The sequence below is a fragment of the Pithys albifrons genome, chromosome 16 (genome assembly GCF_047495875.1).
Source record: "Pithys albifrons albifrons isolate INPA30051 chromosome 16, PitAlb_v1, whole genome shotgun sequence".
Classification (NCBI taxonomy): Eukaryota; Metazoa; Chordata; class Aves; order Passeriformes; family Thamnophilidae; genus Pithys; species Pithys albifrons.
The window spans coordinates 13,385,052-13,523,172 of record NC_092473.1 but is presented as its reverse complement, the minus strand read 5'-3'; the positions used below and the strand labels follow the sequence as shown (position 1 = coordinate 13,523,172).

The window sequence follows — 138,121 nt, the reverse complement described above, 5'->3', positions numbered from 1 at the left end:
GCCAAATCCCGGATCTGGACATCAAGCCAGGTGACCCACTGGCTGGGATGAATGCTTTGGTGGCTGCTACAGAAATGCCTCAGGCTTGTTCCTTGTTGACTACCACCACTGTCACTCCGCCTCAGATGAAGGTGGAGGTGTTAACTGACCAGACCCTCGAGCAGTCCTTCCTGCAAGGAATCACTTTGCTAAGTGAAATTGCAGAGATGGAGCTGGAGAAGCGGAAGCAAGAAATGCAAAGTAAGTTGTCAGTGTGGAGTCTGATCAGCTTTAGGCCAGGTTGGGACTCCCACTGTATGGTCCCTGTGCTCTGCGTGTGGGCAGAGGAGCCAAGGCACTAGTGGGATCTCTTGCAGCCATAGCCAGGCAGCAAGGAGAGCATTGCCATGAGTTGCAGGAGAGGCTGGTACTTCAGATGGTGTTGGAGCAGGGTTTTTTGTTGCAGTAGGCTGAGCTACGTGTGGCTTTTGTACTGCTATCCCTTCCAAAGGCCCTCGCCATGTCTAGACAGTTTGTGGTATGTGTAGCGGAAACGGAGCCCCAGTATCCAAGAGCTGCCAGGGTAACACCCTTCTGGCAGGCACTGAGTCTCCAGTCTGTTGGGGTTTGGCACAAGAGGCCCCAGTAGCTCCAGATGACACTTTCCAAGAGTTTGGCCGGTCCTGAAAAGAATCTCACCTTCCAGTAACTTCCTGAGGTGAGACATGATGGGAACTGCCACCTGCACCATGGCTGGGTACAACAGGAGATCTCAAGTGGGAGCTAAGGGTGGCTGGGAGGCTCCTTGAGCAGCCATGGGCCAGAAGGGACCATCAGCCCCTCCTTGTGCCTATGGGAGAAGCAGTCTTGGAATGTGAACCTCTACAGCTTTTTTTTTTCTGTCCTTCCCAGCAGGTCCAGAGAGTTTTCCTGTCCGGCCAACACTGGAGAGTTTGCTGGCTGCCAGCACCCACATGCTCATGGAAGTACTTTCCACCCCCTTTATGGAAAGTCTGAAAACCATCCGGCTGCCTCGCGAGCTGAATCCCAACAAAAAGTACAGCTGGATGCAGAAGAAAGATGAACCAGTAAGTAGCTCGTAGTGTGGCTGAGCCTGAAAAGCCCTGGTGCGTCCACTGACACAACTCACTGTGGCAGCCCCTGTCTGGGGGGCTCGTGCTGAGTGTCTGCATTCAGCAGAGTGATCTGGCACTTTCCCTGTGTCATGTTCCTGACTGAAAGGAGGTGGTGTGTCCGATGTAGCTTCCTGCCTCATTTGTGAATCAAAGTTCAGCAGGATCCTCGTCAGCCCTAAAAGTGGTGTGTGTATACAAAGCCAGAGAAACTCGTGTGTTACTGTTTTGGCAGACAGGATAAATAAATAGTGTCAGGAAGGCTTTTCCTTGTTTTTTTCTTTGCTGACTCTTACCCATGAGAGAGACCAACAAACTATTTTGTACCCAGCAAGTAAGTGTTCCAAGATAGGATAAATTGTGGTCTGTCTTTTTTAAAGAAAGTAAAAGATTCTCCATGACTGTATCTTATCCTGCAGGTTCTTTCCCAGGGTTGTAGTCCCTCAAAGCTGATGCCATCCCATACATAAGCCACAGAACATCTTTGCTTGGCTGGTTTTCTTGGGTACTGCTCTGGGGCTGTGCTTGTGGGCAAGGGGTCTCTGCTCCTCTGTCAGCACCAAGGGCTTTCTGCCATAGCATGGGCACCCAGAGTGCACCACCTGGAAAAGACTGACCCTCTCACCCCCTCTTGCCTCCCCTCCCTAGATGTACTCCATCAAATCAGCCATTGAGAACATGGATGCAATGGAGCTGGACTACAGGATGAGGCTGGCGGAGCTGCAGCGGCGCTACAAGGAGAAGCAGCGGGAGCTGGTGAAGCTGCAGCGCCGAAGGGACTCCGAGTAAGTCACAGGCTGCTCACTAGGTCTTGTTTTGTTTCAGCTGGGCACTTTCGCTGCCTTTTGGTCCAGGAGGAAAAACAACCCTCCATCCCTCCCTGTCTCTTCTCCTCTCCTCCTGGTACATCCCGCCAGAGCTTTGCACAGCACACTCCTAGGCTACGTGACACAACAACCTGGTAACTGGTGAATGCAGCTGGGAGACCGTGTTAGGGACAACCTTGGCTTCAGCAGCTCAGTTTAGCAGTTTGGTGGCAGGCGAAGGTTCTGGGTTGGCTCCTGTTCTTGCTTGCTTTCTTTAATTATTTTCCCTTTTTCTTCTTTTTGGATTTCTTTAATTTTTTTTCCTGTTTGTTTTGCTCTTTGGTTGCAAAGTTTGCTTTTGCCTTTATTTTTCTTTGCTTTTTTTTCTTTTTGTTGCCTTGGTTAACAGTGAAGCGTGTGGTTTTTTTAAAGGGAAAAGCATGACGAGAAAAGTAGAAGCTTGGCGAGAAGAGGCCCTGGAAGGCCCAGGAAGAGGAAACTTGGATCAAGCGCTCTGTCACCCATTAAGGAGAGAGGGAAGAGTGACAGCAAGAGTGGAAAGTAAGGCTGGAATTTGGGGAAGACGGGAAAATGGCAGGGTCGCTGCGCCAGGGTCTTACTTGGGGAGAGCATCTCGGATGGAGCTGGGGCTCACCGTGGCCGGTCGCTGGCTGCGGTGGTGTTATGGAAGCGTGTGCCTTTAACGTGTGTCCTTGGAATACAGTGCCAGCATCCTTCCTCCCCGCAGGTAGAGGTGTCTGTGGTGTTGTGTGCAAGTAGGACAGGCAGTTGAGCAGTTGTGAGGTGATACGGAGCAGCCGGTTGGGCAGGGACCTCTAGGTGAGCTCGTGGTGTCAGGTAGTGTGTCCTCGTGTGTTTTCAGGAGAGCAGATGGTGCAAGCAGGTGCTGTAGAGCTGGTTGCAGGAATGTTGATATCAAAAATGGGAAAATCAGGGCTATTCCAGGTTATCTACTTGGTAGCACTTTTCTGCTGTGTTTCTTCTGTCTTCCTCTCTGTTCCTGAATCAGTGGGAGTTGGTTTCACCTGAACTTTCTCTTTCAAGAGTCTGGATCATTCTCTCCTGCTTTTTTTCTGTTTTTAAAGTCTGGCTGCCCTCGTTTGGATGCCCAGATCCCACCACTACGGGCCGTCTAACCATCTGTAGGTGGCCAGACCTCTTCAGTGGGAAGCCACCTCCAAGCTGCCTCCCTCTGTGCTCCATATTTTTGCAAATAACCTTTCAAGACTACAAATGAGATTCAGGTGCCCAGCTCCCACTGACCAGTGCTTCTGAAAATCTGTCCTCTTGGTGGCTCTATGTTTTGCTCTTTGTGTTTGGGTGGCTGGACAGGCAGGAGGCATCCAGAGGTGTCTGGAGTTGTGCATGTGTGTGTGTGTGATGGTGTGGTGTCACAGGAGTGCTTGAGCAGGCTGGCATGGGAGATGGAGATGCACACTCAGCTGGTGTCCAGGGCCTGAGGTGTTGGTTTAGCTGTCTGTGGAGGTCAGCAGAGAGGATGCAGGGGAGGGAAAATGCCTGGAAGCTGAGGAGGCTGCCCTGTGTCAGTGGCTTTGTGGTTGTATGACCAGCAGGCTTAGTGTGAAGGAGGTGGCATATGAGAGCTGTTAATGTAGGCTTAGTAGAGGTCTTCAGGTGTGGACTGATCATCACCAGAGACTTACTGGAGACAGCTGAGTAGTAGGAAAAGACGTGCTTATAGTCTCACCTACTTTATTTTTTATTTTCTTTTCTTATTTATTTACCCTCTCCTTTCCGCCCAAATCCCAAAGCAAGTCTGGTGACACAGATCACAAATGCCTCTCACAGAGAATCCAGGCTTGTAATCACTCAGGGCGAGCCAGTCCCTGCCAGGCCCTTGTCCCTCCATGTCACCTCCCGTGACAGTTCCTTGCCATCTCCTTGCTCATACCTGAGCAATCAAAACAAGTGCCTGGGCCGTGAGGCACCTCCCTGGGCCTCAGGAATCTCTCTCTGAACCTATGGAGCCCATGGAAGTAGAAGTGGGAAAAAACTTCCAGGGCCATCTCAGCTGTCTGTCCTCCCTGTTCCTGCTCTGTACCAAATCAGACGCTTTTTTGGTGGCTGTTACCAAGACACCAAGTATTTCCTTTCAGAGACCACCTTGCAGGTCTCTGATTTCAGGCACCCTCATCTGTGCTGGTAGCCAGGAGTGTGCAAGAAGGGCTTCTTGGCTCTCCTGTTTGGTGGAAAACCTGGTCCAAACTGCTGTCACTTCACAGTGGACTTGGCTCATGCTGAGGATCCCCACTGTCCTAGGAGGCATTTAACCTCACTTTTGAGCTTGGTGGGGTTCACAGGGAGGAAAGCCCCCCACCTTGACCCATCCTGTGCTTGGCTTGCAGACTGAGCAAGTCCTTGTTGCTCTCTGAAGACTCTGAGACTGGCGAGGGCATGAAGAAGAGGCACAAAGGGGCCCTCCCGGAGGAGGATGAGGATGTGGAGAGCAGCAGTGGCAAGATGAAAGGGAGGAACCAGAGCTGGGAAGAGCACGATGCGGCTCCCAGCTTCTCAAATGAGGTCAGTGCCCTCGTGGGGAAGTTGAAGCCACGGGCCAAAAGCCAGTCTCTCCTCCTGCTTTGCTTGTGTTGGCTTGGTCTGGATAACTCCTCCTAATCTTCCAGTGTCTGCTTTCAGCTCACGTAGGTTTAGATGCTCCTCACGAGAGGGGACTGTGCAGCAGAGGGGCTATAACGTTGGCTGTCAGAGGTTGAACCTCTTTGGTAGGCAGCAGTGAAGTGCCTTCGAGCCAGCCAGAGCATTGCAGTGCTGCACCAGCTCTGAATCCAGAGCAGGGCTTGTCTTACCCTGAGATAGCAGAGGGAATGGACTTTCTGAAGCGAGGGAGGAAAGGGAGCACAACCTTGCTATTTTAAATGCAGAGTTTTCTTCTGCTCCTGTTGAGGCAGTGAGATATTTACTGGAGCTTTAAGCTTATGATGGAATCCAAAGTGCACACAGGCAAAGTACTGAGTTAGAGCTGCTGTTATCTAGCTGTAGCACATATAAAGTATATTTACTTTTTTCAAGAAGCAAGAAAATGCTGAAAAGAATGTTAACAGCCCTGGCTGTAATGCAGTGATGCTGATGCTCTTGCTGAGAAGTATTTGAGTCTTTCTGGCATCCTAGCCTCTGGAGCTGGTTGATTATGTGGAAATCTGTATTTATTTGGCTGAGGTTTTGGGTAAAGAAGATTTTTTAATCCTTATGATTCAGGGAAAAGCTTGTAAAACCAACCCAAACATATCCTAAAAACCAGGTGCTGAGAAAAAAGAGCTCCAAAACATCTTGTTCTGTGAACATGTTTCTGTTGGAAGAACATTCAGTTTTTCTGAGTTAATCTTGTGATTTTCTAGTGCTCAGTAAGAGTGAAACTGTACTGTTTGCTGACATCTTCCTCTTGTTCCTCCCTAGCACCATAGTGGGTTATGGCAAATGGGACCTAAGACTATCATCTTGAGGCTTTATTAACTAGCATGCATGAGGCTGTTATGAGGGCTAGTAAAATCCCTCAGGTCTGCTGTGGTATTTGCTCTGTATTCATCTGGTCTCTTCCTTTCACCTCAGCAGTTAAAGATCAAAAAGAAGAAGGTGCCATCAGATCAGGAACAGCTGGCCAGCAAGCTTGACAAGGCCCTGTCACTCACCAAACAAGACAAGCTCAAATCCCCCTTCAAATTTTCTGACAGCTCTGGGGGAAAGACAAAAACTAGTGGAGGTGGCAGCAGGTACCTCCCACCCCACGAGGCTCTGCCAAGCAAGGAGGAGAAGAAGAGCCTGGCCAAGAACTTGGGCCTGTCACTGAAAACCACCAAGGAAGGTAAAAACAAAGTGGCTGCCAAAATGAAGAAGATGGAAGTGGGGTTAAAAGTCAAAAATCAGCTCAAGGTTTCCCATTCACCAGCAATATCTGAAGTTAGCAGCTACTCCTATAGTAAGTAATCCCTCATTTATCTCTTCTCTTCTCTCTTCTCTCTGTTGTGGGGGTTGTGATGAGGGTTTCTGGCCTCTTAGAAGGGTCTGGGAGATGGGTCTGGTTTTTGCTAAAGAGTGAAAAGTGGCCTCTTCCCTGGCTAATCAATGCTGCTGCATCTTTGGGGTCAGCATGGGTTGTCCACCCCTCTTGGCTGTGCAAGAGGTAGCCAGTAAGAGTGTGTCTCTCTCTGACCTGTGTTGTTCTCATCATCAGTGTGGGAAAATGCTTCCAGAAAGAAGTTGACCCACTTCAACTTGAGTTGACTCACTTTTGGTAGTTGTAGAAACTCTCCTCCTACCTGTCAGACGAGCACTCAGAGCCTCTGCTCCAGAGGTGGTTAAGGGTTGACTTTTGAAGTCCTTGTCAAGTGCAGTAGGGTTGGCTTTAGGATTATGCTGTGGAGTCCATTGGAAAGGCAAAGCCTGCCAGCAACACCATTGTTCTTGAGCATCCTCCTACCCCTGTGGCTTGGTTCCTGGCTGGCTGTGCTCAGCCTTCCCATCTGTCTCACCGGTCCCCACCCCACATCCTGTGTGGTGATTGCTGTTTCTGAACCCAAAGTGCACCCAAGGCACAGGTTCCAGCAACCAACCCCTGTTACAGAAGGAAAAATCAGAATTGCCAGTAGTGTCAGGGAAGCAAAGGTAGGAGAGTCCTTAACAGTTCAGGCAGATATTGGGGCAGAGTTTATGGTCTGAGACCTGATTGTGTAATGGTCTCAGCTCACTTGCACAAGCATCTTTTCCTTTGCTTGCAGCTATTTAAAATGGTGTTAAAACCTTCATGGAGTGTTTGTGTGCATAACAAGTAACATCTCCCAGTGCAACGCCAGTTTAGAAATTTCACTAATGGGGAAGATGAGCTAGTGATTCTCCAATGGAACAAATGTTTGGCATTAAACTAGCCATTTACATGGCAAAGTAAAGAGCCATTGTGTCCACTGGACTCGAACACAACCTTTGGCTGATGGTGCTGTAAGTGCTACCCAGCAGTGCTGTTCTTGAATGTCCTTCACCCTCCAGGATAGACACATGGCTCCTAAACTGGGAACTCTGGAGCTAATGGGAGGAGGAAGCATTGCAGCTAGAAGCTTTGGCTCCTGACAGGGAGCTGTTACAGTGCCCTTGCACTTGGTACTGTGGTTTCATGAACAAAAACTCTTTCCAAACCTAACAGAGCTTCTACCTGACCACTGTCCAGTGAGTGTCCCAGCGTAGGAATGTGCCACTTTGCCACACAAGTATCAGCTCACGGAAGAAATGGCTTAGCTTTGGTGTGTGGGTTTTCAGCTGTGTGCAGGTTCAAGGAAAGGGCTTCAGCCTGTCACTTGGTCAGTCAGGCATGGTGAATTTGGGGAGGCAGGTCGAGCATATGGCAGCACCTCCCATGACTGGTGGGCTGCTCATGTGGGGGAGGAGAAGCAGGACTTGTGCCAAGTTCTTCTGCCTCATAACCCCTTGATTTTCTAGATGGAGTCCTGAAAACTTTGGCCTTAGATCCAAGGGGAGAGCTGAGCATCCTCTTCCCGCAAATTTTTGCAAAAGTCAGGTGTCCAGAATAATTTGCATATTTGGGCTTTGGGCCTCCTAAATTTACCATGCCTTGTTTCTTCCTCTGTACAACCCAATGTAGTGGCGCTGGGGAGTGATGCCCAGCCTGGGCTAACAGTGGAAAGCATCTGCTGCTGCTCACAGGCTGGAACAGTCCCCACCACAGTGTCTGTAACGTTGTGGAGCCAATGGTGCGTTCACAAGTGGGGAGGTGACAATTTATACCCGCTTCTGTTGTGTCCAGGGGGACCATATGCTTTTTGTTCCACTCATCAGATGCTCAAGAGGGCTGCTGGTGGCTTTTCACCGCCCACGAGGCTTAGCAGCTTTGTAAAGCCACGATTTGCAGATGGAGCAGCGGCTTGGTCCCTGCTCTGCCTTGGTGTACGCCATGGAGTGTCGGTGGTGGTGTGTTTGGAGTCAGACATCTGGAGTTAGATGTGCTGCCCGTGTCGCAAACCCTCTGGGAGAGTTGGTTCGTGTAGAAAAAGAGATTTTAGGTCAAGAGTATAGAGTATCACCATGGTGGAGACTAATTCACATTGATGGTCCAGTTGTTGACATTGCTGTGCTTTTGATGGACATCTCCATAGTGGGAATGTCTGCCTCAGTTTTCTGCTGCTGAGCTAAAACACTCGTTGGATCTTGTCCCAGGGGAGGACAGGAGGTGTTTGGTTGAGGTGGAGAGTGTGTGTTTCTGGTGGAAAGAAGGCAACATGAATTTCTGTGTTTATGCAGCAGCCACTCATTGAGCGAGAGGCTGGACAGTGGCAGCATCCACCCAGCCCCTCCTTGCTCGGACCACCTTCCCCACGAAACACCCCAAACCCCCAAACCCTGTGATGTAACGCTCTTCCCACCCACTTTGACCACAGATACGGACTCGGAGGAGGATGAGGAGGGACCCCTGAGGGACGAGTGGCCGGCACAGCCCCCGTCGGTGCCCAAGCCGCGGCCGCGCGGCCTGTACAGCACGACGGCCGCTCGCAAGGGCCGCGCTGGTGGTCCCAAGGTGTCCCCACGCCGCGCCACGGCCACGCGGCCGCCCAAGCCGAAGGCGGCGGCGGGGCGCAAGCAGCCCTTCTGCCTGCTGCTGCGGGAGGCCGAGGAGGGATCGTCCTTCAGCGACTCCTCGGAGGACTCGTTGGATCAAGGTTACTAGTTTGTAGCAAACGCAGCCCGAGCGGGTGGGGCGAGGCGCTGAGCGAGGGGCTGTGGGCAGGGGTCGGCCATGTGGATGGCCAGAGCCAGGGCGGCCATCTTTGTCCTTGGCAGCGTAGCCTGCTGTATCACCCCACGGCTATTTTTCTATTTTTTATCCTTTTTGTACCTGTATCATTGTGATATTTCTACTGGCTGGCTCTTTTAGAGCTTTTATATTGACTGGGTTTTAGTGTCCACCTCTCCCTGCTTTCCTGTTCCCTTCCACCCTTCAGTTTTACCCTCACTTCCTTCCTTGCTGCCACCACCACCATTATATAATTATTATTATAATTATTACTATTATTATTTTATTTCTTACTATTTTATTTTGACATGAGCCTTGTCGAGGTTTGAAAGGTTTTTTAATTACTTTCCTTTCCCCTCCCTTTTTTTACTCCCCCTTTGTCTTCTCCCCCCTCTTTCTTTTTTATTTCCTTCTCCCCCTTTGTCTTTTCCCTCCCCTTTTTCTATTTTTTTCTCCCTTTTTTGTTTTCCATACCGGGGTACTGTTGTGTGGCCGTGTGACTTGATGTTTGTACTGCAATTTGGTATTCCAAGCTTTATTAAACATACCGAGTTCATTTTTAACTAAACCTGTGTACCTTGTCTCTCTTGCTGTGTCTCTTATCAGGCGATTAGGTTGCTGCTTCACTCCATCCTGCTCTGCATCCCCCTCCTGCTCCCACTCCCCATCAGTAGAACTGGAATTAACCTAGTCTGGGGTACTCTCTATTATTCAAATATCCCTGCTGCCTTTGTCCACATAAAGCCTAGGCTTCCCCTCCCCTTCCCCCCAACCCTTTTGGTTTAATTTTTATTTTGTTCACCCATTTTTGGTTTTATCTTTTTCAGTTTGTTTCCTGATAAGCACTCTCTAGACAGGCAGATAGAAATGGAGGCACCTGACTCCTGGCTGCTATAGGGGACTGCTGGGTGTATTTAGCAACCAGAAATTTTTCTTTTTAACTTTTTTAAACCTCTATGTTGTGTTTTTGTGTCTCTTTTTGGGTGGTAATTTTTTTTTCAGATCCCCAGACATAACCCACGGTGTTCAAGGATGTGGCAATTACTGCATTAAATTTAACTCTGCAGTTTCCCTCCCTCACCCTCACCCCAATTTTTCTCTTTTTTTTTTTTTGTCAGCTTGTCATTAGTACTTCAGTGGGAAAAGAGATTACTTGAGGCTTTGCCTCGAGAGGCACAAGGGGTTTCTGTTTTAGAGCGCACTCATTAAATAATAATCATGGGGAAAGGTCATTTTAATGAGCCCTCAGCTCCCGAAAGAAAGTGGCTCGGCTGGGCTGAATGCTAAGCAAGAGCATCCCCAGTTGTTATCATCTAAGTTACATGGCAGAGCTGGATGTAGCCCAGCAAAAGCCTTTTAGTGTTTCACACTGCTCAGGGCTGTTAATTGAAAATGGGGCTGGATAGTTTGCCTTGTGTTTTGTTTTTGTGGGTTTTTTCTTTTTTCTTTTCTGAGTTTTTTTGATGTTAATTTCCTCCGTGCACCTGTTTGGTTTTTCTTCCCTCTGAACCCAACCTCCAAAGAAAATTTAAGCTTAAAAAAAAAAAAAGATCAAACACGACAGAAAGATACAGAACATTGATTTGGTTTGATGTGGCTCTGGGCTGGACCCACCAATGCATTTCAAAGAAAACCCAAAAGAGAAATCTGTGGTTAAAAAAAAAAGAAAGAATTGTTCTTTAGAGAGCCCAACAAGTTGTGGGGATAGTGGATTTTATGTAAAGCTGAGATTGTCACATTTCCATGAAGAGTCTGCGTTAACTTCCATTCTTCCCTTCCCTGTTCCTTCCTGCATCTTTTCTTTGTTTGTTTTGCTGCTGTTGGAAATTTTGAGGATATCAATCTCTTTTAGGTGCCAAGTTCTTGGGGTTTTTTTGAGTTTGCTTTTTGATTTTGCTCCAGCTAAGCAGAGAGGTAACTTTGTCTATTTTGCAAGTAACCTGTCTGCTTTATCAAAAAGAAAAAAAAAATTAAAAATCCCAGTTTTATGGGATAAAACCTGGGGAGGGGAAGGGATATGGGAGGAGGTTGGGGAATCTGGAACAAATGGGGAAAGGCATTGTAAATCCCTCTGAGGTGTCATTTAATGGTGGGGAAACCAAAGATGCAAAACCCCCTGGGGTGGGAGGTGGACATGGAGGGGGAGGCAGGGAGGGATTATTGGTTAAAATTTGATTTTGTTTGTTTTTTGATTTTTTTTTAATGAATGTAATTTTTTTTTTTTGGTTCTTTGTCAGAAGCATTTCTTGAAGGGATATTTGGGTAATAGGGTTTCTAATGGCTTTCCCTGAATACTAAACCGATTAATAACCTCAGCTTTTCTAGAAGTGCTCGCTTTCTCCTTGCAGCTGCTTGACCAACCCTTTCACCCCTGCCCCTATCCATGATGCTTTGAATGTCTGTGTCGGTCTCTTGCATTTGCTCTCACGCTGCACTAAAGAAGCAAAGTGGTTGGCTGGTTGTAGGGCAGACACTTCTCAGCGAGGGTCACTAGCCATGAACCTGAACCTTGACCATTGTTATGTAGGTAGGCAAAATAACTTTTCTTTATGTCATCTGTCAGCCTCAGACCTTTCGATGTTGCCTCCATGAATTATGACACGTAGCTCTTTGCATTCTCTTGGTTATTTTAATTTTGAAGATGATTGCTGTCCACTTTTGACTTTTCTCTGTCCATGAACAATCTTACCTGGAAGGTTTGCTTGTGTGGATGTGTTTTGAGGACTCCAGAAATGCTTTTCTGTTTGCAGAACTTTTTGAGAACCCCTTAGCCCAGGTAAGGGAGGGATTTGCAGATGGCTCCAAGGTGCAAAGACTCTGCTTCTGTCCTCAGAGGTTTCTGGGCCACAGTGCAGACTGGCCCAGTATCAGGGATATTGCCTGGCCATGGCCCTGCCGGGATCTGTGTCAGAGGTAGGATTAGCTGAGAAGACTTGTTTTCTTTCATCTGGTTTTAGATAGAGGAGGTGAGGACACACTGCTTTCTTACAGACCAAACATCATGTTGCCATTCTGGTAAGAGGCAAAACTTGTGCTTTTTAATCCAATGACCTTGGAGAGGAAACTGCTAATGTGGGCTAAAGGCACATGGGGCTGTGAAAACCACCAGGACAGGTAATTCTTTGAGCTTTCTGAGACCCAAACCCATATATCCTCCTCCTCCACACTGTTTTCCTTAAGAATTTAGTACCTTCTTTGCTGTTCTCCTTTCCCCGACTTAGAGGTTGATTTGACCTCGATGGAAAACAAAGCAGTGAGTGATAACCAGTTCCCTGCACAGTTACTCCCTTGTGATAGGTGTAGCATTTTAATTCTTTTTCTATAAGCACTTCTGGAGTCAACAGCACAGCACATATGGGGGGGGGGATTTTGCAGTTATGAGAATTGGCTTATTTGGCAAAAAGAAACCCAAACAGAAAAGGTACAATCTTAAATTGGACATGCAAAAATAAGTAACCTTCAGAATTTGGACAGATCACAGAAATCAGATGTCAATGACCCAGTAGCTGTCTAAAGTCTGCCTGTACTTAGCCTGCTTTGTATGCTGTGGGCCTGCTTGGTGTTACCAGAAAATCATGCTATTTATTTTTACAATGTGAAATTACTCTTTTAAGTGTGTGTTTTTACTCCCTCCCTACCCCAACCTTTCCTCTCCACACCCTCCTCAACCTGTCTTGTTACATACATGAGTCTCTAAATACCAAATTGCTTAACCAGTTTCTGTTCATCATTAACAAATCTTCATTTATTGCTCTCCTTCAGTAACTTACCATGACAGCTTAGCTGTTAAAAGTCATGAGAAAACTTAGTATTTTAACTGGGTTTGGGTTTTAATTTAATGCAAGTAAGAATTAAAAAAAAAAAAGTTTGGCTCCATTTTATCTGACATCAGTAGCATTTAAATATGAATTTATTGTTTGTTTTGGCTGTGGAGTTGTATGTACACGTGTGGTTGGGTGTGTGGGTATATACACACATATACATGCTCTTAAAAATGTCAATTAGAAAAGATATTTTTAACTTTGAATATTTTTTTCCCTTCCCCTTGCTCAGTGTCAACAGAATAACTGTTGAAGAAAAAAATGATTTTCTAAAATATCTTTTCCCCCATTGCTAGTTTTTCAGGAGGAAAAAAACCCTGAGGCTTCAATTGTGTAAAGGCATCTGTGCATAGTTAATTTTAAACCCACATATAGTTTGGGTACAGTGGGAGTAAAACTCCTGCTTTCCATTAAAAAAGGGCTTTCCAGGGAGCTGTGCAGATGGCCAGAGAGCACTAACAGCTTATTTGCCACCATGACCAGAAGTTGGGGACTTAGTTTAGAAGCATGTGGGTTTGGAACAGAGCCCTAAATGTCTTCTTTTTGTTTCATTTGTTACTTTTTGTCCCTTGGAAAACCAGAAAGAAGCAGAGCAGGGATTGAGTTGTGCATATGGAGTGGGGTTAGCAAGATCTGTCCTCGCCATGAGAGGTGGAGGAGGATAGATCTGTGCTGTGACTGTGTTAAAAAGGGGTTATTTTCAGGCTGAAAATTGTATCTCCTGCAGATAAAAATATAAGTGTTGTGGTAAAAATGCTGACAAGGGACTGTCTTCAGTTGCCTTTCCATAGTGTGATGCCGTGTTTGTGAAGGAGGTTGGAATAACTGCCAGGTACATGATTGTATAGTGTATTTTCTGTAGTGTGAGGAATAGCCACTTTCATCCTGGATTTTAAATCGGTTTAACCTGAGTGCATCTGAAATACTGGAGCTGCTGGGCAGTGACACGGCTGACCAAGGGGGCTGGACTGGTCACAGAGGGGTTTTCCTGCAAACTCTCCCCTTGTTTTTACCCATTTTCTTCCCCAGCTGCCACTCCCTCCACAGGCTAGCTCTGTAAGTCTGGCAGGAGTTGCTGTACAGGTTGGTTTTTTAATTTTTTTTCTTTTTTTGCTGAAAATTGCTGAATTTCAGAGCCAGATGGGATGTGTGGAGAGGCTCTCACTACCCCATGGTGTGTCATTGAACTCAGGCAAGGTTTTGTTGCTTTTCACTCAGGTGTTTTCCACACCTCAGAATAACCAAGTTCATCTGGATTTGTTTCCTTTTTGGCAAAACATGGCAGGAAAACAGCAGTTGTGCCCCATTTTCTGGTAGGGGAAGGAATCTGATCCCAATTTGCTGCAGATTTTTTTTTGCCAGTGATTTTTATGCAAGGAGTGAACAGGGCTGTGGATTTCTTGATACTTACTGCAGGTTTAGTAGCATTTTTTTGTCACAAGGAAATCCACCACAGCAACTGAAATGAAGAAGGGATTTTTATGCAGTTAAAAATTAGTATTCTGTGGCTATCTGGTGTATGCTACAGAGATAAGCTGTCCTTGTTCAGAAAACTAAAAAGCAAGAAAAAAAGCTGCCCATTACCTCAGTTGATAAAATACAAGGATGAGAATATTGTTTTGTGCTATTCCCATTCTTTCTAATATCATGGAAAAATAACACGTGTGTTATTGCATTTTTTTTCTGAACAAGCAAGTATTGAGGACGTTTTTATCTATCCCTGAGGGCATATGTGAAAAGAAAAGGATTTTCATGTTCATTCCAGCTCATTTTGAAGGGATCTGGTTTCTCATTTGGCTGGATTTCAGACACAGGGATAGTGGCTGGAAGGAGCTGGGGAGTGGGCTCAAAGCAGGGCTCCTGCTAGTGGTGGAAATTTTCCAGCAGCCTCAATGATCCTACTTAAGCCCTCAATTTCAAGAGAAATGAAATATCTTTTCCAGACCCACTTTTTGCTGTTAAATATATATATATATATTACAGCTATAAGTGCTCCTATATGTGTGTATAAGTATGTGTGTGGTACATGTGCATTTGTGTAGTGACTTGCTCACCAGAAGTAACTGGATGAGATGCTGTTAAAATTAATTGCTTTTGAGCTGCTGACAGACTCTTGGGAAGTGCTGTAGGAAGGGAGAGGTGCCACTCTCAGAGCTTCTACCCCGAAAATACCTGCTGTATATACAGCATAGAGAAACCCCCCAGCCCACTGCTCTCTGTGAGTGTCAGCCGTGGCAGTGAGGATGATTTCTTTGCCAGAATTAGATTTTGGCTGTGGGCAGCTCTTCCTTCCTGTGCTGAGCTGGGCTTCCCTAGTCTGAGCTGTAGAACGGGAAATGAAAGGCATGGAGAGTTTTGAGGTAGTGTGTTTAAACACTCCTCCTTGTCTCCCAACACTACCTACACTTTCCTCCCTTATGCATTCCAAATCCATTCCTTTCAAGTTATTACTTCTCTCCCCCCTCCTTTTGCATTTTTGCCTCCTGCCCCTTCTCCTCTCTCTGTCCCCTCTTGCCTCCCGCCATGGCACAGGCTGCTCTCTGGTATTCCCCTTCCATGCTGATCTCTGATTCTGATTACACTAAATGATTTCATTATGGAGGAAGTGGTGGTGGGCGGGAGGGGAATCCCACAGCTCCCAGGTTGGGATTTTCAAAGGAATTAAGCTTTTAATTCCTCCTTAAAGCTGCACGGAAGAGGTGCGTGGCATCCTTTTCAAATCTGCCAGCACCCTGCTCTTCCCTCCCTCGCCTTGAGTGGACCCTCTTTGCCCTACCCTGTATTGCTGTGTCCTCCCAGGGTGGTGACAGACAGGTGACACCGGCCCTGTGGCGGCCAGGACATGTGTGTATCATGGCCAGTGTCTTCTGGCTCAGTCCTGGGTGGCTCAGTGCTGCTCAGGTGAGCACAGAGCAGCAGGAGAGCTGCGGTTCGGTTTGGAAATGCGGGCGCTGCACAACTCCGCGAGATGTGTAACGGGCTCCCTCTCTTCTGCGTGCTAGATTCGAGCTCGGAGGAGGAGGAGGATGACGAGGAGGAGGAAGAGGAGGAGGCAGAGGACTATGGCACGGACGGCACAGACAGGCTGTCGTCGCCTGCCCTCGATGAGAGCGGCCTGGGCCTTCTCGCCAGGTTTGCTGCCAGCGCCATGCCCAGCCCCATCGTGCCCCCTCCGCTTTCCATCATCCAGCTGGAGGCCAAGCAGAAGGCGAAGAAGAAGGAGGAGCGGCAGAGCCTGATGGGTGAGTTACACAGTTTGGGTTGGTGCCAGGGGGGCAAGGTGGAAGGTTCAGGAGGCTCCAGCTGTGCTGCAAGAGAGCAGGTTGTTACCCAGACACTGAGTTGCCCTTTTTGTGCTCTGACTACTTGGTCCTGATGCTGAAGGTGGGGAAAATGGCCTGGCAGGGAAACAAGAACCAGTCACAGGCATGGCAGCTTTAGCAGCTGCAGACGTGGCTTCCCTAGGGACAGTTCCCTGTGGCCTTGTCAGTGTTTTTTCCTACCTGGCAAATCCTCAACAGCCATGCTGCAAAGGGAGATAGTGGGATGCTCCATCCCCTTGGACAGAGCACAGAAGGCAGTGAAGTGCTGTTACATTTTGGGGAAGGAAGCATGTGCTAAATGCAGCTGATCTGGGATACCCAAGAGAAGCAGAGACAACCAGCCAAAAGAAAAACTCTTTTTAGTCAGCCCATCCCATCAGCTTCCTTATAGAAACAAGCCAGCAAGACTTGAAACAAGCATTGCTTCCTCTGCTCATGTGTTTGCAGTGCCAGACCCTGGATTTCTATCCTGTCTCTCTCTGTTTCAATGTGTTGAGAGTTTCATTTCTTCCTTCCCCATGTCCTGCTGCACAAGTGCCCATTGGTGACATTGTTCCCGGTCAGACAGATCTATATGGGTTCCATTTATAAATTCTCTATTAATATTTATTAAGTGATAATGGAATTTATAGCACGCTTCAGAATGGAAAATGATGTCCTCCTTGGGAGCCTGGCTTGTTTTAGCACTGTTTCCATGCTATATTAGGCTTTTGCCAACTTGTTCCAGCAGCCTCTGTGTTAAGAATTTATTGTCTTGTAACCTGCCCTCCTTGAAACTGGAAGCATCTAGAAATTACCTCATGCGGTAGTGAGAGAAGAGGAGTGTTTGAATTTCCAGTGGGGTTTTCATTTTGAGCCTTGCCAGTGTTGGTTTTGGCAGGCTGGCTCTTTTCCTGTTCCTGCTGGGGCTGTCTCAGGGAAAGAGCTTTGGGTAGAAGGTGAGAGCAGGTTCCTACAGACTGAATTTACCCAGGAAAGTGAGCGTGTTTGGGAGAGAAGGACTGAGAGAAGCTTTCCTTGCTTGTGCCATGTACATTTTCATTTTCCTCCATAAATGATGTTTGCCTGCCTCCTGCCCATGGGTGTGTAGATACTGCCTCAGTTTCCCTTCTGCCCCTGGAAACATGATCTTGCTTTCCTCTGTCAGGTTCAGGGGAACACACTGATGGTGGGGAACATCTTGGCATTAGTACAATATCTGAGGCCCCTTGGTACTGCTCTGCCCGTGGTGCTCAGCAGAGGCCCATGTGAGGGGATTTCCATTTGCCACAGACAAAAGATCATTTACCTCTCTTGGCTTAAGGCAATTACCTGAGCCAATAAAAAGATCTGTGGTGTCTTTTGGCCAATGAGAAAAATTAAGCTTGAAATACGGGTTTATTGCATTTGTTAAAAGAGTTTTTTCTCCTGAAACAAAGGTGAAACTGGAGAGGACTCCCACCGGGAGGCGTGGGAGGCTCAGTTTGTTGGGTTTGTGCTTGGCTTCAGTGGGGCAACTCCTTTTTGAGGAGGGCCAAGTGTTAAGAGTATCTTAAGAGCTTTCCAGCAGTTTTGGTTGTGGGAGAAGGGAGAAGCTGGAGGCAGAGAACTTGCTGAACCACACTGCCTGAGTGGTTGGGCTCTGCTTTGGAGCAGAGAGGAGTCACTTCCAGAGAAGTCAGTGTTTTATGGGGCAGAAATGCAGATCTGAGGGTTGTGGGGAATTGGAAAGGGGAACAGGTAAGAGCTCTGTTGAACAGGCAAAGCATCTTCCCTGGAACCCAAAAGCTTCCAGCTGGATGTGGCCTCTCTTGGCTCACTCACCCAGGGCTTTGACTGATGGTTAAATGCTTTGCACCCAGGGACAGAGTTTGAGTACACCGACTCAGAGAGTGAGATCAAGATCAGGAAGAAGTCACCTTCAGGGCTGCTGCGGGGAAAGAAGGGGTCACTGGAATCGAGCAGCATCGCACCAAGCCAGGCCTCCAGCAGCCTGGACTCCGGGTCTGGGAGTGCTGACAAGGCCAAGCTTGGGGCTGAGAAAGGCCGCAAGCTGAAGAAATTCAAATCCCCCAAGGACTTGAGCTTTGAGTTTGGGCTGGAGGCCAGCGATGATGACCTGTGGAACCGGCGGCGGAGCGAGCGGATCTTCCTCCACGACGCCACCACGTCGTCGGCCATGCTGACATCTGCAGCCCCTGCCAGCTCCACTCCTGTCTCCAAGCCTGGGCGCTGTGGCAAGGGGGCACCCATGAGCCCCAAAAAGGAGAGCAGCAAGGGAAAGGAGAGAAAGGAGCTAAGCAAGGTGAGGAATGTGCTGGCAAAGTTGGTGTGGGACCCTTGGGTGAGGATGAGGGGAGAGCAGTTAACTCCACTAGGGCAGAGGAGTGTTGTCACCCCTGCCAGCCCCATGTGCACGTGGAGGACCTGTCAGACTTGGATCTGATTTGGAGGGAGTAAAAACCTGTTGTGTCTGAACGGGGCTGGTTACTTGTGTCATTCTTCATGTCCCAAATGTGTCCTGTTTGGGTTGGCCAGAGTGGGCAATCCTTCATTGAAACATCTGTGAAATCTCTCTCCCACTCTCTGAGTGACCTTATCTGCTTTCTGAGCTGTGGCCCCTGTGCTGGCCTTTAAGGCTGTTTGTGATTTATCTGGTGACATCTGAGGGCTGTCCCTGTCTGAGGGTGGCAGTGATCTCTGGGTTACTGGATCTTCGTCTCAGCTGAAAGCTCAGCTCCCTCTGACTTGTTCAGTTCCTGGCAGTGTTATGGAGCAGTACTGATGGGGGAGTGTTAGACAAGTTAGTTGTGACATGAGGCCAACTGGGATCTTCTTGGAGCTCCTTAGAGAAGGATTTGATGGACAGGATTTGCTCTCCAGGGTAATGAAAAGCTCTTCCCAAAGTGTATGAAGCCAGAAATCTGAGCTGGGAAATGTGATGTGGTCAGTGAACAAACTGCTGGCTGAACATCATCCTACCTGTGCATAGCCTGCTTTGCTCCACCTTTCCCCTCTCCCTGGGCCTAGATATTTATTAATCTTCTCTTCACTGACAGAAGCATTTACTTTTTATTTTTAGCAGCGGAAGAAGGGTAAAGAAACACCCTGCTGCTCCTCCTCTTCGTCCATGTCTCCTCCTGGCATCCCTAGCTCTCCATCTGATGTTCGTGTCAGCCTGGCAAGTGCCCTGGGCTCCACCAAGAAAAGCAAAGCCAAGGTGAAAGCCAAGGAGGTGAAAAAAGAGGTGAGGGGCTGGTTTTAGTGTGGGTGAACTGGAAGGTGGCTGACAGAGCCCTGCTCTTTCCTCGAGTGTTGCAGTGTGAGGGTGAGAAAATGGATGTGCAGGTTTTGCTGGGTGTGTTACTGGCAAAATGCTGGTTTAAGAAGCCTAAAATCCTGGGAAGACTCAGAGAGTACCTGCCGCTACCATCTGGTGTTTGTTTGCCTTCATCCCTCAAATTAGTGAGAAGACAGGATTTTCTCTAAGGCGGCCACGGGGTGGAGGGAGAGCTTTCATGGATAGCAAAGATCAAGGTGATGGGGATGGAGTTGTGCTGCTCAGCACTGAGTCACAGCTGGTTTCTGCTCCACTGCTGTAGCCTGTCATGTCTTATAACACACACTGCTGCATCTTCTCACGTGATTTGTGAATGTAACAGTTACAGTCTGAGTGTAACAGCAAGAAACATTGTGGGGATTTGAGAGGAAACAGGAACAGTGCCTGGTACCTGTTCACTAAGGGCAGAGGGTCAGGAACACTGTGCAGAGATGGTGAAAGCTACAGCTGTCTGCTCCATAGTGCCTCTCCTAACCTCCAGTAATGAGGATGTGGGGAGTAGCTTTTGGTCAGCTGTCAGTGGTGCCTGGGATAAACCCAGCATAAAGATTGGGTACACCCACTTAACACTGTGTGATTAACAGTACTGAGGATGGAGACAAGTTTGGCCCGATATCCTCAGGTTATTTGTTGCTGGAGGGGGGTGAGATGAGATCAGACTGTGCCTGTGGTCATCCAGCTGATGTGCTGCTTGCTCTCCTGCAGAACCGAGGGAAAGGAGGAGCTGTCAGCAAGCTCATGGAGAGCATGGCAGCAGAGGAGGATTTTGAACCTAACCAAGACAGCAGCTTCTCAGAGGATGAGAACATCCCACTGAGCATGTTAGTCGAGCGACCACCCACACCAGGTGAGGGCAGGAGGGGCTGGGGACTGATTGTACAGGTAGAGGGGCTGGGCAGAGGAGGACTCTGCTGCTTTCACACATTTCTCATCCAAAGATAGGAGTCCTTGGGGTGGAGATACCACTTTCTAAGTCAATTTAGTTAAAAACAAGCCTTGTCATAGTGGCCCACTGTGACATATAGTTAAAGCCCAGTCTCTGAGTTGCCCTGTTTTCATTTATTAGTATGTTATTATTACTAAAACTGGGGACTTTACGTAATTTTTTGATACCTCTGCCAGGAGCTAGGCAGGAGCCCTTTCTGCAAAGGGCTTACTGGCCTTTTGCTAGGGGAGGGTAATGCTGGGAATAGGAGGTTTCCTTCTCCCCTTGCTGTCCCTTTTCCATGTGTGGTGCTCTCTAATCCCCATCTTGCTTCAACACCTCACAGCTCCTCGTTCCTGCATCATTGACAAGGATGAGCTGAAAGATGGTCTGCGTGTCCTCATCCCCATGGATGACAAGCTGCTCTATGCTGGGCATGTCAAGACAGTGCATTCACCAGACATGTGAGTTGAGGGACTGCTGTATCCACCTGGGATTTGCTGGATGTAGCTTCTGCAGGGATCCCACTGGGGGTTGTGTAATGCTGGCTGTCCAGAGACTGACAGTCTGGTAGGGAGGGAAGAAGAGTTCACTCTGGTTTATCAGCAGTGAGGAAAATCCAATTACCTCTCATTCAGTGCACTGACATAAACTGGTGGTGGGGCTCAGAGGGAGGAGTTACTGGTCAGGGTGATGTCTCTTTTGTGCCATGTCTGACCAGGCCTTTGTGTTTCAGATACCGTGTGGTGGTGGAAGGCGAGAGGGGAAACCGTCCCCACATTTACTGCCTGGAGCAGCTCTTGCAGGAAGCGGTATGTGAGGCCAGAGGGTGCCTGTCCTTGGTGTCTGAGCCCTGTGTTGGGTTGGGGGAGGCAAGCTGGAAACCTCCTCCTTCTCTTCCCCAGCTGGGGCTGCAGGGATGCCCTGCTCCTGCCTCGGTGACCAGTGTGGGCAGAACAACCCTTGGTGTGCTCACTGCCCCATGGCCAAACTCCCCCACTGGCAGTGGGCACTAGTCCTGTATTCCAGCAGGGATAGTCCTTTACCCTGTCCCTGTGAGCAGACAGGTGGCCATTTCCCAGCAGGGAGACTGTCCCTTGCCTTCTCCAAAGCTGCTTTGCTCCATGCCAGGTGTGGTGGGATGGTCTTTGCTGGTGCTAGGAATGTCATCAATTGCCTTTCTCTTGTCCTGAGCAGATCATCGATGTGAAACCCCCTTCAGTGCGATTCCTGCCCGAGGGCACGAGGATTGCAGCCTACTGGAGCCAGCAGTACCGCTGCCTCTACCCAGGGACTGTTGTCCGAGGTAAGGCTGCCCTGCTCATTCAAGGCCATCCAGCACATTCATGGTGCTGATTTAGTGACATCCTGTTGGGTCAGGAAGAGGTCTGAGCCATTTAGGAGCTTAAAAAATCGGGGAAATTCAATGCGTTTTAGAAAGTCAGAATTGACTCGAGGCACCAATGATTTCTGAGGTTGTGGAGGTTTCTAAATCACCTGGACACACTCACAGCTTTGCTTCTGATGTGTCAGCTCCCTGATCTGGTCCCATTAAAAAGTGAACAGCTCTGGACAATTCTGCCATGGCTGGCCTTGTTTTTGGGCTCTTGGTCACACTACATGTAAGAAGAAAGAATTACTTGCAAGTTACAGACCAGTAATGCTGATGCAAGAAAAGAGGGTGGGAACATAACTTCTTTTGGAGATGGTGAAATAGTTTGTGATTGCTGAGACTAGTTACAAAATGTGCGTTAAAAAAAAGATACCACAGTGAAAACAGAGAAGTGAATGTCTGCAAGAATAGAAGGAAATAATGGAAAGGGGAGGAAAGTCAAACTGGAATGGCTGTTATGTTCTTAAGGAGTGCTGCTGACTGGGGAATTTCACTCTGGGTGGGCTGGTTTAGTATTATCAGGGACTTTCCATTGCAGAGTGAGCCTTCTGTGCCCTCCCTGCACAGCCTAGGAAAGGATATTTTGGGGCTGTTGCAGTATCCCTGTCTTTCCCCCTGTCCCCATTTCTCTTGCAAGGGGTTTGTACTCTGGTGTTTGTTCCTAATCCCACCTTCTGCTCCCCCATCCCACAGGAACCCTGGATCTGGAGGAAGATGGTGATCTCATCACAGTAGAGTTTGATGACGGGGACACTGGACGCATCCCGCTGTCTCACATTCGGCTTCTCCCACCTGACTACAAGATCCAGTGTGAGTCTTTCCCTTCAGTTTCATTCAAGACACTTCCCACTATGAAATGTAGGCAGTTTCAGGCCACTTGCCTCTGAGAGTTTGGGAAGAGTTCACAGACTTGCACCATTGATTATGAACACACAGAGCTGGGGTGGGATACCACCCGTAGGGAAAAAGGCCCAGTCCCTATGGCAGAATTGGGTGGGATACTTTGCCTAAATCACATCTCTGTTTTATGTGTTATTTGACTGTATTTGACCATCTCTTTGACCTGTTGCAGGTGCTGAGCCTTCCCCTGCCCTTTTGGTGCCCAGCACCAAGCGCCGTAGCCGTAAATCCAGTAAAGATACTGGAGAAGGAAAAGAGGGAGCTGCACTGGGGTCAGAGGAGCCTGTGTCAAAGGGCAAAGGGCGAGGGAGAAAGCCAAGCGTCAAGGCAAAAGCTGGTAGGTTGTCATTGCTACCAGACCTGGAGTTAGGGAGTCCTTGCACAGTTCCCCACTGCTCTCCCCAAATTAGAGGTGTTGCTTGGAGCAAGATTTGAATGGGGATGGATGCACTGCTTGAGTGCAGAGCATCCATACATCAGCTCACTCTGCTGTGGCTACACTTTGCAGGAGGCTGGCTCAGAAGTTGGTCTGTGCTGTGACAGCCTCCTCCTGTCAGTCGAGGCTGCAGAGCAGGGTGCCTTTGTCAGCTGAGCATCTCTGCAGCCATTGGTAGGGACAAAGATGCAGGAGAGCTGCCGTTTGGGTCCCCTGAAGTTGAAGCAGCATCTCTGAGCATTACCCATCAGCTGCTCACAGGCACTGGCATCAGGCCAGGCTGTTCACAGCCTGCATCCTCTGGGAGTTACCTGAGCAGGCAGGAACAAGCCCTCCTGCTTGTCCAGAGACAGGACGGGTCAGCAGTGGGGTCTGGTTGAGTCTGAGCTAATAAAGCCCATCTGGATGAATAACATGATGTGTTTGTGTTTCTTCCCCTCTGCAGAAGAGGCTTCCTTGCCTGAAGAGAAGGATCAGGTTGAGTCCTCACCTGTTACCTCTTCAGTCCCAGAGAAGGCAACCTGCTTGGGAAAGCCAGGCATGAAAGGCTCACGAAAATCGCAACCACTGCCAACTGGAGGCTCTCCTGCTCCCACGGAAGAAAAACGGTCAAAAGCCAGTAAAATGAAGATCTCCACTAAGCTGCACAGCCCCCCACAACCCACTTACCAGCCTGCTGTGTTCAGCAGCATCCTCAGCACAGAACCCTATGGCGACCTCCCGGGAACTCTGGCGGCCTTTGGCTCCAGTGAGGCTTCGGTATCAAAAGCCAAGGCCAAGAAAGGGCGGCCCACGGAAGAGACACAGGAGTTTGGCACCATGGTCAAGGCACAGAGGAAGCATGACAGCGAAATCCTGATCAAGCTGGACCATGAGGGTGTGATGTCTCCAAAGACAAAGAAGATGAAGGAGGCGATGAGGATGCTGGAGGACTCAAATCTGGCCAGTCGCAGAGATGGGAAGAGTCTCCTGGGACTGGGCTATTCCACTGCAGTGAGTGTGGAGGGCAAGCAGAAATCTTCCCGAGCCAAAGCGGCTGAAGGAGACCCTTCCCCTGCCAGCTTTGGAGGAAAGTTTGATAGCTCAGTGGAGAGCCTTGCTGCCTCAAAGGACCAGGAAGAAAAGGCAGCAGCTCCAGCACCAGTGGAAGAGTCTGAGAGTAACAGCAGTGACAGCAGCTCAGAGTCAGAGGGAGAGGAGGAGACTGAGAAGAACCGAGGGGAAGCCCAGGACAGCAGCTCAGCCAGCTCAAGAGCATCCACCCCTCTCTCTTCCTCTAACTCCTCCTCCTCTTCCTCTTCTAGCAGCAGCTCATCTTCATCTTCCTCTTCCTCTTCTTCCTCCACCTCATCAACCTCTTCTTCATCAAGCTCCAGTTCTTCTTCCTCCTCCACCACAGATGAGGATTCCTCCTGCAGCTCTGACGACGAAGTAGCTGAGGCCCAGCCAAGTTCCTCAGTGCAGCAAACCCTCCCACCCAAGCAGACCAAGCAGGCAGGGAAATCCCGTGCGTCCTCCCACCCGCAGAGCCAGAAGCAGCCGGCGCAGCAGCCGGTGCAGCAGCCGGCGCCACCACAGAGTGGCAACAAGAGCCGACCCAAAAAGCGCGAGGGCATCCACCTGCCCACCACCAAGGAGCTGGCCAAGCGCCAGCGGCTGCCGTCGGTGGAGAACAGGCCCAAGATTGCTGCTTTCCTCCCTGCACGGCAGCTGTGGAAGTGGTTTGGGAAACCCACACAGGTAAGTGGAGCCTCTTCCACTGCTCCATAGTGCTTGGCACTGGCATTTTCCTTCTGGTGTCTCTTACTCTTCTTTTTCTGGGATGGTGAAACTGCTGTCATGGGGTGTCCTCAGCCAAGGTCTCTGGTTTGCAGGAGATGGGGGTTGGCCTTTGCTGTGTCTGGCAGAGCCATCCTGCATGGCATGTCCTCATTTCCTTTGGGAATACTGTGGCTCTGCTGACTGCAAATGGTTGCATGTGGGACAGGGCAAGCAGTTGTGGGTGGAGAAAGCCTGGATGATCCCTGGCTGCTCACCTGTGCAATCCTCTCTTGGCAGAGACGTGGGATGAAAGGGAAGGCCAGGAAGCTGTTCTACAAGGCCATTGTGCGGGGTAAGGAGATTATCCGCATTGGAGACTGCGCAGTTTTCCTCTCCGCCGGCCGCCCCAACCTGCCCTACATTGGCCGGATCCAGAGCATGTGGGAGTCGTGGGGGAACAACATGGTGGTCCGGGTCAAATGGTTTTATCACCCAGAAGAAACCAACCCTGGGAAGAAATTCAATGAGGGCAAGGTAGGCTGGTGTCCTTTGCCCAGAAGGCTGCAAAGATCCTGTCCCCCTTTTGTTTCCAAGGACAAGGAGAATGCCCAAAGCCCAGTTTCTTATTGATACCCTGACTGGGGATGGCCCCATCCTTTCAGATTGTGGGGACTGCCTGTGGTGTAGGCAAGTCTGGTGTGTTTGCCCCTTGAGCTGGGAAGTGGTGGGTTTTATTGTACTAGGAAATAAAGACTTCTATGTTGGCCCAAAAAGAGTGTCAAGAGCCAAATTAAGTGTTTGGAGTGTAAGAATGACTCACCTGGTGCTCAGAAACATTGAATTTTGCACACCTGTGCAGCTGGTTTTTAACAGGCTCCTGGGGTTTATTCCCAGTGGCTGTGGGCTGGGATTGAAGTGCCAAGGGTACATGAGGTGGGTAGGAGGTATTGTCATGGAAAAACAACTAATTCACCTGCTTTTCATTTCTGTTTCCTCTTTTCTTCTTGGGCACAGCGCTGGGATCAGAAATCAGGCAGGAGTCTGTCCACAGCTTTGCAGGCATCCAGTCAGAGGAAGGACTTTATGGAGGTTGGTGAGGCTGGAGGATGGCTGGGAGGGAATGCTGGGCACCCTGTAAAAAATGCTGCTGGGGAAATGCCCCCCAGACTTCTTTGGCTCTTGCTCTTTGCCTTGTCTGTTGAGTCTGCAGTGCCCAGGACTTGGGATGGGTCTTTCTGGGAGGGGGGGAATAGCTGCAAGTGCTGGATGTGGGGAGGAACAGTGGGCTGGTATTCAGCACCCATTGCCCATGTGCCTATGTGGATTCCCAGTGTCCCTCCTCCGGTCTGTTGGGATGAGTGGGAAGTTCTTCAGTGTGAGCAGAGCCCTGTCCTGGTTTTGATGGGTGTTTTTCCTACATATTGAAGATGATGCTGTAAATACTGAGAGATCTAATAGCTCCTTCCCACCTCCTTCTGTTCCTATTGTGCAGCGAGCCCTCTACCAGTCCTCTCACGTGGATGAAAACGATGTCCAGACCATCTCACACAAGTGTCTTGTTGTTGGTCTGGATCAATATGAGCAGATGCTAAAGACGAAGAAATACCAAGACAGTGAGGACCTCTACTACCTTGCAGGGACCTACGAGCCCACTACGGGCATGATCTTCAACACTGACGGGGTCCCTGTCATCTGCTGACCGCCCAGGGGACACGTGCCACCCCCTGGGAGCGACGGGACAAACCTGAGGACGTGCCTGTTCAGACGACATGATTGTTTCTTTCAATGCTCATTTCTGTGTCACACTACAGACAGGAGAGCGCGAGAGACGTGAGGAGGGAGAGGGATGAGGAAAGGGGTTGGGAAGCAGTTACAGGACTCGAGGAAGATGCCACTGGGTATGGTGGTGGTGCTTGAACCAAACCCCAAGGCTCTTCTGGAAGTGGCTCTAAGTCAGGTGACACTTGACCAACTTCTCCCTTCCTCCTTTTGGTCCAGGAAAGCACATGGGTCTCGTGATCATTTCACCAGCGGGACCCCCCGGCAGGAGGGATCCCTTTTGTGTCATTTGCCCCCATCAGTAACTCAGAAGCCGCCCGTGCGTGGAAGGACACCCACCCTTCACCTTCTGCGTGCGCTCCTCTCCGTCCTTATATTCCCTTTCCTGCTTATTTTCGCATGACCCTTTAGGAAGGACAGGGTGAAAGAGAAAGGAGATGAGTCTCTCTCAGCGCCTTGTCTCGATCCTTTCAGCGCCTTTTGCAGTTCCTTTTCCCTGGAGGCCCCTCTGGCAGCATGGAGCACAATGGGGCAGGGCTGGCCCCAGCAGAAGAGATCCTGTGGGCTGGGAGGAGCCAGGTGGAAGAGGAGCCAACATCCAAACTGGGGTGCTGCCTTCCCACTGCTTTGAACAAACAGTCTGAACCCTCTTCTGTCACTCTGCATCCCTCCTGCCCTGGAAAGGTGCTGGGGGAAGCAAGCACCCAGAGAGGGAGGTGACACTTGGAAAACAAAGAACTTGCCTTGGAGCATGCAGTGAAGGGGCAGGAAATGACTGGGAAAAGCTGCTGCTCGGTGCTTGGAGGAGAGAAGACCACAGGACATTGGATTCCGGCATCCCTCACCCACCTTTACCCTCCCAGCCTTGGCTGAGCAGAAACGTGGAGCTGCTGGGAAGCCTTTGCCCATCTGAAGGGATTGGATGGAGACAGTGTGTGAACCCAGCTGTGCCTGCCTGCTGTGTTCCCACAGCCAGAGCCCCGCTGTCACCTTGGGCTCAGGGACGGGACCGCTCAGCTCGCTCCATCCAGTGGCCAGACTGCCCACAGAGCAGCTCACCTGCCGTCTGCTCCCACTGGGCACACACCGGACCTGTGGCACCACCACTGCTGCTCCAGGGTTACACCTGGCTGGAGGGGACACCGGGGGAGAACCGGAGGAGAACGATGCACCATCCTTGCACTTAAACACAACTCCAAGAGACGCACTGATCTTTGCAACTACCGACTCGCACTACAGATCGCTGGGACGCGGAGCAGGGCCCGGCTCAGCCCAGGCTCCGGTGGGGAGACACTTAAGCCAAGGACAGATTGGAAACTCTCCGCCCTGGTACCAGCTGTGTACCAGAGACTGGAGGCCAGGGCTCAGGGGAGAGGGACATCTCTGCAGAGTTTACCCCTCGTCCTTTAAACAAACCACATGGTGCTGAGCTCGTACCATCTCCACCCCGGGCCACCGGCGCCTCGGCACGGCGGACAGTGACGGTTCTAGCCTGTACAGTTTTAATGTACCAAAAGACTCTTTAGCCCTCCTGTATTATAAGTCTTTAAATGGATTCAACTTTTTAATTATAAATATAAATATATATATATAAATATAAACTTTTTAAAACTGTGAAAAAAATTATGAAATTATAAAAAAGAAAAAAAAGAAAAAACCCACAACGGCAGAAATGAACACAGTCTGACGTTTAGAATATTATTTTTTATTTCCTGTTGGATTGTGATTGTAAATGATCTGGGAACAGGCACACCCCCCACGCTCAAAGTGTACTGTACTTCTAGAAGCAAATTGTGTGAGCATATTTTAAAGAGCGAGAGAGAGCGCGCGAGAGAGATTTTATGCTAATGTTAAATAGAAAGCACTTAAAACCCACTGCCTTCTATGGAACACAAGGATATTTCAGACAATCGAGAGGAAAGGAGAGCCAGGTTTTTGTCTTTTTTGTTTTGTTTTGTTTATGTTTTGTTTAAAACAATTTTTTTGGCATTCTGTTTGTTGGAGAACTCCGTGTGATCTTTTTTCATAAAAAAAAATTAATTGAAAAAAAGCAACCCAACAAAGCATCTTTCTTTGTCTCGCGGGGTTTTTCTCCCCTTGGTGGCAATGATCATTTTTTGGCTCAGCTCCTGCCCTGGGGAAAAACCTAACCCAGGTGCCACATGGCTTTTTTGAGGAGAACCCCTCAGTGTGATGTGGTGGCACTGAGGGACAGGATGGAACCCCAGGGCCAGGGTTTCTGGTGGGTGTGGGCTGGAGGTGTGAGTCCTTTCCCTGCCACCAAGCTTGTGGCACCACATGTTCAGGATGAAATGCTGGATTTGCTCTTTTTGGTGTGAGCTGCACTTCAGCCAGAAGGAAATTTGGCACGGTGAGACCCTCCAGTGCTGGGGGGGGAGCCGGGTCGGGGTGCCAGGCCTGGCACTCACTGCCTCCTTGGGCTTGCTTCCCTGGGTTGGGGGGCACCCTCCAACTTCTGGCACAACGAGGTGCCGCTGGTCCCAAAAAGGAGTGTTGGCACCTGCTCCAGAGGCCTTCTGTTCCTCTTGGCCCATTCCCTCTGCTGCAGCAGTTTGCAGGCTGGCAGGGGTCTGATGGGACCCAGTGACAAGTAATGCCACCCCAGGTGACAATAGGGACCCTGGAGCTGGGAAGCAGCACAAGGGGCACCCCAGGACCCACAGGAGAGGCAGCAGCATCACCTTGTGTGTGTTTGCCAGCCCAGCCTCTCACTAGCAGCCAAGTGCCAGCAGTGCCAGTGGCACAACTAAAGACCAGCACTCATTTCAAAGACATTTAATCATTTAATCAGGTTCACTTATGCTCCTTGCAATAAATCTCAAAGCTCAGCAGTGGCCCATGGGTGGCACTGGCAGTGCTGTAGCCTTGAGACCCGCCCTGCCCCATTGCAACGGGGCAGATTCACAGTGTGGGGTGAGGGAGAGGCAAGACCCTGCCTCTCTTGTAGTTATGGGGAGGGGGAAACAAGACACAATCAAAAAAAACCCCGTTTTTTTTCCCAACCAGCAGAACTGAATTGAGTCTTCTATGCTTTGCTGGGCATATTTAGAGGAGGGACTGTGATTTCAAACCATTCTTGGTGAAAACCATCAATGTAAAGTCGAGACCATCAATGTAAAGTCGAGACCAACCTTCCCAGAGCCACGGGGGACTGAAGGAGTGTTTCCTTCCTCTCTTGCTCTTCTCTTCCTCACCAGCCCTCCCATCTCCGTCCTCCTCACAACTGGTCCTATCCCTTCGGGGATTTGGCAGTATTTTCTTCCTCCTGGCAATGGCTTGACTCAAACAGGAGATCCCCAGCCTCCAATGGAGAGCTGCACATTGCTGATGGGGAGCCCCCCAAAAGCAACAGGACTGTCCCCTGGGGTGGGAGGAATGTCACCCCAAGAAGTGGCCCTGCTCAGTACCTGGCTGGGCAGCACGGGCTATTTTGGGATGCCACAGCCCTGTGCCAATAGGATGCCAGTCCCTGTCCACCCTGCGGTGGCTTTCTGGCTCCAGGCTTGCTCCCAGAGGAGGGACATGGGCCAGGTGGGGCGGTGGGGACCATGGTGGGAAGCAGGTCCCATCTTTTCCCCATTGCCCCACCCTTGACCTCAGTATCCCAGCGTGAAGGAGCCATTGGAGGTTTCAGTGTAGAAACAGGTGCTGTGGGAGGTACTGGTGAGGCTGTAGGCAAAATACGCCACAGCCGAGCCCAGCGTCAAGCCTGTCATGTAGGACACGGTCATGGTGTTCCCTGTGGGAAGGGACACGGGTGTCAGGCTGCTCTGGCCACCCCACACGGGATTCCCATGAGGGCTCAGTCCTACCTGCCAACTCCCGCTGCTCCGGGCTCACTTTCCCTGCAGCCAGAATCATGGGGACACTGCCAAAGTAGCCATTGGTGATGCCCATGAGGAGGGAGAAGATGCAGGGCCAGGCGGGATGGCCGAAGGTGGGCTGTCCGTTGGGGTAGACACACATGATGAAGAGGGGGATGAAGACCACGCGAAGGCAGGAGTAGACGAGGAGGTGGGTCCCTCTCCAGTCATAGGGCAGGGCAGCCAGGATCTGCAGGGAGGGTCAAAGACCAGGGTGAGTGGGGTGAGGAGGCTGGGGAGGGCAATACAGTGCCCAAAATGGGGCAGCGAAGAGATGAAATGGTGGAAAGACCAACTGCTGGAGGGGCCCAGCCTTGGTAGGTGAGCAGCCTCATGGTGTTTAGGTAGCCATGGGGTGGAGATGACCCTCAGTGAAGCCAAGTGGCTTAGAAAGAGGACACAAAAGGAGGACAGACCCACAGTGTGTTGGTGGTGGCCTCTCTCCTACCTTGCCAACGAAGTCAGAGAGGTTGAAGATGGCCATGATGAGGATGGGCAGCCATTCCCCCAGAGTGCAGTTGTGGATCTCCGACTCCAGCCCGGGAAAGAGGCACAACGTGATGAAGTAGGTCATGGCGATGGAGAGCATGTAGGCCCAGATGAGCCGGGACACAACATAGCGGTAGAGCAGCATGTCTGGCAGGGACAGGCAGCACAGCTCAGCCAAAACTGCAGCGCTCCCCTTGCAGAGCCTGAAAGCTTTGCCTGACCCCCAGGGAGGCTTCCAAAGGTGAGTTTGCCCCATAGTTTTAGGCACATCATTAGGAAAGGGATCGTAGAATCATAGAATGGTTTGGATTGGAAGGGACCTTAGAGATCATCCAGTTTCAACCCCTCTGCCATAGGTGAGGACACCTTCAACCAGACCAGGTCGCTCCAAGCGCCATCCAACCTGTCCTGGAACACTTCCAGGGATGGGGGAAACCACAGCTGCTTTGGTCAACCTGTGCCAGGCCTTCCCAACCTCACAGGGGAGAATTTCTTCCTGATATCCGACCTAATTATCCAAGTGCACTCTTGTCAGTTTGAAGCCATTCCCCCCTTGTCCTGTCATTCCATGCCCTTGTCGAAAGCCCTTCTTCCGCTTTGGGGATGATCCTTCCCTGTAACTCTGCATCACCAATCACCAATTCCACTCCACAAAATGCTGCAAACCCACCCATGGCCACTGCCCCACCACCCACCTCGGAAGCTGGGCCAGCTCCTCTTGATTTTGGGCCGAGGAACATCAAAGCGCATGTAGGTGCCGCTGCCAGCCAGCTCAGCTTCGGGGCCTGGGCTGCCCTGGGGGGAGCTCGGCTGCCCCTGCTGCCGGTTCTCCTGGTGGGGGCAAAGGAGACAGCACTGCTGAGCACCAGGGATGGGCAGGACCCCAAGGGGCAGCAGGGAGACCCACCCTTGGCTTACAAATCGGACGTCCTCAGAGGTGACGTCATGGTGGACGCGGTAGCCTGTGCCGGGGTCGCCGGCACCGCGGGTCTCAGGCAGGCCCTTGCGGGAGCCCTCTGTGTAGTAGCGGACAAAGCGGGTGCGTTTCACCAGGAGGTGCAGGATGAAGCACGTCAGCTCCATGCCAATGGAGATGAAGAAGAAGATGACGGTGTTCTCCTTCTCGTCTGACAGCAGCAGCTTGGTGAAGATGCGGCTGAGCGAGATGATGACGCCGGCGGTGCCTGGTGGTGTGGGAGACCTGTCAGCACCGGGTCTTGCTGAGTCCCACAGAGCAGGGACCCCCATCATCCCCCCACTGCCTGGATGTGATGCCTCCCAGTATGGAGCAGCTGCCAGCAGTGATTTTGGGGTGGTGAAGGCGGCTCCTGGCAGACACCTCAACCCCCGAATTAGTGTGGCAGTGCAGGGATTTAGAAACCATTAAACACCCCGAGGGTCCCTGCTCTGCTGGCAGCCCAGCTGGGCTGTGCTGGGGACAGCAAGGACCCAGGTGTGACTCACTGGGACCCAGGAGAAGGTGAAGGAGGGTCCCTCTGAGCAAGGCCATGTGGTGGGACATGGACATGGGCAGAGGACATGGGTACTTACTCTCGCCTGTCATCACTCCCTGCGTGTAGCGCTTGGGCAGCAGCCCCGTGTAGCCATAGAAGCTGGATTGCTGCACTTCAGAGAGATACAAAGAGGGGAGAAGGAGGGATTATTGCTGCAACCGAAATGTTGGAAAGGGGGAAGAAACCCTGGTGGGAGCCCATGTGCTGTGCCAGCTGAAAGCTGTAGCATTCCCAAACCCTCCTTGCTCCAAAAGCCAGAGGCTTTTTTCTCCCTCCCTGGATGCCCTACCAAGTCTGTTCCCACCAGGAGTGGCCAGCAGGTGCGGGGCCTGGGAAGCCACCATGGTGGCCCAGATCAGTGGTGTTGGTGACCAATGCACAGTCTGGTGCCTGGAGAGAGGTGGAAGGGATGGAGCAGGCACATGAGGGTGAGCTCACAGTGATCAGAGAGAGAGAGGTTGTCCCAGGAGGCCATGGCGCCTGAATGAGGCTGCTTCCCACTCCTAGCTGTGCATGTCCCAGCACCAACTGCTCTCCCACATACCTGTGCAGCCAAAGGCCACCACCCCAACAGCAACCAGGTTGATGGCGTAGGCCTGCCTGCGGCTGAAGAGCTCCAGCCAGACATCACAGATGCTGACAAAGAGCAGGGGTCCCAGGGCAAAGAGATAGCCTGTGGGAGGGAGACAGAGATGGTGGCAGGGGGACAGCCTGGGGACAGGACTGCAGAGGGGTGTGAGGACCCCCACTCACCCACAGAGATCCGGGTGTGCAGGCTCAGCAGCTCCACCAGCGCGTTGTTGAGGATGACGGCCACCAAGGCCACCAGGATGTAGGTGAGGCTCATGTCAAAGACGATGGAAGTCCCTGCAGAGAGGCAGGTGATGGGGAGGACAGGGGTCCAGCTCCCCTGGCAGAGCAGCTGAGCTCTCTCCAGGTTTGGGGTGGCAGAGAAGTGCTGCAGCTGCTGGAGACCTACCTGGGTATTTATGGTGCAGGTAATCCACATCGGTGATAAAGCTGTTGTAGGGCAGGAGAAATCCCACCCCAGCAAGCAGCATGGCAAAATAAATCCCATGATATCGGTCCTGGGGCTCGGGATCCTCAGAAACTGCCCCAAAAGGGGAAAAAAAGAGAAAGAGATGTGACAGCAACACTGCTGCACCTCTGGGACCTGTGTCAGATCCCAGTCTTAGGGTGATGAAAGATGACTCCATAATCCAGCACCTCATAGATCTCTCAAATAAACAGCCCTAGCCCTGAGAAACTTCTTCCCTAAATAAAGACATTTCAGTGGGAGACCCAGGAGGCAGGAAAACACCTGGGCTTCGAGGGCTGATGAGTTTTAATTGCAGCTGAGTAAGCTGAGGGAACAGTGCAGGTAACAGCCCAAGTCAAGGTGCAGGAGGGGTTGAGGCAGATGTGGAGGTGGACAGGAATGCCTCAGCATATGGAGCAGGGCTGGGGTAAATCCCAGGAGCACTCCTGAACTCTGCATGGAGAAAGGTGAAGCTGCAGGCTGGGGGTGAGACGAGCAGGAGACTCAGGGCACAAACCCTCAACTCCTTGGCAGCATACAGAGCCCACTGCCACGGGATGTGCTGGTGTTCACATGGGCACAAAGAGCATTGAAAAAAGCTGTTGGGCAATTTTGTGGCACTTTAGGCCACTTGTGGCTATTAAACCCAACCCAGGAATTTCCTAAATGGGTGGAAAACCAGCAGGGAACCCACGTCCTGGCTGCAGGTCAGCTCGGGCTGTGCCTCCCCTCACCTGGCTCCATGAAGGTGAGGATGCCCTTGGCCTGGCTGCCCCTCTGCAGCTCGTCCTCCTCCAGCTGGTAGCTGTCGAAGCTGAAGCTCATCACCACGTTGCCCTCGGGCGTCCCTGCCGGGCTCAACTCCTTGAAGCGCTCGGCCCCCACCGAGCCCATCCTGGCCAGCCTGGGAGGGAGGGAGGGAGGGAGGGCGGGCAGTGACACCCCCGGGAGACACAGGTGGGTCCCAGCTCCTGTGTTCCCCCTGGGGATCATCCCCTGGGTGGTGATAGGGGTCTGCAAGGGACGATGGCATGTGGGTGGCCCTGAGCCTTCCCCACCTCAGAGTATCACAATGGCTCCCTTTTCTTTTCCACCTGGAAAGGTGATTTCCCTGGGGAGAATGGGATCCCTTGACACACTGGGCAGAAGTTTGGGTTTGGTGTGGCAGGCAGTGCCTGTGGGAGATCCACATGAGCAGCCCCAAGGCACAGCCCTCGCCCCATCCTGGCTCAGCACCTCCCTGGGATGCTGCTGAAGACAAACACTGCTGTGATTTCCAAAAGCAATTAGAGAAATTAATGGATTAAAACCACTCATGGAGGACGGCTGCAGGGAAGATTCCCGCTGCCTTGGGAAGCCCTTGCGCTCCTCAGGCAGCACAGCTTGCTCTGGTTTATGCCCTTTTCAGCATCTCTGGTGTCTGGGGCTGGGGTAGAGCCACTGGCCTGGGCAGACACACTTCCTGCAGCCCCTTCAGGGAGAGGATGGGATGAGACCTTGCTTTGTTTTGATCTGCTTTTCTGAGGGACCACAACATGGACGTGCTCAGAGAGCTGCCAGGGAGACCTCAGCATCATGCCCAAGAGGATCCACACTCAATGCATCCCAAAATGAGCTCCCCAAACATCTGATATCCTCCAGCAACCCCACCAGAAACACCCAAAACAGGGTGCCCCCAGGATGGCACTGAATTCCTGGTGCTGGTTGCTGGATGCCAGCCTGCCCCCAGCCCACCTCCTGCAGAGCCCCCAGGCATCCAGGGAGGATGGGGAAAAACAATCTCCTCCAAGGCAGCAGGCTGAGGCAGGCAGGGGAGGGAAAATCAATGGCACTGATTTCTTTGGTCTCCCTGCCAGACATGGCATTTGCTGGAGCAGAGAGGTTTTCCAGCATCTCCCCAGCTGCGAGGATGGGTCAAATGCTGGAGGACCCCTGGGGTGGGGGAAACATGGTGCCCACAGACCCTGTGAGGGCATTTCTAGAGACTAAAATGCATCTCTCCCTGCAGGGACGGTGCCACAGGGCAGCACTGCCACAGCCCTGAGGCTGCACCGAGATCACAGCACTGGTGGAGGGCTGGGGGCTGGGCTGGGATCCCTGCCCTGCACCACACCAGGGTGGGCCCCAAGGGCCCCCATCCCAAAGCCCCGAGGGCAGAACAACCCAGCAGGACTTGTTTTGTTTGGAGACTCTGTTCCATCCCGCTGCTCCCCGAGGAGCTGGCTGTGATCCCCCTTCATCCAGCACCCCAGTGCCACCCCAGGCAATAAAACCCAGTGGGAAGCATCTCCTGGGATGCCGGGAAAGCCTGTTGCAGGGTTTTTTCAAAGCAGAAATCCCAGCTGGAGAATATGCAGACTGGAAACGCCTCGTACCTACTGTGTGTGGCCCAAACTTCCCGGGGGCAGAAGCAGAGCGAGATGCGGGATGCACTGCCCAGCCGCGGAGCTGGACCAGCCTCCGGCACTCTGCGCCTCGCTCGCCCGATCATCCCTGCGCCGCTGGAAATTAGATTTTCTCTTCCCATTGGATTTACATCCATCTGCCCCTGCGGATTTACACCCTGCCGCCCCTCTGCACCCAGCGCGGGGGCAGGGGTGTTTGTCCATCAAGGGCACGGGTCTAACCCGGGGGGAGCCCCTGCCCCGCTGCCCCTCGGCTCTGGGTGACCCCCGGGCACTGCAGAGCCTCCCCGTTAGGGCAGAGAAACGATTTTTGCCATGCCAAAAAGATCCCCGGCATCTTGCCAGGGGCAAAGTTGCCATAACCGGGGGCCATTCCGAAACCCCCGTCCCCCGGGCTGAAGGAGAAGCTGCTGGCCGGGGCGGGAGCGGAGGGAGCCCGGGCCCGGCCGCGCACGGAGGATGCTCGGGAGGTCTGGGGAGGATGCTCAGGGGGGTAGGGGCTCTGGGGGCGGCGGCTCCCCCGCTCTCCCCCCCGCTCCCCGGCGGTCCCGACCGAACCCAACAGGTCGCGGTGGTTCTTACCTCTCTCCGCCGCGGCGGCTCTGCGGCAGCTGCGCTGGCCCGCCCCGCTCAGCCCCGGCGGCCGCCGGCCCCCGGCCCCGCCATACCGGAGCCTCCGCCGGGAGGGGGCCGGCACCGAGTGCGGCGGCGGCGGCGGCGGCGAGAAGCGGGGGCGGCCCCGGGTCTGCCTCCCCCGGGTCTGCCTCCCGCCCGCCTCCGCCCGGCCCCCCGCTCCTCCCCCGAGCCCCCACACCGGCCCCGGGGCCGCGGGAGAGGCTTTCCCGATGAGCGGAGCACGCCCATCCCCGGTCTGTGGGGTACCGCCTGTAGGTACCGTTTATAGGTGCCGTATGTAGGTACTGCCTGTAGGGGCCTTAGGGGGATTTTGGAGGCCCGGAGCTAATTGCAAGGGAGATTAATTAGGAAGAAAGCATCGGTAATTATATTCAGGGCATGAGCTTTGTAGGGAGAGGGTCATCCCTGCGCTGTGAAAGGTTTTGGTGCAGGAGGGGCTGGATGGGTCAGCAAGGACGGGTGGATAGATGGATTGCAGCTCTGGATAGCAGAACACAACAGTCCCCCAGCTTTCTGAGAAAGCACCTGGGGGGTTTCTCCTCCCCAGCCTAACCAGAGAGTGGAAACAGAGAAGGAGGGGAATCAGCAGCATGGGGCGGTGGGGATGTCTGTGCAGAGAAGGGATGTGTGTCCTCAGGGCGGGTGCTCCAGGCAGGGACCCCGCGGGTGTCCCCACCTCGCCTGGGCTGGGTGAGCTGGCCAAGGCGGCAGGTTCTGTCACTGGGATTCGATGCTATCTTGTTTTCTCGCAGGAACAGCAAGGCATAGAGAGACATGGCAAGTGCCCCCTCGCACTGAACTGGGTGAGAGCCGTGGGGGACCAGCTCTCCCCACCTGGAGCACGGGAGGATGGAGGCAGCGGGAAGGAGGAGAGGAGCCATCTCTGCTCGCACACTGTGACCGCACCGCGCCGGGCTGTGAATTACAATCTCCTCGCAGTCAATAAATGCTGCGTTGTGTAAATCAGCGCGGGGCCGGTGGGATGTGCTGCTGCTGCTGCTCACGCCAGAGGAAATTAGAGACAAAACCGCCTGTGCCGCCTCAGCCCTTCTGTCGGGAGTGGGTCTGAGCAAAGGGTCTCCTACAAATTCATCGCAGGGAGGAAAACAGGCCAGGTGGAAATTTCCATCTTTTCTCCTTGGCTGAAATAGCCAGAGTTTGGCTCAGAGCACACCCGCCTGCTGCGCCGAGCTCTGACCGGAGCCGGGGCTCAGCCTTCCCCACTCCCCTCTGGGCTGAGCACCTGCACTGCTCGGCACACTGGTGAAATGGGGGCATTTTTTGGCCTGCTTGCTTCGGCTGGGTTTGCTCAGCTCTAATTTCATAGTGTTGCTGTAAAACCTCAAAGCACCTCACTGCCCTTAGGGTATGTCCCCTTGCCCTATGCCAGACTCCATCCAGGTGCCTTGGAAATGTAAGAAAAGGGGCTAACTGTGATGGGGGTTCCCTGGCTGTGGCTGCTGCTGGTTGGCACCCAGACAGTGTGAATGCTCCATGAAAAGAGCAGGATGAGCTGCAGCATATGTGCACCCGCCTTTTCCCGGCACTCGCCAGGCAGCATTACTCACCACAGGGATTCTCCCCATGAGCTGGTTTTCCCCATCCCAAAGCCCCAGGAATAAAACCACAGGGGGTACTTTAAAAGTGACAGCACTGGGGGGACATCTCAGCTCCCAGTTGGATGTGGTACTCTCTGAGCAATGGGGAGTTGCTGCAACCAAAGACCTCATGGCAAGGAACAAGCCCCTGACTTTTTGCATACTGTCTAAAATTACATGTTTAAGAGATCCTCATTTTGGCAGACAAAGGGGCTCCCTTTCAGCTGTTTTGCCTGTGGGTGTGACAGAGCCCTGCTGGGGCACCTGAGGAAACTGCTACAGCATGGAGGGCTATGGAGGACTACAGAATCTATGTGAACTTCTCTGAGTGCTTTCTCTCTGCTTTCCCCAGACCCAAGGACTGTGTTAGACTGAAATGACATTGTCCCCCATCCCAAAGTGCCCAAGGTGCCCCTGAGCATGGGCTGCCTCTGCCCAACAGGGGTATGGGGAGTCCCATGGGCTGGGCTCTTCTGGAGTTTTCCTGGGCTCTTCAATTTTTTAAGCTGGCCCTGAATAATTCAGCTTCCATATAGCTGGGTCCAGTTTGGTGAGCTTGGATGCTCCTTGGGTTTCTGCTTGACCCACTTTAACAGCCAGGAAACTCAGCCAGGCATGATGCTGTGGCAGGAGGGACATCCCATGCACACAGGCCCATCCTGCAGCCTCCCCCTGCACCCCACATCCAACAGCCACAGAGCATCCTTCACCCTCACCTCAGATTTTCAGAGGTATTTTTGCCTGCTCCCTTTGTCCTGCCCCTCTCTGCTGTCCCACAGCTCCCAGCACGAGCTGGAGCAGCCCCACAGCACTTGCAGGATTATGAGGAGGGATTTGCTTGGCTCCATGAAGCAGCCAACACCCTGTGGCCACCTCGCCACTGCTCCTTGCTATGCAGAGCCTCACCTCACACTCTGGGAGCCTGGATGAACACTGACTAATCCCACCAGCAGAATAAGACGCTGCTGATTCATTTGACTCCAAGACACTGGATTAGGATGGTCTCCAGAAATGTCCTGTATTGTTTTTTCCTTTCTTGCCTTTTCAATAGAGTCAAATTTTATTAATCATTGCTGGCACAGAGGTGAGGGGAAGGAGAGACCTTTTTGATGTCTGCACACCTGAAAGGTCCAATCACACTGTGAAAAATCTTGAGCCACAACTTTAAACCCTTGAGGACCACAGAAAGGGGCTGTCCCTGCTGTTCTCATCCCTGTGGGCACAGCCACAAACCATCCTTTGGTTAAGGAGTTCCTTAACCAAGCCATGCTCATCTTGCCAGGGTGCCTGGAGCATTTCATGCCCAATGGGTGTCCCCTCTGCACCAGCCAGGGTGAGTGTCACTGCCCCTGTGACTGCTGAGCGGAGGGGACCAGGCAAAGGGATGAAACATCTGAACTCCCCCTCCCACACCCCCATGCTCAGTGCTCCCGGGAGCACAGCACATCCATCTTTTCCGCTTCATGGGAAGAGAAGACTGTTCTCAAGCCTCCAATCCCCTCTTGGAAAAGCTCCTTTAAATAGCATTGCATCCTTCGCATCCTTCCCCGGGGTCTGCTCCCAGCGCGGCCGAGCGTGTCGTGCCAGCACTGGGAGCATCCTTGGCAGCAGTGGCTTTGCACAGAGACGGCAGGGATTAATCAGGGATGTTGCCTCTTGGCCAGAGTCACACTTAGGGGATTATTGGGGCCTGCAAGGAGCAGGGAGTAGCCAGGGAATTTGTTCAATGCAAGTGGAGGGGTTTGTCACAAGCCAATTGCAGGCGAACAGAAATCCCTGGTGCTGGCGGGAGCTCAGCACTGGAGGCCGCAGGGATTAAATGGTTTTCCCCCAAGCTTTGCAGCAGAACTGGGGTGGGAGGAGATGCTCTAAGTCCAAAGCTCTGAGTTTAAAAGCACCAGGGAGATGCAAGGGCTGAGCATCAGCTTTGGGGTACCCAGCCCTCATCCCAAGGCCAAGAACCAAATTCTTCCACACGGATGCCCCAATTCTCCTGCAAGGCATTACTCTGTGCATCCCTCCTGCCCTGAAACCAGCCTGGGAGAGATGGAGAAACCCTGCAAGGATACCCATGGCCTTTACACTCCCCTTGTTCCTCTTTGTTGGAACAGATTTACATCTGTCACTAATTAATCCAAGATGAGCTCCTAATTCAGTTCCTTGATTGCAACTTTGCATAATTGCTGCATGCACAGGCAGAGCAGCAGGACAGGGTGAAACAGGAGACAATCAGTGGTGGGTGTAGAGGAAACAACGCCAGGAAGGGCCAGTTCAGCTCGCTCCCACTCACTGGGCTATCGACAGACCCAGGCTGAGAGGGATTTTTCACTGGAAGGAGAAAATGGTGATGGTTACCCTTGGATGGAGAGTTTCCCCTATGCTGGGCTCACAAAGGGCCTTCGCCAGCAGCCACAAAACCTTCAGGCAACAGGAAAACCAGGAATTACAGGACAGCCCTTTTTGCTATTCCCATTGTGCTACCACATGCCGACCTCCTCACCACACCTCTCTCTCCCTGGTGTTCAAGAGGCTGCCAGTAGGTTTTCACAATGAATGCTCCACCAAGGTGAGTGGGGCAAATACAGCCCCCCCAGAGCTGGGGCTCCAGGTTTCTCCCTCACTCACCAGGTACCTCAGACCCCATGGCCATGAAAGCTCTTAAATCCCCTTCCCCCCTCTAAAAATAAGGCCCACACGACAACAACCCAGGCCACCTCAGAAAGCAAAGAGGCAGTGCAAGGGGGGCTGGGCATGGTGATGGGCTGAGCTGACCTCAGCCCTTGGTGGCACAGTAAGGGGAAAAACCCCCTGCTTTTCCTGCCAGTGATGCCAAAGCCATTCCCACAGGGCTCCGGGGGGCAGGTGGGCACCCAGGGGCAATGCACCCGCTGCCACATGGGCAGGTGATGCACACAAAAATCAATGCTGATATTGGCTCATGGGTTATTTTACCACATTCCTCTTCCCCCTCCACTCACCACCCACCCACAGACATCCCCCCTCCCCCAGTTTAACACCTCCACACCCCCTGAAAGCTGAGCGACAGGGCAGCAAACAGCGGCAGACAGGGCAGCCCCGCGCTGCCTATTCACACTCCGCCCTGCAGAAGAAAAAGAGGTACTTTCAGCTCCAGCCTTTTCTCTACAAAAATGCAGCTCTCAGTGCAGGGGCCCCTTCCCTGGCCCCATGGCGGGGGCTGAAAGGGGGTTTGGGCAGCCAGGCTGGCCCCACCACCCCCTTAATCAGCCGGGGCATGCATGAAGCCTAATGCTGTCGTGAAGATTTGGGCACTATTGACACACACGGCGCATTAAACGCCTTACAGGGATTTGCATAAGCTTGGGGAGGGAGGAAGAGTGCGGAGAAAAGTGTCGACAATGGGAAAGTAAATGCATTAAAGTGCTTAGGGGGAAAAAATCTGATAAAGGAATAAACCAGTTAGGGGAATATATTACTCACAGTCCCGTTATTCAAATCCTGCCTTATAGGAAATCCTCTTAAAGCGATCACCTGATTGTGTGTTTAATTCCTAATTGAATAATAAAAGAATTATGTATTTCTTCCATAAAGGCACAAAGATTGGAGCCCATGGGGATGCTCACTGAGGGGGGGACTGGGGGCAAGGGAGAGGGGGGGAAGAAGGGTCCTAGGGCAGCAGGAGCATCCAGGAGGGATGTGATGGGAGATCTGGGGCTGAGGGAGGATCTCGATGTTGGGAGGGATGGCTGGGAAGGGGAAGGCTGCAGCACTGACTGTCTTTGAGGGTGGTGGAGGAAAGCATTGTTGGGGTGGGTTGAGGAATGATGGTGCCTAGTGGGAGGATAAAGACCTGATGGATCTCCAGGGGCTAGTCCAGCCCTGTCACTGCAACAGTGTGGGGGTCACAAAGGAGAGAATGCACTAAATGTGACCTCTGCCCCAGAGCTGCTGGGAGCACAGCAACTGCAGCCCCTCAGGATCGAGGCAGAGGGAATTTTGAGGGGGTTACAGCAGGTCCTGAAGCTGCTGAGGAGCAAAGGGGGGACCGTGTCCAGCTTTGGGGTACCAACACTGCTGATAGGAGCTGCAGGAGAGGTATAGCCCCTGCTGCCCCACTCTTTCCTCAGCCAGGCTGAGGGTGATAACAGCACAGCCTCCTCTTATGCTGCTGCCCTTCCCCCAATCTCCCTGCTATAAATAATGACAAAAAAAAAAGGAAAAAAGAAATAATTAAAAAAAGCACATCACCTGGCACTCAGAAGGTGAGGGAGAACAGCAGGACTGACACACACCAAACCCTCAGCCTGTGTGGGGGTGGCAGGGGGGAAGAAACAAAAGAGCTAAAAATAGCCCTGGGAGCTGCTTTCTTCCCGGAGATCATTTTTTTTCTACCCAGCTGTTCAATTTCATAAACAGGATTATTTATTTATTTCTCCCCCTCTTCACTCCACTTTTTACTTATGTCTTTTATTTATTCAAAGCCAACACTTTACCCATCCTCAAGTCTCCTTTAAAAGCACGTTAAAAACCAAAGCAAAACACTCAAAACCAAGGGGAAAAAAAACCCCAAACCAACCGCCTTGCTCCCTCCAGCAATGCCTTGTGCTGCTCCAGCTCTTTATAGGTAATTGAATATCCCAGAGTGCACCTGCTAATGCAAACTCTGGTATCAATAAGCGGCAGCGGTGAGGGCAGAGGCAGCAGCTGAGAAAACAAAGCACCAGCGCCCAGTGAACCCTGGCCAAGCTTCGGTCTGCCAGAGGCTTTTTATTAGGCAGGATTGGATTGCTGGAGCCAGGTTGAGGTCCCACTCCAGGGTGAGCCTGGGAGCTGGAAGTAAGCAGTGTTTGCAGGGAGATGGGTATGGATTTATCCTCACTGCAGTGACCTAACCAGAGCCAAGCTAGGACAGGGCAGGGGGTGCAAAGCTCCTGATTCCCAGGGGAGACCCACCCCCTGAGGCAGCTCCAGCCACAGCCAGGAGCTCATGGTTTTGTCCCATTTGCACCTCCAGCAGTGTCTGTACCTCCTCGATCCAGCATCCTCCGGCAGCAGCCAGGGAAATCAGGGATGACAGGAGCAGTTAATTCGAGCCTGCAGAGGCCATCTTACCGTGCATGCGTTGTTTTGTTTCCAAATAGACTTTTAATAACTAATTTCAGATGGTAAAGAGAAAACGCTTCGTCCTGACCTCTTGAAATGTAAATTGCCTTTCACCCTGGGAGCGATGAAAGGCTGTTTCCTATCTGAGCCGTTAAAAAGAGGCGAGATAACGTTGCCTGCTCCCCTCCCTGCTTTCAGTTTCAAAATTGTTTTTGGGTGAGAAGATGCTCTGCTCGATTTCGCTGTGCTTGGTGCCCATACAGAGCAGGAGGGTCCAAGGGGGCACCTGGAGCAGAGTCTCCCATACCCTGATGGTGCATAGGGAGGGGACACAGCCCAGGGTCTGCATTTCCCCACACACCAACCCTGCTCCAGGCTCAGCCAACAGCAGAGGTTGTGGGGCCAGGTGAAACCTTTGCCTTCTCCTGCCAGGACTCAATTTTTGGGTCCAACTCCAAAAGCTGCAGTACTATTTGCTCAGGAAAACACAGCAAAGCAGCAGCACAGCCACACAGCTAAAGCCAGATCCACTCTGCTCTGGCCCCACCACGGTCCCTTCAGGCAAACATGGTTGGATGAAACTCCTTCTCCAGCCTCCCAGCAGCTTTCCCAGCAGGAGTGTGTGGCACACACAGGAGCGAAGAGCCCTCTACCTCTTTGAGCAGCTTTGGCTCAGGGGCTGGGCAAGGACACACAGAGCCCACAGCAGGTCTCTCTCTGCTGGCCCCCAGCCCCCTCCCCTTCATCAGACAAAGGGCCAGGCTTCCTCTGCGCTGTTTCTCTGCCTGCCCTCCACAGATAAACTAAGTTATCAGCCCTGATCTGGAGCTGCCGAGGAGGAGCAGTTCGTGAGGTGACCAGAAGGGCTTTGCCAGTGTCACCAGCCTGCCCTGAGTAGGGAGGAGGGGACAGCAGTGACAAGGGAGATGCTGAGAAGGAACATGCCAGACAGGCACCCAAAGGTGACTGTACCCACCGTGTGGACAAGGTGCATCCAACCACATGGATAAAGTGGATCTGTGCCACTGTGTGACCCAGTGCTCCCCAGCTCCAAACAGACCTGTGCAGAAACAAGTTTCTCTCTCTCTCTCTCCTAGGGCCTTCCCTGCTGCTGCAAAATAGTAGCCAAAATATCAAAATACCGCCAAAATCCTCTGGCTTACCTTATGGCCTTACCTGGACATGGCGATCTCAGAATCCTTTATTATAACCTGCAACTCAGTAAAACTCACTGATAAAAACCCCAACCCAAAACATGACACGCTGTTGAAGAGCTGGCATCACATGTCCTCAGCTCCAGCAGGATGGGCACATTGCCTTCATTAGTTCAGAGTGCATCACTAATTAGCCAAAAAAGCCCCTGCCAAGGGCCCAGCTATTTGTCTGGGTTAGATGTGGCACGGGAGAGGTGCATGCTCAGGCAGTGGGGAGCATCCAGCTGGGAGCAGGTGCTGCAGAGGGACAAAGTGTTCCCAAGCATGGGCAGCATCAGAGCTGTGCTGGTGCTCACCTCTGCCTGCTCCTTCCCCAGCATCTTTCTGCCCACTGGCTCTAAAAACTAGTGATGCTGCATGAAACTTGGAAACCAGCCAGGCCAGGGGCAGTGTGAGCACAGCCACAGTACCCCTTCCTCTGCTTCCAGTAGTGTGTTCAGCTCAGCTACAGCCCACGAAGTGGGGCTGTTCACACCACGACCGTTTCTGCTCAGTTATTTCATCTTGGACTTCAGTCCTCATAGCAAAGGGTCTCAGTGCCTGATCATCACAGCACAGCTGCCCAAAAACCTAGTCAGTACCAAGACAAAGCATGCCAGGAAGGAACACAGGCACGAGTCCATGTTTATCCTTGTAATAAGAAATAATTGGAGATGAGATTCGCAGTCCCTTCCCTGGGATTTCGTGCACAATGGGCCAGCAGACGTGAGACTGCCAATCTGAACATAACCACAGCTGCCTAATTCAGAGCTGGGTTTGACCCATCATTTTTCCCAGGTTTACTGGAAAATACTCTGCTTTGCTCCCCTAGGACAGGAGCAGAGGGGCTGTTGGACCTGTCAAAACATCAGCCAGTTTAGATGACCCCACCCACTTGGGGTGTGGGGAACAGAGGAGTTGTTGGCATCTCCACTGCAGCTGGAACTCGCTCCCACTTCCTGAATCCACCAGCAGCTTCTCTCAGATCTTCAGTTTGCTCCAGGCAGAAGATGGAAACATCACCAGCAGCTGAATGAACAGTTTAGAGACACTCATCTGAGCTAACGCAGCCTATTTTGCCTGAAGCAAGGGGAGGCACAAAGCGGCAGCGACAGGGCAGCATTGCCCTCCAGAGCTGCAACAGCAGAGGAGGTGCCTGCAGCTCCACAGCCGAGGCCTCGCCACGAAACAGTCACGCAGGAGAACAGGGCGAGTCTCATCCTCATCTCATCCTCATGTGCTCCACCATTGCCAGCAAGAGCGGAAAGGCTTTTTCTCCTCTCGACCATCTTAATCAAAGTGCTTGTCACTGCTTTGCAGAAGGATACGCAGAGAAGCAGGAGATGAGTCCCCTCCCACCTGCACAGGCTGGCTCCAGATCTTCCTCCAGGACTTGAAGATGAGAAGCAACAAGCCTGGAGTGACAGCACAGGGTGAGTATGAAAGCACTGCTTGACATGCATCCCACGACAAAAGGAATAAAGGCAGTTATCAAACTCACCTGAGCAGCATGAGAAAAACCACATGAATGCAAGTCCTGGAAAGAGCAGCTTTAAGGAGGAACAAGAGGCAAAATTACATTTGCAAGCAAAATGTGCCAGGAAAAACCTCAGCTAGTCCTTTCTCAGTCCCTGCAAAGCCCAAGCTGACAGTGTCTGTGGAAAGCAGCAAAGCACAGCTGTGACTGAGGGCTTATTACTGCTGGTGTTTTGGTTTGGGCCACATAGCCTCACTCTGATCTTATCCGGCTCCATCTCCAGGCAGCAAACAAAAGGAGTAAGACACAGAATACTTATCACAACACAGATTTAATTTCTTAGGCAGTTATAAAATTACAAAGAGCGACGGGCTAGCAGTGAGAGCCAGACACTTGGTGAGGTGGAATGTTAGACAGATTTTTCCACGTATCGACACAGATACCGAACAGTCAGTGAGCACTGCAGGATGCAGGGTTTTCTCCAGGTAAGGAAGCAAATGCAAGAGCAAATAGGTCCAGGTAGACACAGGGCTGAGTCAACACCCCACAGAAACTCAGAGCTACAGGTTCAGGAGGAGCTCCCCACTCCTGAGTCGGACACATGCAGGGGAGCCAGCACAGATCCCTGTGGCCGCATGGCCAAAGCCACAGCACTGACACCTGTAACGAGCACAATGGCAGCTGTTTGCAAGCCAGAATTAAAACTTCTTGCCCGTTATTTTCAAAGCAGTGTAAGATGAGATTTGCCAGTCAGAAGAGCATTAAAATGAAGGCATGTCATGATTAGAAAAATAGGAATTTGCTGAATTCCTTTGGTTGTACGACTGGAATCTGAAAGGATTTATTTACAGTCAGAGCCATGCTTTCTTCATTGCAAGCCTTTCATGGGGCAGCAGATTCCAGAAAAAGAAAGGCCTGCTCTGCACATGTGGAGAAGACATTCAGCCTTGCTCTCAGATGTTAACAGGTTAACTAAAGTTGACTGTTAGCCAGGACAGCTGGAGCACGGAATAAAAACTTCCCAAATCACTGCAGTGATTAATCCCCACCAATGCTTTGAACAAAGACTCCTGTCGCTCTGCAAACAGCAGCAGAGCATCTGCACACACCAGTGGGATCCTGAACAGCTCAGCAGCCCACAGGGAAGAAATTCTACTGTCCTACTGCATGTTGCTTTGGTGCTAATGCCATTATTGGAGCCAAGAAAGCACAGCATGGGTTGTAAGAAGGAGTGCTGCGCTCAGGGCTCTGCACTAACCCGCTCACCGAGCCCGTGGCTTCTCAGCTCACTCTTCCCTTCTATTACACATAGGTCAGATGGAGTTTCCTCTGTGCAGACACCTGTCACTGCATTAAAAGTCTTCTCAGGTATTTATTTACATTTAGGCAGACTTGAAAAGCCACCCCCTCTACCCCCCACCTTCAGCAAAACAGAGCCAAGAAACTCGCTGTGCAGGACCTGAAGCAGCAAGGTACAAGCACACACCTGATGCCAGAGATCACTCATGCCTGTGCCTTGCTGAACAGGGCATCAGAACAAACAGCTTTTACTAACCTCTTGATGCTTTCTACTTCCTCCTCCTCCTCCTCTGCCAGGCCCCGCTTTTTAACTGCTAGATTTGTATCTATCACTTGTATTTTGGAAACAGTGACATAAGAAGAGACCAGAGCAGATGAAAGTTTTCTGCCTCAGAACTTGAAATACAGAGTAAACAGACAGATGTCGAGACAGCAGCAAGTAGCTGCACTCACTGCCTATTTGCACATCAAGAGAAACAGCTCCTTCCCTACGGTACTCACTGGGAACTGATCCCACTGCAAGCTAAGACCTGAGTTTAGGATTCAAAGTTTTTCAGTGTTCCCCCCTCCCCAGCTTTGGTTGTTTTCAGTTATCTCTGCCCCAACCCTCCACTGAGTTAAAAGCTATCAAGAGTGCAGCTTGAATCAAGAGAGAGACAGGCTATACAAAACAAACACTGTCCTTCCAAGGAAGGTCAGTCTAAACTAAGAGGGGCCATAGTTCCCATAATCCTGTAAATAGAAGCCCGTGGCCACAGCACAGGGCTGGAACCTCCTTGGCTTACCCTGGGCTGTCAGACCACCAGAACAAAAATGTTTATAGACACCTCCTGATCCTCAGAGAACAACAGTGCAATCACATGCTCCATACTTGGGTGAGGATGCAGCTGCAAACAGCATTTCTGGTATGTTTAATGAAAAAAAACCAAACACCTTTGAGTCACTGGGATGAACCCCCAACCTGAAAGGCTTTTTAACTTTGGTAGCACACCACAACAGGGTGGTTATTGAGGGCCTAAGGCCATCACAGAGAAATTATATTGTCACATTTTTTCTGAGAAAAAGTTTATATCCTCATGCAATGAACTTAAGACAAACTACTGTCACCACTCATAAAACACAGCCAGGGGGGACCAGAAACCACCTGCTCCACTCTGCTAGCTCTGTTCTGGTCACTAACTCCAAAATATTAATGCTTCTGCTCTCCAAAAAGATTTCCCCAGTTACAGCAACAAAAAGATACTTTAACTGGCTTCCAGTTTCTACTTAAGAGTGAACTGAGTAGAGCACAGCAATTCCACAGTGGGTGATGCAGGAGCATATGGAACACACAAACACAGTGAATACAGGATCTCAAACTCACCTGTGGAAAGCAGGGTGTTAAAGTTAAGAAGGGGGTAAAATTAGTGCAATAAATTTTACCCATTTTAGCAGTAAAGTTAGTAATTACATTTAGGGGAGTATCTATGTAACATGGCCTTTGTTACACTCAAGAGTTGTAAAACTTGTGTGCTTGGCAGACCTGTGTTGCTGGTGCATGTTTACTGCTATCTGTGCTTGTGGAGTCTATGCCAAGCCTCCAAGGATGTTATCAGGAATGTTACCAGCTTTAGTCTGGAATGAGCAGACATCTGACAGCTCCTGGTTCAGTTTGCCAAAACTCACTAAGCTTACATTTACTTTGAGATTTGTATTTTACTCTGCAGCTCAGAGCTCCACAGCAAAGCTGAGGGCACTTGCAGTAAAAACAAAAAAAATTAAATAATTCCAGACCATGGAACTGAGTTATCAGCCAGATCTCAGAGTCAAGAGATTAAGCAAGATTCCAGCATGACTCAGGGGTTTGCTGTGGATGTGCTGGATTCTGGAGAGGACACCACAAGCCACTCCAACCAGCTGCTTAGGACAGTCGAGGGTTTCAGTGAATAAACAAGCCTGATCCCTTCTCTCCCACACACGGCTGCATACAAATACCTTCCACTTACACAGACTGAGAGCAGCCTCACTGACACAAAGCTCTCTTGGCACAGGCTACCTGCCCACCTGCCCACACAGGCTTTGGGGACAAACCTGCCTGCTACTGCCTGTTAACGGTACCAAGTCCTAACAGCACATCACTGCCCGTTGATGGTAGGGAGTTCACGGGCAGCTGGAGTACTCAGTCTCTGTCCTTCTCTCAAGATCTGCAACTTCCTTGTCTGTTTTTATTTTTGCTTCTTTGCAAGCAGTCGGGGGGAAGTAAGAAACCTTCATTGCTACACAAAAGGCAAGGCTTGCTCATTTTGGCAAAGGCGAGTAACACTCACCAAGTACTTCGCTAATCACTTGCTCCCTAACTGTTATCCAAGACTTAAGAGAAGGCACATTACAACCCTAAAAATAGTCTGCAGCACTGCTCAGCCTTGGAAAGTCCTAGCCAGGGTCAGGGCAGTTAAGGATTTATTCCCAAATTGCCAAAGAGACAACCAATCCTTGAGCGTATCACAAAAGGTACTTCGATGAGAGGGGAACTGGAAAAAAAACAGGAAGAAAAGCAAAACATTGTTACCCAGCAGAGGAGAATGCAGAAGAAAATTAATATTTCAAAATCATTTATATTTACATCAAGATCTGGAAAAAAATCATGAACCTTCACTATCAGAGCAGTGCACTCAGCCCCAGACTGAGGAGAAGCTGTGCCTTCCAGCAGAAAACCTTAAGGCTGTTTATAGAGTGGGGCTGCCAAACTCTACAGGGACTTCCCTCCAGCCTGACAGAATCCTTGCTTTGGATAATTTAAAAAAATATAAAAAAAGGTTATTGCTACTCTGCCAAGAAAATAGGACAATCTATAGGAGAGAAAGAAAGTGCATTCCAATTCTTTTCTAAAAAAACCCACAAGCTTCTCAGCCACTACTACAGACACCCAAGTACTAAAGGTGTACAAACAAGATTCTCCAACAATTCTCCCCTCATTCTACCTTTCTTCCTGCAGCAATTCCATTCCTTCCCTGTAAAGGCACTTTCCATATTCTGTATCCTTATGCAGGGAAACACTTCCAGTTTTCCATCTCAACAAACAGAACAGTCCCACAAATACACAACATTCAGAAGGAATTTTAATTAACAAAATGGTCCAGGAAAGGGAAGGGAGAACCCAAAAAAACAGGCCATTGCATTTGAAAGGTTGCATGTCAGTCACTAGGTATGCCTGCAAGCCCATGCACAGGAAACCATTTGGACCTTTGTCAGTGCAGAACCAGTCTCAGCTTCCAGAACCACTTCTCTACTCCTTCTTTATATAGGCTAAATATTATGTACATATATAAAAAAAATACAAACTTGAGTTTGTTATAAAGTGGCTTCTCTCTCTCCCCCTCCTATGCTTGCTTGGCACATGAATGCATGCAAAGCTAGTAGGCTCTGAGGGCTGCACAAACAGCAGGTTTTGGCAACAAAAAAAAATAGACACAGCTAAAATAGATAAGCAAGATTAAAAGCCACTGAATTGAAAACCATATATTTTTCCAATTGTATAGAATTAGAACTACAGCTACGACTTAAAACTGTAAGAGTCTGTCATCCTCTCTCCCAACTCATGTCAAAGTTCATAGCAGCATAACACGAGGTTCCTCAAGAAACATCAAGCCAGTGTTCTCTGCTTCAGGAGTGAGTTCACAGGTCCAAGTTTAGTCTGTCCGAAGGATCATGGGGGGATGCTCACTGTCTTCATCCAATCTAAGTGAGTTGGTTTCATCTTCCAGGCAAGCTCCACCCACAGCACCCAGGTCATCCGTATAGGCTGGAGAGAAAGGAACAAGGAGTTGGGCAATCAGCAGCAACACACTAAGGCTTGGATCCAGAGTGAATGAGTAGAGCTGAAGCAGCAGGCATTACTTGAAATAGTTTCACTGCCACCCTATGTTTGCTTTTATGATGACTGTTTCATGACTGTTTTTCTCCAAGCCAAGAACAATTCATGACCAAAATTAAGCTCCTCTGTGTGTGTGCAATGCATACTGGTGCTTTGGGCAGGCTGTTTTTCAGTCTCCACAGATGCATTACAGCTGCAGGTGCAGTAGAGATGTGATATGTGTCGACTGTCCTTCCTCTCCAGTGAGGCTCTACCCTGAGTGCCAGAGCTGGCAAAAGCTCCACTGACTTGAAGAGCTGCAGCATTAACCAAAATCTCATCTTCTCGATTTAACAAAGCAGCAAATCAGGCTATAAGGTCACAGTTCCCATAAAGGAACAACTGCAGCATTTATCAACCTTGCTAAAAAAAAAAAAAAGAAGGGAGGGGGGCTATAATTCAAATGCTTTGCACAAGGTCTCGGTGCAGAACTGTATGAAATAATAACTGTGTTAGGGCACCTCAAGAATCATTGAGCAAGTACTAAAACTATCACTACAGCAATCAACCACAATTCAAGATAAAATTCTACCCAGAGAGCAGCAAAGACAAGCGATCCATCTACAGAAGGCTACTGTGCACCACGGGGGTTCTCCTCCTACTGCTCACCAATGCTCCACACCGCACACGCAGTTATGCAAAGCTCCGTGCTGACGTGGACCAGCTCACGCAGCCATCTAGAATGAAGCAACACGCAGAGGTGCTCCCTGCCCCACTCCCAGCCCTCTCCTTACCATGCCTTGTGGGTGAGGAAGGCACGTATGTACCTTTAGTCACAGCGGCACTGTACGTCTGCGCCACCAACGGCCGGTCGTGGGATGCAGACTCGAGAATTTCGTTGGCTGGCTCCATGCTGCCATCGAGCCTGCCAAGCACAGAGAGGTTATCTGGGGAGGTGACCTACCTGGGCACAGTGCAGCTTCAGTTGGCAGCTACAGGAAAATATCTCTTCAGATGTGCAAGAATTAAATATACAGAAACGCAACAGGAGGGACTTGGTCCCTCCGTTCCAGAGGCCTCACAAAAAAGCACCTGACAACACTTTAAAGACTCATCAGCACCATGTTTGGCTCTGACACAGCATCAGGATCTAAATCCTAGTACATACTAGGAAAAAAAAAACCCTATTCCAGTCAGCAGTATTATAGATTGCCTTTGTCTTTGTGCACCACAGAAGTGGTTGCTTCATACACAGATACTACAAAACCCTCTAGAGAAAGTATTAGAGCATTTCAGAGATTAAGAACGTGACAAAGCCTTCCCTTTATGAGGCTTCACTTCATCTGTAAGAGAAACCAGAGGTCATGCCTTAAAATGTTCAGATAAATGTATGATTTTTGACCATTAATATAGATTGACCAAAGCTGCAAACCTAAATTATCATAATGAGTTCCTGTCTTTAACTCTGTGACTGATAAATTGACTATATTACCCTAGCTCTTCCTGTCAAACCTTATGGAAAAACACAGGGCATTGTCATATTTCTGTGAGTGTTCTACAGTTAGACAGTAGTTCTACAGTTGCACAGTATGTTCTGCTACAGAACATTAGCTGACTGGCCTATATGCAAGGAAGTTTAATAAGGACACATGCAGAGAGAGAACACAGATAATTTCATAGGCCAGATTCCCCTCTGTGAAGTCAGAGTAACTTCTCTTTCTCATGTTTGTATCCACTTCATTTATTGATGAAGAGGATGATGTCAGTCGTTTCAAGTTCTTGTTTAAGTAACTCAACTCAAACTGCCAAGAGGAAACAGGATCACGCAGCGAACAGCGACTGATCCCTCGCTGCACTCAGACAGTGTTAAGTTTCTGATGGTAAAACGGAGCTTAGTGTAGTGGATACTTGGAAGGAAGGCTCAGGGGGATTCTGAAATTACTCATTCATGTCAGAGGTCTGGAAGAAGATTAGTTTAAAGAAATGAGCTGTTCTAAGTTAAACTTAGTTCTGTTCTGGAAAAGTTTTAAGAACAAAATGGATTTGAAGAATAAAATGCAACAACCCTCAGCTAAGATGGACTTACTTGTGCTGCTTCATTAGTGTGCATTCACCTCCTTCCTGGGGGTCCAGGTTATACATGTAGAGATACCCATCGGCAGCTCCCACCAACAAACGAGGGATCTTCTGGATTCTAGAAAGGTTTAGGGGAAAGATTAATGTGAACAGATAAATAACAAATTACTATATAAGATAAGAAAGCACACTCTCCTCCCTTCCCATGATTTAGTGGTTGAATTCAATCTTAGAGGTTTTTTTCCAGCCTAAACTATTCTATGACTTTACAGCATTATTTTCCACACTCCTGCTCCTGGACAGGGAGTGCTGTTAACAGTTAGAGCACTCAGGAAAGAACTGCATGTTAAAAAATTATGGCATAACCACATTTGGGGCTAACAGGAATTCACAAGAATCAAGTAATTATATACATCTCATTAAAACAGATTCAGAAGTTACCATCCTGTTATCAAGCTTTGTGCCACTCCAGAGACAAATATTCTAACGGGAAGGATTTACTTATTTCAGAAATGTTACAAAGCTTAATTATTGCTTAAAGGGTGCTTTGAGATCAGAGGAGTGAGAGTACAGACATGAAGTCAATTTAGCATAAAAACTATAAAACCCCCACAAAATAAGTTTACTACTACTCAGCTTATTGCTTTGGTAGCTGTGCCAAATGGGACCTGCCTTTGAGGAAGACAGCATAAAAGATTAGATTTAGTCCTAAAAATTAACTTTAATGAACGCTACGCTGTTTTAGAGACAAGAATTATATGAACTTGCTTTCAAAGACTTCTTTAATGGTTAGGCTGGATTGCCTAATTTTGCAATTTGCTAACAACACACAGTATCACTCCCAATAGCACTAAGGGAAGCAAATGCCATAAAAGCCCATGGGTCTGTTCTCAACATTCTCCTTTCAAAATTAAAAGACATCTTTAAACAACACTTGGAAATGGGCTATTCCCATGCAACTATTCCCCTTTCTCCGCCCCTCACAGGTCTGCGAGGTGTCAGCTCTGACACATTGCTCTTAAACTGGAAGAGGCTTTGAAATGACTGCAGGTGATCCTGCTCTGCTGCAGATGGGGTGATGTTCAGTCTCCAGAGCCCAAACAACCCAGCAGGGTGGGGAAAGCAGGTTCCATTTCAGTACTCACGTGGCAAGTGCACAGATGTTTTTGTGCCCACAGAAGGGCAGACGGACTGTAGCAAAGGCTCTACCCTGGTTGAACATCTCTGTTACCTGAGAGGGCAGATAGCTTGTTGAGGCCATCAGCACCTTCCCAAAGTAACCTGTCCAGGTCGTAGGCTCTTCCTGAGGTCTGCAAGTCAGAAGAGAAAAGTGACTGACTTTGCCTTCACCTTAGAGAGAAGTGTGTGAACACTTTGAAACATTTTTAAAGATATCAAGCAGCTATTTGTTTCTCTTCAGAAATAACTGACACCCTTGAGAACTCTTAACACACTTCATTTATGCCACAGGGCACAGTGTGTCCTACAATCCCCTCAGCCTGTTATTTAAGCATGTTTGATTGTAAACTGATACTTCTGCATAGAAGAGTGCATTTCATAATGTTCATTATACAAGAGCAGAATCTACAGGACAGAGTTATGCTTTGAGATTTTATTAATCTGTTTATCACTAAGCAAATCATTGTTTCCAACGACTTCCACAGAAATCTAATAAGACTGTGCTCTCAAATTGTAAATAGGAATATTTTACAACTTGGTGCCTTTCAAAGCTCTGTGTGCAGTTGGAAGACATTGCTGAGATAGCTCTTCCTGTATGGATGCTAGAGGAGGCAAAACAAACCTAACTGAAAATGCTAAAACTGCTCCATGTTCTTGTCAAGGATGGCCAAATTCTCTTTGGCAGAAGCACCTTTTCTACTCAGTGGGAGAACAGCACACAGCTCAGCTGCAGTTGCTGATTCATAAGTGACTTCTTATGCCCTTTACTTTACAAAAGTGTTCAAAAGAGTCTGTCCACACTTTGGAGAACTCATCCCGCCGAGTATAATCAATTTTAAAGCCTTTCCTTCAAAAGGCTAAGGCACATCTGAAACCTACTTTTCTTTCACAGTCTCAAGTTTGAAGATATGCACTGTCTCTGTATTACTGGATGCAGACAGAAACATGCCATCCATGCTGAAGGCCAACGAACAGATGCTCACACACCTGGGGGGAAAAAAAAGAAGAAAAACAATGAAGCCAAAGTATTTGGCTTAATTAAGCAGATTTCTCAGTCACCACTACTTTGCAAATAATAAAAAATAACTCCACAGTAACATTCTGAATTCTGATATCTTCTTGAAGCTATTCAAGCACAAAATTAATTATGTTCAACACTGATGCATACTAGATACGGGGATCAATTAGTAACAATCTGATCTCAGTCTTGCCTCTCTACAAAGTGCAGTAGAACTACAGAGTTAGTACTGCCACAAACCACAGCACCATTTCACAATGGCTATTAATGACCACAGCACCAGAAGGATTTAGAAGAGAGTGAGAACCTTCGATGTGCTGCCTCCAACTGCCACAAGAATACAATATATCCTACAGAAGGTGACCCACTTTAAACAAGTTCCCTCACCAATAAATTTTTAAAAGGCAAGAGGGAGTACAATTCTGACAGGATTGATTTGTAGAATAGTCAAGTCCAAAGGAATGAAATTGGAAGACATTCAAGCTGAAACTGTTATAAGCATAGATGCAGGGATGAATGAAGATGAAAAGAGGCAAAAAATCAGGTTGCCAGCTCAATTGCAGAACATACTGGAAATCAACCATAAGGAATAAGCTTCAGGTAATTAGCCAAGCTGAACTTTACCTCTTCACTCCCCTTCGGAATTCAAAGAGTTTCTGTCCCTCTGGAATGGAAAACACTCTTATTACTGTCCCCTGTAAAGAAAAAATAAATAAATCATTTTTCATTTCAAGTTGATTCATTGTGTATTAGCTCTAGTGAGCAGAGTACAACTAGAAGCAGCAAACCACTTTGCTGTTAACTTATTGCCGTGATGCACCCCAGATACTGCATGAAATATTTATTGAGCTTGTTTGTAGGATGTGTTTGAAGAGTACAGAAACAAGAGGAGGGAGCTACTAATGCAGAGAACAAGCTGTGCATCAAAACCAGCTCTTCTTATCATATTGGATCATGAAAACGACCACACTAGACAAGTACCAGAATGCAGTCACTTGGATGTCTTTATGCCTTTATCAGATGCAATCAGTTACACCTTTATAGTCTAAGCTTATTACTCAGAGAGCAGAGGCTTCAGACTCTCTCATTTATACATTTTACATGAACGATTTGTCATCACATGCCAAAGACTGGCAAGGCACTTCTCTCTATTCTGACTTTAACTGACTTGTGTTCATTAGGAAGACAGCATCAAAACAAGACAACTGATTTCTAAGAAGTATCCTGAACTAAAGGCAGAAAGACTTCTAGGATTGCCCTAATTACAGCCAGATTGAAATGTTTCATTTAAATAACCTTATTATCCAGTATTTCACAGCATGGAAATTGTGTCAAATATCATTAACAGTCCTTAACTTAGACTTCCCATTGTAACTAAGCCTTCTTTTTTGGCACTTGCACACGGAACTGTGCACATATAAATATTCTTAAAATACCCAGTGATAGATTTGATTTTTATCACTGTTGGTAAGACAATCAAAATCCCACTTACCTTTTCTGAGGCAGTGGCAAGTTTAGTACCACTTGCATCAAACGCCAAAGCAGCCAAGGGACTATCATGAGCTGGGATCATGTTGGCAGCTCTCTGCAGTGAATCAATAAAACAGAACCTTAGCACAGCACAGGTTAAAAGATACACATGTGCACTTTAAGGCTGCATATTTAAGCATATTCAAGGCAAATATGGGCCATGTTTTACAGGTAACAGCTTCAATATTTGTTTCAGTAACTGCCAAGTACATAAAATTATCACTGAAGCGTGTGCATAGAGAGTACAAGCAATAGGAGGACAATTCAAAGAGAATTACTTTGTTCCACCCATTTACCCAATTCAACTCATTAAATTTAATATTAGCACCTGTATTTTTTTTGCTGACACTCTGTGAAGCCTGGCTGTAACAGATACTGCAAACTGATGCATAGAAACCTAAAAGTGTCCAGTAATTCCTCTCTGAGCAAATTAAGTAATTGCCAAAACCTGCATCTTTAGAGATGGAATCAGCACTCAAAGATTCTTACCAGATTGATGGTGTCAAAGACTTGTACTTCTCCAATAGTTGCACTTCCTGGATAGGCCAGGTAGCAATTATCATTGTTTATTGATAAAGCACACAACCCTAGAAGGGATGGAGAGACTGAATTAGAAAGAGGCAAATTCCAAGACAAGCAGCAAAACTTTCTGTGTTTGAGTGCCACAAAGATAACTCAAGTTATCAACAAACAGAACAAGGATAAGCAGAGTCAACCTGCAACATATTCAACTATTTAGCATAAGTTAAAATTTAATACAAAATAGAAAGGGAAGAATACCAATAGAGCTAAAATAACTGATTACACAGTAGAAATTCCCACATCTGCCACAATTCCTAAACTAACCTGACAAAGCTTTTAACTATAGCAAGTGCTGTCAAAATCTAGTTTTTATCTCTACTACTTCTTTCTAAAATTTCAACACATCCACTCCAGGAGACCAAAACACTGGGAAGATGCAGCTTAAGACAGAGTCTGCTATTTGTTCTCAAACAGCTCCCCTGGATCAAACACACAGGCTCTAAGACAACACTCATGTATTTAATTGTTACTTTTACTTGAAGGTGGAATTAACAACAATACAGATCCCTGTAGGGAACATCACACACTGACAGAGAAAGCACTTTTAAGTTTTGCTGGGTTCTACCAACATACCTGCAGGATTGGGAGGTGTCTCCCTGATTGTATGTAATACCTTCATGTCTCGTATGTTGTGGATATAAAGAGACTCTTCCAGACATACTATCAGCCTCTAGAAAAGGGAGAAAGGACAAAATGCTGACATCATCTGGATGACTAACAAGACGTTCCTTCTTTAACTCCACATCCCTATCAAATCAGCCACTGTTTCCCTCATGATTTTAAACAGGAATCCCACCCTCTCACACTCAGTTTTTGGGGGCAAGGTCAGACATTAAGAAAATTTTTTGCTTCAGATGCCATTCCCTCTATTTGAATGAAGTGGCTGAGGACAGAGAAGGTTGTGTTTGCTGAAGAGCCTACTGATGATTTAGTAACACAGCAAACTACCAGGTACTTGAAAATTTCACCAGTTAAGTGATATTTTTAAAAATTTATTTTTTGACAAGAATTCAGCAAAGAAGAATTTAAAAACAGAAGAACAAATAACTATGTTCAGGCTTGAACAGAAATTGTCAGTCTCACATACTCTCACATTAAGGATCACAGGATGATTCATGCTGGGAGGGACCTCAGGAGGTCTCTAGGCCAACCTCCCACTCAAAGCATGCCCAGCTTACTCAGGGCATTTTCCTAAGTAAATATATAAACATAGAACCAAAAATACTCCATTAAATAGGAATACAGAGATGCCACACAGAAGCCACAGTTGAAAAAGTACAAATAAATTTCAAATAGCAATTCTGCCAGCAAAGGAAGAGACACCAACCAGCAGAGGAAGTGCCAGAATAAGATCCACAACCCTTTCCCATGTTTTCACCGAGGCAAAAATCACTACTCACCTGTCTGTTGAGTTTGACAGCCAAGATGGTGTTGGAGTAACTGTAGTTGCAAATCTCTGTCCCCTTCTTAAAGTGACAAACTTTCAGCTTGCGTGGAGCTTTAAGGCTGACTATGGCCACCAGACTGCTGGAGAAGAGCCTCTCCACGATGCACACATCCTCTGTGTCAGCTGGGGAACCACAGGAACCGGGGAAAAACACAGAGGGAGATTTCAGGGAAGAAGAATGATGCACATCAACAGCAAATACTGTCTAAGAAAATCATAGAATCAGATTCAGTCTGTGTAAAAATACAGTCTAACACCACAAATATTCTGCCACAACAGCTCAGAGTCCAGGTGGGACTCAGGGCAGGTTTTTAAAGCAGAAAATCTACACAGTGAGTGCTGATTTACCAAGATCCCCCCCGCAGCCCAACGTGTGTCACACAAGTTTACACTTCAGAAGAGAGCCTGGAGAAGAGGAGGCTCAGGGGTGACCTCATCATTGTCCAGAACTCCCTGAAGGGAAGTTCTGGCCAGGTGGGGGTTGATCTCTTCTCCCAGGCACTCAGCAATAGGACAAGGGGGCACGATGGGCTCAAGCTCTGCCAGGGGAAATTGAAGTTGGAGAGGAGAAAAAAATTCTTTGCAGAGAGAGTGCTCAGGCATTGGAATGGGCTGCCCAGAGAGGGAGTGGATTCCCCATCCCTGGAGGTTTTTAAACTGAGATTGGCCGTGGCACTGAGTGCCCTGATCTGGTAAAGGGACTGGAGTTGGACCAAGGGTTGGACCTGATGATCTTGGAGGCCTTTCCCAACCCAATCCATTCTAGGATTCGATTATCTGTGCTTCCCACTCCCACCCCCTGCAGCTCCTCTCCAAAAGTCCCAGGGACACAGTGGACACAGTTCTGGCAGCAGGAAAAAGCTGGAGAAAGTTCTACCATGCTCTGCAGCTCTTCCACAGCCACCAGCTACCGAATCAAGACAAGTGACTTGAGCCTTTGGCCTTGATCCATCAAAACAGATTTTTCAGGAGTCAGTCCCTGGATTAGCTCAATGCTTAACACATTCCAAACCATAAAACTGCCAGCAAAAAAAAAACCAACCCAAAAACAAAGCCAAAAGAATTTGTTTCTGAAGGCTTCTGTTTAGGCCAAGAGACACATTAAATAATTAACTTGCACTGTTCTCATCGCCAGTGACAGAAATTCCATGAAGAAAGTTCTGTTCAGCATTCTCAGCATATGATGCTGCCATCACTGTGTGGCATGTCTGCTTTCAAAGTGCTTTTTCTGGGCAGTTATTTCAAGAAAAAGAACACAAAATATTTAATGTTCTACATTCTTTTGAGAGAAACAGCTCCTTATGGAAAAGGAGGAGGTTTATACTTCGCATTTTCAGTACTCTACGCACCATAATTGACTTTTATCTACATCTTGTATTTAATATGGTACTTTTCCAGAGAAGAAAAAACAGCTCACAGAGGCTTTGAAAATTCAATTTTCTCATGCAATAGGGATAATGCATTTTGGTAATTACTTTCTTTTCAAGGAATTGTTCTCCACTTTCTTGATACTACACAAAACACATGAAAAAGGAACACAAAAATCTGCTTCAGTAAATGTACACCCAGACTCTGAAATGCAGGGGTCTGTGTTCCCTGAATCAGACTGGTTACATAAAGACTCTCAAATATTTTAGAGGATGGGTTATCAGCTTTCCATCTAAGCCTGGAGTCCTTCAAAACGATGACATCCTTTTACAAGAGTCAGAAGACCAGCACACAGAGATCCCAAAGCCACAGTCTGACTGCTCCCTGTTCCCAGACAAGCTCAGCCTCTTTCCCCATGCAGGGACAACTGTGCTCAGACACAGCTCCTGGGGTTTGTTACTCCTCCAGACATGAGAACTCGTGTTTCAGGAGGTGAACAGCACCAGAGATTCGTTGGAAAAAGTGCTGTGCTCTGCTGCACTGATGGGAAGGGTGGGCAGCAGGGAAGGCACACAGGGAAGAGTAGTAATACCAAGAACTAAACAGTCAGAAGAAAAAATTTCAACGAGCAAAATGCTTCAAAGGTATTGATAATCCTTCAGTCTCACCATAAAAAGACTGTAATACAGATAGTTACTTTTAGAGAAAGGCTTTGTGATGGGCTTTTAATTAAATTCACTTTAAAAATACAGGATGCACCTCTGGTCCTTTGTCTTCCTTTAACAGGAAGAAGAGATAAAATCTCTTCACAGCTGCCAAGTAATTTATGCTCCCCAACAGCAACGTTCAGGCTATACTGCCCATCCTACGTTCAGCTGACCTGAATTAATCATAAGTTCAGCAGCACTAAAGCCCTATAGCAATGCTGTTACTCACAGGGGTTTTTTCCTATTAGTATTATCTGCTTTGCACTACACAGCCGAGCACTGCCGGGAACTCAGATTCAAAACACTGCAAGAACAAAAAGAACTGCAAAACAAATTAAGTACCAGCAGCGAGGGCAGAACAAGCAAGTACATAACAAGATTAGTTTCATAAACACAAGCATGTAGCATCACAGACAGGAGCTGGTTAGAGCCAGCTAGATTATGATCAGCTGTGCCTTTATTCCATTTTTAATCCAAGAACATGAAGATTCATTAAGCCTTAAATCACCCGCCAATCTAATGCTTGTTTTTACAGGAGCATCAACTGTGCAGGGAGTCAGAAGATTTGTACAGTCACAGGAGAAGTCAGTGATGGGAGCAGCCAAACCTTCCATCTTTTCAATCATTCAAACACAAGACAGCTGGGGCACATGCTGTAGTTTAGTTTAGACACCTACACAAGAGCTGGCAGATCAATCATCCAGGAGAGAAGAGGGGGGTCCTTAACAGTCCTCACTCAAAACAACACAAAGTCTTTAGAACCAATTAAACCAAACTGGGAAGCAGGAGGCACATGTTTGGAGGCCTTTTGGAAAGGAGGTACCCAGCACACAGGAAGTCCTCCACCCCCATATCAAGTTTTAACAAGCACAGTTTGCAAGTCCAAGACTGAAAATTATTTAACTCATACAAAAAAAATGAAGATCTCTAAATATTTAGATCTGCTTTGAGCAAAGGTTGGCTGGCTCACACAGGCCAAACCATTACATTTTCTGTATCACATTTCCTGTGACAGACAAGGAATAATGGGTTCAAACTGAAAGTGGGGAAATCAGGTTAGATACTGGGAAGTTCTTCCCAGTGAGGGTGGTCACTGGCACAGGTTGTCCAGAGAAGCTGTGGGTGCCTCATCCCTCGAAGTGTCCAAGGCCAGGCTGGATGGGGCTTGGAGCAACCAGGTCTAGTGGAAGGTGGCCCTGCCCATGAAAGGGGGGAGGAGTGAGATGATTTTTAAGGTCCCTTTCAACCCAAACCATTGTATGATCCCACTAAATGTTCCCTCACACTCTGTGCCCTGTTTTTATGGACTTAACACTCAGAAATCTTACAATATCAAAGAGGTTAAACCAAGACAGGCATCCCAGAACAGTCTGAGGATGGAAATCAGCAGGTCTAAATTCCAATTCCAGCTGCTTTATCAATTTATTGCAAGATTTTGAGCACAGCATTTTATCCAATCTGTACTTTTTCTTTCAAAAACTACCTAGAAGGTGCAGTCCTGCAAAGTGCAGGCGACATCTTGGTATATTTATTCAGTGTCTTGTGTAACAGGAGTCATCTCACTGAGTCTCCTGGGGTGGTATCAGGCCAGATGCTGTAAGTGCCTGACATACTGCAGAGGTCAGGTACCTAAACTCAACAGCAGAAATGGAATTCAAGCCACTTATTAACCAGTAAAACCAGCCCATGACTCAAATAGGAAGATGGAGCTGCAGCACAATTTAACCTGACCACAGGTACCTCATTTGAACCTCCCAACTACTTCTCTCCATTGACTGTGTACAAAGCCAGGCTGTCACTGCAGCAATGGGTGACCTGAATCACACACACCATTTCCAAACTCCAGATGCCACAGGGTCAGGTCACTCTGGGAATGGAGTCTGAGACAACTCCGTCATGGGATCTCACTATAAATGCTGACATCAGTTATTGGTGCCACCTGCTCACATGGGGTTTACAACAAAGTGAGGACACTCACACAGCATTCATAGTTTACTCATTAGCACCTCAGAAAAGGGAAGTTGTCACCTGCTGGCAAAAAACAGAGGACACCACTTCTCTCCCAGGCCTCCATCCCATATCCTGCTTCACTGTGCTCAGTACTGAGAAGTTTCAGGCATCTGAATTATTCACCCTGCTGGATGAGCAAACCTGCAGCTATCATGTTAAAAAGCATTTTTCTAACAGCAAACATTAGGAATAACAACAGCAAAAAAGATAATGAAGGCTTTGTTTTCTTATTTGACAAAGGTATATTAGTGCCTGCCTGTCCCAATGGCCAGTGTGAAGACCCAAGAGACACTCTCTCTCACAGAAGTAAATTATTATTTTTATGCCCAGCTGCTCCATAATTTGGCTAATGGAGATAAAATTAGAAAAGCAGAGTTCTCACAGCCACTACAATTTCACAACATACCAGCTAAATCTGCATAGAGAACAATAATATGTTCCTTTACCCTTTCAGCAATCAAGTGTATTTGTGTGATATTTACACTTAAGGTTGCTCTTATGTCAATTTTACACCATCTGTGAAAAAATGAAACATGTCTTATTCTTCTCACATTAAGCCACCCGAGGGGATTAAATAAAAGAAATAAAGAAAAAGATACTCACTGCATTCATAGATCTGCTCTAATTTGTCCACAGAAGAAAGAGAGAAGAATTTGTAGCCTGATTTACTGCCAACTGCAAGGGATCTGCAAAAGAAACAAGCCAGTCAGGAACACAAACTGCATCATCTGTGATTACCCTTGGACAGATTCTTACCCTGTTCTAACCTCCAGCTGGGTTAGCTCAGTAAGGAAAATGGTAAAAAGCTTTTCCAAAAAAAGCCGCCATAGACACAGACAGTTTCCTCAACTCTGAAAAGGCCAAACAGCTTCAGAATTACAGAAATTCAGATTTACAGAATTCAGGTGTGGAATTTTGCCCCACATTTAATGAAAGGGGAGTTCACAGCCTAATGTAAGCCAAGTGCCCAATTCTCATCAGTGATTTCTCCACACAGGCTAAAAGCTTTAGTGTGGAGGGAAGATGACTGGAATAATGTAATGCAAACCAATTACATCATTGCCTCATCATTAGAGGTGACCTCCAAGACCTTTCAAACTGGGCTGTCTGGGGATTTTTTGTTCTTTACAGAGTAACCATCCCCAACCATCCCAAAAGAGTTTTCATATTAAAAAAAAAGTAATTAAAGACTGCCAACTCTAATTTTCTCTGGCTTTATGTGATGATGTTCCAGCACCTCCATTGTTAGGTCTCACTCTTACAAATGCTCATATGGAATCTTTGATCAGAGGCACCCTCTTAAAGATGCCAGTCACTGATGTTAAACAGATTTTAACAATAGTGCAACATTAAATACTGACTATAAACCCTTCTTTCCTCCATTACTCAATTTTCACACTTAGCTCACAGACCATTTAATTGCTTTTCCAGTTAGAGTCAAAGACAGGTCTTAAATTTTAAGCTAGAAAAACCTTCAGCTTGTCGTGCAGGTCTTTACACATCAAGGCAGCAGACAATGGCTCATTCTTGTTTCCCCTCCCCAAGTGGAGGACAATTTCATGCCACAGATAAAGAAAATTAACAGCCAACACAGTTATTCAGAAGTGCATTAGGATGCTTACAGTTCATATATTTCTTACTGCCAGGACACAAGAAAAAACTAATTAAATTCCAATAAAATACATTCCAATATGCCAAATTGTGGCAAGTCATTCAATACAAGGCTCGAAGCCAACCCTGCCAGTCAGTCTGCCAAAAAACGCCCTCCTGAACTCAGCAAGATGATTCTCTACAATTCAGATGCACTAACAATTAATTCTGCCTTTGGAATACAATGCAGATTCCTGGATTTCATGTTCTTTCTGCATTTTCCACTCCTGCCCCCAAAGTGAGCCCTTTTTAAACTTCAACACACTCAGAAGATTAAATTTGTTCCTCAAGGGGCTTACCCTTTGAAATTAAGATCTCAAGCTATAAAATCAACTTCTGTATGATGGTATGACCTTCTCTTCTAGAAGAAAAATATAACTGACAGAGTCCAGTTAAGAAATTGTATTTGAGGAGGTTTAAACCTTCAAATTAAAATGTGCACCAAGCAGGCAAGAGCAGTCAGCCTCCCAAGATTCAATAACCAAGATATTAAAAAAGCATATTAGGCTTAGAGTAGCAACCATAAACCAAAATTTTGTTGCTGCTCCTCTTAAGTCACCTTAGAAATACTGAATTTAATTTTACTTCAAAGCCAGGATGTTCAGCAAACTCTGTCTGATTAGTACCCAAAACATTTCAGTGTTTTTCCTCAACTACTTTTGTACAACTCAATGAAAACCCACATTCTGTGAAAAAAAAAAAAAGTCAAACTCTAATTTGGTAAAACAAAGCAATGAATCAGCTTTTCTTAGATCATTTATGGCTTCCCTCAAAAGAAAGTTTAACAAAGAATGACATTAAAACTGTCACTTTGCAAAGGTAAACAAGCACTCCACTGAGTTAAAAATAAACGGGAGTCACAAGACTCCTTGCAATATAAACGATCCACAAAAGACACAGGATGATTTCTTCCCAGAGAATTCCACACAGCAGCTATTTGGGAGTGTATTCCCAGGCAGAACTGATTCCTGCATTGCACTCACTGCTTTAAATACAGAATATTGCTGAATCACTGCTTTGCTGACAGCATCACTGAAACCAGAAAGGAAGCCCATTTTTCTTGTCCTACTGCCTACCAATACCTCATTTAAATGAACCACAGTCAATGGCAAAAATGAGTTGCATACATGATAAAAATCATCATCAGTAGAAGCCAAAATGCAGCAGCAGAGAACAGACCTTTCCATCCACAGCAACTGCTTTTTGTTATTTCTACCAGGATCAGGGTGATGAAGCCACAAATGATTTGTTTACACAGAACAGTTCAGGTCAGCATAATGAAACCCACTGCAAAATTTAAACATAACTGCAAAATAACCCCTTTTCCTTCTGGAACAGCATTTCTGCTTTTGGAAGGTTTGCTTTGTTGGGGTGGTTTTTTAATGTAGTCTCAAATTACTTCTTATGAAACTACTGGAAAAAGGCTTTGTGTATGTAGTAAGAAGGCACCAGGCTGAGTTATACCATCATGCTCATGATGATTTACATCTCCCATCTTCCCCTGCACTGATGTTACACTGAAGCCCTTAAGACACTCGATAACTGCCTAAATGGCCAAACCCACAAAACAAGAATCCAGCCAAAATTACCTCACCTCTGAAAAAATGTGCAACCATATGGGCAAGAAATATGATCAATAAGCCATTCAGCTCTTGCTCAGATAGACAGTGGCCAGCAAGAAGCTGCTGCAGTTTGTCAGAAGCTCCTTTTACAACGTGGATGTTACGCTTTATTATCACCGATTTTCAAAAGCTGATGAGGCTGAAATTGAAAATAAAATAAATATTCCCCAAAATTGCCTTTTTTCTTCTAACATTATGCTACACACGTGGGTTTTTCAGCTCTATTATGTGCAGCCTCTATTACACACCTTAGACTGTAGACTTTGAGCTATTTCATCATCAAGGTTGTCTCCTCAGTACAAAATTATCAATACAGCCATGATTTATGAAACTCTGTTTACCCACTTTCTCCAGAGATAACACTGTAGTCTGATCCAAGACTACATAAATCTTGATAGTATTTCCAAGAGTGACTGCCATAAATAATTAAAACTAGGCTCACAGGAGAACAGTGCTGTGAGATATTCCACACACCCATCTGAAGATGCTGACACTCTCTCTAAGTGCACTCACCCAAAGTGGGAAATCAGCTGCTTCAATCTCTCTGGCTCTTTAGAAGCAAGTTCTTTCAGATGGATTAGAACTCTACAGGTTTTCTTTTGCTTCTTTAATATACATACAGAAGGAAGAAAACCAGTTTTCCTCTTTCCATATCGCAGAGGACCTCAACTATTAATCAGAAATATTCTGCATTAATCAGAAAGATCCTACTGAGGGCAGCTCTCTCGAAGATTAAAATCAATTGCAGCTGCAGCATAAACATGACTCTAGAAGCATTACTATTTTAAATAACTGGTTAATTAAACCTGCTTTCATTATGATACAGTCTCATTATACTAATGTTCCACCTCATTTCAAAACCAATGTAAATTTCCACAGACAAAACATTTTGTGAACAAAGCCTTATGATGAAGATGGGAATATAATAAAGGAAAAATCAATGAAATTACATAAGAATTGCTAAGGAATTGTTAAGGAAATGTACTTTGCTTTATTCCACCCCCTGAAATGTCTGCTGAAACCAAAGCCATTCCATCTTATGGGTATGTCTCAATATCAAAGATGATTATTTGGAACAAAAGCGAGATACAGAAATTCATACATTCAATGTTTTTGTCAGCAACGCTCTGACAACCCACAGGAGATTCTCCCCTTACTCTTGTAAGAAATCCCACAAACTTAAATTGCTACAGCAAAAGCAGACCGTGCCTGCTCTTAACACACATCGTTAGGCTGGGACAACAGCAAGTCCACAATCCAAGGAAGTGTCACTACCCCTGGGCCAAATGGTCAGGAGCCCTTTCCAAGTGGTGAGGAGCTGAGGAACAGCCCCCCTGGCTGTCCCAGAGCTGCTGTGCCCACTGCAACACCAGCAGGAACCCAACATACGTTTGTCTCTCTCAGCTATCCTGCCTGAGCGTAGGAGCTACGCGACCGCTCTTTCCTTCCTTTTATTTTGTTGTGTGTTTGGCTTTAAAGCCTCCTTGGGATAGAGAGCTCTCCTGTCCTCAGGGATCACGGGTGAAGGACACCTGAGGAGAGACAAAGGCAGAGGAGTGAACGCTCAGCACCCAACCCTTGTTCCTCCCACCACAAGCTGTTCGCTACAGACATTGAAACACCCCTCAGGAAGGGACTCTGAACACAATTCTGGTGCACGAAGATGCTGGGCAGATTTTCAGCTCTAAGAGTTTACTCACAGTGTAGAATGGAGTTGTTTTATTTGGGAAATAAAAGTCCAAATTAAATCAGAAAGCAGAAACACATGGACTGGTACCTGTCCCGTGTAGCTCTACACACAAACAAAGGCAGAGCCTGAAGAAGTCCTTGAAAATTAAGGCACACACCAGTGTTTTCCTTAGAAGTCCAAACATGAGGTTTTCCTTTTGCATTTCATCAGGAATGTTTTCAAAAGTGCAGTGACTGCAGTTTCCAAATGCTGTCACACAATTACTTATTTTTAAAAAAGGTGACTAAAACTTCTTTACAGTCTGTCCAGTTGTATTATTTCACAAGCAGGTTCTTTGGGGTGGCTGTTTGTTGGATTTTTTGGGGGGTGTGTGTTTGTAAATTGAATCTGAACACCATTTTTAAGCACTTCCAAAGGTACTTCTCTAGGAACATCTGTGTAACAATTGAAAGACTGAAAGTTTTACCTATTGCATAGACATATGCAAGCTTTGAGATCTTGAAATTATGTTTTGCATAAAAAGTTACAAACTTCTAATCCATTACTATTTCCCTTTTGAGTTTTAAAGCCTCAGTGAGTCTGTAAGGTCTTTAGTTTTTCACAAATGTATCTGTGCTCAGTATTAGTAGTTCTGTTAGAAGTAAAACAAACAGCACTCGTGTTTTTCTTCCCAAGTATCCATTGTTAAAGATTTCCAACTGCTAAAACCCACCTAGCACTGAGATCCCCCACAAGCTTCCCCTGCGTGGTTTGGCTGGGACTCTGAGTTCTGATGGGTTACTCCACTTTGATCTGGAAGCTGGAGCTCCATCAGGGAATGCCAGTCATGCTGAGCTGTGCAAGGATTGATTCACTGGGGAAAAGGGCTGGGTCCAAAACAAGCACACCAACATCTTCTGAAAATACCCTTCCCTGTGTTTTTACTTAAGGAAAACACTGTATCAAAGAGAAGCCACAAACCAAATGCTTCTGCTGCCTTACAGGTGGAGTCTTTTCAGGCAGAGTTCCAGTGCCAGCCAATAATTCAAAACTCACATGTAAATAAAGCTCAGGGCAATGTGGGACAAACAGGCAAGACAACACTTGCAATAATGTAGACACTGTTCCAAGAGCCAATGTCACTACCTACAGCCTGGGAATGAGCACTGAAAACAAGTTAATCTGGGAAAAACAAGGGAAAAACAAGCAACCAAAAGCAGGATGGAGGAGATCTGCTTCAGTCACCAGGATTGCAACAGCTGGGAAAGGGAACAGCAACTTTTATGATGACAATGTTCTTCTAACTACCAGCAATCCAGTTTCCCAAGACTAAGAGCCACCATGAAACTCATCTTCCCACAGGAGAGAGTAACTAATTCCCCACTCCATAAAACCAAGGAAAAGTTAACTTGATCCTTATTTCACCAGTAACAAGCACCATCTTTTCCCAGCACAAGGCACCTGGTTCTGCTGTGCAGGTAAGCAAGACACAGTAACTCTGAGTGGAACTGGCACCTTGTTAAAGTGAAGGGAAAAGCTTTAAATGTAATAACAACAACGGGCCCATGTCATTTATTTTCCAGTTCTGTCTGTCAGCAATTTTTCTAATTACTGAAGCACTTTAAAGCCTGATGTAGCTCTCTGACTGAGCAGACATAAACAAAGCTGGTCTTTCATATACTGCCTGGAAGAATATGCATTTGTTTACCTTGCCTGTCTGGAGAAGGGCTCCAGTTACCTGCAAAAGTTGAAACAGGTGAGGTTTCTGAGGCCTGGCATGGGAAAGTGTAAGTCACTCCTATCAGGTCTTTTCAGTTCTTCTCACCTGGTACATTCTCATTTCCTAAATATGCAGAATAGGACACTATAAACCCAGAGAACTGGCTTCTTGTTTCTCTGTTCACACAAGAGACCAAGAGTAGGGAAAAAGAAAAAAAAATCAAAAAGAATGTACACAACCAGTAAATTCTACTCAGTTTAGGAACTTGAATGTAACTTGGTTATTTGGGCCACTTACCCCATCAAACAGGTGTTTCACTAAGGAGTTGCTCACAAAGGCACCTGCAAAACTTGTTTTATATTTGCTATTTTTCTTGGAGAGATTTATTTGAGACACTGTTAATAAGAGATTATTCCACATCATCAACCACTTCATTTGCCTCAAAGTAAGTGATCCTTTAAATTACTCTCAGAATTCTGAGACAAAAATATGAACAGGAAAATATGAACTTTTTATATTTCTGTCATTTCTGTAACAGATACCTGAAATTCCCAAATATTCAAAAATCACACAAAAGATCTAATAACACAAGACTTGGAATTAGAAAGACCAACGGGCCAGATCTGGGTCACATAAAAGATGCATCACCAAAATTCTCACCAGCTGATCTCGAGGTGATTTATATATAAATAATACTTTTTTAAAGTAATTTATTCACACAATAGATATTAGAATGCTGAATAAAATAAATAATCAGCTCTACCACTGAAATTGAAGAATACTTTTTAGTTATTTATGAAAATGACATGGGAAAAGTAGTCAAGTAGCCCACATAGCTGAGGAAAGAAATCATCAGCCAGTTGTTCCTTTTTGCTCCTCATAAACTCAAAAAGAAAACTCCCTTACTCTTCCTTGAAGAAAGATTTAAAGGTCTATAAGCCAAAAAAAGACTTAGGTAAGTCTGTTCCATGTGTATCTTTTTACTTCTGTCCTGTTTGGTTTGTTCTGTGCTGCTGCTGTTCAAAACAAGTGGGGTTTTAGTCACAGCTCAGTGATCTTTAAGTACACACAAATCTCCACAAAGCGAAGGTGCAACTGAAAATGGGCAGGGGCTTTCAGGAGAAATACCAATACCTCGAGATCACCAGGTGGGATAGCACACTTGAACTTCAGAAACTTCTATAATGACCTTTATAAACTGCAAAAGAACGAGGTGACAAATTTCCCAGTTATTGACTTTTTTTTTTTGCCAGTAAGAGGTAAAAAATGAATGGTATCTGAGCAAAACCTGGGAATGTTTTACATGTACAATGACAGAGCAAGCTCTGTATGGTGCTCAGTGAAAAAACGTGAAAAGTAGTTGCAAAAGTCTCTGGCTTGAATCAATATATGGATAATGATTTACTTACAAACACACAAAAGGCTACTGCTCCCACCCACCATTTACCATAAGTTATTTACTGCTAAACTCTCTTGTCTCAACTCTGTCCAGTTCCACTTGCTCATCCCTTCACCCCCAACAACACCTACAAAAGCAGACAGTGTTTCCTGCTGTGATGTGACTCTTCTCAATCTTGGCAGGCACCTGAAATGACCTTCTCACCTTCCCAACTCCCACGTGCTACAGGACAGTCACAGATCTGCCTCGTGAGGCCAAGATAGTGGTGCTTATAAAAAGAACAAGTTGTTAAAAGAAAAACCCTCCACCACGCACGTGGATCACGTTCTGTGATGCCAACCTGAGATCACTTCCTCTTACTCACTTCCTAAATCAAAACTCCTCCTTTCTCGAGTTCTTTCGGTTATTACCCCCCAATTTCATCTCTCAGGTATTGAAGGCAGTCAAATCTTTCTTCAAATGATCTTTAGCACTCCAATCCCAACTAATAGGGGGTTCTTAAATTAGAAATATTGCTTTTTAATACCCCATATAAAAAGTAATATGCACTAATTAATCTAAACATTTTGCAATAATTAAGTCATTTGCAAGACGTGCAGCTTAAACCACCTGAAGCTTAAAGAAATGCAGTCTCAAAGATCAGAGAAAGTCTTTCTCAAAATCAAAACCAAAAGCAGCACGGGCTCATAAAACCACCTCCAAGCCCACGGCACGCTGCTTCAACACAGCGGGTGAAAACGAAACCGCTGCGTGAAAAGATCGGTGTGAGGTGGAGGAGGATGGTCTCTGAACCTCCTGGAAGACTTGCGAGGTCTTAGGGGGGCCTTACACGAAGATACATCACCAAGGAGCAGCAGGAGCGCTCCCTCCCTCGCTTTCCCAACGGGACAGCGGGCGATGCCTCCCATGTAGGAGCAGAACAGCTCCGAGGGAGAAGGAACAGCTGCAGCCCCGGCAGTGCCCGTCGGGCCTGTCCCCACACCCGGCCAGGCACGGGGGCCGCTCCCACCCCCGGCCCCGCTCCAGGCCCGAGCCCTCGGCAAGGGGCGGCCCCAGAGCGGAACCCCCCGCCACGGGAAGGGGCGGCACAGAGGGGACCCCACCACGCCCTCCCTGCCCCGGCCAGGCCCCCTCAGGGCCCCCTCAGCCCACCCCCCTCACCCTCCCTTACGTGTTGTCCTGGTTAAAGTTGGCGAAGAGCAGATGGCCGCTGCCGGCGTCGCCGCTCTGCCCGGCCAAGTTCATGGCGGGACGGCCCTCGCCGCCCCCGTCCGGCGGGGGGGAAGGACGAGGAGACCCGCGGGAAGGCCGCGCCCCTCAGCCGCGGCCGCCCCGACCCCGCCGCATCCCCGCCGGGCCCTTGTTTACGCGGCGGGCGGCGAGCGGGCCCCGCGCCTGCGCCCTCCCGGCCTCCGTACGGCCCCCGCGCATGCGCCGGCAGCGGCACCAGCACCGGCTGCGCTCTGCGAAGCTAAGCAGGGTCCGCCTCGCTCGGCGCCTGGATGGGTGACCGGCAGACACACGGGGGGGTCCCGCTGTCCGCCCGACGTCCCCAACTCGGCCCCGCTGTCCCCAACTCGGCCCCGCTGTCCCCAACTCGGCCCCGATGTCCCCAACTCGGCCCCGCTGTCCCCAGCTCTGCCCCGATGTCCCCAACTCCTCCCCGCTGTCCCCCTCTCGGCCCCGCTGTTCCCCTCTCGGCTCCGCTGTCCCCAGCTCTGCCCCGATGTCCCCAACTCCTCCCCGCTGTCCCCCTCTCGGCCCCGCTGTCCCCCAGTTCTGCCCCGCTGTCCCCAACTCTGCCCCGCTGTCCCCAACTCGGCCCCGCTGTCCCCAACTCTGCCCCGCTGTCCCCAGTTCTGCTCCGCTGTCCCCAACTCTGCCCCGGTGTCCCCAACTCTGCCCCGCTGTCCCCAACTCTGCCCCGCTGTCCCCAGCTCTGCCCCGCTGTCCCCAACTCTGCCCCGGTGTCCCCAGCTCGTCCGCGGCCACCACCGCGCTGTGCCGCTCGCCACAGGGTCGCACCCCGTGCCCGTCCGAGCCTCTGCAGTTCCGCTCCGTGCCACGGGATGTCCCCGGGGCTCAGCGGATGAGCGCGGGGGCTCCGGGCTTTGGGAAAAGCGGAGGGAAAGTTGGGGCTGTTCGAGATGGAGGAGGGAAGGGGCGCGGAGAGCTCACAGCAGTGGGTGTCTTACAGTGTCCGAACGGGGGACTGCAGGGCAGCTGGAGCGGGGATTCTGCCTCTGTAGCGATAGGACAAGGAGTAATGGGTTCAAACTGAAATACAGGTTAGATGTGCAGGAGGAATTCTTTACTATGGTGGTGGTGAGGCACTGGAACTGGTTGCCCAGGCAGGTCGTGGATAACCCACCCCTGAATGTTCCAAGGCCAGGATAAGGGCTTGGAGCAACCTGGGCTAGTGGGAGCTGTCCCTGCCCATGGCAGGGGGTTGGAATTAGATGAGCCTTAAGGTAGATTCCAACCACTTAAAGTCGATCCATTCCAACCCCTTAACGTGGGTCAATGACCCTGGTCCTCGCAGCCTCTTCCAGGGAGCTCTCTGTGTGCAGTATCTTGATTCTGGCTACTTGCAGGTCCTCAGTTTGCAGGAACAGATTGCCCAGAGAGGTTGTGGAGTCTTCCTTGCTGGAGGTGCTCCAGAACCGTCTGGATGCAATCCTGTGCCATGTGCTCTGGGATGAGCCTGCTTGGACCAGAGGACCAACAGTGGTCCCTTCCAACCTGACCCATTCTGTGATTCTCTGGATTTCAGAGCAAGGGGACTCTTGGGCTGCCAGATCCAGGGAGAAGCTTGTCAGGAGAGAGCACAAAATGCAGAAAAAAAAGGAAAAGAACTGAACTAGGGATGTCTGGAAACGAGATCTAAATCAAAAGATTGGTCTGGTAAAGAGTGAACCTTGGGAAAAGAGCTGCTGCATTTGTGCCTCTGGGGCCACTTTGTCCCAGAGGGTTCATGAGTGATGCACATGGAGTGGTGGGTAGTGATGGAGCCTCTTCCCCCATCAGCCCCCTGAGGTATAAGGGACTCCCTGGGGTCCCCCACATTTAACCACTATCCAGCTGCTGCCCAGGAGACTCCTCCAAATGGCTTAAACCCAAGTGGCCATGCCCCAGTACCCTGGTGCCCTGTGGCCACCCTGCCAGAGCCTCCCAGAGCTGCCAGTGCTGCCCCCCACACTGTCCCCCACATTCAGCTCTGGTTCTGCTACACCTGCTGCCAACCCATCCATGTGTCCTGTAACTCCTACCCGTCCAAAGCTAATTTTCTCCCGGGGGCACTTTTCCTGCTGATGGCAGATTTTAATCTCAAATTGTCTCTTTTCTTACCAGTTATCTCTGGCATTTTAATATGCAGGAAAACATCCCTCCCTGGGGAAATGGGATTACAGTGTGCCCTGCCAGGAGAGCCCAACCAGCATTGTCACACCCAAAGGTGTGGATATTCACACCCTTCACAGCTGGGATTCTGCTGGGACCCATCATCAGGGCACAATGCACAGAAGTGTCACCAGATTCCTCCATCGAATCAGAGAATATCCTGAGCTGGAAGGGTCCCACAAGGATCACCGAGTCCAGCTCCTGGCCCTGTACAGGACAATGCCAAGGATCACACCATGCAGCTGAGAGCGTTGTCCAAACACTTCTTAAGGTCTGCCAGCCTTGGAGCCTGATCAGTGCCCGACAACCCTCTGGGAGAAGAACCTTTTCCTGATATCTAACCTAACCCTCCCGTGACACAACTTCATACCATTCTCTTGGGTCCTGTCACTGGTCACCAGAGAAGAGACTGGCAGGAAGGAAGGAAGCATCCCTGGGCTTCACGAGCCATTCCTCCACTAAAGGAAACTCTGTGAGATCCCCCTGTTTTGGTGGCATTAAAAAAACCCCATTGCATTCAGGTACCCCTGAATCTTGGAGTCTGTCCTTAGTATCATTACAATTACTCAAGGAAGTGGGGAGAGCACAAGGGGTGGGAGAGGAAAGAAAAACAAGGTGGGCTCATGGGCAGAGCACACGAGGAGAGCTGCTGTGCAGGCAGGGGCACATCCCAGTGGGGTATGGGTGGTGTGAGCATGGACATCTCCACATCCCATCTTGGAGCAGCCCCCAGCTGCCTGTGATTCTCCGTCTGCCAGGTTTGGAGGCAGTGCCAGGGCTGGAGCCATTCCCCAGCACGATGCTCAAGGCTTTGGTTGCCATAACAACTGGATTCAGGCTTCAAAAATAGTAACTTATTTTTCATTCAATTTGCCTTTTGCCCTCTGAGGCAGATCTATTTCGGGACTGACGGTTCACTTCAGGTGTCCCTTGCCAGAACCCCACTCTGAGCTGGGGGTTTTGGGGCTGGGGGTTATTTTGTTAGATGTGGTTTATCACCTTTTTTCTCTCCCTCCCCCTGTTCAGGCCCAGAGAACAGGTACAGCAGGGCACAGGCATCACAAAGTAGCCTTTGCCAAAGCTCGTCATCTAGAAGGCTGGGGAAGGAATTTGAAAAAAATCTTCCCGGCTATGTGGCAGAGCGTGGGAGAGATTTTCGGAGATGATCTCACTCTGCATCTCAGCTTGGACCTGCTGCTCTCAGCCAGGGCTTGGCTGTCCCAGATACACTGGGAAGGTCCTACTGAAGATGGGGTTTGTTTTATTCCCCCCATATCTCCTGGATCCTGCTGTTGCAAGCCTGGTCCCCACTGGTGTCTTCCATCCATGATGAGAAACATGCAGGAAGGTGGAACCCGCTGCCTGCTCCTGGCACTGGGGAACTGGGGTACTTCTTGTGTGCATTGGGGACCCCCACAATGTAGCAGCATCTCTTTTGCATCCCCTGGGAGTATCAGCTGCTTTTGGAAGGGGTTACAATGGGTACCAGGATCAAATAATGCCTTGAATTAAGGGGTTCCTTCATTTTTGTCTGTTTTGCCTTTTGGAACACGTGTGCACTTGATTTTCCATGGAAATGGCCATACAAGCATAACCCTTCATGTCAAGATCTCCTCAGCTGTTTCACCTTGAATGTTGCTACAGCATCAGCAAGGAGAGGTTGTGTTGGGGTGACCAAGACTCCTCCAGTTGCTGCCAACCTGATGTCAGTTTTCTTGTCCCTCACCTGCTGGCCTGAAGGTGCCTGCAGTTTCTGGCCCAGAGTGGGCAAGGATGATGCCCCAGACAAACTTCTATCACCTTTTACATCCTCTCTCTGAGCTGTCCAACCTCAGGTGTACACTGGGACATCACCTCCTGTGGGAGCCTCCCTGGGTGATGTAGAGGATTGAGGGGTGAAAGAATATGATGGACATGGGGTGAGGATTTTGAGATCTTCAGTTCTTGACTGCTTTGTCCCCCTTCTTGAAGCAGGGATGGATGGTGGGATGCTGGTGGGAGTTGTGTCCCCACCCAGGGGCACTCTGCAGCAATGGGGCTGGGGCCTCTGGAAAATAATGGAAAAAAACCATTAAAATCAAATAAATAAGAGCAAAGCCAAACAAATCAACTCCCGAGGGATGGCCCTGTCCCAGGAAGGGCAGCGATGACTCTGAGACCCTCGAGGGGACCCGGCCGTGGGCAGCGGCGCCAGGGGGAGTGGGCTGGCTGCCGGCACTCGCCACTCCCCCCTGTCCCGATGCTTTAATCACATTTTCAATTCAAATCTGCTGCTATTTGATCCCCCGGGGGTGGCGGCGGGGAGAGGGGGGGATATTTTTAGCTGTGCTTAAAGCTGCCGGGGGGCGGAGGGAGATCGCGCAGGTTGCTGTGGCCGGGAAGAGTTGGAAGGGATTCCCCCCTCCTCCCCGCCCCTCCTTTTCTTCTTTCTTCTCCTCCTCCTCCTCCTCTTTGCACATCTGAGGGCGGCAACGGGGCTGGCTTCCCCCTCCCGGAGGTCGCCTTTGTTTTCCCCGAGTCGCTCTCCCGAGCAGCCGGGGGGGCGGGAGGGGCCGGAGCCAAGCCGGGCTGGGCTGGGCTGGACCGGCCGCCCCTTCTCCTCTTCGCCCCGCCGGACCGCGCCGAGTTGGTGCCGCTCCCCCGGCCGGCACTTTCCTCCCGGCCCAGGGCTGAGCAGCTGCCGCCCCCCGAGACCCTCCATGGCACCGCCGCGATGTTCGTGTCCCGGCTCCTGGATTTCCAGAAGACGCGCTACGCCAGGTAAATCCGTCGGTGCGGCGGTCCCCGACTTCCCGCTCGTGGCGGAGCCCCCGGACAGCCCCAATCCCTGCCTGAGCTCGCCTCCGCTGGGATGGAGCCCGAAAGGACCTTCAAAAGCTGCTGAGTGCCCCCAAGCTCCGGGCAGGTGCGGACTGGGCTTTTGGCTACCTGCTTTTCTGCATCCCGAAAGGATTTGGAGCATCCTTGGGAGCCGTCATTGCCTTTCACTGGGTCTAACTTCACAATGGTTTTTCCCACTGCTGGGGCACCAGAAAACCCGGCTCCTCATGAGAACAGACCCCACTGCCGGCTCCAAACTCACCACGGAGGGACCAGTGTTGTCCGGGCTCCCACTGCACCCAGGTGAACCCCTCAGGGTGTCTCCCCCAGCCCAGACCTGAGGTCTCAACAGGGCTCCCATGGGATGCACCAGTGGTGGATCTTTCTCCCCTTCCATGAAATCCTCAGGGAGGTTTTCCAGTGGCAGCAGACACTTGTTTTAAAAGCTCAGGTGTGTTTGGAAGCCTCATGGTGTTACCTGTGTAGGGGGAAACCTGAAGATCGCTGGGCACGGGTCAGAGGGCACTCGGCTGCGTGTGCTGTGTGGCCCTTACAGGGGAGCTGGCAGGTGACACGGGGACAACGTCCACTGCAGCCCTCTGGCTCGAGGGGTGGCTGAGGATGGGTCAGATCACACAGCACTGGGTGCTGCATGACCAGGGAGGGATCAGGGAGGTGCTGGGGGTGTTCAGTTTTGCACCGAGGACAGGTTTTGCTCTCAGTGACTGCGGTGGGGATGTTTTCCTGGCTGTGGAAGGGTTCCACAGACTGGCACAGATCCTGGGGGCACTCAGCTCAGTGCTGCCACTGCCAGACTCCCAGTGGTTCTGTTAGGGGCAGATGCCAGAGAAAAGTTTGTGTGAAAAAGAGTGGTGATGGTGTTTTTAGCCTGGTCCAGGCAGGATGGACCCTGGGATGGGTAAGGACAAGACACCACCTTCTTAGCCCCTCAGTCCATCAGCTCCTCTTCTTCCACTTGTCCAGTGGGGAAAATCCATGCTTGCATCTCCAAAACCTGCCTGAAATGTGGGCACTTGCTCAAAGACCATTTTGATGCTGTAACTGCCTCCTGATAACCTTTGCCTGGGGGAGAAGCAGGAGGTACCCAGCAGGTCTGCACGATGCATCTGGTAAAAGCTCCACGTGAAAACAGAGAATTCCAGACTTTTTCTTCCCAGCTGGCATGCTGAGGACAGAGCTGGGGGAGATGGAGATGAGTAAAACTCTGTACTCCAGAGCAGGAGGAAAACCATAGCTCTGCCCCCAAAGCAGTGGTGCAGAGGCTGTTTGGGAGCTGGGCACTGAGGTGCTGCCCCCACACCTCAGTCTCCCCCAGCAGACCCCATCTACCAACCTGTTGCTTGATTTATTCCAAATTAGCACACTCCAATCTTGCCATGGTCCTTTCTGGAGACAACTTGTTAAATGGGGATGAGGCATTACAGAGAGCCTTGCAGGGACAGAGCCCATGTGCAGGGCAGGGGCTGTGGGGCATGGGAAGGGTCAGATCCACAAGGTATCCTCCACCTCTTGCTGTGTGCCAGGGCTGTATGGGGAGCAGGAGGAGATGGGTGCTCCCTTGGCTTTCACCCCAAGACAGTCACCAGCACGTGATGCTAACCCAGGGCTTCCCGTATCACTGCAAAGATCCTCTTAGCCTAGTGCTTAAAAATAACAGTGGGCTAATCCTCGTCCCCCCTGCTCTCCACACACACCAGCTTTCCTCTCCATGGAAATGCTCTGCTGTGGCGTATCCCAAAAGGAACCCTAAAGCTGCTCTTTCCTTTTTGCCAGGGATGCTCTTTCAGCAGGGCTCTGAGGTGGGGGCTGCAGTGAACAGGAGCCAGGGGACTTGCAGGGGCACATGTCTTTCAAGGCAGCAGAAGCATCTCAAATCCTGGGTTCAGTTTTGGGCCTCTCACTATGGGAAAGACATTGAGGTGCTGGAGTGAGTCCAAAGAAGGGAATGGAGCTGGGGAAGGGTCTGGAGCACAAGGAGCAGCTGAGGGAGCTGGTGGGGCTCAGCCTGGAAAGAAGGAGACTCAGGAGAGAAATTCTTGCTCTCTACAACTCCTGACAGAAGGTTGTTGCCAGATGGGCCTTGGTTTCTTCTCCCAAGTAACAAATGATAGGACAAGAGGAAGTGGGCTCAGATTGCACCAGGAGAAGTTTAAGCTGGATATTAGAAAAGATTTCTTCACCAGAAAGGATGTCAGGCATTGGAATAGGCTGCCCAGGGAATTGGTTGAATTACCATACCTGGAAGTTTTCAAAAATACATGTAGATGTGGGAACATGGTTCAGTGGTAAACATGGCAGTGCTGGGTTAGTGGTTGGAATCACTCTTAGAGGCCTTGCCAAACCTCAATAATTCTATGATTCTATCTTGTAACATCTTTTCAGAGAATGATATTCTTGCTTGGGAAAAAAATAGCAGAAAGTTTTCCTTGTGCTGGAAAAGCCTGGAACGGCTTCATTTTTCATGTCGTTTTATCTAATTTTGAACAAGGACCAAGAAAGGAGAAACTTGGCCATCGATACATCCACAAAAAAGAATAAATAAAACAGAACATGGTGATGAAAGACCTGTTGTGTGAGAGCTGCAGTGAAGGCACCGGGCTTTGAACAAAGAGATGAAAAGCAGCGATCAATGAGGGAGCATTCTGTGAACTGCCAGGAGAAAACTCAGGGCTGGAGGGGGCACCAGAGTGTCCCCAATCCCTCCTGGCTGGGCTTTGGAGATGGAGCATTACAGCTGGGGCAGAGGGGAAGAAAGTAAAGGGAGAGGATTGTCACCAGGAATAGGGATGCAAGGCAATGCCATTTGAGCACGTTGTGGTTATAAATGAGACACTTGGTTTCTGCTCTGCTGTGGGGTCTGGGAGGCTCTTCCATCACTGACACTGTGGGGAAAGGGAGTTTAAAAGCACAGTTGCTGCGAGGCTTTCCCTGTCACTCACAGCCTGCACACTGACAAACCATATCCATCTCCTGCCTGTCAGGCCAAGTTCAGCCATGATGCCAGCACAGCACACAGTGACAGGGTGCAAGCACATGTGATTTCTCCTGCTTTATCCAACTACCAGAGGGGTTTCTCCACTTCCCCTCCACTCTTCCTCCCAGCTCACTGAAATGGTGCTGGGTTCCTCCTAGACAGACAGATGAGTGAAAGTCCCATCATTTTCACTAAACTCGCTAGTCATGTTTCACTGAGCCAGTAACCACCTCACCACCAGCTTTGACCCCATTTTGGCTCACTTTATAAACATGGCCCAATGCCTCCTGCCCAAGTATCTGCCATGGAGCTGAGTCTATCTCCCTGCAGGGAAACAGAACACTTTCCAGACTTTGGCCATCCGGAGCTGTAATTGGAAGCAAACATGATTAAACAGGTTGCTGCTGTATCTGGCCAGCCTCAGCATCTCTGGAGCAGCAGTGGAGAGGGGTTTGCTGGGAGCTGCAGGGCACTGAATCACCCTAACAAACTGATAGCAGTTCACTGATTTGTTTGTGTAAAAGGCTCTAAATCTTATTGTTTGCTTGTCTTGCCCTGCACAGAGTAACAGAGAGGAGCATCCAGGGAAATCCACAGCGATGTGTCAGCCCAGGAGCGGTGGGCTCAGTGGGGGTCTATGTAGGTGCATGGTCCAGGGTTGTCCTCACCTGCCCTGTGTTCACAACATAGGCACTGCCATCTCCTCACCAGCACGAGGAGATGGAGGTCTGAACTGCAGCTGCTCAAACCCAAATCCTCTGAATCTGGGGGAAGGCAGCTGGAGAGACCTTCCTTGTTGCTCCCTCCACCTGTAATTACTGAGCAAGGAGACATGCATCAACTCCTCCAGCATTTCTGGGAAAGAGAGGGAGAGGAGAACCAGCAGGAATAGGAAACATCGGGGTGTTCAGACCCCAAACATGAGGCTGCCAGCCTGGACAGAGCTGCCACATTGAGAAGATTTGGTCCCCATTTGCTTTGTGACATAAACATGAGCAGCCCTCGCCTGCTCCCACACACAGTGAGATGCTTTTCAAGAGCTCTGCTTCCCCCACAGCCCATGTGGGATGAAGCAGTGAGAAGGGAAGTGCTTTCAGTGTTAATACCACAGCTTGAAGTTCCTTGAGAGGCAGGGGCTCATCACCATGCAAGCACCAACCCCATCCCACCATCCCCAGCAAGATCTGCCAGTCTGTCCCCAGCTGAGCAGACCTCCTTGATACAAGAGATTGGGAGGCCCCCAAAACACTAGGGAAAACCAGGATCAGTTGATGTCACCAACCAATTCCATGTTGGTTACTCTGTGTGGCCAGGCTGACAGAGATACTCTTCTAAGACAGCACTGGTAGGAGTCATCTCATGTAGGTTTAAATACCCAGGATACATCACTGGAGCAAAGTATTTGGAAGGAAACAAATTATTGGAACATCATTTTTGATGGGGTATCCCCTCAAACTGCCGCATTCTCTCCTCTGGGAAGGTTTGGGGGACCCACCAGGACAGGCTCAGGTGGGGGTCAGCACACTGGAGATGTGCCCTGTGCTTTTGGAGGAAGGATGGTCTCCTGGCTGCCTGGGAAACACAATCTTTTCCCTCCTTGAGCTGGTGTTGGATATCAGCCTGATGTGATTCTTTGGCACAGCTGACCATGGCCAGCTTCATGAGGTGGCAGCCAACACAATCCATGGGAAATTCAAGCCACTGCCCAGCATGGCAGGGCAGTGAATGTGAGGAATGGGGCTCTGCCAGGACTGCTCCCGGGCTTGCCTCCCCTCCTCCTCCCTTCCCACACCCCCAGCTCCACAGCGAGACAAAGCAGTGCCAACCAACTACAACTCCAAAAGAAAGGAAGGGAAAAGAGCACAACTTAATCCACTTCATCGCTCTTGGGGGGTGCTTGGCTGCAGCTGCACAAGGAGGCTGGTTGAGTACCCAGAGAGATGCTGCGAGGGCATGGATGCTCAGAGCAGGGGCTGAGCAAGGCAGAGGAGACATGGCCAAACACCCAGAGCTCAGGTCTCCCTGGAGGTTCTCCAGGTGTAACTGGACCTCAGCATTTTCATGCAGTGAAAATCCAGAGTCTGGTGGGCTCTGTGTGATGCACTGCAACCTCTCATGATAACTCGATACCACGGGCATCACAGTCCTGGTGTACAAGTCAGATGCCAGTGAGTGGAGCCAAGCAGTGCTGACCTTCAGGACAATTTGGATCCAAGTCTGTGCACCTCTTCAAGTTCACAGTTGAGATTTGCTGCTGCTGGGGAAAGGATTTTATGCAGAGATCATCAGGTCAGGGCAAGCAGTTCCCTCCTCCCGGTGCTGAGCTGCACTGGCTGGTGCCACAGCATTAGACACAGCCCTGCTCTCTGTTGTAAGTAATACTAATGGAAATCTTACTATCTGCATGCCTGGCTGGCAAAATACATGATTTTCCTTCTGTGCCTTCTCTGTCCAGAGGCATTTGCTGAATAATTTACAGATATGATTTGTACTTGAGCAGCATCCAGGAATCCCAAATGAGAGCCTGGCTGTGTCTCTCGAGCCATGCTGTGGAGTTTATGGACACAGGACACTGTCACCTGCCCATGTATTTCACAGTCACAGCCAGAGTTAGAAGCTGGGAAGGCTCCAGCCCCCAGACTACCCAAATCCTGTGCCAGCAAGCTCATGTTCTAGTGGTCACACTCACTCCTGCCCACCTTGAGCTGTTGTAGTTAAGCAGCCAGAACCAGCAGAGGATTTATTCCACTAACTTCTGTGCTCAAGGCAAGGCAGCAAGGAACATGCACAATGACTTTCCAAACAAGCAATTAATGAGTAATAGAGGATTTTCAGTTCTGGAAACAGTCCTCCTAACATTCACAAAACACCTGGGACATCAGAGTAATTTTGTGACTAATCAGCTGTTGTTGGAGGTCTCATGAGTACCAAATGAAACAAGAAGTCCCAGCTCCGAAAGTAATTTGGGAAACACTCACCAGTCCCATCTGTTGTGAATAAACAAATAGCTCTGCTGTGGTTGCAGGGTCATGAATTGCCTTGGAAGAATTAGAAATACCATCTACATGGAGAGCAGACAACCTTCCAGGGAGAAAAATAAATATCTGGGAATATGGACCTTATGACCCCTCTGGGAATTACCTACTGAGTTTCCACCTTGCTAGGTATATATGGGCTCTCATGGGTGCAGAAATGGCCAATGCCTTCATCTAGCCTGGATTGGAGAATTTTCATAGAATGAGGAGCAAGGAAAAGGAACAGTGAATACCCTTGGTGTGGTCAGGGGAATAGCAGCATATTCCCTCCTGCCTGTCTCAGCCCCTCCTGTATTCCCCAAGGCAGCAGGATATGTTGGGGGTTTGCCTTCTCTGTCCCCTCACAGGGGACATATGTGCCTGTGGCTCAGAGCCAGGTACAACACAGACAGGGCTGAACACACGGTCCCTGTCCAGGACCATCTCCAAGTCAGCAGCAGCAGCAGCACTTGTTCAGCATTTCCCAGGGCATGCAGGTTGTGTCTGGGATGGCTACAGCCAGTCCAAGGTGTTAGTGCATGCCAGAGTGCTGGGAAAGAGCAAAACTGGGATGGGAGTAATCACAGGTGATCAATGATGGTTCAATCTGATGCCTGATTTGACTCATTCTGTGGAAGCAAGTCTTGCACCAGGGGCATCTGGGTGGGTTACTCCAGAAATCTGGTGATCTGCTAATTTATCCATAAGAAAGGTTGAGAAATGCTGGTTTAGATGAAAGGCCTTTCATTTCCTTCTCCCTACCCAAGCTGCCAGCTCCTTACATGGTGCCAGGAAGACATAAAAAAGAAAACACTGCACTTTCTTGCTCCACCCAATCCTCCTGTCCCTTCTCACCTGGGATGGGCCTGAGTCACAGGAGCAGCCCATGGACAGGCTTCTCCCAGCTGCCCCATATCCCCTGGTCCAAGGAGCTGACCCACAAGCTTCCAGCATGCACAGCTCAGCTTTCCAAACTAGGAGCACCATATGTTTGTGTAGGAACATGCAGGAACTGAGGAATGGGCATGGAGTAGAGGTTTCAGCTCTTAATGGGGTGCCACGCAGCCATGCACATGCCTGCGTGGGTGGCTCTGCAGATGGCAATGCTGGGCAGCATCAGCCTTTGCATTTCTACTTCCCAATGGCAAATGCTCCCATGTCAATGGGTAGGAAAGAAAAACAGGATTTCTCAAGTGCTCTTGGGCTGGATAAAGCAGTAAAGTCTCAGGGGTCTGTACTGGGAGCTGTAGCCATAAGGCAAGAGGGAATGGCTCCTGAGCCTTTCCCATGTTCCTGAGCTGTAGAATTGATGGCCTGGACTCAAGGGGGGCCATGGGTATATCCCTGTGGTCCTACTCTGTCTCTTGAATCCTGTGATTGTGTCCCATACATAAGCAGCCATCAGGCTCTGCACCACTCCACTCAACTCCCCAGGGCTGAGCTAATTACAAACCCCAGAGGAGCTCAAGGGGATGAAGCCTCTTACCAGGGATGCAGCTGAAGCTTTACCAGATTAGGGGGCAGAGGCAGAGCACACACCAAGCCCCAGCTAATGGGGATGCTGCTGCAGCAGCTCACACATGAGCACGAGAACCAAGCCCTGGCATCTGAGCTGTGTGTGCAGCCCCTGGGCTCGTCAGTCCACACACTGAGGAGTCTGAGGCCAGTCTGCCCTACAGGGACACATCTGCTCCATCACAATCACCTCAGGCATTACAACACTGATTCTGCCAGAGGGCAGCTCAAAGGGTCCAAGCAGGACTTACCACCACAGCATCCAGCAAGTGCTTCCTCCATCCTTCCTCTCTGACCATCATCAGGGTCCTGCTCTGTTACTATAAAAGCAGCTGTAGCACCCAGTCACGAGAGGAAGGAAAAATCTTCTCTTGTAGCCAGATCCCAAGAGCTGTCCAGCAGAGAACACAGCCCAGAAGAGCCCCAGCTCCTTGGACTGGAGGGTGGATGCACAGCAAAGAAGCATCCCACCTCCCAAGACATTAGACCAGATCCCAACCAAGCCCAGCCCTTTTATAAGCCATTTGCAAGTGACACCTGTAGATGTTCATTAGTCTGGGGAGGTTCATATCACCTGGGATAAGCTTGGATTTGCTGACTGCTTCTTTGTCCCTGTGGCACCCAGCCCCCAGTGCATAGACACAGAGACACATGTGCAGCCTGATTTGGAGCAGGGTTGGGGGCAGTGGGTGTTGGACTGTCTTGTTGCAAGGGCAGGGATGAGCTGCCCACTGGGACCTCCCCATCCACATTTTAGTGGTGATTTTACTCCCTCCCCACATTATCCCTCCACTGGCTTGCCTAAAGGATGTCAAAATTATTATCCTCACTTGGAGAGGGGGATAAGGGGAGTGAGAGGGACATGAAGTGATGTGGCAGAGACCAGCCAGAAAGTCAGTGCCAAAGGCAGGGCTAAACCACAGCTCTTCCAAATTGCAGCCCAGCCTGGGTCTCCACCAGGGATCTTCCCTCCATCTGTGCAGGGGACAGCTTTCCTGTAAAGTATTCCATGGCTCTGCTTCTGAGAGTTTGTAGTCACCATAAAGTGGTCGATGCAGGTTCTTTTGATGCCCTCAGGAGAGCTCAGATGAGCCCTCCTGAGGAATAATGTAATTTGATCCCCTTTTTGACTTCTTCTTCCCACCCTGGCGAAGCAAGAGCCAGGCAGATCTGCATGATTTTTGAGGCTGGAATTTTGTTCTTGGATAAAAGTCTTTTAAAAACTCAGTAAAACCCCCTGAAGCCACCAAAAAAAAAAAAAAAGAGTGGGAGAAAGAGAAGGAGAAAGGAACAGGCCTGGGAAGCCAGCTCTGCACTTTGCCCTGGCTGCCAGGGACAAGGGGCTCTTTGTTTCCCTGGTCAGAGCCTGCTGCACTGGCCCTTTTCAGTCTCCCTGCCTGGGAAGGGGGCCAGGGGAAGCAAGCACAAGCAGGGCAGGCAAAAACCCTGGGGCTGCCGAGAATAACCCCTGCTCAGACCACCACCATCTCCCCATCTTCATATAGCCGGTTGTAAAGTCTGCCAGAAACAGCCCCAGGAGGAAAAGGTGCCCGGGAACTCTTCGGTTCGCTGCTTCCCACGCACCATCCCTGGAAAGGAACGGGCTTGTGTTCCTGCCGTGCTGGAGCCTTTGAACTTCTCTGTGTCTTTTGGACTTCGCTGTCCTAAATCACCTGCTAAAGGCACTGAGGCACCCCGCGGTGTGGGGTCACAGTCCCTCTGAGTCGAGGGAGCCGCATCGCCGGGGCTTTGCTCTTGTGGTTGTTGGGGCCAAGGGTCTCCCATCTCCTCCCACCCCAGGGACACTGCCAGGCTGTCCCCAAGCCTATGGCTGCAATGACACACAGCTGGCAATACTGTGGATTCAGCCAGTCGGGCAGGAGACTTGCTGCAGGGAGCAGATCTAAGTTTGAAGAGGTGTTTCTCATCTTATTTTCTTGCATTATTAAAGCCCAGAGCTCTGCCTGGCTGCCAGCAATTCCCCCTCTCCCAAGCCCAGTCACACAGAGGGGGAAAAGTTCCTCCTCAAGGCTATTTTTCCCTCCAGGACAAGTACGTGTTTGCTTCAGCCTTATCCCATGGGGATGGATGGGGTAGCCCTTCCTGGCCTCTCCATCCTTGTACTAGAGCTAGGGAGGGTATTTGCATCCCGGGGATTTCTTCCCAAAGGGTCTGGCTGTCCTTCAGCCCAGGGGAAGGGGCAGTGGGAACTGGCCCTACTGCTGCTCCCCCTCACTGCTCTGAACAGCACCACCAGAACAGAGTGGAGACGGTGCAGGCTTTGTTAAAATCAATAAAATCAAGGAAAAGGCCTTGAACATGTTTCCTCAGCAACTGTGACGTCATCTGGGATGTCTGGCCTCCCCCCCTTCCCCTCCTCCTTCTTATTATTAAAAGGGAAAAGAAAGAGAAGCAGACAGTGAAGGGGAGCTGGGGACAGTCTCCTGGCAACATTGGGGACAGTAACGTCCTCCTGCCAGGGGCACAGGGCTCCAGCACTCATGGCTGGAGCACTGGGATGGGGAGGGCATCCCTGGTGTCCCTGGGATGGAGGTGACAGCACTCTGGGCACTACCATGTCTCCAGGGTTGCCCAGCTGCATCCTGGCCAGGGCAGCTTTGCTGAGCCCCAATTTGCCCAGTGGGAGTCTTCAGCTGGCAGAGTAGTGGTAGCTTGGCCCCTCCATTCCTCCTCCTCATTCCAGACATTTTTTGGTGATGATGACCATTAATCTTCCCGAAGTGCCAGGCTCTGGCAGCAGGCAGGGCAGTGGCTGGGGACAGGGTCTCTGTGTGGATTGTCACTGTCACCTGCTGGGAAGAGCCTCTGGCCACTCTCCCCCCATACCAAATCCTTGCCATTTGAGCTATTTAATCCATCCTGGGTCACTTTTAACAGGCAACAGCAAGTGGCTCAGACAGGAGGGCCGAGCAGGCAGGAGGTTGCAGAGGAGACCGTATAGACAAGGGTGGCTCAGGGGCAGGGAAAGGGGATTTTATTGCCTTTCCCTGCACCTCAGACTAAGGGGTCACCCCATGCCCAGCACCAAGGTCCTGCCAGCCCCTGAGCCCCTTCACTGGGCACAACTCAGCTGTGAAACAGGCCGCAGATGGTGCAGGAGCTGGGGGCAAGCAGGGTCAGAAAACAATTAGCCCAGGTCCTGCAGGGCAGCGCTGCTGGCGCCCACTCAGCTCAGTCGTCCTGACCTGAGCCATGGCAGGAAAATCTTTAAACCCCTGATTCTCAGGATCAGGGAAGGATCCCTCTCTATCCTCCTGTTTCTTATTCCCTTTGCTAAGCCTCCATTGCTGGCTCCTGCCAGAAGAGGATGGTAAGTGAGGCTTTACTCCAACCCATTATCACGGATGCACATTTAATTTGCTGTTACATACCCAGCAATGGACTAAGCCAAGCCTGACACTATTTTTTATCACTGTGTGTCGATCCAACAGGGGAAATCGATATGTTCCTGCAAATGCCAAGAGCAAGATGATACCTCAGACTAAGACAAACAGAAATAAAGATACAGGTTTCCAAGGGAGGGCAACAGGGTTTCCCCCCACAGCAGTATGTGCTGGGATGTGTGGCCCTGTGAGTTGGGAGTGGATGCAGGTGGTACCCAGAAACCAAAGACATCATGAGGATACCCTTGTCAGAGCTGGGCACACTGCTGTGACATGAAAGTGTCCCCATGAGGTGGGTTGGGGACCCACAGTTCCGCCCATTGCCCTTTGTGGCCTCTTCACTGCTGAGGCTCTTCCCACCACTGCCTGCAGGCAGAGCTGGCTCCTGCCTTCTGCTCTCCAAGCAACAGCAGCTCCCGAGAAATGCTTCAGCCTGAGCTGTGGCTGAGAAAGACCTGGAGTCCTGGCATTTGGGGACAGCCAGATGGACAAGCTGTGCCCTGGGGTCACTTCTGCAGGGCAGTTGGAGCAAAGCTGACCCATGGGAGGCTGGACGGTGTCCCTGCGCAGACTCCTCCAAAAGGGTTTGCCCCAATCACACCCCCTGAACATGTTTCTCTCCCTGCTTCTTGTTGCAGGTTCATGAATCACCGTGTCCCGTCCAACTGCAGGTACCAGCCGACGGAGTATGAGCACGCAGCCAACTGTGCCACCCACGCAGTGAGTCCCTGTCCCAGCCCCAGGGTGAGGGAGGACAGTGCTCATCTCTCCAGGGATCCCCTGAAGAACCTCAAGGAACACAAAAAAAATCTGAGAGTTCATCCCTGGAGCAGTCACTGAGAGTCTTTGGGCTGTGATGAGGCACATGTGCCCCAGATGCTCCCAGGGTTTGGGATGCTCTCCCTTCTTCTTCCCTGGGAAACTGATGTGCATCTGCCTTGCTCTCACCCACTGTGGCCCCATGTCCCTGGGGAAGCTGGCTGTGGGCTTAGTGGAGCAGGAGTATTTTGCAAAGCTCCCTGAAAATGGAGTGTTTGACAGCAGGAACTGTGACACGGGCCTTGGGGCTGCCTGCTCAGCCCTGGGGTTGAGCTCTCCCCACATCAGAGTTTCCATGGGAAGCTGGCAGATCCCACTCTGAGTCCTGGGAGATGATTCAGAGGAAGCCACCCTCCTTGTGCCCTTCTCCTCCTCCCTACCTCCATCTAGAGAAGCTATTTTGGAACTGCACCACACAGAGAGGGACCCTTCCTGCTCCGTGAGGGTGGCCAGGCTGTCCCTTTTGGGTGGTAGCTTTGACCAGAAGCAAAAGAAACACCTGAAAGAAAAAGTGGAGATTGTATTTTAGCTGCTCAATGGAAATGCAGAAAAGTCAACAGGAGATTTACTTCTTTCTTCCAGTTCTGGATCCTGCCCAGCATCCTTGGCAGCTCCATCCTCTACATCCTCTCTGATGACCAGTGGGAAACCATCTCAGCCTGGATTTATGGCTTTGGCTTGTCCAGCCTCTTCATTGTCTCCACTATCTTCCACACCATCTCCTGGAAGAAGAGGCATCTCAGGTACCATCCCTGATTGCTCAGGGCTCAGGAAGGGGGGGAGGGTCTGGAGGTCCCCAGTGCTGTGACCTGTCTGTCTGTCCATTCTGCAGGACCGTGGAGCACTGCCTGCATATGTTTGACAGGATGGTGATCTACTTCTTCATCGCAGCATCCTACGCTCCCTGGTGAGTTGTTGGTAGGTGGGGGTAACCTCTTGGTCCCCTGGAAGGCAGAAAATCAGCTTAGCTCCAACAAATAGGGTTTCTTCTCTGTTTTTGGCTTTGCCTCAGGCTGTACCCTACCCCTTTCCACAAAACCTTCATATCCTATAGATTTCAACCATTGTAAGTTGAAGTTACAACTTTGGAAGACCCTTTGGTGGGACAGTGATGGGAGTGAGGGCAGCCTTTCCCCGTGACCTTGCTGCACTCAAGCCCAAACTAGGGTGCTTCCCTAGACCCACCTCACCACAGACCTGGGCCTTGCAGGCTGAACCTGAGGGAATTGGGTCCCTGGGCCTCCCACATGCGCTGGATCATCTGGATCATGGCGTCTATCGGGACTGTCTACGTTTTCTTCTTCCATGAGCGGTGAGTGCCTGTACCTGTCCCTGTGCTGGTGGATGTGTGGGAACAAGGACATGAAGCAGGGATGTGGAGGAGGGATGTGGAGCAGTGATTTGGGACCAGGGATGGGGAGCAGGGATGTGCTGCCATGAGTTGCTTCTTCCACTTGGGGGCACCAAATAAAAAGCCAAAGGCCCCTGATTTCTCCCTGAAGCCCCAAGTGCCTGGTCCTGAGCTGGAGCTCCTAAACCGAGGTGGGGGATCCATCAGCCCTGAGCAAGGTGCCAGCCTGATTCACACGGAAGGACATGGGATCTGCCATGATGGCACTACCACCCCTTCTCCCATAGCCTGATCGTGGACATTATAAGCATAAAACTCAACTCTGCTCCTGCCTCCAAGCAGCTTCTCTTCATTGGTCACAGGTACAAGCTGGTGGAGCTGGTGTGCTACGTTATCATGGGCTTCTTCCCTGCCTTGGTCATCCTCTCCATGGTAAGCCACTGGTGGGATGCACTTGGGCTCAGTGCAAGGGACAAATCCCAGCAGGGCTGGTTTGTCTCTGTTGGGTTGGTGCAGTCTCCAAGCTGTGTGAGGGATAAAATCATCCCCAGTATGACATGGCCTGGGTTGGTTTTGCTTTGGGTGCCCAGCTAATACCACATGCAGCCCCAGCAGCCCTCCTGCCTGGAGTCCATCGCATTGAAATAGTAGAATCATAGAATCATAGACTGGTTTGGGTTGAAAGGGACCTTAAATATTCTAACCCAATCCTCCCAGCAATGCTGGGCTGCTGGGCCCCCACTGCCTTGCTGGAGGGGAGTGGGTAGCAGAAGGCAGAGAGAGAGTCCTGCCTGCAGCTGTGGTGGTCTTGATGGGGGACCACATGGGCAGACATGCCATAGCCACACTGAGCCCTTCCTCCCTGCCTTCTCCCAGCCCAACAGGGACGGCCTCCCGGAGCTGGTGGCTGGTGGATTCTTCTACTGCCTGGGCATGGTGTTTTTCAAAAGCGACGGCCGCATCCCCTTCGCCCATGCCATCTGGCACCTCTTCGTGGCCATCGGAGCTGGCATCCACTACTACGCCATCTGGAGGTACCTCTACCGGCCCGGAGCGCTGGACACCAAAACGTCCCGGTAGACGCCTTAAAGACATTGTTTGTGCCAACGGGCACAAGGGGGCATGGAGGAGAGTGGGGAGGCAGCCTGCGCTGTGGGCTCACCCCAAACCACCCCCTCGCCCCGCAGGCAGAGCCACTGGTGCCCCTCCCACACAGGCAGGAGAGCCTGGAGGTTGATTTTAAACATTTTTCTTTTTTAACCTCGGGAACTGTTTATTTTTCTAGGCAAAGCTTTCATAACATGGTGATAGGGGGCTTCACCCACTGGACTTGCCAGGGGCTTTGCTCACTCACCTGGCCCTGAGCATCTTATGGGGGTGAAGATCTTGACCCCACATGTCCCTGGCTAGTGACAACCTGGGTTTGGCTACTGGAGTCCTTAATGTGGGCCACTCAGGAGACTGGAGGTGTCAGGATAGGAGGAAAGACTCAGTGGTAGAGGGGGGCATGGTGACACCCCTGCACCACCCGGACTCGGCTCCTAAGTGGTCCTAAGTCATGTCAGTATTAACTGCTCCCTCCCAAGTTCTTGATAGGAAGGTCCAGACTCAACAAGCCTTACATGAGATTAAAACCTGAATCTCTTCCAGGGTGCCCCAGTCCCTGAGCATTGGGAAACCCTTTCTACAAGCCAGTATTAAGTGCACAACTTGGTATATCCCTCCAGATGGGCCCTGGGAGCCCCCATGGATATTTTCTCTGTGGAGTGCTTTGCTTTCCTCTCCGGTCTCACTGCCAATGGCAGCCCAAAGCAAGGCCCCTTCCCAGGCTCTGCTGCATGTGTGCCTTCAGCAGGGAGCAAAGCTGGGATCTGGCCCTTGGCATCCCCCTGGCCAGCCCATCCACTTCAGGGGACTCCCTTTCTCCTTGAGGGAGGGAAGTGAACCTCCTTGGACTGGGATCATGGGGCCTCCTGCCTTCTCTGCTCCTATTTTAATGATAAGCCTCTTGTGCATAAGATTTAATTCCACTCTTGGGAAGATTTCCAACATTCCCAGGATTGCTGAATGGAAGGGATGCATCCACATGATGCTTGGAGGTGAGCTGTGATGGGGAGATCCCAGTAATCTCAGTTTTTAAATGCCTAACCCTGGCCACAAAGTGCTAACCCATCTTGTTGTTGGGAGAGCCTTGATGGTGCTGGAATGGGAAAATCATATCTGCTGTTGCTGCCCAAACACACTGGCAGAGCTGCTGGAACCAGGAGGGCCTTGTGTGTGCTGGGCTGTGGTATATGCCAGGGGCTGCTCCCAGTCCTGTCTGCACCTTCCCTGTCAGCCCTGAAGGCATCGATTTACCATAATCTCTTTATGGCCTTCAATTAATCACAACTGCAGCAGTCTTGGTGTGGCGTGGCAAGTGAAGGAGATTTATGGCCACCATCCCACATCTCTTGTTTCTCCATCTCCATGCTGAGGAGCTGAACTCCTGGCTCTGACCCTCCTCCCACAAAGCCAAGGCCACCCCAGCCTGCAGTGCTCTGGGACCGACTCCTCGGGGCTGTCCCAGTTTGCAGCAAATTACCAAAGAGGAAGCATCTGGATATTCATCCCTTCCTGACACTGTGGTCACCAGGTCGGCAAAAAAATCCAGTGGGTTTTCACTTCCATAGGCAGAAAATTCCTTTAAGGGGCTCTGGGTGCTGTGCCTGGCACCCCAGCCTGGCATGGGACTGCTGGGGGTCTCTGCTCAGGGCACCCCAAAGCAGCCTTTGGGCTGGGGCTCCCCATGGGGTGACAAGTGGTCTTAGGGACATGGAGTGAATGAGCTGGTGTGAGCCCAGGCTCTGCTGCTGCCTCTCCTGGTCCCCTCAGGTGCCAGCCCGTGCTCTGGCACCTACTGCAGATGGAGGGGTAGAGAAGGACAAACTGTGAGTAACCAGCAGCTGATGGAGCATATCTGGGGTTGGAATAGCAGGATATAGAGGTCCCAGAATGGGAGATGCCATATTTTCTGTCTGACAAGTCATTACCCTTCTCTGTGCCTCAGTTTCCCCATCTGTAAAATGGGGGTGAAGACACCGACCTACCTCACAGGGCTCATGTGAGGACCCCATGAAGCATCTGGAGGACAGCCAGTGCTTCACAAACATGTGCTTCAATTTTCACTGAGTCTGGGGGACTGCATTCCCAGAGCCACTGTGGGCCACAGTGACAAAAGTGGCTCAGTGTGCCTGGCTCTCCTTCCCCCTGTCACAAAATCCATAGGGAACCACCCTGGGGACAGACCATGCAAACAGCAGCCATGGCCATGGGCAAACATCCCCTGGCAGGGCCTGAGGATGCCCAAGGACCACCATTGTGTTTTCTCTGTAGGTTTCATCCCAAGGGATTTATCTTGGAAACCATTTTGCTGTTGGTGGCTTTAGGCCCTAAATCTGTCCCAAGGGCTTCTGAGGCACAGGGAGGTGCCATAAGGACCTTTCTGAGGTTACTTCAGTCTCCTGCTGAAAATCTAGGGCAGGACAGATGCCCAGGCAGGAATGGGTGGTCAGGCTCCATCTAGGACATCACCGCCTTCAGCCTGGATTTGCTGAGTGGGCTTCTCTGTAACTGAGAAGTCCCCCCTCTCCTCTTGCTCTTAAATCCTCCCCTTGCAAAGCAGATTGGGGGGCACAGAGCAAGCTATTGGATTTTCCTCCTATTTTATACTAATTTTAAATGACTCTCAGCATTCAGGATGTCTGTGGAGGAGGGCTCGAGGGAACTTTTTAGCATCTCATGCTTTTCACCATCCATCCTTGTTTGATCCATATTTTATATTTAACACAACATTGGGTCAAATACAAACAAATGTAAGGAAGATAATGTTAGTGAATATTGTTTCCTGTGGAGTAGGATTGAAATAAAAACTCAAGATACCTCAGTATTGCCTGATTGTTAAATCAAAATTAGTTTCCCTGCAGCATCTGGAAATAAACTCATTTTCTGTCTGACTCATCCCACGTGGCATTGCTCCCCGGCGAGGAGAGGAGCCACTCAACCAGCTGCAGGGTGATGGGATGCTGAGCACTGACTCACCTCGATGCAGGGATGGCTTTGCCAGCTGCTGGCTCTGCTTGCCAGAGGGGCCAGCGCCACTTTGTCCTTTGCACCAGATGCATGGGAAAATTTGGGCTGGGGACAGGTTGAGCTCCAAGCTGCAGAATTTCCTTTAAAATAAATAAATTGTTCAGTTTGCTGACAGTGCCTTTTTGCCCAGAAGTGCTGGTTGAAAGGCTCGTCAGCATCCCACCAAAGTGGCTCCAGTACAGAGCCCTGCATGCCCACTCCAGCCCTGTCACTTCCCCTCCTGCGTGGCTGAGTTGGAAGCTGACATTGAGCTGGGGCTGGCACTGCAGGGGGATGAGGGATGCCAGACCCATGGAGGAGGAAAACCTGTGGCAGACTGGGCAGACGGTAAGCACAGCTCGCTGTGGACCCCAGAGGGGAAACCCACTATCACCCACCATCTCCCACCAGCCTCTCCCATGGGCACTGGCTCCTCTTGGAGAGGAACAATTTGCCCCTGTCCAGGGAGTTGGCCAAGATGGTGCTGCCTGCCCTGGGCTCTGCCCACCCTTCCGCTGTCCTCTAGCCCACACTTCTCTGTCATAATTACACATGAATCCCTCCAAGGCTGCAATGCTAAGCAGCTTTCCCAGAAAGCCAGGGAGGGTTCCCTGCTTCCAGGGGCAGCTGAACTCACCCTCAAACCTGACCCACAACTTCCACCTCACCCATCATTTCTTTGCTGCTGGTGATTGGGCTGGACTGGGAGGCCTCCTGGCTTAGCTTTGCTTTGGGGCTGTCATTCCCAGAGAGTGTCTGGGTGGCAGAATCACCTTCCCACCGAAAGCACCTGGACAGGGAAACACCCCTTTAAGCAAAAGGAGATGTTTTCACCAAGGGAAGCAAAGCATAAGTGACCACCTCATCTTAAACAATTCCCTCATGCAGTCATGACCAATCCCTTCCTGGTGCAGGGAAGTCTGTGTGCAGCCTCAGCAGTGTCCAGGTCAACTCTAGAGCTGGTTTGATAAAACCTGTTTGGCCAAAGCCAGCAGCTGCCTGTGCAGGTGAGGCACTGCTGCCTGTGCAGCCCTGTCTGACTCGCTCCTGGCATTTTAATAGACTCCTAGAAAGGCTTGGGTTGGAAGAGACCTTAAAGCTCATCTTGTTCCAACCCCCTGCCATGTGCAAGGGACAAGTTGATCAAAATTACTTCCTGCCTGGCCTTGGACACTTCCAGGGATGGGGCAGCCACAGCTTCTCTGGGCAACCTGTGCCAGGGCCTGTCCACCCTCACAGGGAAGAATTTCTTCCCAATATCCCATCTATCCCTGTCCTCCGTCAATGGGAAGCCATTCCCCCTTGTCCTGTCACTCCACTTCCCTACCCAAAGTCCCTCTCCAGTTCTCTTGGAACCCCTTTAGGCACTGGAAGGGGCTCTAAGCTCTCCCTGGATCCTTTCCTTCTTCAATCGGAACACCCCCAGCTCTCCCACCGTGACTCCATAGCAGAGGAGCTGCAGCCCTCGGAGCATCTCCGTGGCCTCCCCTGCCAAGGCAGACCGGCAGCTCCACTGAGCTCCGCGTCCTTCCCGTGTTGGTGACCCCGACCCGCACGCAGTGCCCCGCGGTGGGGAGTGTGTGTGTGTGTGCGCGCGTGTGTGTGTGCGCGTCCCGGAGCGCACCCCGCGCCCCGCGGAGCGGTGGCGGTGGCGGAGCGGTGCCGGTGTAGATGCCGGTGGCGGTGGCAGTGGCAGTGCCGGTGGAGGTGGCGGTGCCGATACCGGTGGCAGTGGCAGTGCCGGTGGAGGTGGCGGTGCCGATACCGGTGGCAGCGGCAGTGCCGGTGGAGGTGGCGGTACCGATACCGGTGGCAGTGGCAGTGCCGGTGGAGGTGGCGGTGCCGATACCTGTGGCGGCCGCGGGGGGGCGCACGCGCCGCTGTCGCTCCGCCCCGGCGGGACGGGCCCGGCGCGGAGTCCTCGCGCAGCCCCGGCGGCTCCGGGAGCTGCCGCCGCCGGGGTCGCGCCGAGGCTGCGCCGCTCCGCGGTGAGTACCGGGCGATGGCGAAGGCAGACCCTACCCAAGGGACCCCCTTTTCCCCCCCAGCATCCCCCCTATTGCGTCCCGGGACACCCCCGCTGGCTTGGGGAGGGAGGGTTTGTTTCTCGGTCCGGACGAGCGCGGCGGTGGCGGCTGAGGCTTGTCCGGTTGCCGTGGGAGACCCGCGCTGCCCGGAGAGCCGCACCGGGCACGGCCGGCAGGAGGGCTGTGCCGGGAGCCGCAGCGCCTGGGGGTCCCTGTCCCGTGGCCGGGAGCGTAGGGAGCTTTCCCCTCATCGCCTGTCCCTGGGGATCCGTGTTCCATTGCACATCCCTTGGGATCCCACTGCATGCCCCGTGAGATCCTTCCCCCCACTGCGTGCCCCGTGGGATTCTTCTTCCCACTCCATACCCCTTGGGATCCTTCGCCACCTTGCAAGCCTCTTGGGATCCCTGACCCATTCCATACTCCTTTGGTTCCTTGCCCCATTGCATGCTCCTTGGAATCCTTCTCCCCAGTACACATCCCTTAGGATCCTTCTGCTTGCACACCCCTTAAGATCCACTCCCCATTCCATGCCCCTTGGCTTTCTTCTCCCCATTGCACACTCCTGGGGATCCTTCTCCCCGTTCCTTGCCCAATGGATGGGGTCCTTCTCCCCACTGCATGCTCCTCAGAATCCTTCTGCCCCTTGCACCCTCTCTCCCCATTCCACATGCCTCTGGATCCTTCTCCCCATTGCACACTCATCGGGATTCTTCCCCCCATTGCACATCCCTTGGGATCCCACTGCTATTGCATACCCACAACTTCACCTGTATTCAGCTGCCCATGACTGTCGTGGTGTCCCAGGCCACGGCAGGGAGCTGCTGGGATGGTCTGTGTTCCCAGGAGGCTGGAGCAGTTTCATGCTGAGTTGTAACTTCAGCAGAGAAAGCTCAGGGGAGTTTGCTACTTGCTTGAGAAGTGCTTATTTTCAGCTCTCTCCAGGACCAGTTAATTATCGCTGGAAAAAAATTATTGCTAAGATCATATAATTAGACAGCCTATGGAGACTCTGCATCTCGGGAGGCAGCAGAAAGAAAATGTTCTTTGTGCAGTGTTTCTTGTGTGTATGTGTGAATAGAGCTGCCTGGGCAGAGGGCTGGCATCTGTGCCAGCACATAACCGGAGAGCTGGTGCATGTTGGTGGCTCAAAAGACCTTGCAAAATAGTTATAGGGGAAAGAAAACAGCAAGGAAAAGAAACCTGCTAAAAGGACTCCTGTTGTCTGTGTAGAATTGGGTCCCAAATTGTAATAACGTTTGTGGAGCCTTAGCTGCCTTTGGGAGAAACTGTTCAGGTTTGCAGGACCAAGACTGCCTTTGTGTGTCATCTGAGCAGTCCCAGGGCCGTGGGGTCCAGGGTGCTACCACAGGGTGCCTGCTGCTAATAATAACATGGTAAGGAGTTTACCCACCCTGATCCGGCTAAAGACAGCACTGGGGCTGGCATGGACATCATCAGCCTCCGATCTGTCCCTGGATTAGATGGATGAAACTCACACAAGAAAAGGCTGGGCTCCCAAGTGGAGGCTTGATCCCGAATGGAAGGGAGTGGGAGCTCCGGTTCAGAGCAGAGGGGTTTGGGCTCTGCCCTGGCAGCCTGGGCTCTAGGGATGGGATCTGCAGAAGGACAGGATTTGAGCTGAGGAGTGCACGTCAAAGCTGCCGTGTCCAGGGTGTTCTCATTTCCTTTGCTCTCCGAGTTCTAATTTGTTCCACATTTCAGTGCTGGGGCAGCCTCTCCCTCCACTTGCAGCATCCAGGCTGCGGTCATTGCCACCAGACTGAGGCTGCAACTCCAGTGGTTTCTATCCAAAAAAAAAAAAAAGAAAAAAAAAGAAACAAAGAAGAAAAGGGAAAATTTTCAAACAGAGATCTGAGGAAACAGCTTTTCTGGTTGCTGTTCTGGGATGGTTATAGCTGAAATCTCACCGCCCATCCGTGCAGAGCTGTGTCTGCTGTGCTGGGACGAGCCCCAGGGAAATTCCAGAAGATGAAAAAGTGTTTTAATAGTGTTGCAGCTCTTCCCAAAAGGGAGTAAGATGACCTGGTAGCTACAGGTTGATTGGCTTGATAGCATTCCCACAGGGAGAAGAGGGAGAAACCTGGCTCGGGCTTTAATTGATTAAAGACTTCAGCACCAGGAATAAATTCCTACCATCCAGCGTGGCTATATGGAAAATAACTCCTGGCAAGTAAAAATGATTTCAGTCTCCAATGTGAGAGGTGACTCTCTGGCTGTAACACATTTTTGTGAAGCATTTGAGTTATGGGAGGTGATATTCTTATAAAAATCTGCACTTTCCAGTATTAAAAAAGTCAATCCAGTCCAGTATTTAGAGCTGACATTAGACAGTGTCAAGAAAGCTGGTATTAAATAAACGTGATCCATTTCCAAGGCAGTTATCGGGAGATTATCACTGCTGGGCACTGCTAGCTGGTAACATGCACTCAGTGTTTTTATCACTAATCTGGAATAAAGGAGATAGAAATGATTTCTGGAAAAACCTGGGGCTGACCCAGAGCCCCAGCAGAGTGTTAATATTTTCTACAAATCTGGATGGTAAACTGGGTGAGTGAAAGGCATCCAAACTGGAGCAGGATGGAAAATGGAAATCTCTTTACACCCAAAAATAATAACCGGAGTTGTATGTGTTTTCCTGTCCCTAATCTGGACAATAAACTTTCAGCAGGAGCTGCTCACAGATGCTGGGAGAGGCTGCACAAGGGCTCGCCAGGGAGCTGCCTGGGGGGTGGCTGCACATCTGTCCCAATTTCTGTGCTGGAGAATTGAAAAATTTCAGGGTAACGGGAAATTTTGCTCTGGAAAAAAAATAGTTATTTGCATTTTTGGTCAGTGCCAAATTTGGGCTTATGGCAGCCAAATCCACTCTCCGTCTCAGCAAGAGGAGATGTGGGATCCAGGGGGAAGGGACCAAGGAGCTGCAGAAAATGTATTACAGCAAGAGAGGAGGTGGCCATCCAGTTAGTGGACTCATAAATCAAATTAAATAGGAATGAGGAGGGGCTTGATCAAAGCATCTAAATACTCTCATAGAGGAGAAAATACATGGCAGCCAAAAGCTAATTGGGCAGCGAAAAGCATGGCAAGAATCAATGTCTGGCAATTGAGGGCACACACACTGGAAATAAGGCATAAATATTTAACCAGCACAAGCAATTAATCACCAGAAGAACCATGGAGCAGTAGAGGTGGGGTCAGCATCTCTTTGCCTTTCACTTCATGACCCATCACCTTGTGCAGAGTTGCTCCCATAGCCCCAGCATGGGGCCAGCAAGAGGAGCTGGATCGAACCACACTGAGGCCCTGATTAGGTGATTTAATTAGGTGATGCATTTATCTTTAATCATGGTGGAGCTATGGCAGACAGAGTAGCTCTGTCCTCATGTCTCTTTCTGAGAAACACCCAGGAAATCCCTGCAGGCACTTTGCAAGTGCTTCTTCAGTCTTTCTCTCTGGGTTACCAGTGGTCCTGATCTCAAGATTGTGGAGGGAGGGTGAGCGGGTGGTGCTCTCTTGCTCTTCTCAATGTCCAGCAAAATAGAGTGAGATTCAGGAAACCAAATCCTGGTGAGCATCCCAGTGTGCTGTGGCTGCTGTGGGCAGGAACTGGTGCAGGACTTGCTGTCCACCCAGAGGTCAGAGGGGTACAAAGCCTGGCATCTCTAGGGACACTCATGCTTGGGAGAAGGAAATAAATGTCATAGATCTGTTGTTGGTCCCATCTCCTCCCCTTCTCCTTTTGGATAGCATTTTTTCCTACATGTCTTCTCTCCCTGTTTCCCTGTGATGGGGTAGATACTGTTGGTGGGCATCACCGTGGCTGGGTTTGCTCTCTCTCCCTCCCAAGGCTGCCATGTCCCTGCTGTGGTAGGGCCTGAGCTTGGGCCTGGGCTGGTCTTACCCGTCTATGGGCTGTGGTGGGATAAACATGTTGCAAACACACGTCACCAGCCCCACAAGCCTCATGGGTGATGTACCCCCTCTGTCCCAGGTGTAGCAGCTCTCACATGCAGCAGGTGCTTGGACTGTTTGGTTTGAGCTGGGGGCAACACAGAGAGATGCTGAGTTATGGAGCATAGTATATGTGGCTCAGTAGCCTCCCTGCAAACATGATACATGTTGGGAGTTTACTTTGCAGAACTTCTGAGTCCTCCAAACCCACTACACTGTGAACAGCCAGTGTTGAGCAGCTCCAGGACCACTCCTCCTCTTCCTCTTGCAGAAACACCACGGACACCTGCCCAGGACAATGCACAACAAGGGGGGAAGCTTGTTTTGAAAAGGAGGATGAATGGAAGGCAAAAAGGCACGTGAGAAGGATGGCAAGGTAAGGGGAGGCTTTGCGTGGGCACTGGGTGGGGGCACTGGGAAGGAGCTGCTCACATGCTGTGGGAGCAGGAACCTCAGAGCCTGCAGGAAAGTCCCCAGCAGCTGCAGAGTCAGTTGTGGTGATGGAAGGACACGTGGTGGCCATGTGAATACTGAAAGTGTTTGTCATGGCTCTGCAAAACACAAACAGACAGAGCTAGCTGGGGGAAATAATTGTTTTTGGTGTGGTCAGACACGGCTGTGAAGAGGTGAAGGATCCTTGATACAGATCCTGCTGGGAGGCAATCACAGGCTTTTGACTAATTCCTGTGTAGTGGTTGGCAGAGACAATGTCACTGAATGCTGGAGAAAGGGGCGCTTTGAAAAGTCTGGATCCTGCTCCATAGCTGCAGGGACATGTCCTCCAGTGCCAGCCGGGGAACTGGGCTCCCTCCAGCAAGAAGGGCACTCGCCTGGGCTGGGGATGTCCAGGAGCACGTGTCCCACTGACCTGCAGGAAGGTGTGTCCAACAGTTGACGCTCCTACTGCTTGTCCCCAGGCAGCTGGGTCTTGCTGGAGTGTCCCTGCACCCACAGCAGGACCTAGTGGGGCTGCACGTACCACAGCTTTCATCCTCCTGGGGAGACGCTGGTGACCAGCGTGCCTGAGAGCAGGGATGTGGGAGGAGCCCATTTCATTATCATCTTATCACGTCCATTAGAGTCCTCAGGGGGATTAACCCGTGTGCTCTGCTGTCTTCGGGAGAAGGCTGCAATTTCCCATGTGACCAGCCTGGTGAAATCACACCAGTGTTGCTGAAAAATGAAGGCTGGAAACTTCTCCTCATCCAGGCTGCTTATTTTTTCCCAGTGAAACGTCTTTGCCCCTGAACTCTGTAGGAGCTGCGTTTGATAGAAAGAGCAGGAAAATAGCTGAGCTATAAATAACACATTCAAAACCAGGCAGGGACCTGCAAGCAGTGAGGATGGTGTCTGTCTGTGATGTGAGCTTGGGGGAATGAGTTTGCCACCAGCAGATGTTAAAAGGTTTCCCTTTGTGCTGGAGGTAGTTCAGGGTGGAGATTAAATCCATGAGCTGAAACCAGTGATTTGATGACACAGTTTTGTCTTTTGCATCCTTGATGACAAGGTACTGTAGGGACACTGGGGCAGTTTTCCTTCTGGTCAATGTTGATGAGGGCTGGTGGGGCTGTGCTTACAGCCTGGGGCAGCTGTTCTTGAACCTGACTGTCTGCCAGTGCCCTGACCTGCTCCCCAGGTCGGGTCCGCCCCAGCACTCCCAGGGGGTGTCACACAGCAGACATCAAGGGATGTCCCCAGGGATGTCCCCAGTGGGAGCAGCACCTCTGGGCTCAGCTGGAGGAGGAGCAGCAGTGTGGTGAGATCCATAACCCTAATCTCATCCCTGCCTCAGTTTCCCCACTTGCAAGGTGGGAGCAGAAACAGCCTTACCTGAACCCAGCAAGTTGCAGTGAAGCTCTGGGGGCAGAGCCCAACTGGACAGGTGTAAAACACAAGACACTAAGCCTTGCTGTCCAGGCTGAGCAGTTTCAGGCAGCAGTGATGTGCCAGGGCTGGAGAAGCTCCCAGCTCCCCTCCCTGCCCTGCAGCACCCTGACAGTCACTTTTGAAGCCAGTAGGTTGGGAAGAAGTCCAGTATTTTCACAGTCTTGGTGGGGCTGGAAATGTGGAAAGGAGTGACTTGGGGTGCAGGAGCACCGCAGGATCACACAGCTGCCAGGCACGTCCTTAGCACTTGGTGCCTCAGTTTCCCCATCTGCTGCATTCAGTGGGGCCTCTGATCTGGGCTGGGGGAATGCACATCCTGCAGAAACCTTCTGTGCATGGTTTGGAGGTGGTTTCTGGGTTAGAAGGTGACCTCTACTATTAGCAGCAGGGACGCTCTTTTTTCCTGAATTAGATGGTGGTTTGGAGGCTTTCCAGGGCCAACATCATTCTGCCTGATAGCGCTGAGTTTGCTTGAAGGCAAGATTGTGCCCGAGCAAGACGGGCTGCAGATGTGGAGAGCTGTGGGCACGCCGCGTTCCTCCTGGCCGCGCACAGCTGGATCTCACCAGCTGCCACATCCAAGCGCTCTGAGAGCTGTGGATGGGACATTTTGGGGCTCCTCTGTGTATGTTCCAAGTCCTGGCATGTTATAAATCCAGAGATGAGGGAACTCCTGATCCTTTCTTAGTCAGGAATGCTCAGATTGTCTTTCCAGGTCATGGTGCAGCTGCGGGTTACCAGCTCCCTGCAAGTGCCAGGTGCTGGTGCATCTGGGATGTGATTTGAAAGCCATTCCCAGACGCTGACAGGGACATTGGGCAAGACCACTATCCACCTAGAGCCAGAAGAGCATCGTGGTTCCCACTTCATCCCTGGGGTTGAGGAGCACTGGGAGCTGTGACACAGTCTTGGCCAAAACTCCTCTGGTCACTGTCTGCCCAGGGCTGCCCTGAGCAGCCCTGCCCCAGCTGACCTGACAAGGGCAGCCTTGTCAGTGATGCACCCCATGCTTGAGCGTCCTCCACAAACTAGCAACAGCCAAGAGATTTGCCAGAGTCAGGACATTTTTAGAAAGGCTAATTAAAGCCCATTTTCACCCTGTGCCTCTTGCTGAGCAAAAACATTTAGCAGTGACCTCAGAGTGCGTGAATTTGCACTTGAGCTTTCTGTTTCACCTCTAAAAAATGGGATTGCTCCGTAAACTCGTTAGTGAAAGTAACTCCTGATTCCTTGGATCTTGACCAGAATGGCCCCGCCAAGTCCTGCTGGGCTCTGCTCTCCTCCCACTGCATTTTGCCTGGGTAAGAGGGACCTCTTAATACACACGATGGAGAAATATGGGGCCACTCCAGGCTATGTTTTCAGGGACAAATCCATCCAGGGGCAACTGTGGTGGTGCCAAGGAACTTGGCTGAGCTTTGCCACTGGTGTTTTGGGTTACACAAGGGAAATGGCTCTCCCTTGACCTGTCTCTTTGCACCTTGGAGGTGACAGTGGCTCCTCCATGGCCACCATCTGGTTCCTGATCACTCCTCCCTGCTGCACATCTGGCCCCCAAACCACTAACCTTCCCCTTTTTGCTCTTCCCTCCCCAGCTGTGCTTCATGACAACTTCACGCACGATGTTTTATGGGCCCTCCTCCACCATGGCTCCACCATCCAAGAACCGGCTGAAGCGCCAGAGCCGGCTCTTCTCCCAAGTCTTGTACCGGACACTGAGCTACAAGGACCGGAGCTCAGCCTCTGCCTCCCCAGCAGCTGGAGAGGATGACCCAGCTGAGCTCTCCACCCAGCTCTCAGCCCCTGGCATCCTGAAAATCTTTGGGGGCAACATCTGTGCGGGCACCAACTACAAGAGCGTGCTGGTGACGGGCAGCTCAGGGGCGCGGGAGCTGGTGAAGGAGGCCCTGGAGCGCTACGGGCTGAGCCAGCTCAGCGCTGGGCAGTACGCCCTGTGCGACGTCATCGGCAGGTTTGAGGGCCCCGAGAAGCAGTGGCAGACAGAGGGCCTGAGGGTCCTGGGTGACCATGAGAAGCCACTGCTCATCCAGGACCTCTGGAAGCCCAGGGAGGGCTTCTCACGGCGGCTGGAGCTGCGCAGGAGGGCGGAGGTGGAGGAGATGGCAGCCAAGGATGTGGACACCACCACTGCAGGTCAGAGCTGGGTGTGGGGCAGGGAGAGGGGCTGGGGAGCTGTGATGCCCCTGAGCTGCCTGTGGGAGATGCACCCTACATCAGCAGCGTTCACTTGTCGTTTGGGTGCAGGGGGTGCTGTGAGTGGGAGGGTGGCCACATTTTAGCTGCAAGGCTCCTGGGTCGAGGCAGTACTCAGCACTCTCCTGCTTAAATTTGGTGTCTGTGACCTCAAATATTTACCCCAGCCAGTCTAGGGGTTAATATCAAACCCCTGCTCATGGCTGGGGATCAGCAAGCAAGACCATCAGTACTTGCTCTTCCCATCACTGAACCAGTGCCATGGCATCCCCAGCTTTGTGCCTGGCAGAGCACTGCCCTGCTCCCCTACACCCCCATCTCCCCATGGGCATCCCCCAGGCCAGACACTCCGGGCAAATCTGCAGGAGCAATTAAGGAAAATGAAAAGCTAATGAAGAGAGAGCAATGTAGGGCAGGAGAGTCCCCGTGGCAGTGCCTGATGGAGCCCAGGGCTGGCAGCAGGAGATAAGTGCATCATTAGGAACCAGAAGGTTAATAAGTGACCCCAGCACAGAGTAATGAAGTTTTCCTCCTCCCACCCTAAGATAAAAGCCCTGGGAAGATGAGGGCACAAAATTTTAAAATCAGATTTTTACTACAATGATGTCCTTGCTGCATGAGACTTGCTGACAGAGGGGTCTGGACCAGGCTCTGGAGGTGTTGGCCAAAGGGATTTGCTGGGATGGACCCTGAGTTGTTCCTCATGACTGTAGGAAATGGTTGTTATTGTCAGAAATAAACTGATGATGATGCAGGATTACCCTGGGTGCTTGGCAAACGAGAGCCAAGGTTCCCCCCTAAAACAGCAGAACAAATGGCCTGACCTGTTCCAAGCCAGTGGGCACACGGCTCCTCTCCCCACCTATTCTAACAGAGGCTGAGAGGAGCCCAGGCACACAGGAGAAGGAATCCAGCCATTCCAGGGGAGAGCAGAGACAACTGGAGCCTCCCTCAGTGCAGTTTTCAATTCTGATTTCACCTGCACCTGGTGGGGAGCTGGGGCTCCCTCAGCTCTTGCTGTGTCCAGTCCCTGTGTCTGCTCAGGCATGGGAATGCACAGGAGGGGTCCCAGCTCGTTGCATGTGGGACACAGAGAGGAAGAGGCAGCTGCTGCCAGCACCTGGGCCAGGCAGGTGCATGCTCTGCTCTTCTCTTTAGCTCTTTCTCCAGCCAGGATCAGAGAGAAGTTAAGCACTTTGGGAGAGCAGTGACTAAAAACAGCTTCTGGCCTTTGTTGAATAGAGGAAAGGGCAAGAGCCAAGCGCCGTGTTGGGGGGTCACGTGGCAGCTCCCTGCCTGAGCCCAAGGTCACATCAATGTGGCCACAAATACTACCCCTCAGATCTAGAAAGCAGCATTCCTAGCCATGGCCTGGATCCTGGGTGGGCTTCAGCCATGGGGAGAGTGAGGCTCCCACACGGGTGGGGGAAGCAGCAGACTGGGCTGCCCAGCACAGGCAACTTGAGCTGGCCTGGGATTGGCACCCTTCGGTGATTTCCAATGCAGGAGCAGTTCCTGATGGCACAGCATGCTCTGGATCTGGACCTAAGCCTGTTATGCTTTCGTTATCACTTCATTTGTTTCAACACTCCTGGGTGGGGCGATGGAAATTCTCCATTTTTTAACCTTTGGGCATTTTCCATAGCTGACCAAGCTCTTCCAAGACAGAAAGCCTACACCCACAGTCGTTTAGGCTGTCTGCTCTGCAGACTATACAGCCTGTATTTGTCTTACCTGTTAAAATCTCCCTCCTGCAGCCCTTTCTTTGGCAGCACCAGGGGCTCTGTTGCCAGTTTCGTCCTTTTCTGGTGCCACAGCCTGAAGGGATGCAGTGGGGATGGGATCACACTTTCCCAGCCATCTGGAAGCTGCCAGGAAGGAATGGAAGTGTTGCAGCATGTGATCCAGCAGCCCCAAAAGACACAAAACTTGTGTAGTGGGGACTGACCATGAGTGCCCTCCACGAGGGTCACCCTTCCCACCAGCCTCAAGCTGGCAGAGGCTCCCTTTGCCAAGCAGCATCTGGCTGGCCAGGGTGGGGAGGCACTGGCATGGAAAACACAGCATCTGTGCAAAACCCAAGGGACTTCAGGCTTGCAGCTCCCTAGGAGAAAAGCAGAGGGATGCTCAAAGCAGGATCCCCAAGGCAATACCTACAGGCCCTTCCCAAACAGGGCATTGCTGGAGCACCAGGACTGGGATGACTGGGACCACTGGGGTCATGCAGGTACATTGCTGAGCTGGTGGCTGGGGGAAAGGCTCCACATCCATCTGTGACCTGTCAGCAAATAGCTTAAGAGTTTTATCTGCTCAGTTACCCATTATCCTAATTAGTTTATTAGCTGCTTCCCATGGGGGAGGACAGTGCTGGCTCCTCATGCCACTAATTAGCAGCAGGTAGAGCTGCTAATGAGCAAATGAGGCAGACCCCTCTCTCACTACTGCCCCTGGCCCTGCTTCTTTTGGCAGTGATGATGCAGCAGTTATAGGGAATCTGGGGAAAACACCCCCAAAGTGGAGGGTGCTGGGAGGGAAGTGCAGTACTTGGCATCTTGGTGGCAATTCATCTTCCAAAACAGCCCCATTTTGCACCATGTCCTGGTGGCTGAGGCTTTCCTGAGAGGCTGGAGGTTGAACTGTACACACACACCCCTCCAGAAACTTGGGATTTAAGCCTATTATACTAAAAGATGCTCTGGCAAGTGCCTTTGAGGATCTGGCTTTGATATACCTTAGCACAACTGCATCCAGGGAGGAATCCCTGCAGAGTCTGCGGAGCAATTACATTAGGAAGGACTAGGCTGGTGTTAGCCCCTCCTGGGTAAATTCAAAGCATTTCTTCTTTCCTGGGGCCCACGGAGTTATTTGTTGATTTATTTTTCAGCCAAGAAAAGCGAACCTCTTTCCTAGGCTGAAAAAGAGGCAGATCCCAGGCACAAGTAGCAGTTTATCTCCTGGGTTGCAGGATGGTTTGGTGGGGTCTGGTGGGTGCTGCCCAAGGGGTGCAGATGCCCCTGCCTGGGGTGCGCAGCTCTCCCTAAAGGTGTGATCCAGCCCTGTGTTATGATCCAGTTAGTGAGAGATGCCTCTGCCCGAATTAAGGTGCAAATGAGATCTTATGCCAAGTCAATAATACTGATTTTATTTAGCAGTGAATGTGAGGTAGAGAGAAAGAAATGGAAAAGAGGGGAAAGCTTTCTCTGGATGGGAAAGCTGGGTTTCTTGGGTTGGTGGTCATGATCTCCCTCTGCCAGAATTATCTTTTACCCAGTTGGAGCTGACTCAGCACAGTTGCTGAGTTGGTTCTATTAGTTTTTTTCTTATCTTGGTAGTTCTGCCAAATGTCCTTGTGGCCTGTGAATTCTGCATTCTTTGTGCCCACTATCAGTGGTACATCCTTTTTCCCAAGCTTTGTTACAAACTTCCCCGTAGGTTTGAGATCATTGAAGTGTGCCAAGCCCTAAAGTTTATCAAGGCCTAAAACCCAGACCAGAGTACCACCTTTATACAGCCCAAGTTCTAGGTATCCAGGGAGGCATAACTGGGGGGCTTGAGTGGTCATTGGTGGTCTCAGATGCCTCCTGCCCCATAACTTGGGGTGATCTTTGACCAGTGATATGCATATGAGCAGTAGCTTCTTTTCACAGAGTTTGCCACTGTGAGCATTTTTGTCTGGATGTATTACTTGGGGCAAGTCCCTTCTGTGGCCTTAACAGGGTTTGAGACAGGCAACTGTGCTCTTTAACTCCTTACACCCTGTTCCCATCCAAACTGCAGTTGGATCCAGCAGCTGCTGGCTCTGCTGTGGTTGCTCTGTGTTGTGGATGCTCAGGCAGAGTTTTGGGTGGGATAACCTGCACATGCCTGGGAGGACAAAACAGCACCAAAGGATTAAAAAAACGAATGGAGGGACTTTGTTACACTCAGGAAAAGAGCTGTGTTTATCTTTCCAGCGCAGCTCCGGGTTAGCAGGAGCCTGTGGCGGGGGCTCTATCAGCAGTACAAAACCAGCTTTTTCCTACACAAAATAAATACAGAAGCTTCCTTTCCCCTTGATAAGAGACTGGTGATGGTGTGTCTCTGTGGCCAGTGAGATCCCAGTCCTGGCAGCCCCAATGAGCTGCTCTCCAGGATCTGACCTTACTCCTTCCCACTCCCACGGGTGGGTCTGAAATCTGCATTGCCTCGGCCGTCCTTCATCCCTTTGGCCCATTTCCATGCTGTAGGTTGGGAATGAGGCTCCTGGGGGGAGCCAAGGTGTCCTGCAGGCATGTTTGGTGTGGTCTTTGGCATCCCCAGTGGTATGGCTTGGGCAGGCTTGTTGTACTCCCTGGATTTCACATCTATGGGATGCAGGCGTGCCGTGCCGCTGGCCATGATGGGACCGGCAGCGGGACCGATTGCCTTTTTAAGAAGGACACGGGCATGGGACTGCTTCGGGTGGCTTGACTGTGCCTTGCCCTAATCCCAAGGCATGTAAACAGTAGGGGCTATTTTCTCCCACTCCCACCCCCCTCTCCATTGCCAGCTCTTTGATTTTCCCAGCAAAGGAGCACTCCATTTAAAACAAACAAACAAAAATTGTATTTCAGAACTGGCAGCCGATTCCTCACCAAATAAGGCAGATAACTTTTTATTTGGGGTCTGAGCTTGTGAGTGTCCCTTTAAGCAGCCCTGGGCACCAGGCTCTCTGCTCTGCTGTCCCCAAATCCCGGTGGCTCTCCCCAAATCTCGCTGGCCCAAGCCTGCTCCCTGGTCGGCCAGGCTGTGAGTGGCTCTGGCTCTGTGCTGCACTGACACCACTGCACTGCTGCTCCTGCAAGCAAGTCCTTTAGGTTTTTTTCCCTTTCTTCGTCCTCCCCGAATGCCAGTGACCTGCTCCCAGGAGGCTGCCCATCTGAGGTATGAGCATCACCCTTTGGACACACAACTTCCTAATTCTGCTGCAGAGCTCAAGCTGTGCTTGCAGCACCGAGGGTCCCACAGGGACCCACCCAGGGCTGGGGATGACGTGTGAGGGGCTGCTTTTGCAGCTCTGCCAGGCCTTTTCATTCACTCCGGCTTCTGTTTATCTTGCAGACAGCTCTGCTCAAATTGATGCTTCAGAGAAGTTAATTACAGCTTGCTGCTGCTGCAGCCGGGCAGCCGGGCTCCACTGCAGCTCCCCTGCCTGGCTGATGCTCAGAGGGGCTGAGGGGTCCCAGCTGCTCCTGCTTGCTGCTGGCCACTGAATGCCAAAGGCCTGAAAGCAGCATCCAGGCTTTTTTAATTTCTTTTTTAGCTAAGATTGAGTGAAATTTCTTTTTAGCAGATATTTCCTTTCCCCCAATCCAACGGGGTGCCCAGGGCAGGTGGGAGATGCTGTGGGCTGGCTATCCTCTCCATCAGTGGGTTTTGGGGCCGGGGAGGGCTAGAACACCCCCTTTTTGGCGGTGGCATCGGGGCATAAAACTCTCCGCGCTGATGTCCTGGTGTCACCTCTGGGGGAGGGCAAGGCACGAGGGACATCAGCCCAGGGTGGGTGCGCGGTGGTGGGGTGGAGGCGTTTCACCTGCTCCGTCCCCGCTCCGAGCTGCAGCATCCCTCAATCCTCGGGGTGCTGCGGCGGGGCCGGGGCTGGGAAGGGGGGTCCCGGCAGGGCTGCGGGGGCTAAACGCCGCTCTGTCTCCCCCCCATCCCCGCAGGCATCAACGCCCAAGCGCGGAAGCTGCAGCGGCACCGGGCGCGGGGGGCCCGGCGGGCGGCGGCGGGGGCTGAGCGGCGCGGGCCCCCCCCGGCCCTGCGGCGCAGCCTCAGCGAGACCAGCCTGGGCACCCCGGCAAGGCGGGCCGGGGTCGGGGCCGGGACTGGGGCCCGGGGCCAGCGGCACTGCTCCACCCTGCCCGGCAGCCCGGCGGCGGCGCGGAGCGGCGGCAGCATGCGGTACTCCCTCTACCAGTCCCCGCACCTCCTGCTCCTGCAGGGCTACAGCCAGCAGCATGTAAGCACCGCGCCGCCTCCTGCGCACCCCCCGGCACCCCCCGGCACCCCCCTCGCTTTCCTCCCACCGCCCGCCCCGAAGCCCCCGGGAGGGGGGCTGCTTGCATGGCCGGAGCTGCTGGGGTCGAAGGGGGTGGTGGTGGTGGCGTGGATGAGCATCATTTAGAAAACGGGCTTGGGACTTGCAGGCTTGTCTCCAAGTCTGTCCCCAGCCTGTCCCCAAGCACGGGGTACACGGAACCGGGACCTGTGACCCCGCCAGCAATGCCCCAGAGGGATGCAGGGCAACACCCGGAGCAGCATCCCTGCCCGAGCACAGGGGAGCCCCGGTTCTGCGGGTGATGGCTGAGCTGCCCCGTCCCCTCTCCTGCTGCTTCCTTGGTGGCAAATGGAATCAGAGGCAGCAAGGAGACGGTGTCTGGGAGTCCCCGCTCCCCAGTGCTGGAGGCACTTGGAGACCTGGAAAGTGCTGGGACAGCTCCTGTAGTTAATGGCTACTTTGTGCCATCAATCCATCAGTTCCAAGCTTTCTGTCAGGGTGACACCGGCACTGCAGCCATCCCATTAGTGCAGCTGGGGAGACTGAGGCATGGGGTGGTCCTGTGAGCTGTCTCGGGGCGTGCGGGCAAGCTGGGGAGTGGAAAGCAGAGCCAGGAGCTGTTGCTGTGACTGGGGTCCCACCGTGTCCCCCCCCGGGCAGGGGGATGCCTGCATCACTGCAGTCCTTGGAGGAGAAGGTGGGAAGGGAAAGCAGCTGCAGAAAGGGGTGTGGGTGGGGAGAGAGGTGTGTATGGGGACTCCTTCTGCCCAAAGCATCCCCATTTACTGCATGCCTAAAGTCATTGTGCCCATTTATTAGTGTGCCCAAAGCAGGGATTGCTGCTGTCCTGCTTGGCAGTGAGAAGAATAAAGGTCTTTCTGCCATGCAGAGGTGCAGCATGCTGGGACAGCGAGGGGACAGCTGGGGACAGCCGGAGGCTGCAGCACCCACTGCATGGCAGGGAGGAGGGTCCCTTCTCCCTTCTGCCCTCTCCCTGGTTCATGCCTCGTGTCCCTGCTTGGCAGGACAGCCTGGTTTACTTGCTGAACCGCGAGCAGCACACGGTGGGCCAGAGGACGCAGGCGAGCAAGCCCAGCATCAGCCTGTCAGCCCCCGACATCCTGCCCCTGCACTGCACCATCAGGAAGCTCCGACCTTCCCGGCATCGCTCGGAGGAGAAGCTGGTGCTGGAGCCCATCGCCGGCGCCGGCATCTCCGTCAACTTCGCCGAGGTGGCCCGGACGGTTGTGCTGCGGCACGGGGACCTCCTCTCCCTCGGCCTCTACTACCTGCTGCTCTACAAGGACCCCATGAAGGCGCAGCCGCTGCCGGCGCAGACCCTGCTGAGGCTGCGAGCCCTGCACCCCGCCGTCCCCGAGGGCCGCCCGGTGTGCGGGGCGTGCGGGAGCCTGCTGAGGGACAAGGACCCTGCTGGCAAAAAGCGCGGCCCCTCGCCCGCCGGCGGCCCCAGGACGCCCCGCAGAAAGCTGCAGCTGGAGTTCGAGCCGGCGGCCGAGGACGTGCTGCTGCGGCGCATCATGACCCTGATCGAGCCCGGGGGGGATGACCACAAGCTAACCCCCGCCTTCCTGCTCTGCCTCTGCATCCAGCACTCGGCCACCAACTTTGAGCCAGGAGACTTCGGGCAGCTGCTGCTCAAAGCGGCCAAAATGATCCAGAGGACGGTGTGGGTCAGTTGGCAGTGGGATGGGGCGTTGGTGGGGTGGGGGTGTTGCTGGACCCCTCACCAGGGGTTCCCAGCCCGGTCCCTGGTGACAGTGAGTGCTGGTGGGGGTGGTGCTCATGCCACCGGTTCTCATTTTGCTTTCCCTTTCTCTCCTTTTCCAGGAGCGGACACGGGAGCTGGCTGAAAAGCAGTCCCAGCAGTAAGTGTGACCTTCCTTGTTTTGACACAAAATGGGGAGAATTCAACCCAGTTCTACCTCCATGAGTGACGGGAGGCCATGGTAAAACCACCCTCCCAGCCTGGCAGCATAATGCATGGTGAATTTTCCTTCTAAATCCCATGCATTCTGCTCTCTGGTCCTTTCACCACAATGCCTGCAAGAAACGTGTGGGTCTGGAAAAGCAAGCAAGCTCTGGAGGGAACAGGACCTACAGCAGCTCTGGGGTTTTCTCTGACCCAAGTCCTGGCCAAGCACTTGTGGCTTCAGCATCCCTGAGGGATGTAATAGGGGTGGCCCTGTCACAGCAGCCTCATCCCCTTCATGCTGAAGACCCCATGGTGGTGCTGGGATGGGGCTGGCATCGAACATGTGTATCCTGGGATGGTGGCACAGGGTGCCCTGGTATTGGGAGCACCACTCTGGGGCAATGACAGAGGTGCAAGGAGCTGGCTTCCCAGCCATTTCCAAAATCCCAGCTCTAAACCAGCATCTAGAGAAACTGTTGGTGCTTGCTCTGAGCTCTCCTTTAGGACAAACTCCAAGGATGTTTCTCAGGCCTTTCCTATAGCAGAAAAAAGCAGCTCAGCAGTTGAGAAACTTCCAAGTTGCTTTTTATTTATTTTGTTTTATTTTTGAACCGCCCAGGGCGGGTGAACTGGGTGTAACTGTCCAGAGCTGGCAGAGGCAGCACATGCCTCTCGGGGAGAGCTGCTCTTCAGCTGTGGGTATTTACTGCAGTTCAGCTCTGTTAGGGGGAGTCTCCCCCAAAAGCAGCACTCAAGGAAGGCCAGGTGGCCTTGGCCAGCCCAGTCCCTTCAGGCTCCTCTTTACAATTCCACAGAGCAGAAATCACCAGATTGTTGGCAGTGCTGGACTTGGGGGTGAGGGGCTGTGCAAGTTCTCTGACATTGCCCCAGGCTGCTTTCTTGCCAGAAGCATGAGTGAGGATGCTGAGGAGCAGCAGCTGTAACACCTTCTGTGTCTCCTCAGCCAGGACCCTGCTGCCCTGTCCCGCTTCACCATCACAGACCTTCTCCCAGACCTGCAGCACATCATCTTCTGGATGGCCAATGCCATTGAGATCCTGTACTTCGTCCAACAGAAATCGCCCACCTACATTCAGAGCATGGAGGAGGAGCTGGACATCAAAGGTAAGGCTGGATGCAGCACCCTGCCTGCTTTTCTGACTGGAGAGACTCTGTCCTGCTAATCCCCAGTCACAGGCAGTGGTCAGTGCCCCCAGGATGCTCTGTTAACCCCATAATCCTCATCAGCATGGACATCTCCTCGGTGTGGGCTGGGGAAATCTGTGGGAGGAGCCTGTGTGGTGCTGTGGTGCTGCCCTGCTCCAGGTTGTGCTGTGTCCACAGCTGAGCATCCCCTTTCCATCACAGCAGCTTGTGGTTAGTGCCTTGTGGGGGGGGTTTCTTCCCCTTTGACCCTGCTGCTGTGGGGGCACCTGGATTTTCAGGCAGCTCGGCAGACTTGCTCACTGGTGAGCCTGTGTTAATTCAAGTGAAAGAAAAAAGAGAAAGTAAAAAAAATGTATTAAATCAGCCTCAGAAACTTTCTGGTTGATGCAGCAAATTAGTGTTCATAGGCCAGGCAGGTGCTGGACAGAGGCTGCAGCACTGAGCACTATGGGGGATGGCAGGTGGGTGCTCTCTGGGGTCAGAGGAGCCTCAGATGCGAGGTAATGATGCAAGCCCAGAAGCTCCAATAATCCCCTTTGGGAGTTTGGGGACCTTGCTGCTGCATGTTTGCTCTCTCATGCTCCTCCCTGCCCCACAGGCTCCAAGGAGTCTCTGTTCTCCTCGACCATCACAGCCAGCGAGGAGGCAATGACGGTGCTGGAGGAGGTGATCATGTACACCTTCCAGCAGTGTGTCTACTACATCTCCAAGGTACGTGCTCCCAGGGACAGGCAGCAGTGTCACACGGGGCCAGCACGAGCATCCCCGGCAGCTCTCGAGCTGCACAGGAGTGTTTTTTTTAAGCTTTTACTCCTTGGCAGTTGCACCACGCTGAGGTGTTTTCCTTTGGGCTGAAGTGCCCCGATTTTTGGTCGCAGCCCAGGAAAAGTATTGAATTACTGCGGCGTGTTTCCTTGCCTGCAGTGCAGCGGCTCGGGGGAGGTGTCTGGGGAGAGCTGCTTGGCTCGGGCCAGCGCGGCATAATGGTGTGATTCAGGGCGTGATGGAAAGGGGCCCCTGGACCGTCGCCGCTGGACCGCGAGAGCCGGTCGGCATCGAGAGCAGGGAACAGAGCGGGCAGTGTGAGGCAGGAGAAAGGCTGCCCTATGCGGGACGGCTGCCTGTCCTCTGGCGTCAGCACGAGGGGATGCAGGGGCTGCTCCTGCACCATTCCAGAGCGGCACGCTCCTCTCCTGCATCTTCCTCTTCCCTTAGCTCCGGCAGAGATGGGTGCTAGGCACTGCTTTCCCATTTAAGCAGTAGGGAAGAGTCATTGTCACTGTTCCTGGTTTTTCTGTTGCCCTCGTGCCCAGCTGCCCTGGTTCACATCGGATTTCAGATCCTTTTAGCTGAGCTGTCACTTCCAACTGCTGAAAGCGACCAACATGTTAATTTTTATTGATTTAAAAACTTTTGCACAGCACAGCCCTGGAGCACATGGAGGGAGGAGGTGAGCAGGAGCAGCCCCTTGTTGGGGCAGCACCGGCAGGGTTTGTTTAGCTCGCAGAGCTGAGGGGGTCAGAAAGGTTTGTCTCATGCAAAAGCAGAAAAACAAAACAAACCGAGTCTGCTGTGAACTTGCTGCTCTCCCTGCAGTGTCTGTATGTGTCGCTCCCTGCCCTGCTGGAGTGCAATCCCTTCCAGAGCGAGTGCAGGGAGAGTTGGAGGGCGGCTCCGCCACTGCCCGAGGAGCTCCGCAGGGTCGTGCTCATCTACCAGGCGGTGCTGGACCTGCTCCACCAGTATGAAGTGCACCCAGAGATCACCTCCCAGATGTTTGCCTACCTCTTCTTCTTCTCCAACACCCTGCTCTTCAACCAGCTCCTGGATAAGGGTCAGTCCTCTTTGAGCTGGGTAACACATACGGGAATGACCCTGTGGGATGCCCTGCAGTCCATCCCAGTGCCACCTCGGGGGGTACAGGAAAGAGAAGGCTGGACATGGGCAAGTCTCAGCAGTTTTGGAAAGGCCAAGCAAAGAGCCAGCTGCTGTCTCCAAGGTCCCCATTCCCAGGAGGGGTCAAACCCCACAAAAACCCTTGCCGCAGCCCTGCCCTTTTAAACATGAGCAGAGGAGGCTGAGGACATTAAGGAAAGGCAGCTCATTAATAAACTACTACAACCTGAGGTGGCAATTAGTTCTCATTAATGCAGCTGCCCCATTGCTAGTGCCAGGTGAGATCCAGGCACCACCATCAGGAATCATAGCTATAGGATGCTGGGGACATTAACCTGGGGGCTGAGGGGATGCTCCCTGGTGTGCACTGATGGATGCTTTGCTTCCTCAGGCTCCTCTCTCGGCTGCTTCCACTGGTCTCAGGGGGTGAAGCTGCGGGCCAGCGTGCGGCTGCTCCTGGACTGGCTGCGCGGCGCCGGCTTTGAGCAGCTTGCCCAGCAGTTCTTTGCCAAACTTGCCAGCGTGGCCAACCTGCTGGCCATGCCTGGCTCCCAGCTGGTGCAGGTGAGCAATGGCCAGTCCAGGGCTCCTGGCATTGGGATAGCCACAGCTAGGAGAGACCCCACTAAGCATTTGCAGGGTCCCTACACCTTTTGCAAGCTGTCACCAGCTGCCCTTTCCTGGGGTGGTGGGTCCATGGATGGGCCCATGGAGTGAATGCTTAGGCTCATTCCATCTTGCCCAACCTCTCCCTCCTATGTCCCTTGTGATCACCTGCTCCTTGGAGGAAGCAGCTCCTCCCCTCTGACATCCACTCCATGCTCTGTCTCCTTGCTCAGATGACCTGGCCATCCCTGCGAGCCGAGTTCCCAGCACTGAGCCCTGCCCAGCTCCACAGGGTGCTGAGCCAGTGCCAGGCAGTGACGGACATGGGCTGCATCACAGAGTGGCAGCCCAGCGAGGAGGAGAGCCCAGCCACTTTCCAGCCTGGTGAGCCCCTGGCTTTGCTCTCAAGTCATCATGCTCTGCTCACCCAGAGGCTCCCTCCAAAGTTTTAATGTACAAACCAAACAGGCAATTCCCTTCCCCTCTTTGAGTCTCCTGTAATAACTGCAGTAATTGGGAATAACCACAGCCCCATGATTCAGGTATTGCACAGGGTGCAAACTGCATTCAGATGGGCATGACACTTCTGTGGTTGCAAGCAAGGGATGCGGCTGGTTTGCACCTCACCATGTCCCTGATTCCAGATGGGACATTGCACATATCTGAGGGGTGGGAGTCAGGAGCAGAGTGCAGCCTGGGCCAGTGCTAGCCTTCCTCCCTCTGCCTTTCAGATGAGACACTGGAGTCCTTTGACAACCACCCACCCATCATCCTGCCCAGCGGGGGCTTCAAAGTGGACCTGGAGGTGGAGACATTGGATGACAACATCTACCGGCACCTCCTTTACATCCGCCACTTCCTCTGGAGCCTGCAGAGCAAGAGCCCCCACACCAGTGAGGGGCCAGGCTCAGCACCCCCAAAGGTAGCCTGTATTCCACAGAGGGACTGTTCCTCTCCTGGGTGGGCAGGAGGGCCTTGGGTTCCTCTGGAGGTCTCTCCAAGCCCAGCGCCAAAGGTTTGCTGCCCTTGCCTGCAGCCTGGAGCTGTGGCAGTGCCCTCCTAGAGAGCTGCTGGCAGGATTAGCGCTGCTAATCCCCCAGCGTGGGGGGCATGGGAAGGTGAGCTGGAAGAACAGACTCTTCCCAGCAATCCCATTAGTGGGGGGGAGGGAGGAAGGGGATATTTCTGCAGGCAGCACTCCCCTTCTCCCTGCGTGTTTCCTGTCCCTGCGCTGCACCCTGCCTGTCCCTAGCAGCCAGGCTTGCACAAAAGCACTAATTAGCTAATGTCTGTAAAGCACAGGGAGGGTGATACGTGCTGTGGGTGCTAAGCTAAACTGCCATTTGTGTCCAGCTCACTGGGGAGGATGTCCCTTCTCTCCCATCCTGTCCCCATCCATTCCACCACCACAGGCACAGCTACCTTCTCCCCTTATCCTGGGGCCACATCGACCGGCTCTTGTGCTTCAACCCATGTCCCCCTCCAATGGGATCCCTCAGCAGGGACATGACCAGGAGTCCCTTCCTGGCTGCCTGGAAACATCCCCAGTGCAGCCCTGGCCGCAAAACTGTAGTGTGGGAGCTGTGCTGGGAAGCCAGGACAAGCTCTGGTGGTGTGCAAATTGCCAAGGCTTTGGCTGGAGCTGGCAGCCGTCCTGCCTGGAAATCAGGAGGGTATTGTGGTGTAGGTAGGGTGTGAAAACACACACAGGAGGTCCCACAGAGCATTTTTCTCTTTAAGAAAGAGGCATGCACGACGCCAGAGGTCCTGGAGGTGAGCGAGAGCCCAGCTGCTGCCCTGGGGAGCACCACTGCCCAGGAGGACTATTGCTCCAGGGGAGGCTGTGCTGAGCCAGAGCTGGAGGGGAGTGCCCGGCCCTGTCTGGACACCAACGGCTGTCCCTGTGAGCAGCCTGGAGAGCCACAGATTCAGGAGAAGCTCAAGCAGCTACAGCTGGGCAGAAGTCTGGCCCCCAAGGCTGGCACAGCACCCACAGACTCCTCCTGCCTGCTGACACCACCCACCACCCCCCTGAACTTCGACTCTGGGAGCCCAGAGTCCCCACAGGGCACGTGCAAGGGGCTGCAGGACCCTCGGAGGAATGGGATAAACGGCACCAAGGGCAGCACCCCTGAAGGTACTGAATGCTGGTGCTGCCCAGGGGTGGTGAGGCTGGGTTTGGGCGTTGCCAGGGCCGTAAGTCAGTGTCTCTGCTGCCAGGATGCTCACCGACCCCCTATGACTACCCCACGCCAGAGTCTTCCAGCCGCAGCTCTGCCACCGATGACTTCTGCTATGTGTTCGTGGTGGAGCTGGAGAGAGGACCCATCGGGCTGGGCATGGGGCTGATCGATGGTGTGGTAAGTTCTTGGCAACTAATGCCCCTCCCAGCAGGAGTGGGACATGTGGGATGTGGTTTATATCCCAAGAAAAGCCAGCAAAGAAGCTAATGGTTTCCTATGGGGGCTAGGCTGCTTCTCCTGGGGAAAATGAGGCACAGAGGGATGTCTCAGAGGATCTCTCTATTCCTAAGCTGCTGTGCTGTGCATGCAAAGTCCATTGCAGCTGTCCTGCAGCTGGAGGAGCAAACAGGCTCAGCTCTCTTGTGGAAGGAAAATGACTCAGCTGAGGTCTTTCCTCCACCCTTCAGCAGTGGCAGGGGAAGTGGAGGGGAGCAGGGAAGCTCATGGGGTGCCAGAACAGCTCCACTGTTGTATAAGGTGGCGTTGGAATCTGCCTTAGTGGGGTGGATCATCTTTCTAAATGGCCTTTCACAGCAGGGCTGTGAGTCAGTAGGAAACAGAGCATCACCAAGCCCTGGGACAGCTATGAGCACTGGGCTCCCATCCCAACATGGCTACAGGTTAACGATGCTTTACTCTCAATTAAATTGAACAAGAACAGATTGCCCCCACCTCTCCTTTCTGTGTATAAATTGATATAAAACTGAAGGTTTGCATTTCCTTAGTGTTACTATTAGCACCATCCCCAGCACCCACCCACCACGTTCCTGGTGTCTACAGGGTCCTGCCGGGGACCAGGCACCCACCTGGCTGTGAGCCCTGGAGGAGTCACTCTGCTTAGGGAGCTCAGCCCTTTGGGATCACAAACCTTTCATGTCCCTTTGTTGCTCACCACCCTTCCCTGCCAACAGCACACCCCTCTGTGCTCTCCGGGGATCTACATCCGCACGCTGATCGAGGACAGCCCCGCGGCCACTGACGGCCGGCTCTCCATCGGGGACCGCATCCTGGCTGTCAACGGCACCAGCCTCATCGGGGCAGACTACCAGAGGTGAGTCACACTTTGCCAAAGGCTCTGGGATGGAACCAGCACTGCTCAGGTCTGGGTTTCCAACTGTTTTGCTCAAAGAGCCCCTGGTGCTGTGATCCTGGCCCACAATGCAGAGGATGCTGCAGCACTGACAAGCTGCAGAGAGAGAGGAGTGACCTGTGCAGGACACTGGAAAGGGGGGAAGGCAGATGTCAGGGGGGTCTGGAAGAGGGATCACGGAGCAATAACTGAGGAGCATATTGGGGAAATAAATGAGAGCTCCAGAGGTGGGTCTCACCAATGCAGAGCTGCTCCAGCCCCATCCCACCCCAGGTTTCCTCTTGAAGGTGGTGGGATGGGACAGCTCAGAGACAGAGCCCACGTGGCCACAGGACACAGAAGCTTTGGACTTGTTTAGCTTTGTCCTGGCAGCACTAACCTGGAGGTCAGGCCCTCCATAAAACTACAGTAACAGACTCTGCTTGTAACCCTGTGCAGGAATAGGGCTGAGGGGATAAGTGTTTGGCAAAGTGGGGAGTGTTCTGTGAATGTGCTGGGGGGTTGCCAGTCCGTGGGAACCAGAATTCACCTCTCTCCCTGTTGCTGCTCTCTGCAGTGCTGTGGACCTCATCCGCTCTGGAGGGAAGAAGCTGCGGTTTCTGGTTGCCAAGTCAGACATGGAAATAGCCAAAAAAATCAGTTCCAGCTCCTCTGCCTCCTAGTCCTTGTGGGACAAGGATTCTTCTGCAGCAGTGGGTACAGCTCTGGTTAAGGCTCACCTTGGGGAGCCTGGAGTGAGGGAGAGCAAGAGGGAGCACCAGGACTCCACAACTGCCCTTGACTCGCTTTTGGACACTTTGCCCCTGCGCTGCAGCAGATGAAAGAACATGCAAGGATGGTGCCCACTTCTCCCACTGCACTGGCTGGGAGCATCATTCCTGATCCATTGCCCAGTCTCACCTTATACCCTCTGTCGTCCTTCTCAGGAGCTTTCCTGGTCCTTTGTCCCCTCTGGCAGAGGGCAGGAAGGGGATGCTCCCGCCATGGGACTGTAGGCAGGCTCCTCTGTTCCTCTAGGCTGGCAGCCCTGTCAGGTATTTCATGCTGGCAGGTAGAAGGCTTGAAATACATTTGGATTTTGAAGACGAACATGTGAGGCCAGCCTGTGCTTTCACTGTGGCAGTGGCCATCTGAGGTGCTGGCACATCAGGCTGAAAAACTGCCCAGCTCTGGGGGTGGTAAAGGCAGCACAAGCACCCAGGAGTGGGATTCCATGCAGGATGCATTGCCAGGAGTTAAGTTCCCTGGTGCCATACACTTGCTCAGGTGCCTTTCTGCTGCTGGGCTACCAGCCCTGCTGTGGGATGGGAAGCAGCTATAGCAAAGGGCTGACACCACCAGCAGTTCCTGTGAGTCCCAGGGAGAGCCCCCTGAAGAAAAGGACTCCCTCATGCTTGCTCTGCAGCAGATTTACTGCCTGGCTCTGGCACCGTGATCCTGGCAGAAGAACCCTAGGACTGATCCAGCAGCATGGGGCATTCACAGAATTTCTCCACACAAAGGGTTTGTGCCACCAGGAAGCTGAGTGAGCCTGGCAGCGCATGGGGCCAGATTCCAGGTGTGGCTGACACCAGACCAGGCAGACAAATGACGTCTTGGCACCATGTCCTGGTCCTCTCCCTTCAGCTTTGCTGGGCCATTGCAAGGCCACCCTGTTTCCTGCCCAACTTGGAGCATCTCACCAGTGTGTGCTGCTGATGTGCCAATGGGTGATGATGGGCAGCAGAGGCTCTCTTTGGAAGGACAGTCCTCAGTGTTCCAGAAACTGCTGCTACCTGCTGCTGACCATGGTGTCAGCAGAGCTGAGGAACCAGCTCCACCGTGTGGCTGTCCAGGCCCTGGCACACCCGGCCTCCTGCCTGATGAGTCCTCCCTCTGCTTTAGCAACATCAATGGGATAAACCCGACCTGATTTCCACATATAGATGGATACTGAGACCTAGTTTAGCTGAACCCTATTAAAACAGCCTGCAGCAAAGCCCTCCATCACACCCTGCACGGCCTAGGCTCTGGCAGGAAATCAGATACTCACATGGCATCTCACAACAATGCTGCTTGAGGATTGTAATGCTAAAAAAGGGTTGGCCTTAATTACACCTCACTGCTGTAGTTTTAGTTCCTGTGCTTAGTCTTGGACTTTGCAGGAGGAGAGAGACGTCAAAACAATCCGTGCAAGGGAAACACTCCACTACTGGATTTCAATGCAGCCTGGCCTGCCTTTTCTAGGCAAGATAGACCAAGCACCTTCACCAAGACATCAGTGCCTTGCTTTTCTGCTAGGCCACACTCATACCCCCTGGCCTGGGGTGCTGCCCCAGCAGGGACTGGGAGCAGTGCATCCCTCCTGCCACTGACTCAACTGTACCAGGCAGGCCAGCAAAGGCTCAGGGACCCCCTGGGCTCCTGGTGATTCACTCCACTTTGAATCAAGTAGGTATGTTGGCCTGTCATCCCCCACAGAACTTGAAATGGGCTGCCTAGAGCCCTTGGAAAAACTGCAGGCACTCCTCATCCCCTCTGCCTGGAAGCCAGGGCTTGGGGGAGGCTTGATTTACACTACAGTACTGGGGATGCATCCTTGCAAGTTCCAGCAGTACCAGCTCAACCCTTCGCTCCCAACTGAGCACTCCTGGAGCTGGAGAACAGCCCCAGAGCTGTATGTTGCTCACAGTGCAGTCAGGTATTGAAACAGACTATAAATAAACTCTGCTATTTACTAAGGTGCATGAGGGCTGGCTTCTCCTGGGAGGAGCAGCGGGATGGATTTACTTCCCTATTTGTTAATACTGTACAGCTCAAATGTGTATAAGCCTCTGCTGCAGATACAGAACACAGCATGGCGCCTGTCTGACACGGGGCTGGTGTATGTTAAGAAATGCTCTGTGTCAACAATAAACTGGATCAATAAATCTCTCTAAGCTCTGCCCTGGCAGCTGTCTCTTGGATCTCAGCGTGTTCACTCTGATGCTAAGACGGAAGAGTGGTGAGGGCTCACAGTAGATTTAACAGTCAGTTCTGCTTCCTCCACCTCACACAGGCCTTGGCTTGGCTGATCTGTTGCAAGAAGATGCAATAAAAGCAGCACGTGCAGAGCCAGGTGTAGTGAGCAAAGGGGAGGGAAACAAGGCAGAGGAAGGGAGGGAAGAAGTGCATCTCCAAAGGGGCATGGTGTGCTGGCAGGGTGTTAATGCACTCATTCACTCTCCTGCCACATTCACAACAATCCACTGATATTTTCAATGCATTCTCACCAGGGAGGGGTAAGACAAGCTTAGGAGATAAAAAAGCAACAGACTCTAGGACACAGAAATACAAAGAGCCTCAGAGCAGAAGAGCAGCCTCAGCTGTACTTATTCCTCTTTTCTGTTTCATTCACAATCATTTGTTCCTCATTTCCAGTTAAGATCAGGGCCTCGGCCTTGAGTGTCAGCAGTGTCCAGTCAGTTACTCCAGAAACCTCCTGCCCTCACACTGGCATGCAGCCAGGAGCTGGCTCCAGGAGATTGGTGACCAACCTTAGGGCGAAAGGGAGGGAGTCATTCACCTCTCTCTGAAGCTGTGTGCTGGCCACATCCACGGGTGGGGTAAACACAAACTGAGCCACACTGGGCATCTTCAGCAGGTTCATAAGCTCAGTTGCCCGAATAAGGATCTCCTCAAGGTCCTCCTCGCAGTAAACAGAGGTGACAGCAGGGCTCTGCACAAATGTCCTCATCTTGGACAGGAACATGGACACTCTGCAGGAGAAAGGACACAGACATCAACTGGCAGGACCTTTGCATCCAGCCAGGTCACCATGTAAGACTGTGAACTCCCAAGGACTAGTGCAGCCGAACATCAGGTGACAGAGCATTAGTCAGCAGATGAATCTCACTTCCCCAAACTGTGCACCTCCACAGCCTATATCCTCTGTCCTGTTTCAGTTTCAGGTTCCATTAGTTGCCAAATTTAATTATTTATCACTAGCAAACCTGTGTTTGGACTCGTGAGATCTGCGCATTTCAACCCTCTGCCCGTCCCCGCCACCCGTCCTCACCTGGGGATCAGGTCCTGGCTGCGGGCTGCCAGCTTGGTCAAGGTAGCCATGAGGGCACTGATGGCACGGGGGGCACAGCTGGGGGTGCTGCCCAGCGGCCGGAGCTGGGTGACCTCAAACAGCACAGCCTCGAGGGTCTCAAAGAACCGGGTGATCTGCTCCACAGTGCAGCGCTTGTCGTAGGACACAGACAGGTACTCCCCGATGGCCCAGACCTGGGGCAAGGGCAGACGTGCTCAGGGCAAGCACAAGGAAAGGGAATCAAGTAATTTTTGGGGAATTGAAAATCAGATTAGCCAATGCTAGGAGAGAGGAGGAAAGGGAGGATGACCAGCAGATTGCACTGCAGTCAAAGCAGCCTGTGGCAGAGACAGACAGGCTCCACTCACCATATGGGTGAAAATGGGCTCCTTGTTCTGGATGTTGCTGACTGATCCTGAGAAATCCAGAATCTCTGTGGACAGTTCCACAACAAGGGCAGGGTGTAGCTTGCAGAGCATCGCCAGCTGTGAGCTCAGCACCCTGGGGCAGAGAGAAGGGCAGAGCACAGACCATGGGCAAGGTGGTCATCACCCATCTGAGGAGGGGCTGGCAGTACCCAGACATTGGCAATACCCTCAGGGTATTTCCATTTCAAACCCTCTGAAGATGTGTCACAGCAGGGACTGGGTCACAACTGAAAAGGCTCCTGGGCTGCCCTGCGATGCCAGGCTGCAGCCAGTGGAAGGGCTGGGAGCTTGGCTGTGTCTCCTGCCCCATCTCACCTGTAAATGTCATCTTTAAACGCTGGGATCTCGTACAGCTGGTCACTCCTCTGCAGCAGCAGCACCACCAGCTGGTTTATCAGAGACGAATCTGCAAACTGAAAACCAGCCTTGTTTCAGCAAGGGTTGAAACAAGTGACTTATAGCAGCCAAACCCCAAACCAACCAGACAGGTAACACAGCTGGCAGGAAAACTGCCTGATCTAGCAGGAGAGGAGCACTGCAGAAAGCAGGTATCAGGCACTCTGCTCTCAACCCTATTCTTTACAGCTGGTGGAGAACACAGACTGAACCTGACACTGGCACCATGGAGTTTTTCTGCTTCTCTGCATGAAGTGGCCAGCTCAGTGCTGGTTCAGGCCAGTATTAAACCCACTGTCCCCTGGTGCAGCTCCCTCTTGAAGCTACGGCATCTTAACAATTTTGCTTCTCCAACTGATCTTCACGTAACAAGACACTCCCATGGTACAAGTGGGAGCCAAACTCCCCCCAAAGGACCTACCTCTGCCACCACCCTGAAAAAGAGCTCCAGTAAGACAGGGACAGTCTCTGCACACTGGACCACCCTTGGGCTGCCAGCAAGGGATCCCAGCAGCTGCCGAAGTGGAATCAGGCTGTGGGCAAGAGAAGAGTTACTGTTGAAGGCTTGTTCCCAGCTACTCTCCTGGCTGCACTTCCATATCCCCCACATGGCCTCTGAGTGCTGGCAAAGCTGCAGAGGGAAGAAAAGCCCACCTCACCCCAGCTGTGCTTTCTCCAGTAATCCCAGTGCTGCCTCCCAGAGCTGGATGGCTGAACTGCACTCTGGGGGCAGGCTCCTACCTCTCTGGGGCATCCTCGGGAGCAGATTTGGTGCGGAGAAGATACTGGAACGTGTTCTTGTAGAGGGGATGACGAAAGGCTTCCAGACAGGTGGCTGGTTTCACAGCTGGGTCACTTGGGGCCTTCTCAGAGGCAGGAAGAGCAGCTGCCCTAGCAGGAAACACATACAGAACCTGCTGCATTATGAGAATGGGCCAGGGCACAGATGGAATCATGAACACTGAACCAGCGACAGCAAAGTGGTCTAATCCAGGCCCTCTGGGACACAATCAGGATGACAGAAAATTATGAGCTCAGACCCTCCCCATGCTCAGGCAATAGTTCCAGACTTGCTTCTGTATCACTTCTGGGAAAGGGAAAAATGGCCCTCTGTATCCCTCAGTCATCCAAGCACACCAATATCTGCCTCAGATATCTTTACTAAGCACTCCAGACAGAGCTGTTGATGCCGGGAGAAAAAGGAAAAGCAGAGGTACAGCCAGTTTCAGTCCTATTCCATCTTCCTGGAAACTCACAGTTCCCAATGACCTCAGAAAGAAACCTCTGTATGTCTTCAGCCAAGAAAGAGGTGTAAGAGTAGGGAGGGAAGATCAGGTAGCCCCCACCTCTGTGTTAAGGTGGTGGCTCATGGCAGACTTCAGCATGTGGCAACCATTTGGAGCTGGACAGGGAGAGGGGAATGGCAAGAGCTGCCCAAGCCCCAGAGACAGTGCAGCTTGTTAACCTGACTGCAGAACTGGGACAGCAGCAGCGAGAGGAAAGCAGAGCATCAAGAGAAGTGTATGCTGGGCTATGGTCAATGTCAAGACCCTGATGAGCAAGTGAGAGGAAGGGAAGGTGCATTACCTCAGCTGGATGTCCAGAGCTGCTGTCAAACAGGGCAGGTCAAGCAGCAAATGGAAGATCTCAATGGCTGTGCTTGCATCCAGCAGAAATGGGAGAAGGTCCACAAACTCTGAGATAAGGGGTGGGCTGTTCCATGCCAGGAACTGCAAGGAACAAGCACAAACTGCTGCAGTGTCCCTGCTACTCCACTACACACCCAGACAATTCCAGACAAAAGGGATGGCGCAGGGAAAATCACTTCTGAAAACCAAAACCAGGGAAGTCTGAAGTTTTGGTCAAAACCCAGGAGGCTGTTGGAAGCTCAACACAGGCCTCTGGCAGCTGGTTCAGTGGTTGGTAAGCTGCAACTTATTAAACTTTTCCAAAAACAAAGTGCAGTGCTCTGTGCTCATTGTGCTTCCCAGCCCACTGGCAGTCATGCTAACACAGACTCTCCCTTCCTGGCAGTGCTAAACACACCCAGAACCCCCTTCCCTCTTCAAACTCACAGTTGCTTTTATAACAGTCCTCTTTTTTCCGTGCTCTCCCTAGCACTACCATGGAGGCACACAGAGGGCTCTGGAGTGCAAACAGGAGATTCTTGGGCACAGAACACAACAGCTCGAGCAAGTTGTACCTTGAAGAGATTTGGGAAGCTCTGCCTGAATATGCTGGAGGTGTCTGTGAGGAGCTGGCTGTTGTATTTGCAGAACTGGACAAATTCGAAGGCCAGTGATGGGTTGTGGAAGAGCTGAGCTGGGATATCAGTGAACAAGTGCTGGCAGATTGCATCCAAATCCACAGCCGCCAGTTTGCCTGGGAGAACACAGCAAGTTGCTGAGCACAGCCCACCCAGCAGCCCTGGCATCACGGGCTCCAGGGGCTAAACTAGATCTGGGTTGTGTTTTCCTAAAGGGCATGGGACCCCCCAGATCCTGGGCCTCCTGGAGTGGGCTCATCCATCCCACAGAACAGCCAAGGTGGAAGTGCCAACTCCGACAACCAGCAAACTGTCAGGACAAAAGGCTGTGCTGGAACATGCAAGACTAGATTGTGGAGGAGGGCGTGGGAGCTGATGACTTACTGTGGTTCAGAAAGAACTGGGCAATGGGCAGTAGTGCCCTGGCATAAGTGGTATCCCCACAAATCCTGCCATGCAGGGTTTTCAGGAAGGAGACAGCATGGCACACGTAGGAGGAGTCTTGCTTGCAGATGATGTCCACAATTGTCGCTGCCTCAATGAGACACTGCAGAACAGAGTCAGATTGGAGCAGGGGAAGCCAAAAGTCGAGAGCTTCAGCCACACCTCTGTGTACTCACAGCTTTCTGCAGGTCTCCATCATCTTTCTTCAGGGGTCCTACCAGAGAAAGAGTCCAAATCAACCTTTTAGCCCAAACAGGAACATTAGACTGGCAGTTTGAGCACTAACTCCAATTTCAGGACAGGCAGGAACATGTGCTGATCCTGATTCCAGGCTAACGACAGCCAAGTTTCATAACCTCCCCTGCAAAACCAGGGGTGAAGGCAGAATGTGGCCATTGCCTCCAAATCCCTCCCAGCATCCCAATGCAGGGCAGGTCAATGACTTGCAGCAGCTGCCATAGGTCCTATCCCTGAAGCCTGACTGTGGATTCCAGGGAGTGAGATCCCAGCCCAAACCAGAAATATTTTTGAGAACACTACCAAGGGAGTTCCAGGAAGGGTTCATGGCAAGACTCACGCCGAGTGCTCTGCTCAATCAGCCGCTGGCAGTACTCGAAGGCTTTCTCCCTCAGATGCTCCTTTGGAGGAAGCAGTCGACTAGATGAGGATGTAGCTGAAACCATGGATGTAACAGACTTGTCCATTCCTGGTTTGTCATCTACAGAATAAAGATTGTATGTATCAGCCATGGGTGATGTAATCCACACAGCTGCACAACAGCACAGGAACTGTCTGTCCCCAGGTGCAGTGTGAAAAACAGGAGGCTGGGAGAGAAAGGAATGTCACAAGAACACTAAGGAGATGTTGTCTCCCATCACCCAGCCCTTCTTTCTTGGAGACTCATGGGGCTTTTTCTCAAAGCAGGAGACTCACCGAATGAGTAATTCCTCATGCAAGGGTTACTAAGGATCAGTCAGGAGGCTTTGTAATATTCCTTCCCAAAGTTTCCCTGCTTCTAGTTCAGCATCCATGAATTCCTGCCTGTATTACTGCCACTAGAATCATAGAATGGTTTGGGTTGGAAGGAACCCTAAAAATCATCTTGTTCCAACCCCCTGCCATGGGCAGGGACACTTCCACTAGGTCCGGTTTTCCCAAGTCCCATCCAACCTGCCCTTGAAGACTTCCAGGGATGGGACAGCCACAGCTTCTCTGGAAAACCTGTGCCAGTGCATCACCACCCTCACAGGGAACAATTTCCTCCTAACATCTAATCTAAATCTTCTCTTTTCCTGTTTTAAAGAGAACACTTTGGTGGTTGCTGGTACAGCCATCTCATACGGCATCTCAAAGCACACAGCCCCCTTTGTGGCTGCAGCTCACTCTGGCCTGCAGACCTTCAGTCCATACCTGGATGAGGGGTCTTCACCTCGTGGCCCTCAGAGCACAGCAGCCACTTTCGCAGCATGGAGAAGGCCTGCACATTGAGCCACTGGTCCTGTGTGTAGTGCTGGCCCACTGAGAGCACTGTGAAGAAGTCTGTGGAAATGGCACCATCCACCTCTGTGAGAGGAGCAGGCTGAGAAGAAAGATGCAGCAGGTCAGACCCCGAGGGAAAGGCTACGTGGAAAGGCAGGAAAATCCCCACTGAGCCCATGCAGACAAGTAGCCCTCATTTATGGTCCTGTAGGAGGGCAGGTATCCAGAGAAAAGCCAAATGTGTTGGATCCTTCTCCCCAGCTTGAAACACTGAACTTTCTTACTTTCTGACACTGACTTATTTGCAATCACCTTTTATTCTGAGGTACATGGCCACTAAAAGACTCTTCCCTTAAAACTACTTCAAGGATTAAAGCTCACACATTGCTGAGCATAGCCCACCCAGCAGCCCTGACAACAGTGGCACTACAGCAGAACACCTGAATCTTAGAGCTATAAATCTCCTTACTTTGGTTTCCTATGTGTCTTGACCACTTACTCCACCAAATATGCTACAGAACAGCAGCAATTCTAGGCTACCATTTCCCAAAAGAAGGTGATTCTGGGAACCTGAAACAGCAGGTAATTGACTCATGAATGCCCCTGTGAGGTGATCATGGCAACTCAGCACTTACCTGTTTGGTTCTGGGACTGGAGAAGAAGCCTCCAGAGGTCTGAGGAATTCCTTGCCGAGTACTTGCATACCTCAGCCAGTCACCCAGCTTTTTACTGACAACATCAGTCTGTTCTGTACAAGGAAAGTCACAGGGTCATTGCTAGACTGGACAGAGAAGCAGCCTTTGCATCATACCCCTGTTAACCCTGTTTTTCTCCAGCTTAGATCACTGTCTCAGCCAGCAAGTTCACTTTCCTTGTGGCACAGAAGTCACTTCTGACAGCAGTTTCTAACCAAAGCCTTCTGATCACTACACAGATCGCAGCCAGGTGGCAATCTCAGCCCTTGCTACACATTTACCTTCAGTCAGAGATTCTGGTGAAAGACTGATGACATTTGCCAGGACAGGAAGGAGGAACAGAGCACTCTGACCCTCGGGTAATCTTCTTTCAAGGACTTTTACAACATGCTCCCCCACAGCAGCCACTTCACCCTTCTTATTTCCCTTAAAAACAAAGCAGAGGTAAAGCTGGGCAGATAATCCACCATTGCTAGACATGAACACCAGACAATCTTCCATCAGGCATCAATACAAAAGTCAAACACAAAAAGAACTCACAGCACAGGTTATTTTACCACATTTTACAGAGATTTTCTGCAATTTGAATTCACAGATCCCAAATTATAGGGCTGCTTATGTGTGTTACTGAGTATATTTTGACACTGTGGAACTGCAGGACAGTGTCAAGGCTGGATATGGGCGAGAGGAGCTTTGTAAGGCAGCACATCAGTAATACTTTTGTGGTTTCTGTTTCATTTCCTCTAAGCTCAAATGAGTGTCAGAAACATAGGAGACATTTCTAAACACATAGTGAAACTCAGAATGAGAAGTTTCAGAAAAATATTTTAACAAGCACAATAATAGTAAAAGGAGTGAAGGAAAAAAAGAAGCTTCCTGCTTACTCCCCAGGCAGCACACAAAACAGGGAAGTCCTTATGTTTTCTTCTCCTTGGAGAATCTGGATCTTTGCAGTGCCATTCACATTTACAGCCTTACATGTTTTATAGGTTTTATGTGTATTTTTTTATATTTGAACATGAAAGACAGTATCATAAAAACAAGAAGTAGTGAATTCACTGTAAAATCTTTTGCTCTTCAGGTTCAAGCAGCCCTGACCAGAAACCTATTCCAGCAGCCAGCACTCAAGGGTTCTTTTTTCCAGGACCTCAGTTTCTAAACACTACAGTTGTAAGCAGTTTTTGTTAACAAATGCTAAACACAAAAAAATTTGCCATTTTTTCCTTTGCAAAGCAGAATAATGAGATTCCTTAAATGCACATTGCAGTACTTCTGCTTTTTCCTACATATTTTCACACTCCTTGAGCTCAGGGAGGGATGTCAGCAAGAGGGAACAATCAAAAAGCAAATCCATATTGACAGGGAAAGATTTGTGACTTGACAGGTCATTTACCTGAGCCAGAAGGATGGAGGATACCAAGCTCAAGAGTTTTGTATCTTGAATCTCACCACAGGAGAGGATGAGATCATTGCAAGGTGACATCTCTCTCAGGATGGCAGCACACAACACCTGAATCTGCTCAGGGCTTTTGGACGAGCACAGCACTGTCTGCAACAGCTCCACAAACTTGCCATCCAGCCTGCAAGAGCCACAGTAAAGCATCACTGCAAGGCAAGGCAAGATTCAGATGTTTATTTCCTGCATATTCCTGGCTTGGGGATGATCCCCCTTGACAGTGACTGATGTCATCTTATCATCTTCGCTTCTGAATGCTGTTCCTCTTGACAGAGAGCTCAGTGACACCAACACTTGTTGTTACTCTCATTGCAAAAGCAGACAGGCAGCTTGTGCGTAGCAAGGGGGAAAAAGGCAAAGCGGGGCTAAATGTTTCTCTCGAACTCAGGGTTTTCAAAACAGGGTGTTTTTTTTTTTTTTAAGCACTAACCCAGCCCCTTCCTTTTATTTTTGCTGTGGTTAAGAAAGAACCACTTTGCTTCGCCGCACACCAGGGAGTCCCAGAGCCGCTCACTCACCTGCGGGGGTACTTGGTGGCGGCCACGGTGAGGTGCAGCCTCCGCAGCCCCTCGGCGGCCTCGGCGCCGGGCTCGGGGCCCTGCAGGAGGGCGGACACGCGGCCGCAGAACCTCCGCAGCTCCTCCTCCTGGATCTCCCTGCCGGGGGGTGGCGGCAGTGCTGTCAGCACCCCGGACCCCCATTCCCGGCCCTCCCGGGAAGCCCAGGGATGGACGGTTACATCCCCGAGTCCCTCACACACAGAAACACACAGACTCACTCACACCCCTCAGGCTCAGCTGCTCCCTCAGCGCCTGGCGCGGTCCCTCCGCCAGCACCCCCCGGCCCCGAGGCGTCCCTGCCGCCGTCCCGCGGTCCCCCCGGCCCCGAGGGGTCCCTGCCGCCGTCCCGCGGTCCCCCCCGCCCCGAGGGGTCCCTGCCGCCGGCCCAGGCCCACCTGGCCTGCCTGAGGAAACTCTCGGCCGCCGCCGAGAACATCCCGCACCCTCCGCCCGCCCCGCTCCGCGCCACGGTGCGCGCACAAAGCGGCCCCCCAGAGCTGGGCGGTACGCGGCGCTTGGCTCCGGGGGGACACGGCGGCTGCCGCACAGAGGTTCCGCCCTCAGGCAAGAGGGGTAACGCCAAAATTATCTCCGCTGGAGATCATGGACTGTTTGAGATGCTGCTGCTGTTATTGTCCGCCTCAGGAGTACCAGGAGAAGTTGGTTCCCAGGCCATCGCGCATGGCTCTGGGGATTCAGACCTCTGGAAAACATCACATGGCAGAGGTGTCAGGGCAGGGGTTTCTAAGACTGTCATGATAAAAGATGTCCTATCAAGCCTTTCCTGCCACCTGTTCAAAAAACGATGCTTTTCAAAAGAGGCAGGACATGTTAAAAACAGCTGCTCAACAGGTGGTCTCCAGCACTTCCAAAAGGTTAAAAATCCATTAATATTTCCCCATCGGAGGCGACTCTCCCGGCTGCCAATAAGGAGGAGCTCCCACCGTGCCGGGCAGTGCCCTGCGAGCAGGAGGAGATGCCAGGGGAGCAAGGCTGGCACTTTGCCCGTGGGTGCTTCCCTGCCCTGTGCCCTTAAGGCATTAAAATTCATTAACGGCGTTCCTGGGCAATTAGCCAGCAGAGCAGAAGCTCCCCTTTGCCCTTGGGAGAGGAGCAGGGCCTGTCACCTCAGCTGAACAGGCAGAGCTGCTGCAGAGGGGAGCAAGAAGGACTATCAGGTTATTCCATGGACACCTTTTCTCTCCTCTGCCTGGGTCAGAAAATACACCCGATGCACGTGGGGAGCCAAAGACAGGGCAATTTTAAAAGATGCTCCCCAAAAATGGCTCTGGCTGAATACCTTGCTCACTGTGTATACTATATTATTTTTTAATTAGTCAATGCAGGAAACTCACCCCTTCCCCCCCCCTCCCCCATGATACTACCCTGGAAGGATTCAAGTCTGTCACCTCAAAGCAATTTCAGGGCATTTTCTCTTTCATATATAATTTTATTTCTGGTTATAGAAACAAATGCTAAGAGGAGAAGCAACATTCCCCAACCACATACATCAAATTAAGGTAACAGAACAGTTAAAATAAATGAAAAAAAAAAGGTAGAAATTTAAAACTTTGTTATAGCTTTAAAATATTAACGTTCTCGATACATTAGAAATCACATTCAGATCTCAAATTACTTAAAAAAATGTATGGCTCCATATTAAAAAAACAAGCAAACAAAACCACTGTATCCCATTTGATGTGGAAATGCAGGTCTTGCTCCTTGGATGCCGGATCCCACCCTCGTGGGAGCCACAGTCTGCCTGTGCAGTTGAGCATCTCACAAGAGCAGTGCTGCAACATGGCCAGAGAAAGAAGATGGAACTTCACATCCATTGCCCCAGATGGAGCTTCCCCTTTGGGATACACACCTGCTTTGTAAAAAGCACTGATAACGAAAACAAGTCACAAAAAATACTTTTGATATCAGCTGTAAAAAAACCAAAAACAAACCCCACAAATCCCAGAACATCTGGCTGGAGGTGTCTTGCACAGGCAACACCAGGAACTGAAATGCAAGCATGGCTTTAGTTCCCCCTTCCATCACCATCTTTAAAATAAGTGCCAAACCGAGGTGAAAGGGGAAAGGCTGTCCCAGATCTCTGTAGCAAACCCTTCTGTCAAGCCATTGAGGTATTTCAGGTTCTCCTCTCAGCCTTCCCTTGGGGACTTGGTGGGAATGTGCATCTGCAGAACAGGGGGAGAGTCAGATTTTTCTGAATTTATTTTTTAGAGCAATTATTCAGAGATGGATCTGAATTTCCAGCTTTACCATCCATGGCTCCCATACAGCTTTTGATTTATCCTTAAACAGCTTTAAACAGTCCTTTGGATAACAGTCCTTTGGATAGCTACAGACTCTTTAAATGCTCTTTTTGGCTACGTGGAGGTTGGCTGGCAGGCTGGACAGGGTATGTCCAGAACCCAAGACAATACATGGTCTTGTAGGATTTTTGCATTGTAAAGCCATTTTCTGTATCAGTATATTTGAATGAGCTTTTTTTTTTTTGCATTCTGTTTTCTATTAAAGCAAAAAGATCTTACAAACAATACTCTGGTTCCCTCTACTTCAAGCCCATTTGAGGGAGGAAAAAAAGGAGAGATTAAGCAGGTTCAATTGCTACAGAGCCAACTTGCATACTTAGCAGCCTGCCCACCTCCCAAGAGCAGCATATAAATCAGCAGAACATCAGGATGTTCTGCATCAGACTTTTAGCAGCAAGACAGTGAAACAGAAGGAAATCTTGCTTTTTCTGCTCCATTTAAATCTCATTTTTCTTCAGCTAACAGAACTTTTTCCTCACCACTGCCCTTAGCTTTGAGGAAAGCTTTGTCTCAGACTGCTTTAAAGTGGAACTGAGGTGGTGTAGAAGCAGGACAGTGAGGCTGAGACCACAGCAAAGGGGCTTCACTTAACCTGGCAGAAGACAGAAGTAATAACCAAATATCAGGGGAAATCTGTTTTTTTCACAAGGGCTGTTTTCTGCTGAGAAGGAAAGCTGCTTCCTTTCACTGCTCCCATTCTGGTTACTCTTCCTACCACCAATCCTGTTCTCCCTGAAGTGCTGAAGCCCCATCACCAGCCAGTGACCACCAGGGTGAAGCATTAACTCAGGTCCTCATAGAGAAAGGAATTTCTGGAACAGCAGTTAGGATTAGGAAACCAACCTACTTTTAAGAATAATTTTTGGAAGATCCAAGTGGGTCAAAGTACACCCTTCAGTGAATTTAGTGATTCTTGTGGCATGAAATTTGGCCAGTTCGGTACAATTTACTCCCTGTGAATGGGAACATTAGAAAAGCTTTTCTGTGTTTGTCTGAAGGGGATACACACACATCTCACCCCACAAAGAGACAGAAGCACGATAAAAGAAAAATAATGTCACCACAGAGGAAAAGAAACTATTTCACAGTACCCCAGTGTTAGCTTAGCCACCTGGCAGGGAGGAATTCCTCAGTCTTACAGCATCCTCATGGACCCTCCAAAAACTTCCTCTGTTAGAAATAAGGTCCCATTACTTACAGAGCAGAAACTGTAAAGAACTCCCCAATACCACAACTACAGATAATTGGAGACAAGAAGGGATTCCAGCTTTCATTAGTGCCACTTGGGGGGATTTTGTTGCCAGAAAAGCAGCGTGGACTGGGGCTGCTGAAAGCACAACAAAGCCAGAAGCAGGGCTCCTGCACAGGGAAGATGCAAGTACCAAGTAGCCTTTTCTGCTCTGCAAGAGGAATGAAAGCAATCACTGAAGTAAAGCTGCTTCCACTGGCTGCTCACATTCGTTACAAAAACAGGTACATTGTTCTTCTAGAATCAGTGCCTGGTGCAGGAATTCACCAACCTACTGTATAAAAGTCTGGGTAAGTACCATTCAAGAGAAAGAAATAGTCATGGACCATTTATATATCTATACTGACACACACCCTCACACACTCACACACACACACAAAATAAATATAAATTTTATGTTTACACAGATCTAATTTAATATTCTCTGAGAAAAATATTTAAAGGGTTTCTTCCTTAGCTGCCACCCATGAATTGTCAATGTTTGGGTTTTTTTTCTATCTTGAGAGCAAATGGGTAGATTTGGCACAACTACCCTCAGGCTCTTAAACCTAAAGTGACACATAAGGAGAGGACCAGTGATACATTCTGAAAGGTTTTAATTCCTTGTCGGTAAACTGAAAAGGTATCAAAAGAATTTTCTGAGCATATAAATACAAAGGTCAAAAGTTGATGCAAAATTTGGAATTTAAATATAGTGCTCCAAGAAAACCAAGTATTTTTCAAAATGTCTTGCTCAGGCCAAAGTAAAATGCTCCCTGGTGTTATTACTACCCCATGAAAGACACCCTAACAGAGGAAGTCTACCCTCCTAGCCAGCTAATTGCCACTGATTATTGTGTGTGAATACACCCACACCTGTGGGCACAAACACATGCACTGCCCTGCAAATAACACCCCCAGCAGAGAGAGATGCTGATCTCACCAATCCCAGCCAAACAGCTGCCAGGCAGCTGCACACAGATGCTCCAGCTGTTTTGCTCACGTGCAGATCAAAATGCAAGAAGGCACCACCTCCCAAATCCCACCAGTTCCAGCAATCCAGAAGACCTTGTAGTGTAACTGTTTTCTGCAGCACAGCTGGCTCCATTGGAAGCTCCACTTTCCAGCAGTAGTGTATGCTATATTGTAGCAGCTTTGGCGTAACTCGTCACCCAGAAGGAAACAAAAAGTTACATGATTGAACAATCTGTTGTGTAACTGCAGCCTAACACACAGATCCTCGCCAGATGCAGACCTTCAAGCAATGGAATTAAATTAGGAGTTGGATTAAAGAACTCTGGAGTTGACAGAAGTAACTACAAATAGAGGGGAAAACTGATGAGGAGCAGAAACAGGAGCTGCCCAAGAGACTGGCTGGCAAGAGAAGAGAGATCATTTGCTGCAGGATGGCATTTGCAAACTCAAAATCTCAGTGTGCAGCAAGGGCAAAATGATGAAGCAAGTCATGTTGCTTTAGAGGTTCATTCTTAATGCCCGAGTCCAACTTACTAGCAGCAGGACTTAAAAAACCTCAAAGATTTTGCATCAGGGTAGAAACTCAAGGCAAGCTCCACATTGGATTGAAATTGTCATTTGAGAAAGTAAAGATACTTGGAGGTGACCAGGATCCTCTAGTAATGCCTCCTGCTCCAAAAGCTCCACCACCCAAGCTGGCACCCACCCTTAGAAGACAGGGACAAGATGGTTGCATATGTGCAAATGCAATCAAGAGCATTTCCAGTTCACTTTGTGACTCATTTCTTACACTTGTCTTGCATCAAGAGCCCAAACAGGTGCTGGGCTGTACAGGCTGAAGTGTAGCTACCAGGGCAAAAAAAAGGGATTCCTCTTCCAATCCATCCAACATTTTCCACACCTGTGCCTGCTTTTGGACTCCCCAGTACAGGACCCACAGTGACCTTCTGCAGCAATTCCACCTGATGCCCTGGAGCCTGAGCATGTGATGTACAAGAAGAGACCAGGACAACCAGGTTGCTTCAGCCTTCGGAAAAGGATCTTACTGGAATCTTCAACTATCTATTTGGATGATGCAGAGGAGGCAAGCTAGGCTCTTCTCTGAGGCAATGAACATGTGCAGCTGCATGAGAAATTGTTCTTACACTGCTGAGATGTTTTCATCTCATGGGTAGTGAGAGTGGATTCTCTGTGGAAAGGTACAGAACTATTGCTAAGTTAAATCCTTGTTATATCCAAGATCCCTAAATCCAGCAGGGTAACATTTCTTCTTTCCCCCTACATCGTGACATTCATTTACACACTTGCACACGTCAGAGTGATACCAAATATCTCCCTGTGAACACAGATGAAAAGCTCTAACACCAATTTAACACTCCCAGCAGGCAGGAAAAAGTGTTCCACATCCCACTGCATGACAGCTCAGGCCAGATGCTCTCACTTGCTTTGATGCAGGTCCTTACCCTCCTGTGCTCCAAGTTTTATCTCACTACTGGTATTTCCCTACTGAAAAAGGAAAAAAAAAAGTGGAAATTTGCTCTGAACAACAACTGTAAGTCAGTACACAAGACAGATGTCTAAAACATCCAATGACTGCAGAAGCATTGTAAAGGCTTCTGATGTTATTTAACTATTTCTTTCCTCTTACAAAGCTTTAATAAGTCTCTGAAAACATATCCCTGAAAAAGCTCTGCCCAATAGTAACATGTCTAGAACACAGCATGAAAATTAATACAGGGTGACCTAATTGACCTTTCTCAACCTGCTCTGGAGCAACATGTATTCCACAGGTATTTTCATCCTGGAGTCCCTGGGTAGAGCTTAATGCAAGCAAGGTGCTGCTTGTGTCAGTGGATAAAAGTGACAGGATATGCTACAGGGAACAGCATAAATGGTACGGGGGAGGCAGGAATATGGGAAGGAAAAAGAGTTGAAAAGAATATACGAGCTAATCATGAACTTCAATTTTGTGCTCAGCACTGTGCTATCACTAAATCAGATTAAATTGATCTTACTGTACAAAGCTTTCCATATCACAAGAGCCAAGGTCAAGACAAACAACAGCTAAGGAATTCCAGTGGAATAAGACCAAGAACAACTGCATTCAGCTCTTACAAACCAGGGCAACACAAGTTGCTATAAACTAACTGTGATCAAAGTAAAATTAGTCAATGTCATTGCCTAAGGTAAAAGAAAAAATCAATAGGGAATGGTGAAAAGTGAATTCATACATTAAGAACTTGGTTTTACAGTTTTCCCAGGTCTAAGTCATCACAGTGTAAATATTCAACATGCCCTGACCTTTGTTACACAAACAGCAGAAGATGAAGTAAAGCCTCCTCCTTTTCTTCCCCTCAAACCTTCCTCAGTTAATGTAACCGAGGATGAGATGCAACTTTTTAGACAATAAACCCAAGCTGGATGATCAATTCAAAATATTCCAAGTACTGCATACAACCATTAAGGTAAACATTTTCTTTCTAGCTGAAGACTGGATTCTACCATCACATTAATTTTCATTCCTCTGCAGCCC

General features: G+C 50.7%; 6 protein-coding genes across 12 annotated transcripts in view; 3 read left to right on the top strand and 3 right to left on the bottom strand.

Annotated features, from left to right (window-relative positions):
* TNRC18 (trinucleotide repeat containing 18) overlaps nt 1–28,437 on the top strand; it is a 54,956-nt gene extending 26,519 nt beyond the window's left edge. Inside the window, exons 9-28 of one of the 4 annotated variants that reach the window (XM_071571378.1) lie at nt 1–240; nt 895–1,067; nt 1,761–1,897; nt 2,351–2,479; nt 4,306–4,480; nt 5,528–5,894; nt 8,362–8,640; nt 15,538–15,777; nt 17,700–18,142; nt 18,920–19,084; nt 19,883–20,024; nt 20,449–20,566; nt 20,839–20,914; nt 21,300–21,408; nt 22,189–22,305; nt 22,568–22,732; nt 23,277–24,571; nt 24,890–25,126; nt 25,607–25,681; nt 26,085–28,437. The exon at nt 1–240 is cut by the window's left edge and continues 708 nt beyond it. In XM_071571378.1, coding sequence (XP_071427479.1) covers nt 1–240; nt 895–1,067; nt 1,761–1,897; nt 2,351–2,479; nt 4,306–4,480; nt 5,528–5,894; nt 8,362–8,640; nt 15,538–15,777; nt 17,700–18,142; nt 18,920–19,084; nt 19,883–20,024; nt 20,449–20,566; nt 20,839–20,914; nt 21,300–21,408; nt 22,189–22,305; nt 22,568–22,732; nt 23,277–24,571; nt 24,890–25,126; nt 25,607–25,681; nt 26,085–26,291 — 4,889 coding nt within the window. In that variant the 3' untranslated portion in view covers nt 26,292–28,437. Of the gene's footprint in view, nt 241–891; nt 1,068–1,760; nt 1,898–2,350; nt 2,480–4,305; nt 4,481–5,527; nt 5,895–8,361; nt 8,641–15,537; nt 15,778–17,699; nt 18,143–18,919; nt 19,085–19,882; nt 20,025–20,448; nt 20,567–20,838; nt 20,915–21,299; nt 21,409–22,188; nt 22,306–22,567; nt 22,733–23,276; nt 24,572–24,889; nt 25,127–25,606; nt 25,682–26,084 lie in introns of all 4 variants that reach the window. The other 3 variants (XM_071571379.1, XM_071571377.1, XM_071571380.1) reach the window with 3 other exon arrangements.
* SLC29A4 (solute carrier family 29 member 4) lies at nt 28,056–36,438 on the bottom strand. Its single transcript, XM_071571382.1, has 11 exons — nt 36,285–36,438; nt 34,032–34,201; nt 33,238–33,369; nt 33,012–33,125; nt 32,803–32,931; nt 32,296–32,370; nt 31,663–31,928; nt 31,440–31,575; nt 30,704–30,891; nt 30,205–30,445; nt 28,056–30,131 (listed from the first exon to the last, which is right to left on the bottom strand). Exons 2-11 carry the CDS (start codon nt 34,189–34,191, stop codon nt 29,989–29,991), a joined length of 1,584 nt encoding a protein of 527 aa, XP_071427483.1. The 5' UTR covers nt 34,192–34,201; nt 36,285–36,438; the 3' UTR covers nt 28,056–29,988.
* Nucleotides 36,439–50,067: 13,629 nt separating this feature from the next.
* Nucleotides 50,068–72,228, bottom strand: WIPI2 (WD repeat domain, phosphoinositide interacting 2). Of its 3 annotated transcripts, none has more exons than XM_071570714.1 (12): nt 71,968–72,228; nt 63,340–63,422; nt 58,605–58,774; nt 57,778–57,874; nt 57,112–57,209; nt 56,585–56,677; nt 55,717–55,787; nt 54,954–55,061; nt 54,041–54,205; nt 52,906–53,013; nt 51,614–51,744; nt 50,068–50,768 (listed from the first exon to the last, which is right to left on the bottom strand). In XM_071570714.1, the coding sequence occupies exons 1-12, from the start codon at nt 72,039–72,041 to the stop codon at nt 50,656–50,658; spliced, it is 1,311 nt and encodes a 436-aa protein (XP_071426815.1). In that variant the 5' UTR covers nt 72,042–72,228; the 3' UTR covers nt 50,068–50,655. The 3 variants fall into 3 exon arrangements, with proteins under 3 accessions (XP_071426815.1, XP_071426817.1, XP_071426816.1); XM_071570716.1 differs by having other exon boundaries at nt 51,647–51,744; XM_071570715.1 differs by lacking the exon at nt 71,968–72,228 and adding an exon at nt 69,416–69,500.
* Nucleotides 72,229–76,489: 4,261 nt separating this feature from the next.
* MMD2 (monocyte to macrophage differentiation associated 2) lies at nt 76,490–94,038 on the top strand. The gene is made up of 7 exons (XM_071571459.1): nt 76,490–76,955; nt 88,582–88,663; nt 89,345–89,505; nt 89,595–89,669; nt 89,973–90,074; nt 90,476–90,545; nt 90,990–94,038. The coding sequence occupies exons 1-7, from the start codon at nt 76,909–76,911 to the stop codon at nt 91,191–91,193; spliced, it is 741 nt and encodes a 246-aa protein (XP_071427560.1). The 5' UTR covers nt 76,490–76,908; the 3' UTR covers nt 91,194–94,038.
* Nucleotides 94,039–96,127: 2,089 nt separating this feature from the next.
* RADIL (Rap associating with DIL domain) lies at nt 96,128–122,205 on the top strand. The gene is made up of 16 exons (XM_071571220.1): nt 96,128–96,211; nt 100,497–100,601; nt 103,708–104,266; nt 110,011–110,306; nt 111,371–112,036; nt 112,194–112,231; nt 113,243–113,403; nt 114,044–114,156; nt 115,042–115,279; nt 115,733–115,905; nt 116,181–116,331; nt 116,679–116,869; nt 117,688–118,084; nt 118,168–118,307; nt 119,102–119,241; nt 119,837–122,205. Exons 2-16 carry the CDS (start codon nt 100,566–100,568, stop codon nt 119,940–119,942), a joined length of 3,405 nt encoding a protein of 1,134 aa, XP_071427321.1. The 5' UTR covers nt 96,128–96,211; nt 100,497–100,565; the 3' UTR covers nt 119,943–122,205.
* A 396-nt stretch (nt 122,206–122,601) lies between these two features.
* On the bottom strand, nt 122,602–131,530 carry AP5Z1 (adaptor related protein complex 5 subunit zeta 1). Of its 2 annotated transcripts, XM_071571221.1 has the most exons (17): nt 131,457–131,530; nt 131,020–131,157; nt 130,439–130,625; nt 129,327–129,471; nt 128,986–129,098; nt 128,282–128,450; nt 127,449–127,589; nt 127,048–127,085; nt 126,812–126,974; nt 126,365–126,543; nt 125,749–125,891; nt 124,903–125,052; nt 124,583–124,694; nt 124,081–124,178; nt 123,706–123,838; nt 123,317–123,531; nt 122,602–123,017 (listed from the first exon to the last, which is right to left on the bottom strand). In XM_071571221.1, the coding sequence occupies exons 1-17, from the start codon at nt 131,495–131,497 to the stop codon at nt 122,747–122,749; spliced, it is 2,436 nt and encodes an 811-aa protein (XP_071427322.1). In that variant the 5' UTR covers nt 131,498–131,530; the 3' UTR covers nt 122,602–122,746. The 2 variants fall into 2 exon arrangements, with proteins under 2 accessions (XP_071427322.1, XP_071427323.1); XM_071571222.1 differs by lacking the exon at nt 131,020–131,157 and having other exon boundaries at nt 131,457–131,509.
* Between the last annotated feature and the right edge of the window lie 6,591 nt (nt 131,531–138,121).

Excerpts from the sequence above, each read along its gene's own strand:
- AP5Z1 (XM_071571221.1), bottom strand. The coding sequence starts at position 131,497 with ATGTTCTCGGCGGCGGCCGAGAGTTTCCTCAGGCAGGCCAG. Across the intron at positions 126,975-127,047 it reads ATGGAGACCTGCAGAAAGCT|TGTCTCATTGAGGCAGCGAC; the intron begins GTGAGTACACAG and ends TCTGTTCTGCAG. Across the intron at positions 125,053-125,748 it reads GCTCTGGACATCCAGCTGAG|GGCAGCTGCTCTTCCTGCCT; the intron begins GTAATGCACCTT and ends GTTTCCTGCTAG.
- SLC29A4 (XM_071571382.1), bottom strand. The coding sequence starts at position 34,191 with ATGGGCTCGGTGGGGGCCGAGCGCTTCAAGGAGTTGAGCCCGGCAGGG. Across the intron at positions 33,370-34,031 it reads CCTCACCTTCATGGAGCCAG|TTTCTGAGGATCCCGAGCCC; the intron begins GTGAGGGGAGGC and ends CTTTTGGGGCAG. Across the intron at positions 32,932-33,011 it reads GCACACCCGGATCTCTGTGG|GCTATCTCTTTGCCCTGGGA; the intron begins GTGAGTGGGGGT and ends TCCCTCCCACAG.
- WIPI2 (XM_071570714.1), bottom strand. The coding sequence starts at position 72,041 with ATGAACTTGGCCGGGCAGAGCGGCGACGCCGGCAGCGGCCATCTGCTC. Across the intron at positions 58,775-63,339 it reads AGAGCAGATCTATGAATGCA|CTGACACAGAGGATGTGTGC; the intron begins GTGAGTATCTTT and ends GTGGTTCCCCAG. Across the intron at positions 50,769-51,613 it reads TTCCTCACCCACAAGGCATG|CCTATACGGATGACCTGGGT; the intron begins GTAAGGAGAGGG and ends CTTTCTCTCCAG.
- RADIL (XM_071571220.1), top strand. The coding sequence starts at position 100,566 with ATGGAAGGCAAAAAGGCACGTGAGAAGGATGGCAAG. Across the intron at positions 114,157-115,041 it reads GTGTCTACTACATCTCCAAG|TGTCTGTATGTGTCGCTCCC; the intron begins GTACGTGCTCCC and ends CTCTCCCTGCAG. Across the intron at positions 115,906-116,180 it reads CTGGCTCCCAGCTGGTGCAG|ATGACCTGGCCATCCCTGCG; the intron begins GTGAGCAATGGC and ends CTCCTTGCTCAG.
- MMD2 (XM_071571459.1), top strand. The coding sequence starts at position 76,909 with ATGTTCGTGTCCCGGCTCCTGGATTTCCAGAAGACGCGCTACGCCAG. Across the intron at positions 89,506-89,594 it reads TGGAAGAAGAGGCATCTCAG|GACCGTGGAGCACTGCCTGC; the intron begins GTACCATCCCTG and ends TCCATTCTGCAG. Across the intron at positions 89,670-89,972 it reads GCAGCATCCTACGCTCCCTG|GCTGAACCTGAGGGAATTGG; the intron begins GTGAGTTGTTGG and ends TGGGCCTTGCAG.